Source organism: Cupressus sempervirens, chromosome 4 (genome assembly GCF_028749045.1).
Source record: "Cupressus sempervirens isolate cs-2001-9-10 chromosome 4, ASM2874904v1, whole genome shotgun sequence".
Taxonomy (NCBI): Eukaryota; Viridiplantae; Streptophyta; class Pinopsida; order Cupressales; family Cupressaceae; genus Cupressus; species Cupressus sempervirens.
The window spans coordinates 346,446,221-346,590,399 of NC_143121.1; the positions used below are offsets into that span (position 1 = coordinate 346,446,221).

Below are 144,179 nucleotides of genomic sequence, written 5' to 3' on the forward strand. Positions count from 1 at the left end.
ACACCAGTTTGGATGGTCTAGCTCATCATCAAAGGAATCATTTTGTTACTACTGACAACAAATAAAACTACTAAGCAAGAAAATTTGCTAGGACTTTCATTTCATAAGTGATACAAACCAATCTCTATCTCTTAAGCTTTGTAGTTCTGGACTCTCAGCTATCTCAACAAGAGAGATTGCCTCTACTTGTAATAGATACTTAAAAGCCTGAGAAGCGGCATATTCTTTGCCACAAGTCTCAGCAGCACATGCCATGTTGTACATAAAATCGTATCGCTCCTCAAAATTTAGCTCATACTCTGCTCGTCAGTAGAGGACAAGGTAGTTCAGTTTAATCTTACAAATTGAAATACTAAAATCAGAAGATATGGGCAAGCAAGATTTGCCCTTAGCAATTATGTAAATACTCCTTTATTTATTGCCCACAAGCCACTTTATCATTTCAGATTCCAGTTGAGTGAGATTTTGTTCTAATTCATTAGTACTCCTGTTCGATTTTAAGTTTGTGAGTTGCGCCAATTGCAAATATGAGGAAGGCTTCAGGGAGATTATGAACTACTTTTACATTACATGATATGCTACCATGTCATCTTCTGTTTTGCTTTCATCTTGCCCAACCATTTATTTTCTCTGCTACAAGAAATGCCATTTATGAATGCACCAATCACTAGATGGTGGCAGAAGCTGATATAAAGGCATTCAAGTAAAAAGATATCCAATAGACCATTATGTTCCTAAGATGTAAGTGAGGTTTTTACAATTAAGTTGATATTATAGAAAGACAAGTCAATTTCAAATGCAGGTTAGTCATATCACTAAAGCACATTTTATTCAAATGCTTACACAAAGGATGGGCTAATGAATGAAATGGTGATAAGAAGATATACGCACATGAACATGTATACTCCAATGTTTTTTTTTAAATGTGGCTTAAATGTAGAGCCACACCAGCTTGGATGGTCTAGCTCATCATCAAAGTAATCATTTTGTTACTAATGACAACAAACAAAATTACTAAGCAAGAAAATTTGCTAGGACTTTCATTTCATAAGTGATACAAACCAATCTCTATCTCTTAAGCTTTGTAGTTCTGGATTCTCAGCTATCTCAACAAGAGAGATTGCCTCTACTTGTAATAGATGCTTAAAAGCCTGAGAAGCGGCATCTTCTTTGCCACAAATCTCAGCAGCACATGCCATGTTGTACATTAAATCGTACTGCTCCTCAAAATTTAGCTCATACTTGTTGACCGAATCTGCTAGTCAGTAGAGGACAAGGTAGTTCAGTTTAATCTTACAAATTGAAATACTAAAATCAGAAGATGCTGTAACAAGTATTTTGACATCTCTTCAGTGTGCACCTCTGACTAATATTATTAATATGCTTACATTTGAAGAAGAATATAAGCATTTGAAGAAGAATATAAACTGGAAGAAAGGAGATGCTTCCAGCAAACTATGTGCAACATGCAGTCAGTTTTATGTTACTGGTGCAGACTTGTAGAAGTGAAAAAACAATTACGAGACAAACATATCACACATGGATGAAACCACAATCCATTAAGATAGAAAGGCTAGTTGACCACCTTTTAAAAGATTCAAAGCTCTCAAATACCAATGTAAACATTTCACTGAATACTCTTCAGCCTTTTGTCTGTCACCCAACTGGAGAAAATGCTTTCTTGATGAAGAACATACTTCGCCAAGCCCAATCAAAGCATCCAGATTAGTAGCATCAATTTCTAGAGCAATTCCATAACCTTCATTGGAAGCTTTTCCAAGTAAATTCAGGACCTGCTTGCCACCTAAACAGGATACGTTAGATACTTCGACTTCCTAATTGCCCTTTAACAAGGAACAAAAAAGGAGCTGCTAACAAACACTAATATATCAACTGGACTCTTGAAACATATCAAAAAGCTCAAAAAAGCTGATGATGAGAGACCAAGTACCCTGTTCCAGGATTTAGTGGAAGCATGATTTCCAGAAGAAAATTTAAGCATATTCAGTAAAGCATACAAGAAATATATTCAGTATCAGAATACAACTAATGTCCCAAAGGAGAAACTACCCATACAGACATCCTGAAGAATATAGTAATCGGAGTTAACGCAACCCTCAGCCAGATATGTGAAGAACTTAATTCTGAAAAAATCAAACTACTTGGATCTCACCTAGATTCTATCATACTTGGGGTTTTTCTATGTTCCGTGTCATTTCCGTGGACAAACCTTAAAATTAATTACACACAATTTTATTTGCACATAAAAATTAAAAATAAAAGATTCAAATTGAGAAATTCACACAGTTCATCAAGTATGTGTTATGGCATTTTTATGTTCATTGATAAGTGTAACAGAAATCAAAAGTTAATTATTTGATGCTTTCAGAATAAAAAGGCCCAAGTCTATAGGTGAAAACATAGTATAATATCCTACATAATTTTTTTAATATAATAAACCCTAGCTCACAATAAGAGTCCGCACAACTAAAAAGAATATGAAATTTGTCAGGAGTAATTAGGACTCCTGCTTTAAATTTCAGGACGGTTAACAAGTCAAGTAAACCACACGTCAAAATATTCTAAAGGTTAGAAGCATCTATTAGGAATTTTGAAATCATGAAGCTTCCATATTTAGGCACCATGTTTTGAATTTCAAATTAGTGTTTTGGCACTCAACTTTATTGCCTTGTTTTTAATATATCTAGGCACTCAACTTTATTGCCTTGTTTTTAACATATCTAACGTATCTCTTGTAAATCATATAGTTGATTAATATAATAGAATGAATAAATTTTTCTCTCTATGCCTCTATTCTAAATTTCTATTATGCAATCAGAGCTGAGCCTCTCTTTAGATCTTATAACATGGTATTAGAGTTATTATGTTTTTTCTAACATGGTATCAGAGCTGATGGTGGATCAGGGCCGATGGCTGGAAAGAGTTGAGGTTTTGCAGCTATGTGAATTTGTTGCAGACAAAATGAGTGGCTATTGACAATCTTCGGTGTGAAGAATGTCTGTAAGAGAGGAAAATAGCTGAAGAGAAGAATGGAGATCCCAGGAGCTGGTTGACAAAGTGTAGCTGTCCAAAGGAAGTTTGAGACATACACAAACAGAAGCAAAAAGCCTGTGCAAAAGTCAGGAAAGCGAAACATATGATTTCTTTCTGCTGTTCGAGATTAAAAGAGTAGGCATCACTGAAGGAGATCACTGAAAAAGATTGTAAAAAGAACTGAGACAGATCTACTCCCCTTGTTTTGTTAGTAAAGACGTTGAGGAAGGAGATAAAGGTCAGTCACAAAAAAATCATATTTAGATATGGCTTAAAACCTAATTTGATTTTTGTTTCCAAGAATCAAAAGAGCGATTCAGTTATTGCTGTTTGGAATAAGATTGTTGAAATGTATAATATGGGAATAGTTGGAAAAAGAGTAAAGAAGGAAAAAGATACTTTAGAATAAGAATTGTTGAATCTTAAAAACAAAAATACGAGTAGTTTTGTCAAGTTCAAGATTTAAAAAAAGAATTAAACAATGTTAAGAAGGAAAAATGAAGAATTGTTTGATTACGTTGAGAAAAATAAGAGAATTTTTGAAGAAAAGATGAAGAAATTGGAAGAGGAGAATAGTATGTTGCAGAAGGAAATGTCTAATCTAAAACAAGAGAATCAATGTTTGAAGTTAAAACCATATGTATGTGATGTATCATGTGACACGAATGGTGTGTGTGATTATGTAACAAAACAATGTGAGTATGTTTGTGAGAAAGAGTGTAAGCAAGAAAATGATAACACATTTGTAAATCTTGTTTGCTATGATAATAAGAATGTTGGATTGAAGATAATGAAGAAGATGGGCTATGAAGAAAAAGGACTGGTAAAGTATGAACAAGGAATGAGAGAGCCTATTGAGCCTATAGGAGACCAAAAAATCTAGCTTTTGGATATAATAATGGCAATAATAATGTTCAACATGATATGTGAGAAGAAATCCGCACAAAGAAAGAAAGAAATCAAATGTGCTCATTGCAACAAAGAACACGTTAAAGGCATGCACTGGGATTTGCATCCATGCAAAATTTGTGGCTTGCAAAATCATTCAAAAAAGATGTGTTGGAATAAAGAATCCGTGATAAAGTGTGTTAAAATGGATTGTGTACGGATCTATGGATCTAGTTTGAAAAATCTTATAGAAAAGTGCAAAAGATTGTACAAAATTTCATATGTGAAAAATGTTAGCAATCATAAAGGTTTGAATATTCAAAAGGGATGAAAAATGTTGATTCAAAGGAAAGTATTATTGAATACAAGAGAAAAGAGTTTTAAATCTACAGCAGCAGTTGACAAAGGCATCAGTCAACAACAGATCTCAAAAATATGACAAAGGTTTTTACTAAAAGAAAGATTATGTTGAAGGTAGCTGAAAGGACTATAAGTTGGTTGAAAATATTTTGAAGGAAAAGTAATTTTGTTGAAAAAGATTTATAGAACACATAGATAAGTTTGATGAATGGCTAAGAGAAAGTCAAAAATCTGAGAAGAGCATGATAAAAATCATAAGAAAAATTTAAGCAAGAAGGATTGAAGCATTGTGAAGGAAATTGAAGTTTTTGGGTAAACTATCATGTTCAACCTCATAGAAACAGAGGGAGAACCAATCGTGTTCTACCTTGTAGAGACAGAAGATGGTAAACCAATCATGTTTACCATTCAGAGACCCAAAAAAAACTACAATGGAAACCTTCTGGTGGACACAAATCTCTCTCATCAGCAAAACATCCCAGCAACAATATGGATTTGTGAAAGTTTCAAGAAAGGAGAAGATAATTTTGAAAATGCAGCAGTATAAATGGAGTCAAAATTAATGGGAAGTGCCAGAAGTAATTATGACTCCAGCTGTAAATGTCAGGTCGGTTAACAAGTTAGGTTAGCCACACATCAAAATATTCTAAACGTTAAAAGCATTTATTATGAATTTTAAATTCACGAAGGTTCCATATTTAGGCATCCTATAATGAATTTCAAAGTAGTGTTTTGGCGCTCAGCTTTATTGCCTAAATGTTTTGTGAATGATTGAGATGGCTTCTAAGCCTGTTGTGGTAACAACTATTTCATTTAGTAGGACCTGAACTTACTCCCAACACTAGCTACCATTCCCAAACCGATGGGTAAAGTAAGATTGTCAACAAAGGTGGAAGGCTATTAAAGGCATTATGTATCTGGTCATCAAAACACATGGATGAAATAGCTCTACCTTGGACAATGCTATTATAATACCATCTATCATACTTTTTTCAGGACGATACCATTTATGGTGTTGTATGGTTATGAAGCTTAGACTTTCATTCACCTTGCTATTTCTGACAACAGGTTTCCAAGGGTATATTTAAGTCAACAAAGTTAGGATATCTTGAAAGCTCTCAATGACAGCCTCCATAATGCTCAAACTCAACTAGAATGTATGCAGATTAGCAATGTATTGAGTGCACTTTTGAGGTTAGTGACATTGTCTACTTAGGAACAAGATATACAGGCAGTCATCTCTTGAGAGGAGTGAAGCAAAGCTTAACCCCATTATTATGGACTATGCAGAACCAAGCAGAAAATTGGAAAAGTTGCCTGTAAGTTGGATTTGGCATAACAGAGTAATATTCATAATTTTTTTCATGTTTCTCACCTTAATGAACAAAATCTAAGAAATACGAGCATAAAGACTTTATGATTCCTCAAACGTATCTTCCAGTTGAGGATGCCAAAGGAAAAGAGATTTTGGAGAACCCCAATCTGCACTTGCTTGTGAACAAGAACATTTGAGGAGGTAGGACTGCCATATCTTCCCTAGCGTAAGTTTTTTGTAACACTCCGCAGCATGTCGCAAATCAGAGAAACATTAGCTGCATCTTGTCGAATAGTTTTCACGGCATCCCACCCTGGTTTTTGTTCTCTTTTCTACAGTTACGATAATATATTCCGGAGACAAATATGAATGCAATCACCCAGGCGCGCAAATTTTTCCATTCAATTTTCTCTGTGATGTTGTCAATGTTGTTTTATTATGGCTTTGGTATCATCGAAAGGACTATAGTTCGGAGAGACATTCTAATGTCTTTTCAATTACTCATTAGTCATGCTAATATTTCTAAGTGCTTGGATGTGTGCAATCTACTCTCATCCATATGCAGTTGATTGGTGAAAAAGTTGGCAATTGTAGTCTAATAACATTTACAATCACTATAAATTACTTTTATTAACCCATGTAATGATTACATTGATCATACAGTATTCGTATTTCGTCAAATTTCACTTGACTCACACCATCACATGGTATTATACAATAAAAATTTGTCTCATTCTTGTGTTTCTCAAATCTGATAATCTAAAGCAGTGCTGCTGGCATTTACTGCTGTGTGATTGAAGAGTTTTCAGCTGCGCTTGCACTCTATGAAATACCAGGCAGTTGTCAACTTTTCCCAAGTATGCAGGATCATAGTAGGGACACTCATGAGCATTCGTAGTTTTATTGTTGGCAAAACCATCTCCTAGTCACCGAAATGATCATGCTTGACTTCGATATCCCAGTATATGGTGAACAAATCAAATTGATATTCATCAGAAATAATAACCTTTGGCAGTGCTTGAACATAAGTTGAAGGCTGCGATTATACAGTGCTGAAAATACAGCATCACTATAATCTTTGGGCAATAGGATACCAGGATTGAATCCTGCTCTGATACCATGTTAAATTTAAGATTGCTGCAATGTAATGGCACTATTTGCGTTGTATGTGTTTTCCAATGGTGGCAATCTTTCTTGTACTTATATTGTGGATGAGACAAGGAGAGACATGTCCCTTCATGGACATGTCAATTCATTAACACATATTTGCTTATTTATGAACTTAATGTAATGACAATTCTCTCTCTCTCTCTCTCTCTCTCTCTCTCTCTCTCTCTCTCAATATATATATATGTATGTATATGTATATATATGTATCTCCAATAGTTTAGTCTCATGGGTTTATCAGACTGAAGCTACCAAACATCAACACTAACAAATCTATCCCTATCTTTGTTAGACACACATGGGCAAGCATAATTATGTATGTTTTGTTGATATAGAATCTATGTTGGAAAACTTTTTAACTTGCTTCTTACAATAGCACTGAGGAGCACACCCAAACTATAAACTAAAGTGCTCTGAGGTATGTTCAAGAGGGACGAAACAGTAAACTCAAGCAAATGTATTATGGTTTTCTTCATGACTCTGATTCGGATGATGTATGGACATCTTTTAGATTAAGACATTTTCTATTTGTGCTGCTCCTGCTGTAAGTAGAGCAGCTAGTTGAAAAATTCAGTTGAACTGTTGGGGGCTACTTTTTTCACGGAATGGAGTTTTTTAAGCTTTAAATGGTTTTGGCCAAAGATAACTTAGTTAAATCATTTCATAGGATGTAATAAGTTGATTTTAATCAAGTGAAACCGTCCTGCATTTATTTTTCTGTTTATTTGAACCTGTCAGTTATACGGTTGTTTAAAAGGCCCTTATTCCAGAAACCTAAAGCTAATTGTACAAAATAACCGACTTCTAACTGAGGTTAGGAAAAGAAACCTATTTTCAATCTCATATTACATTCCCCTGAGAACATGGAAGAAATACTAACTTGCAAGTTCTAGTAGACGACTAAACATTCATACAAGTATCGGTATATTGTTGCAGCAATTTTTCCGTATATGGAATAGCCAAAACTTTTGATACATCACATAGTATTATATTTTATAATAACAGTGACATTTGAATATCTGATAGTATGACACTTTATCACTGATAAATGATATTATGATAATCATAAGGTACTGTCTAGGTTTTCATCTTCACTCCTAGAAACCCTCATCATAATCAAGCTTTTCATGTGTGGAATAGCCCTGCTGGCTTACACTAACAATGTTGATGAATGCGATGATGTTTTGGTTTGTTTTGTGTTTTTAACTTTTTGAGATTATTTTTGGAAAGCATATAAGCATGAGTGAAAGTCTGAAATTAAATGTAATAACTCCCACTGCTAGTAAGACTCAGAATTTCTCTTGCAAATATTTCAAATGCTGAAGACAAGAAATGTCATTCACTAATAATACTAAATGTCAAATTCAGTATTCTTCTTGCAATTGAGACCTAACTAGACTTCAACATTAATGCTAGATATTAAATTCAGAATACTTTTTGCAACTGAGACTTTAACAAATCGGAGAACTACAATATTCATTGAAAACCTGGTAACAGCCTACCAAGTCGGCCTGTAGCTGAATTTGCAGGCCCTTTATTCTTCCCTCAGCTGTCTGAAAGCACAGTGCTAGCCGCTCGAGTATTTCCCTTATGAACATGGATGATGGATGCCAATCACAGGCTGTTGCATCCAAATCAACAGCAGGTCTAGCTGCCAATACAGGCACTTGAATGCATACAGGAAAACACCCAAATTAGGCATGTAAACAGCCAGCTGGGTAGGGCAATTAAACCCCCAATGCACACAGCAGTAGCCACGTCCAGAACAAGAAAATGTGCGTGAGCTATTGTAGTCTTTGGACACCAATTACAGATAGAAATGTCAACACCAGGGGCCAGCACTTCCAGACTTTGAAATGCAAAGATAAAATCGAATTGCAGGCCAGTTATATTTGATAAAGAAATATAATTCATTAACTCCCAACACTAAAGACGTCTTCCAAAACAGTCATCACAGTAAGGAAAGACACCCACTGCAATCCTCACATATGCGGATCAAACCCTTCAATGTGAAGGTGGTAATGCAATTAAAAGCAGAACAGGAAATACAGTAGGAAGACTTCAATAGTTCAGACTTGATAATTCTCCAAACTTAATCCACGACACTTCACTTTAGAATGCACAACTCATAATCAAAACCCTTCCACCGCAACAAGGGAATTGAAATTACCAAACTCAAGAAACCCTCACAAAGACAAAAATAATCAAATAATCAATTAGATGATCCATTTACTTCATGAAGCCTTCTTTTATAATGCCATATAACTTCACCAATACACCTTTCAATTAGAAGCTTCCATCAATTTCTTTTAGATAAATCAATGTTCCTAGACTCTGCGGGTCCAAGGCAGAGGCAGCCTTGCCAAGGCAAATGGCCAAGTCCTAGGAGAGTCCACGTGGACTTGCCGAGTCCCGGGGCTAGGATTCTCCAAAAAAAAAAAATTTAAATCTTTTATTTTTAAAATTTAAAAAGATAGAGATTTCTGGAAGGTGTTTTTTTTCAGTATATATTAATTCTGAAAATGATGTTGTGGTATGTTAGGAATTTATTAAGGATTGAATCATAAATCTTAAATCCTCAACTTTATATTATGTTATTCAGTTTTTTCCTTCAGAAATTCGCTGTTATACTCATGTGATCTATGCAAAATTGTGTATGAGTGTTAAGTAGCTTCTCTTTATCTCAATTATTGTGTATTTGATGTTAATTGACTAAATGATGCATGAAAAAAATGTTAAATCCTTAAAAATCTTTGAGTTTCATGCATTTTTTGATTTTCCGAGTCTTGGGCGAGTCTAGTCACCGAGTCCAAGTCCGAGTCGGATTTTTCCTTTCTGAGTCAGAGGCAAGGCTGAGTCCCGTAACTATGAAATAAATAACTTCCTAACACTTGGGTTTATGAAGACACTTTTCACTTAAGAAGCTTCACGTTCACAATTTCATTTTATAACATAAAGTGCCTTAATAAATGTGAAGCTTCATTAATAAACCAATAATTGTGACACAAGGCTAAAAATGCAAGGGAGGAATAAGAGAGAATAAACCCAACTTAAACCTACCAACACTACCCTGCCCAAAGTTATTAGCCTTATGCAGAATTTAGAATTACAATTTTTGGAGTCCAAGCTCTCACCTTCAGTCTCCAAACCCCCTAAGAATGCTCTCTAAAACTGCTTTCTTACATCTAACCAAGCTTCTTTTATAGCTAGCTTAGCCACAAGTTGGCTAGTCAAGCATTTATTTACAATATAGGTCTAGACTTGGAAGAGTAAATCAAAACCTAAGCAAATGACAATATAAAATCACACGCACTTAATGGTAGGTCCACACGTGTGTTTAGAGTCGGCTCCCAACCATGCAACATGTTACGCAAGCATAGGAAACTGCACCAATTGAAACAACACACCTTGCTGGATGAAAACAGCAGGAAAGCGGGACTGCAGAGAATGGCATAGAACTCGAGAAATATGAAGCATAAGAACTTGCACACTTAGGACAGGTCCTTGACATGAAATCAACTACGCACACCATGAAACCAAAAGTAGCAACAGCTACTCCATGAACAACAAACAGGTACAGAAAACAAGAAATATTTTTGGTTGATGCAAAATTGTTCAAAGACCCAAGATGCTCCTGCATTAAACACCTGGGGTTAATAAAGAATTGATGTCCACATTAAGCACTCATGATATTCTGACCTGAATCATAAAGATCCAACTCAGCTTTTGTAATCCATGAATTGTCTTCAACTGCTTTGTCTCTCCACTGAACTATGTATTCTATGTAGTGTTTTCCTCTGGTACTCTTGCTTATTATTCTACTCAAGATCCTCTCAATGCTATGTGTCTTCTTCTTAGGATAATCCAAGTTATTCTTCAGCTCATCATCTGATTCAAAATACTCGAAGATATTTGCAATGTTGAATATAGGTGAAATATCCATATCTTCTAGTAATTCAACTTCAAAAGTATTTCTACTATCAAACTTCCTCAGAATCTTACAAGGACCAAATTTCTTCATCTTCATCTTACTCTAAGTGCCAACTGGAAATCTATACTTCTTCAACTGAATCCTAACCTCATCCCCAACTTCAAAAGATTTTTGTCTCTTCCTTTTATCAGCAAACTGTTTGTAGCCCAAATTATTGTCCTCCAAATTCATTTTCACTTTCTCGTGTAATGTCTTCATGAAATCTGCAAATTCCTCAACCTCAACACTTCTTTTTGTCTCAAGGTTCAGATCTCTCAATTCAGTAGTTCACTTAGGATTCATTCCAGTAACAATCTCAAAAGTTGTCTTCTTAGTGCTCTTGTTCACAAAATTATTGTATACAAACTTCGCTAGTGCCAAAATCAAATCCCAATCAGTAAGCTAATCTCCAACCAAACATCTCAACAAGTTATCCAAACTTCTGTTCACAACTTCAATTTGTCCATCTATTTGCGGATGAAATATAGATCTAAACTTTAACTCTGTATTGAGCTTCTTCCAAAGCGTCCTCCAGAAATAATAAGTAAACTTAGTATCTCTATTTGAGAAAATATCTTAGGCAAACCATGCAATCTTACCACTTCTTTAAAGAATAATTCAGCCACATTTACTACATGAAATGCCTTCTAACAAGGTATCAAATCAGCCATCTTTAAAAATCTATCAATTACTACCAAAATAGAATCATTACCTCTTTGAGTTCTAGGCAATCTAAGATAAGATAAGATAATGATATTAATGTCCAACAAAAGACCAACAAAAGGTCTATGGGACTACAAGATTATAACAATGAGGCTGATAGTGGTAGGAGCTCACAAAAGTGTCCGAAAAATAAATACAAACAACAACAAGAAAAAGCAAACAGAGAACCAGAGAGGAGGCCAAGAGAGAGACTAGGAGTCCTTTCTAGGCAAAAAGAAATCAGTCACTAAATGATAAGCATGCCGAAGAGTAAAGGCCCTGCTTTGTCTGTGGCCACTCATAGAGGAGTATCGCTGGTGCAAATAACCAACCGGTCCAAGATCTAACAAATTTGGAATGCCTGGTAGATCTAGTAGCGCTAGAAGGCCTTTTCACACCACGCAAAGGGGATAATGGTGTGAAAAAGGCAGTAATGAGCTAAGTAGACGAGTGTCGATGCAGAAGCAGTGACTGGATCGTGCTATCACAGAGCATAGTGGCCTCCCGACGATAAAGTGCAAGACAGTGCTGATCATAGTATCTGAAGAAATCATAGAGCGAGAAGCGTTCCCGAAATAGACAAAAAAATCTCCCTTTGATCTCATAATAAATGGAGCAATGGAAAATGAAGTGTGTCTCAGTCTCCACCTCACCCAAAGTAAAAAGCCTACAGATCCGCTCCCCACTGTCGATATGATGGTCGGTCTGAACCCAAAGACGGTGAGAAACAACTCTAAAAGACCCCAAAGAGATCGCAAAGCATGAGACCCCCTCTGGGAAAGATAGCTAGGACGAACAATAATACCATCAGATATCTCCAAAAAGTGTTTCGCGTAAAAGGACATCCGTGGGCATAACCCACAAAGAGGGTTAACCCAGGCAGTGGCAATGTAATGTCTATAGATGTCAAGTCTGACATGCTTATTCAACTCCTTCCTAGAGGGGAGAAGATGAATCGGGGCATCCAGCGAGAACTGAAAGGGGGGGAGGCAGTCAATATCAATCCCAAGCGAACCGAGTAGCGAAGAGGCCTGTACATACCAACAACCTACACAAGAACTAGACTCATCACTCGCAATAGACACAAACAAACAATAAGCTAAATAGGAGCACCGATCACAATCACCAGCATGATCAGCAAAACCACAAAGACGATGGAGGAACCAAACCAAATAAAAAATGGCTACAAGACTGAAAGGATGAGTGCCGAACTCCACAAGAATGACACTATGAAGAGTGAACCTGTGACATCTAATAATGCGCCTCAAAAATAAAGTCTGAACCCGCTCGATCGAGTCCCAATCAAAACCAAGAAGAGATAGGCCCCAAACCACAAAACCATAGAGAACAGTAGGCCTCACGAGGGAGTCCAAGAGAGATAACTTAGATGAGGTATCCTGAAAGTGGTGCCTAAATCACTGTTTCACAAGCAAAGCAAGTAAACCCATACCCTTATTAACTCTGGATTGAATAGCTGGCCTCATACTAAATCGTGGTCCGAAAAACTTAACCCCCAAATAACTATAGGATGTAGTGATCTTGATCTCCTGACCCTGAAAAAAGAAGTGGAGATGGGAAGTCTTTAAACAATTAAAGATCATGATCTAAGTCTTACTTAAGTTAACCAAAGTTGTTGCAGATCACAGAAGGAAGCCAAGCCATCAAGAAGCCTCTATAAATTGTCTGGGGAGGAAGCAAAGAGAACCACATTATCAGCAAAAAGAAGGATGGAGATCAGAACCTGATGGAGATAATAGCCATCACCAAGGAGCAAGGACCTCCATAAGAAATCCTCGAGCTCATCAATATATAACCTGAACAACGTAGGAGAGAGAAGACAACCCTGGTTAACCCCAATGGTGCTATGGATTGGATCCGAGAAACCCTTAGAAGTCCTAAATCTGCCAAGCACAGTCTTATATAGTGTTATAACAGCAGTACGTAACATCTCAGATATGCCAATTAAGCCTCTCAAACAAAGCCACCCTAGGAACAGAATCAAACGCTATGCAAAAATCGACAAAGCAATAATAAATCTTCTCTGATTTGTGTCTAGCCTCCTGAATAATAGCCCGTAGAGTGAAGATGTGATCCATAGTCTAATAGTCTGCTCTGAAACCAGCCTGCCCTCTAGCCCTACAATCAATCCTGTCTAGCTCACCAGATAGCATAGTATTAAGCATTGTTGCATATAGTTTGGCAAACGTGTGTCCAATCATTATAGTTATGTAGTTCCCCAGATCAGAGACCAGGTCGGTCTTATAAATAGGATAAATCAAATGCCTGGACCAAGAATTCAGAAAACCAGTGTGAATCACTCTATTAAAAAGAATACATAGGGTCCCAGAACTAAGGCACCGAACTTAAGAAGCTTAGCCTGAGAACCTTACTCATCAACAGCTCTACTACACTTCATGGATCTGATGGCCTCAAAAATGTCAAAATCCATACTGATATCTTCCCAAGGCTTATCAAGTACAAGAAATGGTGAATACAATCTCAAGTTCTAACTAGTTTCTTTTGTTGTTTGACAAATTCTGCAACTTTTAACCATCTTCTGCACATCCTTATAAATCTGCGGCCAAAAGTATCTATCTAAAATCAACGTTACTATCTTATCAATCCCAAAATGTCCGACAAGTCCACCACTATGTTTCTCCTTCATGATGTTCTCTCTCATAGATCCTCTAGGTATACACAATTGAATTCGCTTAAACATGTCTTCCTGAATGAAATAATCAGTCCACTTATCTCTTACCATCTAATCTTTACAAGCTTTCCAAGGTTCTGCAAAATTGGAATAAGCTTCATACAAATACTTCAAGTCATTAAACCCAAGTACCTCAACTCTCATTTCTGTCAGCAAATTCCTTCTTAAAGCATCAGCAACCTTGTTTGACTGTCCACTTGTATGTTTCAATGAAAAAGAAAAAGTATGCAATAACTCAACCCATTTCATGTGTCGCTGATTCAATTTATTCTATCTTTCCAAATACTGCAAAGCTTCATGGTTAGTATACAACACAAATTTTACGCATCAAATAATGCCTCCATTTCTTCAAAGCTTGAACAATAGCATAGAATTCTTGATCATAAACTGAATATTTTCTCTTATCATCATTCAATTTCTCACTAAAAAAAGCTTCAGGTCTTCCTTCTTGACTCAAAACAATTCTCATAGGACTTCCACTAGCATCACATTCAACTTGAAAAAACTTTATTAAAATCAGCCAAAGCAAGTGTAGAAAATTCTTCAATCTTTTGTTGCAATGTTTCAAAGTTCCTTTGTGCTCCATGTGTCGACTTGAAATCCTTTTTATCTCCTCTCATAGTCTCATTCATAGCATTACAAATAGAACTGATATTTTGGATGAACTTCCTAAAAAAACTTGCCAATCCATGAAATGATCTTACCTCTCCAACATTCTCAGGTGTAGGCCAGTCAAGAATAACTTTCACCTTTCAAGTATCCATCTTCAAACCATCAACTAAAATGACGAAACCAAGATACACAATTTCTTTCTTCATAAATGACCGTTTCTTCAGGTTAATCAATAACACCTCCTTCAATTTCTGCAAAACTTGTTTGATATGCTCAAAATGATCTTCCTTAGTTTTACTGAATATCAAAATGTCATCCAGATATACAACTACAAATTTACCCAAGAATTTCTTAAGAAATTCATTCATCAGCCTCAAAAAAGTACTAGGTAAATTAGTTAAATCATAACCCGTCATACAAATCCTAATTAGTCTTAAAAGCAGTTTTCCATTCATCTCTTTCTCTAACTCTAATTTGATGATTACCACTTTTCAAATCAATCTCGGTAAAATAGTTTGCCCCACTCAAATTGTCCATTATGTCATCCATCATAGGCAAAGTAAATCTATATTTCACTGTTATATTGTTTATAGCTCTAGAATCAATGTACATTCTCCATTCTCCTTTCTTTTTCGGTGCTAACACAACAGGTACTACACAAGGACTCAAACTTTCTCTAATTGGACACTTCTCAAGCAATTCTTGCACTTGTCTATTCAACTCAACCTTTTCATCAGGTGTCAATCTATGTGGTGCTTTATTGGGCAAACTAGCTCCAAGTATCAAATCCATACAATGACTTATGCTTCCTTCAGGAGGCAAACCATCAAGTACATTATCAGAAATAATGTCTTGAAATTCTACAAATAGGGATTCAATCTCAGGTTCATGTTCTGACTCATCGTGTTTCTTAGTCTTTCTAGGAATCAGAGCAAAACAAACATTTTGTTCTTTCATATCTTTAACAAATTGATTACCTTCAACCAAACATACTCTAACTATGGTACAATGATTCTCATCAAGTTTTTCTACCAAAGGCAATAATATTTGTTTCTTTCCATCAACCCAAATAGTATATTGATTCAATCTACCATCATGCAAAGCGTGTCTATCATACTGCCAAGGTCTACCCAAAACAATATGACAACAATCCATAGGCATAACATCACACAAGACTTCATCATGATAATTCCCAATTTTGAATTGAATAAGGCATTGCTCACTTACAAGTAATTTACGCTCCTTCTGGATCCAAGCAACATGATAAGGCTTATTAGGATGTCTCAGCCTTTGCAACTGTAATTTGTTAACCAGCTCCTCAAATGCCAAATTATCAGAATTTCCACCATCAATTATTACCTTGCAACATTTTTCAGCAATCTTACATCTAGTTTTGAACAAACTTCTTCTCAAAACAGGCTCTCCATCAACTTCTTCATTCCACAAGATCCTTCTTAACATTAGGTTCTCACCATTTTCAGGTTCATTAGGTGTTTCAGCAACTCCTTCACAAGCCAAAGTGCTTCTACTATTTCCTCCAATCTTCTTTCCGGAGTCAGTACATTCGAAGGTTGTATGTCCTTCACCACATTTATAACAAGTACCCTTAAACCAAGAGCTTTCTTCTCTTTTTCCACCATTATTATTCCTAAAATAACCAGTATAGCTACCTCTAGTGTAATTACCTCTTTTACCAACAACTTCTTCCTTCTATTCTAACTTTCCTTTATCTTTCATTGCACTGTCAAATCTACTACCTTCTCCATATGTTCTGCTTTTGCTTCTTTGAAATTTGTCACCTCTTTCTCTCTGTCTTTGATCATGTCCCTTCACCAATCTTTCTTTAGCCTTCAAGACGTACTGATATGCTTCTTCTACACTATCCATCTTAACATAGCTAATATCATCTTGAATTGATGTCCTCTAACCATTCAAGTATCTAGCCACTTTCTCAACTTCATCATCCACATATCCAGATTTGATATCCAATCTGTAGAATTATTCAGTATATTCCTTCACACTCATATCCTTTTGCCTCAAATTTTGCATTTTCTTCAACATGTTAACTTGGCAATCTGCAAGGAGTAATTTTTTCATTTTTCCAATCTTTTTTCACCCATATCTTGATCCTTTCTTTTCCCCTTTTCTCTCTCTCTCGGTTTGCAAATGATCCCACCAAAGGGAAGCATGACCCTTCAACTTGGTGACTTCTATCTTAACCTTCTTATTATTAGGAGTACCTTTATACTCATCCATCTAAGCAATCCAATCTAATACTGCACTAGTCTCAAATCTTCCATCACAGTAAGCAACTTCAATAGTAGGTCTACCATTCACCCTAGAAAAAACTCTCAAAAAGCTTTCCTCATCTTGTTCAACCTCAGGTTCAGGATTAGGATTCGGTGTTGCCTCTTAATCATCACTAACATCCTGGTTAGAGTTTTAAGTGACTCTACAACACCCCCAAGATCAAATGAAAGACCAAGATAACTTCCACAAGAGATTGGCAAGACAATTGCATGAAGATGCAAAAATGTTATTATCATTGATAATGGACTTGATTGACATCCAATGGATTTATTTGAAACGTACATAATAGGCCTCCTTATATAGGAGAGGCAAGAAGAGACAATGATAAGGAGAAGATAAGCTATCACCCACACAAGGTGGAATCACATGTCCACCAAAGGTGGATCATCCTCCATTATTCAATGAAGTATGTGCGATGATGAGAATGATAATGTGATAAGTATACTAAAGGTGGAATGAGATAACAATTACGACCACCTAGAGTGGAATTCTCCAACACCATGTGTTTAATTGAGGTACAAACTCCTAAGTGTCTCAATCACAAACTACTATGCAATGCATATCCTAAGTAAGCTTAAGTGTGTGTAATTAGTGAATATTTAATTACACCAACATCCCCCCTTAAGTGCAACTTAGGGGAATGCACTTAAACTCACAATGCAAGATGGGTCCCCGCTACAAGGCCATTTTAGGTACCCATGTACAATATGCAATGCAATACATGAAATGTAATCTCTCATATATTGGAGAAAGAGAGAAAACCTCATGGGAAAAAACCCTCCTACAAAAAGAGAGATGAAAACAAGACGCATGGATGGATGGAGTAGTCAAGACCCCCCAAAAATTGCATACATCATGTATATACAAAGAATGATCCCCCCATAGGAAGGAAATAAGGAGACATGATATCCCCCCCATAATGAAGAAGCTCCAATGTAGATGAAGAGTACCTGCAAGCAAAATATAATCCAATGCCTACAAGAAACATGTCTCCCCTTAGGAAGAGATAAATACATCAAATGATGAAGAAGCCACTCCGTGTAAAAAGTGAGGAAGGAGGAAGAAGGTCTCCATGTATGCATCTCTGAAGATTGCATAGGTGTCTCCAAGCTCAAAGATTTTGTCCCACCATCAAGCTGACCTATGAGATGTGAAAAAACAAGAGAACATGAAGAGTTGGGAAATCCAATCTCCAAAGAAGGTGAAGAAGTATCTCGAAGAGAAACCCCCTCAGATGTATTAACCAAATATGCATTATGAGACTCGTCTGAAAGAGCATCCAGGAATTCATCCCACACTACAAGATCTGAAGCATAAAGATCATCCTCCTGAATAGTAGATCTCATGTCTAAAGAAGCGGAAGGTGGAGGAGTAGGAAGTTCAACACTTGTCTCAAGAACAAAATGATTCAAGTGTCCAATGTTCTCCTCACATGAATTATTCACCCTTGATAAAGGGTTAGGTACATCATGAATATCATCATCATTATCAAGAAAATATGCAAAAGAATACAAGCGTGATGTATGATCAGCAACTCCCATAGCTATGACAACTCTAGTCTCCATGTCCCTAATATAGACACAATCAGGAGTGAACTCAACAATTTTACCTTGTGCCCCATGAGTAATTTGGTAAATGGAAAGGAGATTAGTGGTCAAGGATGGTACACAAAGAACATCATTAAATGTACCCTCTCCCATAGGAATAGAACCTTTCCCACAAACCTTCATGTATGTATTATTACCCATCAAAGAAGTACAAGGCTCAAAAGAAGAAAACATATCCATAGAAGATGATATATGATGTGATGCACCTGAACCAAGAAGCCATTTACCTTTCTCAGGATGTGTGGAAGCAATAACTGCTTGTCCTTTACCTTTGGATGATGATGTAGCTGTAAAAGTTGCCTGATGTGTAGGAGCAAACACTGATGAGGGAAACTGGATATTGTTCTTTTGAAGAATATGAGTAAGCTCATCAATCTTCTTACAAAAACATTTATGCTCATCATGTCCTAACTTTTTGCAATAAGCACATTTATCTCTCTTTCTTCTAGATGATTCCTCTCTTGAAGAGGACTTGGATTCAATATTATGTTGTGAAGGAGAGTTATCACCTTTTTCATGTTGCTTAGGATTCTTGTGTTGTTTGTTTCCCTTTCCTTTGGGAACCTTTGGAGAGGAGTTATTTGCAACCAACGCTTGATACTTGGAAAGCTTCAACTGACCCATGTGTGCTAACTTTGCTTGTTCCTTTGTGAGCTGAGCTATAAATTCATCAAGAGGAGGTCTTTTGTATGCACTACCAAGAGCATCTATAGTAGCATAGAATGTGGAAAAAAAAATTAAATATTTAGGACCTAGCTTGGAGAGAATAGATAATATCAATTACTCATCATCTTTAGTAATGTCACAATTACAAAGCTCCAATCTAATGGAATTAAACTTAGAGAAAAAGTCTTGAATATTGTCAAAATCGCATGGACTTAGACCTATAAGCTCATTCTCCAATTTGAATTTTCTTATTCTATCAGGTTTACCAAAGATCCCTTCCAATGTTGTCCAGGCATCATGAGGATGTGTGCAAGATGCAATATGATATAGCAAATCATGAGATATGGTGGATCTAAGAGAGCCAAGTGCTTTATCCCTTCGATCAAACCATTTCCTTCTTTCTGCAACACCTGTAACTGGTTCTAGATCCTGTCCAATAATCATTCTAAGCAATCCAATACTCATCAACTGATTAAAAACTGTTTTTTTCCATTCATGCTAGTTATATGGAGTGAGTAATAGAACTTTTGAAAAATCCATAATAAATCAAATGACTGAAATCAACTGATAACTCCTTCAAATTATTGATTCAATTAAAAAAATTGAAATCCAAGTATTCGTCAAGTGCAAATATAGCCAAAAAAGACCTATTTCTGAAAGTGATATGTCCACTCCAAATCACTGAAATCTAATTACAGATCTAGAAAGTAGAGGAAATTCAAAGACAAAGATCCAACATCACCTGCACCACTGTGTAGATTGTGAAATTCTACCCCAAAACTAAAAAAAAAATGCTTGGAAAAAGGAGTCTGTATGAGGGAGATATCACTGTTTGAAAATTGCATTTAAAATTATTTTTTCTAAATCACCGTCGTCGTACCTTCAAAAATCAAATAGCTGTAGATTTGGCCTTAGATGTCCGATTTGGATGAAACAAAATTCGATTTAGGGGTTTTTGGACCTCCTCTATTTGATGCCAACCTTTGATTTGCACCAGCAAGCTCCAATTTTTGCCTACAATAGAAGGTCACAAAATACGACTCCTGAAATCTCCTCCAAACTATGATGTCCAAATTGCCAATGCTGCACCAACAATAAGTCAAGTCAAGATTGCACTTCTTGAGAAGAGGTCTTCACACCACGAAAGCTCTGATACCATGTTAGAGTTTTTGTGACTCTACAACACCCCCTGGATCAAATGAAAGACCAAGATAACTTCCACAAGAGATTGGCAAGACAATTGCATGAAGATGCAAAAATGTTATTATTGATAAAGGACTTGATTGACATCCAATGGATTTATTAATGTACATAATAGGCCTCCTTATATGGGACAAGCAATAAGAGACAATGATAAGGAGAAAGATAAGCTATCACCCACACAAAGTGGAATCACATGTCCACCAAAGGTGGATCATCCTCCATTATGCAATGAAGTATGTTCGATGATGAGGATGATAATGTGATAAGTACACCAAAGGTGGAATGAGATAACAACTAGGACCACTTAGAGTGGAATTCTCCTACACCATGTGTTTAATTGAGGTACAAACTACTAAGTGTCTCAATCACAAACTACTATGCAATGCATTATCCTTAAGCTTAAGTAAGTGTAATTAGTGAATATTTAATTACGCCAACAATCCTCAAGATGTACACCTCTTTCTCTATGTTGTCTCAACAAATGCAAGTATTGTTGCGATCTGCCTCAATGTGTCCATAATAGCATTATCAGCTTTCCTCTACCTCAAACCAATTTAACAATAGTTCCTATAAGAACATAACCTTCCGCAAGTTATAGGTTAGATTTTTGTTACCCAGACATTTTACAGAAGGTTTTAATGTTTTAATTTAATTAATTAATCAGAGAGAGAGAAAGAGAGAGAGATTAGTCATAAAGAAAAATTAAACTTTCTCTCTCCCTGTACTTTTCTCTCTCCACGTACTAAAACTTTTAGAGAGAAGTACGGGTTAAGGTTTGGGTTTGGGTTTTCACTCTCTCTCTCTTCCAACTTTTCTCTCTCCACGTACTAGAACCTTTTAGAGAGAAGTACATGGTTTGAGGTAGGGTTTGAGTTTTCACACTCAATTTTTCTCTCTCCACGTACTAGTCATACTCTCTCTCCCCGTACTCCAACTTTTTGACCTAATCCTAACCCGAACAATTCTAACCCAAACTCCAACCTTAAAATAACTCCTGGCTGGAAATAAACTTCACAGGTCAACTAGAATGAATTTAAAGGTGACAGTGAGAAAAGAAAGCTTGAGTTAGAGCAACATGAACTATGGTTTCAAGGTGCCATATTATTTTGAATATATGTTACTCAGCCATCCATGCGAGTCAAGATCTGCAGTTAGATAAATATACCAGCAAATGGGTTGTTTGAAGAGGTGATAGCACGAGAAATGTGTCAGATAACTTAAATGGTAATGGTGTGAACAAAGGCATGTGCATTGTTTTCTTTGTAATTTGTGGCCTGGTTAGATCTCAGACAAAGCTTCCCATGTTGGCAGCCGTGGGCATAGAAAGAATAAAAACCATTTAACTGAACGCCTTAACAAAGTGTGTGAGATGCTTGACTGAATGCATCTAAATCGCAACTCATATAGTTTACATGGCATTTAAAAAGGGGGTACTCAACGTGGACCTGCAGACTTGGAGATAGCTTGACTCGCGAAGGAGCCTTTGATCACATTGCACCTTTGCCTGAGATGAGAGAAGAGCTGTATTTAAAACATGCTTCAATTTAATGTGTGGTGACAGCAGAAGTCAGTAATCTTCCCATTCTTCATCGCTGTCACTCCGAACTAATACAACCAATTCAATCTTTTCTCTCCCAGATAGAATTACAACCGCACATATGAATGATTTGATTCATAATTTATAAGAGGGCAATGCGTAGATAGTTGTTTGACCATTGATCATATTCTTATATTATTTAGAAAAGTCGGTTGGAGAGTCAATCTCAATACATCTCAAATGTGAAGCTCCGAGATGTGTCTAACGTTTGACGAAATGCCAAGCCTAGGGACATCTACATTCATAAAACAGAGCTATTGAATTGTTTGACAAAATACCTCTATCGCATATAAGACGGGTGCATTGTATAGAAAAAGTGAAACAAATGGCATTGATAATGGATTGAAAAACATCTCGTGAACACTCAAGGCAATGATGAAGGCATATTTTTGGCAATACAAGCGTCCATCTGAGTATAAGAGATGGAGAGGTCAAATGGAAATGCATAGTGGGAAAATCTGAAATAGTCTATAGCCGGCAAAAGTCCACTAGAAATATAAATGCATGTAAACTATTCGACAAAATGCCAAGTCAAAGGTGTGCTCATATTGTTTGACGAAATGCCTTTTGTGCATCTAAAAGTTGGATTCTCAAAGTGAAGTAAAGATTTTGGTGAAGTTTTATAATTGAAGAAGATTTAACATCAAGTTTGATATAAAGAAAAGTGGCTATTGACTCCGCACTATTGCCAGGACAGCCCGTGACAGGTGACAATATGAGGTATCAATTTCAAGGTAAAGAACCTCCTGCAATACTGAAAAGCACGCTTCCCGAAATATCGGACACAAAGATGGGGCATTTAGAAGTTGCAGACTTTTAGAAAATGATGAGCAAAGAAGATAAATCACCCCTGGCACATCGAATGCTAGAAAATTTTCTAGCCCATGCAGGAGTACATTCGCTCGCAGTTCACTGTGTGGAATTGGAAGGCAGACTTGACTCAGTTGCTGGCAGCACCTACAGATCATGGAACGAGTTCAGGGAATTAAAAGTTAGAAGTATTTTTGTCTAAAGTTGTCTTAGAATTTTATTGATGTATTTTGTAAAAAGATCAACTTTAGAATTAACTCTAGTTGGGTTTTTCTAACTGTAGTTAAGTTTTAAGGGTTAGAGTTGGTTATGAACCATCTTCAAGTAGTCCAAACTCTAACTTTTTGGGTAGTTACGAACCCGAAAAGTTGGTGGTTCTAAGTTGGCTATAAATTCCTGAAAATGAATGTAATAAAGGACTTTTTGGACTTGGATACAGGGGAACACTTATGCTCTGATCATAAAGCAATTTTTGGAAAGTATGTACAATTGTTGTTTTTGTGTAATCAGTTATTCCTTTCTTTCTTGGTGCAAGAAATAAGAGGAAGTACATTTAGCGTTCTCTCTCCAAGGAATCTGGATTGTTAAAGTGTTGATTCATCTATGATTACTTTCATGGTATGATGTGAGTATTTGTGGATGGTTGAATTAGCATTGTGTTGGTGAAAGTTATCAAGCGTAGTCCTTGATAGCTCTCATTAATAGTTTACATCATTTTTATGAAAACGTTGAAGGCGTGTGGTGCATTCGCTGTCAATGGTTTTCCTTCCTATTTTCTAAGTTCTTATCTTTATTGAAAAATCTAAAATTTCATCTTACGAGGGAGCTGCCCCTCTAAACGTAGAGGAAGGCCGGATATCAAGGGCCTATCCAACTGTTGTGAACGATTTGCCACATACACTCCGTTGGGCGATTTCTTTAGTGACAAATCTGTTTACCAACAATTTTAGATCTGCCACCCTACAACCAATCCCACAAAGTTCTCCACAATTCAAGCTTCAAGAAAGAACTCACTCTAATACCATCTGACATAGAGGGAAAGATGCAAGGGAGGAATAAGAGAGAATAAAGTCAACATAAACCTACCAACACTTTACTGTCCAAACTTACGCATGGAAGCTATACACAAAATCAAATAACAGAGAACACAAGGCCAGATGTAGCATATTCATAGGTGTAATTATTTAACTTCACATACAAACAACATGCCCGATTGTGAGGGCTTCCAAGTTGTCGCCTTATGCAGAATTTAGAATTACAATATTTGGAGTCCAAGCTTTCATCATCAGTCTCCTGGTCCCCTAAGAATGCTCTCTAAAATTGTTTTCCTACATCTAACCAAGCTTCTTTTATAGCTAGCTTAGGCAAAAGTCGGCTACTCAAGCATTTAATTACAATATAGATCCAGACTTGGATGAGTAGACCAAAACCCAAGCAAATGACAATATACAATCGCGCGCACTTAGTGTAGGTTCACATATGTAAGAAGTTGTCTCCCAATTGCGCAAGATGCCACACAAGCATAGGAAACCATGCTAATTGAAACAACACGCCTTGTTAGATAAAATGACAGGAAAACAGGACTACGAAGAACAACAAAGAACTCGAGAAATATGAAACATAAGAACTTGCGCACATAGGACAAGGATCTAGAATAGGTCCTCGACATGATATCAACTGCACACACCATGAAACCAAAAGCAACAACTACTTCATGAACAACACAATGGTACTGAAAACAAGAAATATTTTTAGTTGATGCAAGATTGTTCAAAGACCCAAGATGCTCCTGCACCATATTATGAACTTCATCATTGTAGACAGCGACCAACTACTAATGCCACCACTGCATTGCCAAATATAGTAAGTTCCCAAAATCGACTTCCTATAAATAGCAAGTCTATGAATAAGAGCCTCAAATTTCACTATCATCTTGAGAGGGTCACAATGATGAACTAACCAAACCACATACAAGAACTTGCTCAAAATGGGGGCATTACAGTCCTCCCTCCCTAAGATTGCTCGACCCCAAGCAATCCCAAAACAAATGAACGTCCACCTGGGTACCAAAGGTAAAACTATGTGATATTGCTGCTGTGCACAACCAACTCATGTAGCACCAACACCCAAATAACTATAATCAATAAAAGAATCATTCAGAAACTAGTTGTAGGCGTTGGTGAAGTATATGACTCCTTTGAACTTGACTCGACTAAAATACCAACTCTGTCAACACTTGAGTCCCCATCTAACTTACACTCACACCAAGCACTATAGAGATGGTAACAACCATAGGTACCTAAAACACTACCACCAACTCCAATCCCTGCTATGTTGTCCTAGGAATGTTGATACTACAATTGACCTAAACTAGAAATTGTTGATCCCATTAGCAAACGATAGTGCTAACTCATCTCATAATGGATGGTATAAAACTGGAGGCAACTCACACTTGCGTGAAACGAAACTCTCAACTGATGGATTGGACGTGAAATGATGAGCACTCCTCACTATGTAATGTTGGTAAAAAGCTCTGATCTCTGTCAAAGGCTCATCATAACCAAACTAGAAATCAGGAGATGGCTCTGATCTCTGACTCTGAACTACAAGTCAGACAGGATCCTAGGCAACCCCCTCAGCAAACCTAACTATGAAATCCCTATGGGGAACCATTGTATCCAAGGTCTCTATTATCTTTCCAACAAATCGTCGTATAGCACGAGAGCCCTTAATGAGAGTGCCCTCAGACACTCTGTAGGAACCCTATCGCAAATCTAGACTCTAAAGTAAATACTCCATAAACAACTTAGTGCACTATAAATTATATGTGGAAGCATCAACCAGCTCCCCTACAATCCACAATTCATCCCTTTGAAATCGTGACAATGCCAACTTTCCAATGTTATCAACTATATGAGATGAAATAACAAATTTTCTTTCGACAGAAGGAAAAAAATCTCCATGAGAGCTCATCCCTAAGTCAGATGGTAACACTACTAAGACCTGTGAAGGAACAAGAGTAGTGTCAGAAGCTGGCACATGACTCTCCAAAGGATTCAAAATTGTCACATCAAAACTTTCAATAACCTTCTATGCACCGTCTGTCAATGTACTAACTATTGGGCACCCTAGCACAACAGGAATCACTTCGCAGTCCTCCAATACTGCTCTCAACTCTTTTGCATCTACTACACTCCCATCCCAGACAGATGCAGCTGCCTCATCCTCATGTCCATCATCCCTATCTATGGAAGTAAACTCACCACCAACCACCACTATATGTAATTGAACCGTGTCTGGAGCTAGTGTAGATTGAACGTGCTCCAACCCCACGAAGAGCTCATCCAACAGTGACTGTGACTCATGGAGAGCCAACTAAGTATACTAAAGAGTGTCCACAGTCATCTCAAGCTCATGAGTGAGCTTAACCACTTCCTCTTTCCCAAACAATGTTTCATAACATGGGCTACCCCACTCCAAAAGGTAGTCCATGTCCATAACTAACTGTGAATATTATGCTTCAAGATCTTAACAGCCTCTCAAAGTGCATGAACCTCTGCTAGTGAAAGAGAACTATCACCATGCTTATCTATTATAGGAGCACCCCAACTAGATGTCGCTAACATCTGAGGAATAGTATCATAATGCTCAAGAGATGAAGAGATGTCACAATTACTCACCTTCAGCTAACTAGTCACATGATGCCTTTGTAACCCTTGACTCATATCCAAGTACTCTGCCTCACTAACTGCATTGTGATAGGAGATTGAATCTAAACTGCTCACCCCATGATCGCTAACATCATGGCTGGGTGACTCCATACATTCATCGGTTCCATCTGAGGAAGCCACTACCTTCTGTAGTAAATTATCACTATGAAATGTATCATAGACATCAATGCTCACACTCTTTGCATAGTCTCCAATAACAATCCCCTCCTCAAAAAAGTTTGAATGATCAGTGGCAGCCTCTACATTATCCCAAGCAACAACCCTAGAATCCTCAACCCGTTGAAGCTCAGTGCTACTGGCCAAGTGATACTGATACATCCACATGTCCCTTGATAGAAAGTCCCCCATCATGACTCTAGATAGGACTAGTAGCTATTGTACTAAACATAAACTCAACTGCATCCTAAATGCCTGTTGGAGAGAACTTAAGCCTTCTTCCTTGCATCCTCATTGTTGGTCTACTAAAAATGACAACCATATATCTTGCTGCCCGATCTACTATCACCAGATCCGACAACCTCTACTCTAATCTTCTGATGAAGCTTAAGTCTTTGCACACTCTCCCTCAAAGCATTTATTTTTCGCTGTTTTCCACACTGCTTCGTCGGCTCCTCAAACTACTAGTCCTTCTATGTCTGTTCATATATAGAAGAAAAACAAGAGTGTTGGTCACTCCTATCACAATCAAATATGAAATAATAATGAATTTCCTACCCCATAGGATGCAAAAAACTGTTCTGATACCACTGTAATAGCCCTGCTGGCTCACGATAACAATGTTGATGAATGTGACGACGTTTTGGTTTGTTTTGTGGTTTTTTAGTTTTTAATTTTTTTGGAAAGCATATAAGCATGAGTGAAAGTGTCATGCCCAAAAAAGAAGGCGGCAAAACACACGTAAATTTTTTTTTTTAAATCAATAGTAATTAAATTCGCTGAGTTTGATAAGTTTAAATCAGTTAAGATGATAACACTATACCCCTAACAGTGTCCTGACATTTCCACTTAAGTTTATAACTAATGAGTGTGAATAGATCGTCAAATTAAAACTTTCATTGTTTAATCGAATAATTAATTTTAGCAAATCCAAATTCAATTTATTAAAGATTTACCACATTTCCACTTGTATTTACTTAAAAAAATAATAAGGATTAATACTCTAAAATCATTCAGATGACAATCTAATAATTATAGAGCCAATTATTTCGGAGCATTAGAAAAAAATAGAATTTACTAATTAATATATCATCACATTAATAATTTAACTTTATCTAAACTCAAGTCTAATAACAATTTTATATAAAACTATAATCTAATAAAATACTTCTAATAATAACAATATAAATTAAACTAAATACGACTAAACAATATAACATTTTCTATTAATCTAACATATACCATGCTACTATTATAACACTAAATAAACCTATATTAACACTAGCTAAAAATAAAAATAAAAATTATAATTAAAAAAAATACCATTACTTTAACAAATTAATTAAATTACTAAAATAAAATAAAAATTAAACTAACTAAATCACTAAAGAAATTAAAACTAACAAACATGTTAAACTAACACACTAACCACCAATTATATCTTTAATACACCAACTTCTAACTAAAATCTAAAACTACAATTAAAGCTTTAATTAAATTTCTTTAAAACAAAAAATAAGACTAACAACATAAAAAAAACATCTCCACACACTACCTAACACAACCTCAAACTAACTCTATCCTATGAAACTTAAACCCTCAACCTACACATCATATCACCCATCCCACTAACTCTCACCCTACTAACCTTCCTAGGCCACTTGGCCACCACCCAACACTCCTACTCCAAACCTTAGGCACGCAACACAAGACTGGGCGCACATACCCAAGGAGGATCCTGCCCTTCCATGCATACGTTGGCCAAGGCAATACTTGTCTCATCTTGCAAAACGTGATACAAACTGACAACATAATAACTCTTTTGTTTTAAGAGCCTTCATGGTGATTGGGTGGAGGGAGGACTATAAACAAAACCTTTCTTCAACCTTGGTTGACGTGACCTCAAGTGGGGAGTATGCAAATTCGCATGGGGAGAAAGGACATGCAGGTTAGCCAGCCTTTGCAGGTTCCCCTCCAATCACGTCGAAGTACTAAAGTCAGCTTTGTGTAGTGTGCTTTAGGTCATGAATGTCTGCGCCTAAAAACACTAAACAAGCAACCTTGTCCTCTTCCAAATGCGACGTGGGTTAGTATAGGAAAAAGGTGCGAACTACTAGGGTTTAGAGGGATGACGTCACTCCTATAAATGCATTAACAATGGGGTTGGTTAGGATATACATGGTTTAGGATAGGAAAACACTTATAATTTATTTTCTTCTTTTTAATTTTTTTTTTTTGATTTAAAAGTTATATGATTTTATTATAAACAAAAGTACCAAGATATTTAAATAGGATCTAAAAGAATATTCTCTGTTATAAGAAATTTAATCAACTCCCCCATACAAAGGGCAGAGGGGTTTTTAGCTTTAAGAATGATAATTTTTCTTGAGACCCATTCTTTTCAAGTGTAGAATTTGATTGTAAATTATGTTTTCATGGCAAAGGGGACTATTTCATCTTTTTGAGTTATAACCTAGAGGTTATTTTTCTAACTTAATAACGAAGGTGCATTTTATTTTATTTTCTAACAATCACGAAATATCCAGGAAGTATTAATCATATCATTAAATTTTCTAAACACAATATAGTATCGAATTGCATCAATTTAAATCTATCAACATTTTGTCTCACTAACAATATTCCAATGAATACAACTTGAACTATAAGAATGCCATAGGAGGGTAAAACACCATTGCATCCGTTTACCGATAAACATATGCGTATAAACTGAATCACAAGAAAGATCATGTGCAAGGATATTACTCAATTTATCTTTTTCTATAGAACCACCTGATTCAAAGGCTCCGCCGGGAAAGAACCAGGAAGAAAACCTGGCATCGTTGCCATTACAACAAAGTTATTAAATACAATTTTCATAGGATTTCAATCCCGAATTTTCAACAATCAAATAATTTCCTTCACGTCCCTCATCAAGGGATCCATATCATTTTGTGCAATACATTGCTAAGATCGTGGAGAGAACAGAATCTGATCAGGTGACAAACAAGCATGACCAAGAGACAAAATCAAACATGCATATTCATACTAGGTTTTCACAATAAGATTCACAATGAATCAAAACTAGGGAAAGGTGGATTTTTCCAACAGGAGATGTCAGACACAACACCAAAATAGATGCCCAATCGAGGCTATAAACCAAGAACTTCCGTTCTTCCATTTTAACATACCATACTCATACGAGGTTTGTGCTGATAGGTAGGGGCCCATAACACCCTACCCTTTCTCCCTCTTCTCATCCTAAGAAGAGACTCTACACTGTTGGAGTCCAACTAAAAGGACCTTTCCCAAAATTGGCCACTTCTGCCCTCTCCAAGGGTGAGTAATGCCAAAACACCCATGCAAGAACATCTCAAAAATTCAAACATAAACATGAAAGGAAATCATTCAAAATAACGTGGTTTTCAAATCTTCCCAACATACCCACAATCATACAAACATTCACATAACAACATGGTAGCATAAGCATGATACAAACATGAAAATCTGAACAAGGGAGATGAGGATTCCTACCTGCACAAAGAGGTAATGGCAAATGAACAAGTTTGAGTAGAGTTTCCCCTTCCTTGCTTCAATCTTCAAAACTCCTCTCTAAATGTAGAGATTGGGTAACAACCCAAAACTATTACAAGAAAGGCCTCTAAATAATATCCAAACTCAACCACCAAAAAGGGCAATAACTTTTCCCACTCACCTAAAAAAAATCTAGAAGTTTCTAACTCAACCAAACCTAAGGTTAACCTCTAAGTGGAGTCATGCTTAATCATCTCATGGTAACAACTTTCAATTTTCGCACTAACGCAAAAATAGACTTTTTGAGTGACCTCAAAAGTCAACAAAAGGGGCTTAGGGGGTGGAAAATGCCCCCAACTCATACCCATACCCCTTGGGTATAAAGATTTCATGTTTTAAAGGTCTTAGGAATTGATTTGGGACCAAACAAAAGCTAGGAATATTTAGGACTAACTAACAACTCCAAAAATGCAGATTAAGCACTAATCCGGATTAGGGGTGACTAAACTCGATTAAGAAAAAAAAAATTAGCGAAGAAGGTCACTAACTTAGTCCAACTTAGGTCCATAGGTTACTCAGCTCACCCTAACTAGCATTCTGGAATGCACATACAATCCACGAGTGTCAAGCGACACTATTAAAATACTGTTTACAAAACATTAACATTTACTGAATACAGAATAATACATTCATACATCTCATGATACGAATAAAATACGAACAACGGGTTTCCACATATGGCACATAGGGTTCAGTTTCATTTCTCCATTAGGTTTTCTCAGCTAAAATACCCTGCACACATCAGTAGCTCCAAAAAATCACATGCATATATGTATATAGCATATCAGGGAAAACTCATGAATTAAAACATTCATCTTTCAGGTAATTCAATTATTTTATCAGGCTCTACTCATATTCTCAATCATTAAAACTTCATAATCAAAGTGTTAATTTTGCATTTACTTACTTTAGTACACATGTGAATCATAAAGCGTTAAATAACTAAACCAAATATCTGAAGGCATAAAACCTTGAACATCGAGGTACCATAATCAACATCATCATCATTGGGTGAAAACACCTCATATCATTGTTAGTGAATTTTTAAAGTTTTCAATAGTCGAGATAAAGTAGTTTATTCTCGAATCACTGAATATTTAAGACATGAATGTATTAGGATTTCAGTTCTTATTAGGACATCTAAACCATAAAACATTATTTCATATCCATTCTAATCTCCTACAATAGTTTTAGCAGAAAGATACATATTTAATAAGTACATGCGAGGAGGGACCTTACAGAAAGTCTGAAATCAAATATAATAACTCACACTACTAGTAAGACTTAGAATTTCTCTTGCAAATATTTCAAATGCTAAAGACAAGAAATGTCATTCACTAATAATACTAAATGTCAAATTCAGTATTCTTCTTGCAATTGAGATCCAACTAAGACTTCATTAATAAAGCTAGATACCAAATTCAGAATCCTTCATGTGACTGAGACTTTTACAAATCAGAGAATTACAATATTCATTAAAAACCTGGTAATAGCCTTTTAGTTCGCCTTGTAGCAGACTTTGCAGGCTGTTTAATCTTCCCTCAGTTTCTAAAAGCATAGTGATAGCCACTCAACTATTTTCTTATGCACATGGATGATGGACACCAATCAAAGGCTATTGCCTCCAAATCAACAGCAGGTCTAGCTGCCAATACAGGCACTTGAATGCATACAGGAAAACACCCAAATTAGGTGCGTAAACAGTCAGCCGTGTAGGGCAATTAAACCCCCAATGTGTACAGCAGTAGCCACTTCTAGGACAGGAAAAGTGGCATGAGTCTTTGGACGCCAAACTACAGCTAGAAATGTCAACGCTAGGGTCCAGCGTTTCCAGACTTTGAAATGCAGAGATAAAATCGAATTGTAGGCCAGTTGTATTTGATGAAGAAATATAAATTCATTAACTACCAACTCTAAAGACGTTACCCAAAAACAGTCATCACAGCAAGGAAAGATGCCCACTGCAATCCTCACATATGCAGATCAAACCCTTCAATGTGTAGGAGATAATGCAATTAAACTCCAGCAAATGATTTCTCCCAGCAACAGGAAATACAATAGGAAGACTTCAACAGTTCAGACTTGATGATTCTCGATATTTAATCCACAATACTTTAGCTACGAATTAGAATGCACAACTCAGAATGAAAACCATACACAACAAGGGAATTAAAATTACCAAACCCAGGAAACCCTCACAAAGACAAAAAAAGATCAAATAATCAATTAGATTATCCATTTACTTCATGAAGGCTTCTTTTATAATGCCATATAACTTCACCAATACACCTTTCATTAAAGTAGCTTTCTCAACACAACATTTAATTAGAAGCTTCTGTCAATTTCTTTTGAATAAATAACTTTCTTAAAACTTGGCTTCATAAAGGCACTTTTCATATAAGAGGCTTTACATTGACAATTCCATTTTATAACATAAAGTGTCTTAATAAATGTGAAGCCTCATTAATAAACCAATAATTATGAACTTCATCAAATAACTGCACCAACCACTGCAGATGGTGACCAACTGCCAATGCTACTATTGCACTGCCGAATATAGTAAGTGCCCAAAATAGACTTACTATAAATAGAAAGTCTACGACTGAAACCCTCAAATCTCACTGTCAGTAATGAGGCCCATGATGATGAACTAACCAAACTGCCAACAGGAACCTGTTAAAAATGGGGACATTACAATGTGACAAGAGATCTGAATAACTAGTAGAGATGGTAGTGGATACCCCAATACGGTTGAGGAGCAGTACCCCTCATGGGGCATTTGAAGCAATGCCCCATGTTGTCAAGGGGCAACGCCCCATGTGGAGTCCAAGAGCAACACCCTGATACATTCCCTATTGCAATATAGGGCGAGGTCAATGGATAGAGCCCCTCACACCAAGCTTAGATCAAGACCTTTGAAACCACACAAAATTTCATGGCACACACCATTTTAATACTGAATGGCAAAAAAAATGGTAGTTTATTATTTTCCTTAAAAACAACATTGGAAGAATGAGTTTGTGAGAAATAAAGTTGGGTTTCTCAAACAAAAAATGTTTAGGTTTTAGGGTGCTTTGTAACCTATTTTTTTATGTTTTAGCATTTATGAAAAAACCATTTTTAAGTGTTTTGGTTGTTTCTTACCTGTTAGAGCTTTTAGAGCTTTTCAATGTGTCTAGGAGTTAGTCTAGGGAAGCCCCCTACCACTCCTAGGACACTCAAATCTTTGCTCCCGAGCATTGCCTGAAATGAAAACTAGTTTAGAAAAACCAACTTATAAAAAATATATAATATATCGACTTCTTAAGAAGTTAAAATAACTTTACCATTAACCCAATGGTTTTATAGCTACATATCTTGAACATGCACTGAAGCATATTACCTTTACATGCCTCTAGATCTAGAAGATTGTCTATCACTAGTGTTAATGTTTTGTAGCTTTAGTCACATAAACCTGTGAATAATTATATATGATATATAATGTGTTCATTTTATATATATATATATATATATATATATAATGTAATTAATGAATAGACATGAGACATGTCCCTTGAAGAGACATGTCTCTTCAATCCTTATTTCCAATATAAATGAGAGAGAGATTGTTGTATTTGAAATATACAGAAATTACAGTTAATATTATTTCATTTGCAGTAATCCTCTGACTTTAACATGGTATCATAGCAAATACAAACTTCTGGGAATCTGAATGTCTTTTTCTTTTTTGGATGAGTGCTGGTCTAAGAACAACGTGAGATATACCAGAAAGATGAATATTGGCAAAAAAAAAAACATTCATCATGCAAAATGGTCAATTAGTAGTTTCCAATGCTCACCGTTTTTCCTTACATATAAAGGAAGTTGAAGGCACATTAACAGATGAGAGTCTTTAGTGAAGGTAAGACCAAAGTGGATATATTGTGTGAGACCGGTCCTTCCGCATATCCAGAAGAAGTAATTTCATATATATGGATTTACAAGTCCCTATTCTTGCTCAACAACTAACACAAAATTATCTTTATATTGTGACATTGGTTTAAGTCCATAAATTTATTCAGCTTGCTTTCATAGGGGCCAAAAACTATTGTCGTATTATTTTACAAGACTATTTCCAAAAGCATATATTTGTTGTTAATTTCTTCATACAGTTGCATACATATAGTGTAACACGGGGACGCGTCCGCCCCCCCAAATATGGGCCGTCTTGAAGACGGGGACCTCCCCGAGACGGGGGGACGGTGTCTCAGCGTTTCAGGTGGCGCCACTTAGAGCGCCACCGCCACCGGAGACGGCGAGACGTCTCTGAGACAAGGAGACATCTCCGAAACGGGTGCGGGGGGATGCCAAGAAGTCTCTGTCATTATGGGGGGATGCCTAGACGCCTCTCGCGGCAAGCCAAAAAGACAAAAAATTAAAAAGTTGAACTCGTTTTTTAAATGTTTTAATGTTTCTTATTTATTGTATTGGATTGTGGGGCCCATCCATTCCTCCTTTGTTTAAAAACCTTCTATTCTTCATTTTGATTCACATTTGCATTTCTCATTGTTTGCAACAGCAAGAAGAAGAAGAGTGAAGAGCTGAGATAAGGGTTTGTGCAAGAGTGAAGAAAGTATTTGCAAGTGAAAAAGGAGAGCCTAGGAGCAAGAAGAAGAAGAGGAGGGTGTTTCCGAGTTTACCAAATCGTAAGGTAGGGTTTCTAACTTATTTTTATGATTTTCAAATGCATTATACATGTTTTTTTTATGTTTATGAATGCTTTCATTTGTTTAAACGCTGGACTCTTTGAAATGCCTATTTTCGTCTGTTTAAACCGACGACCTCTACTCTCTTTCAACTAGATTTGGGGAGGGGAAAAAAAAAAGAGTATAAAACGAAAATTGACTTCCAATGGTTCCGTAGGATTTGGGCTTTTCTGAGCTGATTTTAGTATGTAAGTTCTTACAAAAAAAGTTAAAATTTTATTTATTTAGCTTTATTAACTTTTGTTTTTTCATTTTGTGAAATGCAGTGTCACAGTGAGCTCCTTCATTAATACTCATAGTGATGATGAGATGGAATTTCATTCAAATAGTGGCAGTGAATCAGAATATGAACCTGAGGTTAAGGCTAAGGATGATGATGACATTGTTGAGAGGGGTGACCATGAGAGTGACATTGGGGTTCCGGTTGGGCCAAATCAGCAAGGGGCCCAAACTAGTTCCACTTCCACGGGTATTGGTTTTATACTATCTAGTATCCATCTACTAATTGCCACTCCCCAACTTTGGCATAGTGGGCTAGGGGTAAATTTGATCCAAAATCTCTTTTAAAACAATATGCCACTAGAATAACATCCGGACAAGGAACAGGTGGCACAAGAAAGTGGAGATGCAATATTTGTGGTGAAGACTGGTATGGTAGCATCACTAGAGTGAATGTACACTTCCTCTTTTGGACAGGTAAAGGTGTCTTACCATGTAAGTTTTTGGCTAAATCCAAAAACTTGAAGATTAGAATTGAATTCAACAAGCTTTGGGGAGTTCCAGAGGACTTGGGCCTTCCAGTGCCTACTACCTTGGCTGGTAGGCAACAGATTCAGACTATACAGGAGGTGCATGAGCAACAAATACAGGAGCAACAACGCCAACACATGTCTTCTTCTAGACCACAGCATAGAGATTCATCTACTTCATTGCTAGGGGCAGCCTCCGCACCTTCCTCTACTCATAGCTCTATTGGTGTAGCAGCAGCTGAGACGAGCAAGGGGAAACGTAGGTCACAGTCTAGTGACAACAACCCTATAGCAGAATTTTTGCAGCCCAAACGAGAGAGAAGTTAGAAGCATGCATTGGGAGAATGTTATTTGCCAATGACGTTCCACTTCACATTACTTGGTCTCCTTATTTTAAGGAGGCATTTCAGAAAGTAGCGAAGGCGGGATTACCATCATATGTGCCACCAGGTGAGCACAAATTGAGGATTAAAATCTTGGATGATGAGTATGCCAAGATTAGTGAGTCCATGGAGACCATGAGGGCTGTTTGGGAGGAATTGGAGTGCAGCATTATCATGGATGGGTGGACGGACATTAGAGACCGTCCACTCATCAATATCATAGTCACATGTACAGAGGGCCCATTCTTTCTTAGGGCGGTTGATTGTTCAGGGCATCGAAAAGATGCTGATTTTCAGTTTCAGATTCTTCAGGAAGCCATTGAGGTGATTGGGCCACAAAATGTGGTCCAAGTAGTGACAGATGTAGCTCATGTGTGCAGAGTTGCAAGGAGGCTTATTGAGGCCACATATCAGCATATTTGGTGGACTCCTTGTTGTGTGCATGCTATGAACAATGCTCTAAAGGACATGGGGAAGATTAGTTGGATAAAGGGAGTGGTGAGTGATGTTAGAGATGTGCAGATGTATATCTGCAACCTGTGTCACAAGGTTCGCCGAATTTTCGGCTCCAGGTTCGAAATTCGGCGAACCTAAAAAATACATGAAAAATTCGTAAAAATTCATCTCAAATTCGTGTGTAGACTATAACCATGAGTGCAGGTCATCATGTATGTAGATTATAACCATGAGTGTAGGTCGTGGGTTACAAGTCGTCCAACCTCTCTGCTTTCCCGTCTAGTTTGAAGGCATTAACTTCTCTGCTTCTCGTTTGCCTTCAGCGTCTCTTGAATGCCCTGCAACGAACAGTATCTTAAACGAACTTGGCTTTCATTCCTCTCCATCCTCGTTCCTCTCCGTCTGAAGGCGTCTGAAGTAAACTTGTTCCTCTCCGTCGGCGGTTCGAGAATGATTATATTGTTTTTAACCTTTTAACAATGTTCAGAGATTATTTAATTTTAGGTTTTGGTTAATAGTTTTAAATTTTAATTATAGTATGTTTAATATTTTATTATTTTGAGATTATTTAATTTTAGATTTAGTTAATAGTTATAATTTTATATTATTGTATGTTTTGTTATTGTTATTAATTTTATATTATTTGTTAAATATTAAAATTTAAAACATGTTAATATTATTTTATATTATATAATCATAAGTAGCATATATTTATAATTAAACATGTAAATACTTATATTAATTTTATCAATTATTAAAATATATAATAATAAAAATAGTACATATATATATTTTTAAATTACATTAAGGCGAATTTAATGTCGAATTTTTTTTGATATTTTTGACTTGTCGAACTTCATCCGAATTTCAAGGTCGTCGAACTCGAACTTGAACTCGAACCTTGTGACTTAGTCTGCAACCACCAAACCTCACATGCACTATTTAGGAGCTTCGCCAACAAGGATTTCTTGAAGCCAATTGAGACACGATATGCATCCTATTTCATTCTCTTGGAGAGAATGCTTGAGTTGCAGGAGCCACTACAACTAATGGTTATGACGAATGAATGGAACAGGTGGAATGGTTCTAGGTCAGAGCAAGGGATGAGGGTGAAGGATATAGTTAAGAGTGATGTATTTTGGAGTGATACAAAATACATTGTCTCTATTATTAGGCCAGTCTTTGAGGTGATCAGGTATGGAGATGGGGATGCGCCCACACTTGGAGAGGATTCTATGCTTGGGCAGATGAGGGAAGTTATGTGAGAGAAGGACCCCACATTAGCCTTCTACAATGATCACATTCGGCCTATTATTCAGCGTAGATGGGACAAACTTAACACACCCTTACACATGGTTGCATATGCATTGAATCCGAGGTGGTACATGACTAGGCCTGCTAGAGTTACACCACTTCACGATGATGAGGTGATTTATATTATATAACACTTTAAGACTTAGATTCTTATCATTTTATAAATTAAAATCATTTACATTACTAGTATCTTGATTCTTCTATTTGCTAATAATTTGTACTTTTTAAATTTTTTCAGGTGAAGGAAGGGTTCTTCAAGTGCATAGATAGGATGTATGACCCTGAGACAGTAGCTAAGGTTCGCATTGAGTGGACCAAATTTGCTACTCTTAGGGGATACAAACAAGCGGCAAAAGCGGATATCAAGACTATGGCACAAAAGGATCCCATTTTGTGGTGGTCAGCTTATGGACCAAAATCTACAAACACCACACTAGCTATTCGTTTGCTGTCCCAGGTACTTAGTTCCTCAACTTTTAACTTTTCATTGTTCATTGTTCAACTTCTAATTCATGAGTCTTACATCGGCCAATTATTTTTCATCTCAGGTTTCTAGTTCCTCAGCTTCTGAGAGGAATTGGTCTACATATAGCTTCATCCACTCTCTTAAGAGGAATAGACTTACCTCTCAAAGAGCAGAGAAGCTAGTGGTTGTACACAGTGTGTTGCATATCAATGATCGCAACACAAGTGCGTACAAGGAAAGCCCAGCATCACGATGGGATGTAGAGCCTGAGGAGCCATCACAAATTGAGGAGGAGGATGCTTTAGATCCAGCCACAGGGCTAGTTGGTGTTCCCTTTTCATCTCTTGATCTTGGAGAGATTGATAGTTCCAGTGGCGATGAGTTTCAACCTACAGGGGATGATCATTGATCATTGATTTGGTATTTTGATTTGGACTCTTGGAGACTTGTAGTTTTTGTTTGCATTATATACTTATTTTGATATCATGATTCATGGCACATGATACTTATTGTAATCATCTTTATGTAATGAGTCATGACTCATATGATCATTGATTACAATTTACTATTAGATAGTAGAATTTAGATACTCATACTATTGACCTGAAGACTAATAAGTGATATATAGACTAATTTATATTATTTTGAAATTTTCTGATGTTCAATGTTCAATGTTCATTGCTGTTTGTTATAACTTATTTGATCATGAATCATGACGTTCTCGTTGAAAATTTCAATGCAATGTTCAATGTTTAAGTTTTTTACATCTTTGTATCTTATATTGTATAATTGTAGTACATCTTTTCATAACTAGCATTTTAAGTATCGTATGTATAGTATATACACCCCTGCTCCCTCCGCCACCCCCCCCCCCCCCCCCCCGGGTCCCCCGCCGCCATCCCCTCGCCGTCCCCAAATCAAGGCCCCTCTGTCCCCTCATCCCCCGGTCTCCCAAGGCGGTGTAACTATGCATATATATTGGTATAACAAATACTAAACACAGAGAGGAATATTAAGGCAAGCTTGCTGTGAATGGAAAATATTGTTGTGGGCCAAGAAATTAGTGTGTAGCTATCATTCTTCCAGGGATTATCAAATATTAGTGTTTGTGGTCATTTCAAGGACTGGCTCCGAAATCAGAGTTTAATTATCCTTGCTGAACATTAGAATGTTAATGGAAAACTTTATAAAGTGTTTGGGCCTTTATGAATGTAGAGCCTGCAGCTAACATGGTATTGCTGTCATATATAATATTGAAGCTTGGGCAGATATTAAATTTGATTTATTATCATTTTGGTTGGGCCCAATATTTATTTTGGTAAACTTTTGATATTCACGATATTAACTCCTAACATTTACGGGAAAGAGTTTCTATGTTAAATGGAAATATATTAGTAGGATGCAATGTTTTATATTCATTCTCTCCTTCTGCGACATTAGAAAACAAATAATAATGGTTCTCTTGTTATTTACAAATATTTGAAGCCATAGACGGTAAGAGTTATAGAGAATCATAAAGGAGTTTGTCAATTTCCAGAGATATATAGAAGGTCCAGGCCAAGTATCGGGTTTGGAAAGAACACAGAGACAATCATCTCTGCTTCTCTTCCGCATGAGAGAATTTTGTGGGCTTGTAGAGTGAGACTCAATGACATGAATAGAGGAGCCAGCAATGTAAAGTTAGCAGAGTAACATGGTGCTACGTTCAGGTTTTACAACTCATAGAAAGCAATGATAAACCAAAAAGAGAGATGTGCAACAACAAATTTCCATGAAAAAGACAAGATTCGATGAAACCATTATACAACGAACTTCATGAGGTAATGCACAATGAATAAATCATAGTAGTGATGGTTATTTATTCCCAATGAGAATGGATTGGGTCTTGATATAATTGGAGACATCTAAAGATCCAATACCATCGTGAGTACCACACTTGGGTGTTAATATTGAATTATGAGAAAGGCTTTTCATGTTTTGAACAATCTTTTGTTATTTGACACGAATGAAAAGAAAGAAAAAAAAGCACACAAAGAAACAAAAGGTAGAAGTGGATTCTACCTTTAATTGTGCACAGATATGGATTCGACCTGAACATGCACAAATTATGCATCTTCTTGGGCTTCCTGATGTTTTCACAATAGATGCATCTGTAACCTGAGTGCGTGGAGTGCCACATTATAGTCTCACTCTCCAGACTCTAGATGTGTTGAATGCTGCATCTGACAATTAATATTCTTCCTACAGGTTCTTCAATTCTTTTTCAGTCTACTAGTATTGAAGGTTCCATTTGTAAAGGTGTCCATCTGAATTCAAACTGGAAGCAAATTGTAGTAAGTTTGGATAGTTTTACTGGAGAAGAAAGAGATTACACAAATGCAAGTCTAATAAATAAAAATTGTCGCATTGTACTGGAGTTTACAACCCGTGTGGTTTAAGCCTCAAATGGTCCTTCTGAGTGATAAGAGATGACTCTATGTTGGAGTTTGGAAGGAACTGAGCACTGTGGATAACCTTCCACATTGAGGTATAGTAGAAGCTGAAGGGTGCCATGAATCTGAAGCGAGTAGATCTCAGTTGATTCCACAATGAATATTAAGGGCAGTCTGTTTAGAACTGTTCACTACAAATACTATGAGAGGGACATCATATCAAAGATGAAGCTATAATTTATTGTAAATGTCTCAGTGCTTTGACTGCTTATCAAAGAATATTATGGAATACTCTCTACTCTGCTTATAGTGGGACTCTGACCAGCAGCATCCCACAGACCAACTATAAAACTGATACTCAAAAAGAAGAAAGAAGCAGGTTACCTCAAGAAGAATGCTTATGAGAATTTTCTCCAGAATCGTGAGATGAGTATTCTTTCTTAAGTACCTATTTTTATTTTGCAATAAGCCTCTTATTTTATCCTTGTATCTACTATAGGAGTCATTTTCTTTGTTATTCATTTGTGCTTTTCCTTGGTCTCTGAGGATGTTCTTGCAGGAAAAAGAATGGAACATTAGGAATGCTACCTAATATGAGTACCCTTCTATAACAAGAGGGAGTTTGACACGTCCATCAGAGAGGGAACATATAGATGATATGTTTTAGTTTACATCCGTGAATCTTGGTCAAATTAGTTCAGAATGAGTAGACTATGCTGAGATGGTTTCTCTACTAATCAGAAAATTATAAGCAGTTAAAGAGACTATGATTCATAGGATGAAGTTCCATATGAACCAAGGATGTTTAGAATATAACATTCTTAGATAGAAGGAAACTTGTTGAACCAAGGAGCATGAAAGTTCATTAGAGGAAACTTTGGACAAAGAGAGGAAGCAAATAGAGGATATGTTTCAAATTCAAAGGGAGTCTTGACACCTTATTGGAAATAACCTTGACAAGGAGGTCAAAAGGTTAGCATTTCTTCATGAAGAAGAAGTCCCAAGTGAAATCCCTCTTAATACATTCTTCCATATGAGAGATAAGTTTGAGGTGAAAACCGTATTCTCTGATATGATCCATGGCGGATGTCTTGAGAAGACCACATGATAGTATCTGCGGTGACTTCATGTGTTTATGGGTGTGCCTCCTGTGTACATCATGAGGAAGTGACAACTTCCAAATGATTATCATACTTGCAAAAGTTATTGGAAGGTGACGACCTTACAATAACTTAAATCATTATATACATTTTATGTAAATGTTGAAATAGATCATGAAAGGCTTTATCTTGTAAATCAACAACAAATTGCTAGATGTCATTAAATTGACGGTCTATAAGTTGTTTGTATAGATATATGACAGGTATTTGGTGAATATCTTGCCTTGATATTCTGATAGGTCATTATTGTATTGAGTACTTGGTGGACATCATTGAGTTGATATTTTGATAGGCCATTATTTAGAGTCATTGGTGGATATAATTAAATTGATGTTCTGATAGGCCGATGCTCATGCTACCTGATATGATATCAAAGTAGTATTTGGTGAACATCATTAATTGATATTTTGATAGGCCACTACTCAGAGTACTTGGTGAATATCATGTGTTGATATTCTAATAGGCCAATACTCATGATATCAAATGCAACATCAAAATGGTGCATATCTTCTGATCAAAGATATCCTTAAAATTTGTCATTCCTAATGGTGTAATATTCATTTTGTGTTTATCCTCTCTAGCTAAGAGGGAGTGTTAATATTTTGTAGCTTTAGTCGCATAAACCTATGAATAATTATATATGAGATATAATGTGTTCATTCTATATATATATATATACAATGTAATTAATGAATAAACATGTCCCTTGAAGGGACGTGTCTCTTCAAGCCTTATTTCCAATATAAATGCGAGAGAGATTACTGCATTTGAAACATACAGAAATTACAGGTAATATTATTTCATTTGCAGCAATCCTCTGACTTTAACAACTAGCATTCTTGGTGTATTATTCTGGCAGTTAAAAATCAACAATGACTTTCTTGAATATCTCTTCCTTTAATAATAGAAAAATACTTCATTAAATTGGAAGAATAGAGAAATAGAGAAGAATGTTCTATTCAGCATCTTTAGTTTCCTTTGATTTCTTAAGGGCAATCAAGAGGGTTAAACAGAGTTAAATTTCATTAACCAAATGAAAACTAGCTGATTAGTTGGAAATCATATATAAACCAAATAAACAAAAAAGGCCTTACGGACATCAGACCTGTGCTTGATAATCTGTATCCTGGGAAAACCTGTCTGCCTGCACACTGAAAAGTTCTCCCAATGCGATGTAAATACTGATATCTAATCGACTGAAATTTGCAGCATTTTTCATCTTCTCCTCAGCATCCTTGAATGCTTTTGCTGCTACTGTAATGTCCGCTGTGTGCTAAGAGAAAGATGCAAAATGTCAAAAATAAACTGATAGAATAGGAATTAAAAACATTACAAAGTAATAAGAATGGAGGAAGTTGGTCATGTTTATTAGAATTCAACATCATGCAACAGACATGTATCAAAAATTTAAACAATCTGCACTGCTACAACCTGGAAACTGTTTTCTTTAATGACAAATGATCTACATTAAATTTTCATCTTGTTTTATACATTAAATGAGAATTTTGTGTTGAATAGAATTCGTTTCCTACTACACAAACCTGTATAAGAAGAGCCAGCTACAAAAACCCATATAAGCACAACTAGGTACAGAAGTATCCAGATTGAATGTTGGTGGTATTAAGATAATATCTTATACTTTCTATAATAGTCAACTACTTGTCTGTAGTCCGTCTTTCAGTCTAGATAGGAATGTTTCCTATCCCGTCTCTTTTTTCTTCAATCCAGATAGGAATGTTTCCTATCCTGTCTCTAGTTTTGTTTCTAATTCCGTCTTCAATCTACATTGTTTCTTTTAGAAACAACGTCCTTGTAATTCTTTATAAGGAACACATTTGTTCCTCTGTTAATCAATGAATCATCCAGAAATCCGTTAATCTGCCAACTCTTCTTGAATCTTGTAACAGGTGGATGATACTGAAAGAAATCTCTATAGGTGATATTCATTCAAACCAATGTGCTTCATTAATTCCTTGTCTTCTATTTGAAATGCATCTTTCATTTCTAAAGCATAGTAATTAAATCAGGCGAGACTCATTAATGAAAAACGAAAGCCTTGTACAGAGGTAACTAATGTCTCACTCTTATCAGACAAAAAAATAAGTCCCAGAAGATGAAAATGGTAGGTTTTAGGAATCTGTGCACAAAGCTCCTAGATGGCTTGTTTTTCTTGCGCCACTAAATTTGGAGTTTGATTCATATGTATCCAAGTACTCCACTGACAATGAATATTATCTTTTATAATCTTCATGTCATATCAGTTTTAAAAGCCCAATCATTGATTCTACTAGCACTGGTGTGTAATACCCAGACCAATTTGTTCTGTTCAGATTCAATGAGTTTCATCTATTTCTTGAATTAAAAAAGTGTTGCACGCTTGGATTAGGAACAGCATTCGAGGCAATGTGAACCTTTGGAACTGTGGCCAAAAATTTGGCTTCGGTGCTAACTGATGATTGCAAGGACTTGGTGGGCTTCTAAAGACAGGTTAATCTGGTCTGTGGTTGAAGGTGTTTGATTGGAAATTTTTGTATGTTCTTATCCAGTCTACTCTGGGTAGAATCTTGCCTGTCTTGATTTTCTATTATATTATTTAGCCAACAGCAGAGAGTAAGCAGATAACTGTAATGCCTTTAATTCAGATATCCGTGTGACCATTTCTGCTGTTGAAGGCTAATTAGGGATTGTATGTTACTGCAAATCTATTTTAATAATATAATGCTGAGAAATTTTGCAAGGGGTGTGATTTTTTGGGTGAAGGAGAATATTTTACCTTCATTCAATCAGCGAAGTGCATAATAGTGTTGGGAACCATACAATCTGGAGTGCCAGGCAGACAGTTTAAATATAGTGATGGAATAATCTAAATATATTGTCATCTTACCAAATGATTTAAATGTTTCTTCAAAGATATGGATTAGAAATAAGAAGTGCGCAAGTCATCTTGGTTAGGAAATAATATAGTAAAGACAAGAATGATCCACACCATGCATGAAAGCATACTTTGTGTTAGGTTTAGCAATGAACATTAGATTGCACTTAAAACTTTTAATTGTGCTATTATCAATAAAATGAGATTTATTCACATAGTGTGCCATGTCAATGGGTCCAAAGATTTGTTGCCTAAGTTGTATGTTACTATATGGTGACTGCTTTCCACAGTGCCAAACAAAACAAAACTATCTCTTTGGTCTCTAAGTGACAACAAATCTGCAAGGTGGTCTCCTCTGTAGTTGGGATTTGATTCATGGTTTGCATTTATTTCCAGGTGCATGGCAACAATCTTCTCCATCCAAATCTTTAGTACAAAACAGTATCCTATAGTCAAATACCCTGCAATGACGTGCATAGGATTTTTCTAGAGGGTGATCAAAAGGGTTCAAAGAGACATAGGTTAGACATCCTTTTTCTCTATCAGCTACTTCTCCATCAACAATGAGAGCAATTAGCCTGTTTCAATTTTCTTATCTCCTTGTTCTGGCAACCTTCACAGCTTTAGCACATGTAAGATCTCTAAATCAGCAATGATAAGTGCCTTTAATACTCCCTCTAGCCCTCAATCCATGCTTGGATTTTCTTACTATGACATTGTGTCTTGTTTTATGGTTGGGAATTATCTCTTATGCTTTGCATTTATTCCCATGTTTTTGGCAACAATCTTCCTCCATTGAATCTGTTAACACAAAAGATTCCCTATAACCTGATACCCTGCAATGTTTGGCATGGATTTTTTCCTAAGGGTAAATCAAAAGGATTCAAAGAGACTTAGGGTTATCCTTTTCCTGTCAGATGCCTCTCCATCAATTAATGGGTGCAAATAATTGTAATATAGCCTTTTTGGAATGATATGGTTTATGTTTAGATTAGTTTATCATTGGCCCTCGTAGGCTAATGCCATTGGTTAGAGGGTCCCATTTGGCAAGGAATTTGTTGGAATCATTTTCGGTTGCTCCCAAAGCTCAACCTGTCGATGCCTGAAGAAAATGTCAGATATAACCTGTCAATGCACATGGAATAGTATGGTATGGTAATTTTGGAACTATCTTTGGTACAGGTATGTAACTTGGCTTGGTACAATCAATAAAAGACATAATTTACTATTCTCTGCATTGCTCCAAATACTTAGGTAAATGTGATTGTACTAATGTGAATTATATGAATTGCAGATGTTGTTGGAATTATTCCACCATATCAGCGTAAACAAAATTCTTTTCTCCAAAAGAATCCTTTTGTGCATTTTTTTTATTTTTGAAGAACTGAATGCAAGGAACAATTTTGTTTGTAAATTTCACAGCTAAAAACCAATTAAAACTGACAGCTTATAGAAACACTGGAATGAATAAAACTTGCAGAAAAACTTATTTGAACTTGAGAAATGTTTTGCAAGAATTGTTTAGGTGCAACAATGCAACATGGGGACATCTAGAAGAATCTAAGAGGAAGGAATGGTATTATGGAGCATTTTCAAGAATATCAATAAGATCAATATATTTACACTTAACATGATGCACATTTAATTAGCAACACAAAATATGAAGGCACAGATCAGAACCTGCAGTGAAATTACAAGTTGAAGATTATAATATCAGTGGTCAGTTAGCATGAACAGATAATAGAACAATGATAGGAACTTCATCATTTCTCACCTCGGCAAGAGAAAGAAGACCAGCACCCCAATTCTGGAGTAAACCAGCAAGATCATCCCCGACCTTAACATCAGCTCTGCTGCAGGCATGTGCATATGTCCTAAATGCTTGTTCATAGAACTGTGTAGCTGAGGTCCAACTTTTGTTAATCTCCATTGTATTAGAATTCAAGAGGGCATAAGCAATTTCAGCTCTTTTTATACAACAATCGCCAACGTTTGTGAGCAGCTCTACATCCTCAGGATCCAATGTGAGTGCTCCAGAGTACATATTCTGCAAAAACAATTAGTTTGTGAATAACCCCAAACTGACAATAAAAATTATTTTTCAGCCTTGTATACAATTTAAATCGTGTGCATTACAGTGCATTACACATCGCTGAGATCATCTACTCGTAAGTGCAGTCTCTCCTATGCTACCCACTATATGCTATGGGTCACACTGGTTTAGCAATGATTGTTTCCATCATAGTGCTAGTTAGTTGAGCTACATATCATACGGGATCTATCGTAGAATCCTTAAAAATAAATATGTTACAATCTGGAATCTGTCCACACAAAAAAAGGGAAATTTTATGCCCAGAGTGATAGGTTAGTTATCAAGTCAAGCATGATGAGCTTAAATGATAAAAATTTAAAACATAGAGACTCTCAGAATGGAGCCTCACATTTAAAATCCAATGAGACATGTTAGACATTTGAATTGACCAAAAAATGCATCCAACTTTGGGTGTGGCGTACCCCAATAGGTGAGGCACAATACTAAGCCAAAGATAACTGTAATGTAATTCACCCATAGTTGCAAGAATCAGAGTCAGATTGAACTTAACAAGCTAATTTTTGACTCAGATTCAGACACATGACTTAGACGAAGCAAATTGGAAAACCAGGATATATATTAATTTTTAAAGGACTTAAAAAAATTATTATGCACCCTAAATAAAATCAACTCTAAAATCATAGTTCTTTTAGCAATTAGAAGCTACCTTGATTACATTCACAACAATACATCAATCAAATGAATACAGCAGATTGAAGTTGAACAAAACAACATTTTTCATATTCATAAATATCCACATGTCTTAGCATACTATCAAAAACAAAAATCCCAACATAGAGTAATGAACTATGACAAATAGGAGCTTGTATCACATAATGTAATGTCCCTGGTTGGCAAACTCACAAAGCTAGAAAAAACTTCTAATTCTGATTTCTTATTTTTGTCAAATTATTCCAATTAAACCCAAATCAAGGTGTTATACAAAAATATCAATTGCTATTTCTCAAATATATGTGAGAATCTATGTAAAATCGACGTAGGATAGCAATATTTAGTATTTAACGATGGAATATGCTATAAGCTTATTATTCCATCTCTTGTAACGAATGTTTGGTCTGCTATATGGTATCTATATGCAGGCAGTATGCATTGCTCTTAGTAACTGGATTCCTATGTTTCATATATCAATCTGAATATGCGATCAATATATAATGCTTTGACCATGATGCACTTCTGTTTTTAATTTGTACTTTCAATTTTGCACTTCTATGCTCGATGATATATGTGATTAGCATTTTTTTCTATCCATATCACTGCTGTGGCCAGAGGCAAATTTCTCACCAATACACTGGATAATACATAGAAATGTCCCTGATTTAGTCTATTTCTATAAAGGGTAATCCCTCCTATTCTTTCTGATATCATTGTGCAGATCTATATTCCTCCCCCCCTGTGGTTGAATATTGTTCACTCATATATTCTTTCATTATCAAATGGTCATAGTGTTTAGTGTCCAAAAGACATCTGTTTCATTAATAAGGGTGATTGATTTTAATCGCATCTTTTTATTATTGTTTGGATCCTTATTTAATTCCAGTGTTATATTTGATTATTATTTTTATATGGGTCTATCTCTAAGTGTACGGCGCCATATTCTTCGCTCTCATCGAACAGCTTCATATATTCTGAACAGTATTATAAAAGTGATATAATACTTTATAATATATTATGGATCGCTGTCTTTTGTGGCTTTATGATCGCTGAATCATTTGTATTCTCTCCACCAATAATACATATGTACCATCATTTCTATAATAGATTATTTGATTGATAAAAATTGATTCTCCTCTTATTATTCACTGTTGACTGGTCTTTGTTCTGTGCATAATTTTAATCCCCATATCAATCGCTTGCCGTCTGGTCTGTAAATTTAGGCTGGACTGTAAATGCGGTAAGAAGGATTGCTTTTGACCCAAGTCGCTATATGGCTCTAATGTTCATGTTTGTTAAAGTTTGTTAAGATTTAGGTGTATTGACATCATTATTATTGATACTCTCGATAGCGTCTAATCCTTGTAATCATCTTCCCTCAAAAGCTTTTTCTAGGCCTCTCAAATGTTTGAATCAATCTGCCCTTTGACGTAGGAGATTACCCAAGGACTTTCCATACCCGACTAGGGTTGTATTCAATCTTAATATTATGGTATGAACCATCATTGTATAATAGATTATATTAATGCTCTATTTTAAATTGTTTATTTATATTTGTATTATTATATGAAGTTATTATATCAATAACATATTATATTTTATACTTATATCATATTATTTATTTCTTTATTCTATTATATTACTATTAAATCTTATTAATGGACCCATGGAGCCTTTCCTTTCCTCTGCTTCCACAAGATACACCAGATCAGTGAGACTTCACAGTAGGTACACTCGCCAGCACCACCTTACCTCCAGTGGTACCTCGAGACACGCCTTCGCCTCAAACTGTATCCTTCGGTTCTGAGTTACTTCTCACCCGTGAGAAGTACTTAAGAGTCTTTTTGCTTTTTGCTTTCCTGTTTTGTTCTTTCCGCAGACACCATTTGGTGCTCATGTTGCTGGTTGCGGCCCTGCTGTAATCTCTTCAGCCACATAGATCCATTTGTGGTCACTTGTTGGGCCTTAATAAATTTATCTTATCTTCAAGAAAACTAGTAAAGTTGGGTCTACAAATAGTCTTTTATGATGCAGGATGCAAAATAGTGAGAGGCATTATAATGATTGCTAGAGGTGTCAGAATTGGCACATTGTTTAAGTGAGATGCATACACAGCTGTGTGTAATAGTATTTCGATGAAGATCAGATCTGTGGATACTTTGTTTTAAAAGTAAGAGTTTTTACTTTCTATGGACGGTCATGGATTTTAGGTATCCAGGAATACTTTTTCTTTAAAATGACCGTTACGTACATATAAGACTATGTTTTAGCACTAGAGACTTAGTTGGAGAGGAAGGCCTAAGTACCTTGAAAAATAATAACCTTGTAAGAAAAGAATTTGGGATTGAATCTTAATCTTCTTATGCCTTTGTCTCTTATCATTCCTTTCATCCTCTTCTTGCCACTACTATCTTCATCCTCAAGCAATCCCTGTGTTACTACTATTAATAGATTTTATAATGGCTACAACACATGGTGCTTTACCAGGCATCCATCCATCCTACTGCTCCAACACCCAATTCATAACTTCCTTGCCTCACTTAGGAGTCCCTTTTACCTCGCTCCCTAGTCTTTTGGCACCAATAAACCAGGTTCCCAATTTGTAACAACACTTTCTACAGTAAGGTGGATCCACCCCTGCAACCAAAACTTATTAGCAAAACAAAATACCAAAATCCTTGAAGCTAGGCCCTGATGTGGATTGCCTTGTTTGGAAGTCTACCACACACTTAAGCTCTTCTAGCTCAGATACCAATTTGAGGCAGAGCATCATGGAAAACTCTTCAGGAATCCCAAACAGAGTTCAACCATCAACATAATAACATTATCAGATTTCCACAGTCCATTTGAAATGTGTAAATTTTATTTTTGGATTCAATTGTGTAAGTTTTTTTTAGCATCAAATCACACTCCATGATCCATCATCAGGATGAGAGAAAGCAAGAATAAAAGTTAATGGACCATGGAGTGTGATCCGAAACATTGATGCCAAAAAAAAAAAAGAAAAAATCTTGCATTCTCTCATCCTGATGATGGATCACGGAGTGTGGTCCGAGACATTGATGCTAAAAAAACACTTGCACAATCAAATCTAGAAATAAAATTCACACATCCACATATTGTCTTCAACCAGTTATAGGCATGATCACATGTTTACATCCAACATTCAATCATCCTTATCATTACGATCAATATAGAAATCTGATACAAGACATTTCACCACCAACAAATCCAAAGAACACAATACCTCAATCTATTAACTCTTAATTTAGAGTTCAACTTCAAGGCCTATTAGATCTTGTGATCACAATCCATCCATTGGCCTAGTTCCCACAACAAACTTTCAAACCTCAACTCATTTCACTCCTTCAAGATCCATGTCTACTTGACTATCCACAAGTATCATCCATCAGCAACTCTTCATACTCTTAGATCTCATCATCATAACCCTGCTTTATGTATGTACAAACATATATCCTGACATTATCAATCAACAAAACATTACCACCAATCACGATCCTTTTTTCTTGTTCATAACCTAGCAATAACTCTATAACATTCTTGTCACTATCCTATTAGGACAGTCGTCATTCTATAAAACAATGAACCAGAGACCAACTTCTACAGATGATTTGTTCCCTTGACATCAAAACAATTTTCTTCACATAACATGTTCTGATCAAACAACTTATGAGTCAAATAAAATTTCTGATAAAAAATCAGACTGTGATTGATTTACAGTTTTCTAGACCCCTACTCAGACACCTGTAACTTTCACACCAGATAACATTTAGAAGATTGCTCCAACAGGAATGTGAAAAATGTGGACAACAACAACACATCCATTGGTTCAATTACAGGTTGTGCCCCCTGTACCGAGACTGATTTTCACTGTCCCAAATTAAACAAAATATGCATACACATCCGTCAGTGCATCAAACTACTCTCAACAGACAACCATTTCAAATGAAACCAATCACATCTGAAAGTCCCGTCAATATACTTGAAAATGAACAAGGAATTATAATCTTTCAATGGTTAGATTTTAAAATATTCACAAACCTTTGTCATTCACTCTGTATGAGAGGGTTTCATAACAGTATTCAAAAAACATGTGGATCTCTTTCCTTACATCATAGCAAATGCTCAAATCTGATCCAAAAGAAAGCTAACTCGCCCTAATACATAATCCAATCAATTAGAGAATGATTTCAATTAACTGGCATACAGGAAAATATTATTCATGAACAGTAAAGCTGGCATATAACACTGAGTGTCTCTATTATTGGATTTCAAAACAACAAATTACTTCATTTAACTATCATTTAAATGCAATACAAATGCATCCTGATAGAGACCACTCTCAAATTGAAATCCTTTGTCCCCATACATCAAGCATTTTATCCCAAATGGAGTCCACCATTTCTGCAGAACCTATTGTGACAGTCACAGGTGTGACTGGTTAAACTCTTTCAGAACCTTCCTCCAACTTGACACACACCCTGAATTCAACCTTTTGCAAGCATTTAATAATGTTTTTGACAGTTTTCAACTACATAACCACTCTTAATGATGGACCAACTTCCTCTTACAACCTTTTACATCATTTGTGCAACTTTTGTTGAAATGTTGCATGTTGCAACTTTGACACTTTTAGCAATTTTACATAATTGACCTCAAATCTTTGTATGGACATCATTGATGTTTCACAATGGACCAATTGACACATATTACATCACCTTTACCCTTCCTTGGATTATTTTGCACAATTTGACTATGTGACCAATTCTGGACCTTATGTAATGTTCCAAATTTTAATTGATTTGGGCCTAAGTTATTAATGTTTGTATTTAGGGGTTCCGATTGATTTAGTATATCTCGGACCTATTTTTATTTAATTGTTCCGTAGTTGTTGGCCGTCGGCTATTTTGTAAACCCTCGGGATGTTTATCCGAAGGGTATTTAAGCACGGCTCGTAGGTAGTAGTAGGTATGCTTTGGATTATATTTCTCTGCACTGCGAACTCTTGTTTAGGGTTCTCTGTAATTCGCCATTTCGGAAGTGAAAGACCTTCCCTATTTGGCTCGTGCGGTTTCGGTGGGATTCAACCCTCACCCTATTTCGTCTGTGTACTTGGCTCGAATCTGGAAAAATCAGAACATCTTTGTACGTGGAATATTATTCTGCACAAGTGTGTATCTGGTTACTTGCAAGTTATTTGTGTTAAATTTATTGCAACTGCATTACTTATTGCATCATTAAACTACTCTGCATTTCCCTTGCTGTACTAAATCACCTTGCATCACATCGACATCTCCATAATATCTCGTACTGCCTTCAATAACCATATGGCCATCTTCCTAGCATCCCATACGGCCTTCTTTTATAGTCTGTACGGCCTGCACACTACAATCTGTAAGACCTTCTACTTACTTCCGTACGCATTTCCCAATCTCACCTCCATACGGCCATTTTGCTGCGCCCATGCGTATGTCTTGTATTTGCATCATCCCGTACGGCCCCTTTCTCCCCTCAACCGTACAGCCTACCCTACCACCATACAACCATACCACCATACGGCTCCTTCCTCTTGCTCACCGTACATCACTAACTGGACCTCAGATCAAGTCTTGCTTGCACATACCCAGACCGTACGGCCTCAATATAGGGTTGACACATTGATTAGAAGCTGCATCACAAGTGTGGAACATTACATATTACGACAACTTCGGCAACTTATTACAATTGACTTGCACAGCCTTGCACATTGATTCAATTGGAGTCAAAATAAACATACAAACTCAAATATGACTTAAATGACTCATGACCTTTAACCTCCTCGACTGTCCTTGTGCTAGGTGCCTTTGCATCAACCTTGAAGAAGAATTTTCCAATTTTTCATCAATTTCATTTATTTTCATCATGCCTAAAAGAGAGCTCTTGAATTTATTTATAACGTTCTCATAAGATATAATTCACTTATCTTGTCAATGTGGGATAAATAACATAAGTTTCTTTTTACAACTTATATCTCTAATGTGTTACAAAATAAGGGGACATTTTTATTTTTTTAAATTCCACTCAACTATAGTCCAACATTGATAAAGTTATTAATTATATTTAACTTTCTAAACTAGCTTTATTAATGCATCATAAATCATATCAATGATATTAAAATCATTCAGTCCATGTCAAACATTTACCATTGACATGACATTGTCATTGGAGATCCAAACCTTGCCTTGTTGACTCACTATAAATAATAAGTATGCTCAAAACTACCTTTAATCACCTCAACATGCTTTGCAATTGAAACTTCCTAAGCTGAATAGCCTAAAAGTCCCTTAAATGTCATGGTTAGCCTAAAAGAACATGGAGAAATAGGCTAATGACAACACCATGGTATAAGTGTTAGAAAGGGGACATTATAGATGCTATATAAAAACCAGCATACCTTTAATGAACTTCGCCACTCAAATGTTTGCTTCATCAAATACCCTACTATCATTCACAAATTGAGGTAGGGTGATTGGATCCACCCCTCTTGCAACCAAAATTTCTTTTCATCAATGAAGTCACTAATGAAGGCCACGGGGAAATTTTACCATTATTATGGAGAGACATGGGGATAGAGGATCTCCCTAGTGCACACCTTGGGAGGTGTCAAACAATTCACTTAAAGAACCATTTATTGCTACAGAGATTCTCAATGTCAAGAAACAAATCAAGATACAATCCAACTAGACCTTACAGAAGTCAAAGCTTTCCATCACCTAAAGGGGGAAGTGGCATCTCACCCCATCATATGCGCTACTAACAACCATTTCGATCAACATGTTTTTTTTTCTTTGATTCCTCGAACAAGTGGATGATTTCATTGACCAAAATGATGTTACCCTAATTTCTTCTTCTTGAGATGAATTTGTTTATGTTCTCAAAAATAATTCTACCTAGAATCTATTAATTTTGTAGATCTCTGATAGATAAAATTGTTATATAAACATGAGAATAACAGAATTCTTACTTGTTTACTGTAGAACAAGTTTGTTCTTCAATTACTAACAATCTCTGAGACTCATGTGCAGAATCTACTTCTTTGTCTATTGCTGACAATGTGAGACGTATATTGGATGCCCCTGCAGATTAGATAATACAGAGAAGTGCTAATGATAATTTGAATGCAGATCGCTGATACAAGATGTTGTAGATAGATGTTGTTTCTCAGCGATCTGATTCTATATATATAGCCCAGCAGAGAGTCATGACCCTCGTACAGTCACAGCTCTAGGTGGCCTTTGGCCACATAGAGTCATGCCTCTACAATGGCATGAATAACCAATACTTGTTTAACACAAAATAATCATAAAGTAGGCGGCGATTACAATAAACACTGCCGCTACTTGCAATGATAAATACATTATGATCTTCGCTGATATAACACAATCATTCAATGTTCTCTCGGCCAATGATGTCATTTGTTTAATCAAAACAATATACATATATGTATATGTAACTATCATGAACATTTATCTGGAAACATAAACATAGATTAGTGTAGCAGATAAGCATCATTTACTTCTACTAATGTTAAAACATTAACACTCCCTCTTTAGCAAGGGAGAAGTAATACACCATTTGGATTTCAGTGAAGAATACCTGATTGCTTTATCTAATCTTAACACAATGAAACAACTATAAGTCAAATAACAAAAATCACCAAGTTATAAACACTATCATAATCACATTATAATCTCTAATTGTCTGAAACAATATCTAGAGTAAACATAATGGAAATGTTATCTATGATCTCTAAATGCCTGAAGCAATGTCTAGAGATGTTCATGGTAATAACATAAAATTTGTTATTCATGATCTCTAATTGCCCAAAGCAATGTCTAGAGATGTCCATGATAATAACATGAGTTCGTTATCTATAATCTCTAATTGCTTGAAGCAATGTCTAGAGATGTCCATGATCATTGATAACAGGCCTATTATTTACAAGATTGTCACCTTGTAAATAATTATCTTCTGAATAAATATGTCCATGAAAGATCGTCACCTTTCATTACATATATGATGCTACTAACCAACAATAGAAGCATAAACTCACATGAATTAAAATTTAATTTAATATTCAATATTACACATTAATCATACCAAGTTTTTCTCTGAAGTATTTCAACTTCACTTTGGCAAGAGGCTTGGAAAAGATATCAATTGTTTTCTCATTAGTACAGATGTACTCCAGTTGAACGATCCTTCGATTCACCATATCTCGAATGTAGTGGAAAGGAATTTCGATATGTTTGGAGCGATTGTGGAATACCGGATTGGTTGAAAGCTTGATGCAACTTTGATTATCACAATGAATCACAGTAGGTTTCAAAGGTCTTTTAAACAAATCTACTAACAACTCCCATAGCCATACTGCTTCTCTAGCACACAAAGAAGATGCAATGTACTCTGCTTCGGTGGAACTTAATGCAACTGAAGTTTGTTTTTTGTTGGACCAAGAAACCATACAAGATCGTAGACTAAAGCAATATCCAGAAGTACTCTTATGTTCAATAAGACTGCCTGCCCAATCAAAATCTGAATATCCATGAAGTTCGATGTTGACTTTATCATATTTGATTCTCATTCCAATAGTACCCTTTAGATATCTCAAAATGTACTTAGCTGCATGTAAATGTATCTTTTTTGGTGCACACATAAATTGACTTAAGGTGTTAGTAGCATAGCATATGTTAGGACAAGTATTAACCAAATACATTAAAGAACCAATAATTTGCCTGTAGTAAGTAGAATCTGTAGGTTCTGATTTGAACATATCATCCTTCAACTTGTGTAGGTTTACTTCCATAGGAGTAGCCACTGGTTTACATTCCATCATTCCAAATTCGTTAAGATCTTGACTGTATATTTTCCTTCATTCAGAAGAATGTAGTTATCTTGTTGTCAGACTTCTAATCCAAGAAAGTAGTGAAGTAGACCTAATTCTTTCATTTCAAACTCTACTGTGAGTTCTTGTTTGCATTTCTTTATGAGATGTTCCTCACCTATTATCAACAAATCATCAACATATAATACAAGAATAATCATATCACCACTATCTATTTTGAAATATAAGTTGGGATCAGCTTCATTTTTGGAATATTCTAACTTCAGTAGATAGTTGTCTATCCTTTCATACCATGCTTTGGGAGCCTGTTTGAGACTATAAAGTGCTTTCTTTAATTTACATACATGAGTTTTGCTGTCACGAGTACTGAATCCTTCTGGTTGCTCGATATAAACTTCTTCTTCAATCTTGCCATTAAGGAATGTTGTTTTGACATCCATTTGATGTACCTTCCATCCCTTGGATGCAGCAATAGCCAAGATGGTTCTGACTGAAGTATATCTAGAAATTGGAGTAAATGTTTCTTCATAATCAATGCCTTCTTTCTGTAAGAAAACCCCGTGCTACAAACTTAGCTTTGTATTTTTCAATGCTGCCATCAGATGCATGTTTAATTTTAAACAGCCATTTGGAAGAAACAACTGATTTGTTCTTAGATCTTGGTACAACATCCCATACATCATTTTTTAATATAGAGATATATTCTTCAATCATTGCTTCTTTTCAAGACTGATTTGAAAGTGCTTCTTTGACACTAGAAGGTTTTGTTTTTATAAGTTCAGTTAACAAAGCAACATAACACAATTGATTTCTTGTTCTTTTGCTCTCTCGCATCACTTCATTAGGTTCAACATGATTTTCTTCTATCATTTTCCTAGCCCAAAGTGGCCTCTTTTTATTATTGATATTTTCAGAATCTTCATGATTAGACATAGTGGAAGAGGAAGGTTCAAAATCATTCTCCCTCTCAATTTCTGTTTGTTGATTTTCATCTTCTTCAGGAATAGATTCATCATTGTTTCTGGAAATATTAAAGGTAGTATCTTCTTCAAATTTCACATCTTTGCTAATCTCAATTGTTCATTGATCTAGAATGAAGACCTTATATCCTTTTGTTGTTTCAGTATATCCAAAAAAAATTCCCTTCGTCCTGGAAAGTTCTAGTTTTGTTCTTTTCTCTTTAGGTATGTGAATATAAATTGGACATCCAAATATTCTTAGATGACTTAGATCAGGTTTAATGCCAGTGAATACTTCTTCTGGAATGGTGATCTCTAAAATTGAGTGTGGACATCTGTTTGAATGTAGACTGCAGTGTTAGATGCTTCGGCCCAGAAAGAAGTATGAAGGTTTTGATCGTGCATCAATGCTCTGGCTGATTCAACAATTGATCTGTTTTTACGTTCTACAATTCCATTCTGTTGAGGATTACAAGGCACAGAAAACTCCCTCTTAATCCCAATAGCAATGCAGAAATTCTTAAAAATATCAGAGATATATTCACCTCCATTGTTTGATCTTAGAGTTTTTATTTTATGTCCTGGCTGATTTTCAACTAAGGCTTTGAACTCTTTGAATTTTGCTAAGACTTCAGTTGATTCTTTTTGTTTCAAAAAATAGATCCAAGTTTTTTCTAGAGTAATCATCAATAAAAATTACATAGAAGAAACACCCATTAAGAAAAGGTACAGACATAGGCCTACAAAGATCAATATGGATTAGTTCAAGAATGGATTTAGATTTGTGAACACTTTTAGGAAAAGATAGATTAGTATTTTTGCCTAAGGCACATCCTTTGTAGTTTTATGACTAAGAGCTAGTTTTTTATTATTACAAAGCTTATAAAGACTTCCATCTCTAAATCCAATGGAAATTGCTTTCTTGATAGTAGAGTTCTTGGGCCAAGATAGAACTTTGTCCTCTTGGAATGTGATTCTGAGCCCTTGATCAGCAAGGCCAGAAATGGAGACAAGGTTTCTCTTTATACCTGGTACCTATAAAACATTTTTTAGTTGTAGAGTAATTCCTAAATTTAGGTCAATTGAATAGGAACCAATTCTTTTAATAGGATGAGTAGAGTTATCTCTAATAGTAACTTCTTCTGAAGCTTGATCTGTGAAGGTTCCAAATTTGTCTTTAAAACCAGTGATGTGACGAGATGCTCCACTGTCTATGATCCCAGTATTGTGATTAGAGTTTAATTCACTTGAAAGGGGTAAGTAAAAAGCATAGTTTTCTCTTTCTTCTTTCTCTTCACCCTCTTCTTTGATTTCTACTAAGGCTGCTTGAGTTCTCTTCTTTTCAGGACAGAATTTATGGGGTGACCAATTTTGTCACATTTAAAACATTTAACTTTTGACCAATCACATTGCTTGTAAGATTTGTTAGATTCTTTTTTGTTCTATTTGAATTTTCTCTTCTCATTTGATTTTACATGAAGAGCTTGAATTTCTCTCTTGATTTGTGCTTAGTCCTCTTGAGACTAATCTAGATTCTTCTTGAGTACATTCATTTTTTTATACATCAAATTTTGGAAGTTCGGGTTAAGAGCCTAAACCTCGAATAAATGTTTCCCATGATAGCGGACGACCTCTCAGTGCTATCATGCTAAGTTCTTTGTCATCAACTCGACTTTCCATTGTTGCAAGTTGATCTTTTAGTTCAAAAATTTTTAGAAGTATGAGGTGATAGATTCTCCATTTTTCATCTTTATGTATAGTAAATCTTGTTTTAGAATTAATAATCTACTAGTATTGTTGATTTCAAATGTATCTCGAATTGTGGAGAACATCTCAAATGCAGTCTTGCGACTAGATATGGATGGTAGGAAGTGATCTTTCACAGAATCAATAATGATTTTCATTGCTTTGTTATTATGTCTTTTCCATGTAACTTTCTCTAGTCCATGTTTGTTTCAATGTATTCTTCTAATTCCATTTCCCTTAATATTATCATTACTCTAATTTTCCATGATGAGAAATTAGATGCACTCTCAAGCCTATCTTCTAGTCTCACATGATTCACCATTTTAATTTTGAAATTTATTTTCTTTTAGAAATTCTGAGAATTTAGATTTTAATTCTAAGTAATAGTTTTTCTTATCAAAATGGCTCTAATACCATGTTAATTTTGTGGATCTTTGATAGATAAAACTGTTACTATAAATATGAGAATAATAGAATTCTTACTTGTTTACAATAGAACAAGTTTGTTCTACTAACAATCTCTGAGAGCCATGTGCAGAATCTACTTCTTTGTATATTGCTGATGATGTGAGATGTAACTGGATGCCCCTACAGATTAGATAATACAGAGAAGTGCTAATGATAATCTGAATGCAGATCACTGATACAAGATGCCGTAGATAGATGTTGTTTCTCAGCGATCTGATTGTATATATATAGCCCAGTGGAGAGTCATGACCCTCGTAGAGTCATGGCTCTACGTGAAGTCATGCCTATATGATGGCATGAATAACCAATATTTGTTTAACACAAAATAATCATAAAGTAGGCGGCGATTACAATAAACACTGCCACTACTTGCAATGATAAATACATTATGATCTTCGCTGATATAACACAATCAGTCGATGTTCTCTCAGCCGATAATGTCATTTGTTTAATCAAAACAATATATATATATATATGTATATGTGTGTGTGTGTAACTATCATGAACATTTATCTAGAAACATAAACACGGATTAGTATATCAAATAAGCATCATTTACTTCTACTGATGCTAAAACATTAACAGAATCTTCTTAAGTTTGTTTGCTAAAATGATCATATATTGTGTTGTAGAGAGAAATCAACCTAAAGTCCAATAGTGATTTACAATCAAATTTTCTTTGGGATCAATGTGATAACTATGTAGTTCCTAAACTACTTTGACAATGGCTAAAAGTCTTTCCCAATTATATGTCAACAATTTTAATAGAATAGAATTGAGAACCCATCCATCCCCAGTGCCTTATCAAGATGCAAGTTGAAGGTAGCGGTTTTGATTTCATAGTTGAAGAACAGAGCATATAGCATGTCATTGTCATCTTTTCCAACAATTAGATTAATACAACTTAAGGTTTAAGGTATCTTGTTAATCTATCGAGTCCATCTTGTTAATCTGCGCTAAAAGATCTCAAAAATAATTAACAATCAAGTCCTCAATAGCCTTCCCCTCGTGAAAAATATGACAATCAGGGGTGGAGATTTCATTAACTTTGTTTGTCATCCTTCTTCTTTTGACGAAAATATGAAATTTGATTTTCAAATCTCCAGGCTCTAACCAATTCTCTTCACCTTTGCTTTCCAAAACTCTTCTTAAGCAAGAAGCTTTGCATGCTCAGCCATCAACTGCTCTCTGTAAAATCAAGTCGAAACATACCAAATTTAATAACCTTCTCATTCAAAGCTACCAATTCCTCCTCCCCTCAATCTTTTCCTTGAATTCTTTTTTAAAGTATGCAACATTCGATTCCGTTAGCTTCTTCTTTAGATGCGCTAGCTATTCGCAGAAAATAAATCTTTTAGTACTATGGTATTGCAAGATTTCCTCACATCATTTCCGAGCAAATCTGATGAGACTTGGGCATCTCAGCCACATGCTCTGAAATTTGAAATGATGCCTTAATATCCAACAATACTGGAAAGTATCAAACAAGGATATAGGTAGTGTACTTGATTCAAGGCCAATCGGGTCATTGAACCACTCAATGGCACAACAAAATAAATCCAACTATTCTACAATATTGGTGAGCCTGGCCCTTCTATTTGTCCACGTATAAGCCCTTCTATTTGTCCACGTATAAGCCCTGTGCCTAGGGGGAATGTAGCATAGATTTCCTCTAACAACAAAGTCTTGAAATGTATTCTAGATGTATGTAATTGATTTGAAACAGCAAAACCTCAGTGAGGAAGAATCTTTTTTGAATTTATCATATTTAGACTTTGAAGAGCAATGGAGAAGAGTCAAGATCAGGTGGAACTGAATGGCACAAGAACTTTGGATTTACGGTCATGCTTGGAGGATGAAACAAATTCATTTCACTCAAAATCAAGTTGTAATTTTCTTGGATGCACCAATCTTAGTGAAGAGCAATTAATTAAAATAATTTTAAAAAGTTGGAAAATCTATGTGTGTGAAATACAATTTGTGGGTCACAAAACACAATAGTTAGAGTAGAGGCATTTAGCTATGCAGAAGAATGCAAAATTATAGGCAATGCATTTGAGATTGTGAAGAAAATATTTAATGTGAAGCATATATTTATTTGCATGTCAAGGGAAATCAACTTCACCGAAATTTTATAGAAAAAGAAAGGAAATTAGAAAATGACTAAAAATATGAGGAAAAAGATAAAAGCTAATATTGAAATATCAAGTATCAGAAAGACATATAAGGCCAATTATAAGGTACGACCACTTCATTGTCTAATTGTACATCATAAAGAAAAGGTGATTACGAAGGAGGCTGCAAACTATGAAGTGCACCCAATTTAGTTGAGCACCAAATACATTTTACAACCTATTACTCGCCATATAGTAGCAGTTTTAGTTATATCACACGACCTTCTGGTCACAACACCGTATAACATCCCTTTTTAAAAAAATTACACATTACCTCTTACTTTGGTCGCATCTTTACTACTGCCATTGGACAACAATCTCCAAAACTCAACATATGAACTATACAACCAATGTATGGTTGTGGAAAGCTTTATTAGCATATGGTCAACTCCAAATAGATTCATACGACTTCTTACTACATACAACAATTAGCTCTTAGTAACTCCACCATTCATACATTAATCTGCACCTTACAGAATAGTCATTCACGTAACATATGACATGCTCTCCTTTCTTTGACCATACAGATAGTCACCATTCTCGTTGTACAACCTTGCATATGTACAACCAGCATACAACCAAATCTTTCTTAGTTGCATATGGAAAAAAGTTACCTAGGAATCTATTCTCTGCCAAGCACACAAATATTATGTACAACTACTTACTATATGACCTCCTTGGTTTACCATATGGCATCTTGGCAACAATCAAAGAATTTGCATACTTTCATGGTCTGGCGATGTGGGCTTTCCAAGACACATCAAATTTCACTATATTTCATGCATTGGTTAAAACTTCATTAGCATTGTTTTGCCCATTTGAGTTCTTTAAAAAAATTGAAAATGATGTGCACCTTGAAGTTTCTTATGGTTTTGAAGGTCTTAATTTAGGCTTGATGGGAGGGGCTCTACCCCTCTTCTCCATTCTGTATCACAATAGCAGCACACCCAAGTCCTTTGACTCTGCTAGGGTCACTGTCCTTAGACCCCAACATACTGATTTGATTTCCTTGCACAGTACAAATCATTGCTTACACTATCATTATAGTCTTCCCTCATGTTAGTTGATGTTTAGTCATCCTTTGGAAGACAACTAATTATTTTAAGGAGGATGATGTAGTCAACATACAATGTCTATTATAATGCTTCAATGATATAAATTATCCAACTATGTAATTAAGTTGCTTATCATTCTAAGGTAGTTATAAATACCAAATGGTTGATAGTAGTTGTCTTGAAAGATTTAATTATATAATATCAAGAATATATATTGCAAGAATATTTTCAAGAGAGTGTACTTAATATAAGCCTAATTGTGAAGTTTAACATGGTATCATAGAAGTCTAAGAGAGGGTCCTGATTGGATTTATTTTATTCAGTACACCAAAATATTCTCAATTTTTATCTATCAAAATGGTAAGCAGTATAACGGTAGAGGATAGACTTGACGGTGACTCAATTTATATAGGGTGGAAAGTACAAATGAAGTTAACCTTAAAAGAGAATGACCTATAACAACTTTTTGACAAATCTAACCAACCACCAAAGGGGAGTGAAGAATTGAACAAATGAGAAAAACTAGAGCCATGAAATTAATTGTGGACAGTGTTAAGGATCGTCTACTCCCCATTATCTCAGAATTCGATACAGCACATGAAATGCTTAAAGCACTTGAAGAAATGTTTGAGATAAACAATACCACTAGAATTCTAACTCTAAAAGACAATCTCTCCGACGTTAAAATGAACAAAGGAGAGTCCATTGCTTCATATTTGATAAGGATAACAGAACTAAGGACCCAACTCTCTAAAATTGGTCACGTCTATGATGAGAAAGAATTAACCATGATAGCTCCAAAAGGATTGTCACCATCATGAATAACCTTTAGACAAGGGTTATGTGCTCAATCCAAGCTTCCCAAACTTGCTCGACTAAAGGATGACTGCATACAAGAGGAGTGCATGTTAACATCACAATGTGATACTTCTACTAGAGGTGATGTTCAAGCTCTCACAACTCAAGTCGATAAAAACAAGAAACCTAAATTCAAAAGGAAAAGAAGACATGTAGATTATTTCAAAACGCAATGTTTTAAATGTGACAACTATGGACACTCAACATTCCAATGCCCTGATAGACTGAAACATCAAGCAGCGTTCACCAAAGTCAGTAACTATGATACAGATCTAGAGAAACGTCCTTTCTAAAAGAACTTCAGAATATCCATAGCATGTGTGAAATATTGGATTCAGAGGGAGTTCTCTATTATATTCATTAAAGTGTAAAATAAATTTGAAATGCTTTCAAAAGTAAATTTAGCTTGTTAAAATTTCTAAGATGGAGTCTCATAATATCAAATTATTTTACTATATTATGCATTTTATGTGCCTTGAACTTCCTTGTTGAGAATGTCATTGCAAGAAGAGAAAGTTAAATGAGGAGCTCTGATGATTGATATTTAGAGGGAGTTGAAAAAGTCATGTGTGTCACTACAATGGGCCTACCTCTTGTGTATATCATGAGGAAGTGATGACTTCAAATAATGTCACTTGTAATTGTAGAAGTTACCGTAAGGTGACAATCTTATAGTAACTAGTATTATGAGATCAAACAAATTGATATGGTGAATGTCTTGCATCTCAACATTCTGGGAGGCCATTAACTCAAAGAGTACTTGGTGAATATCATTGATATTTTGGGAGACCAATACTCTTGATATCAGACGGAATATCAAAACCTTTTAGAGTACTTGGTGAATATCGAATCTCAATATTCTAGGAGACCAATACTCAGGATACCAAAACTTTTGAGTACTTGGTGAATATTGAATGTCAATAATCTGGGAGACCAATATTCATGATATCAAATGTGACATCAAACCTCAATTGAGTATTTGGTGAATATCATGTGTTGATATTCTGGATGACCAATACTCATGATATTGAATGTGATATCAAATGGTGGAAATCTTCAAAGACATCAAATGAGATATCCTTCAATTGTTTGTAATATTACGTTTAAATAATATTTATACTTGTGTTTATCCTCCCTCACTAAGAGGGAGTGTTAATGTTTGATAGCTTCAATCGGTTAAAACATTAGATAAAGATAAAGAAGAACTCTTTGATTAAAATCATAAATATATAATTGTGTATGTATATACAATATGTATGTGTATATTTGTATATCTATAAACCCTATGAAAATTATAAATCAAATATTTGTATTTTCACATTCATATATTTATGTCCTTCGAATGTCTATGTATTCGTGCATGTTTGTCTTAGGCATGATTGGATATCTTGCATGTAATGTGTGTGGGTCAGTGGGAATCTTATATGTGCATAGATTATCTAAGTCATGGTTGATGTGCCACGTTGTAATAAGATGGCATGTCATTTATGATAGTGTGAGCCCACTTTGACAAGGCCTAATCTATAATTTTACTATCTACAAAAAACTTGTCCCCCAAACCTTATTATATGTTGATGTGTCGTTTGTGTGATGAGTCATCATAGCGGTCACATCCCCTTAATGTTTGCCCTACCTTTTGTTATAAATAAGAGTTATTGCTGGCTCCCCAAACAACAAACACAAAAACTATATACTCTTCAATGTGAAAGGTGCTGATAGAAATTTTTACGTCTTCAAGGTTTAATTATATAATATCAAGAATATATATAGCAAGAATATTATTAAGAGCAAGTATTTAATATAAGTCTAAACGTGAATTTTTACATCGCAAACATGGACACCACCTGATGCCTGAATCTCCTCTCTACAAACAGATAGCCACTAATATCCAAAAAACCTTGGGAGAGGGCGGACCGTACTCTCATGAGTCTCTATGACAACCAAAATATCTATTGAACCAACCACATCCAAAAACAGACCCATAATGACCAAAGAGTGTCATTACCATTCCAAGAGTTGACATGAAGAGAGTCGGAGGAAGGTTTTCTTCCATGCGATTGTTGGCGAGATCGTCATTTGGCTAGAGGAGCTGATCTCTATAGATTCCATCCGCTAGGAGGGGAATCCTGAATAATAGCTCTAAGATTTTGAATCATCGTCCACCTCCTAGCCCATCTCGCCTCTGCAACCAAACCCCTAGAGTGTCTCAACTTGGCAATATGTGCTCTAGTAAGGTTCTCATTCAAAAAAAAGTCCAAGGAAGAGGGAGAAGCTTCTTCAATCAAAGAGCCCATAACTTGTTGGAAAGTGAGAGGAACCACAGAAAAAGGGTACCATACAATCCCACCCTACACCTATCTAAAGTAATATCTGAGATGCCTAGATGATCTATGAGAATGGATTGTCAAGCTATCATAGGATCAATGGTGAAGCTAGGGAGGCCTCAAACCCTGAGGTTAAGTTCACGGCCACGTCTCCAACGCCCCTCAATAATCTGCCCTAGGACAATCTTTTCCATACCTGCCAGAGGAGCGGACTTGAGATTTGTGCAAACTGAGGCATCAAATTTGGCCTTCCACTCAGTCTCCAACAAAAGAGAAGTGTGCTTGACTACGAGTTCATTTTGTTGTTCTCTGAATGTGTCAAGGTTTCCCAGCTATTCTATGACCCTATCAAAGTGGGTTTTGATGTTTGTTGTTTCGGAAATGAGAGTGGCAAATAAATTGCAAAGGGTCAACGTGTTAAAATCTACCTATGCTTATAATAGCAACCATGGTCTCAGAAATTGTTTGGACTGTATCCTCAAACAAAGGTTTTCTGCCTCAACATTGATCAATCTGTCATATAGCCTCCGATAAGTTAAGGATGGTGTAGGAATAGCAACGGAAGCAAGAACCGAAGCAAGCATAACAGAAGACTCATAGGTCCCCATGGAGAGGCCAGCAATAGTCGCACGATAGGAGGTTCTCGAAGAGAGATACCAAGAGAGACTGAAACAATCCAAGCAACTATGACCACCAACACACCAAGCACTAGATACCAACACAAGAATAAAAACTTGGGTTGATAAATCTCTGCAACACTATGATAGCCCGAAAAATCCAAGAAAAAGGAAAACAGAGAAACCCTTGCAAGCGAAAATATGGAAAATAGTAAGCGCATTGTGAAATCGGCAGGACAGTCTGAAGTCGATGGAGAAAATATGTCGCACATCTGGAGATTTAAAACATAGCATCACACGCGAACAAGGAAGCGAGGAACACACACGGAAGCCAACAAGCAAAGACTCGTGTCGCGTGAACAAGCAAACAAGGGGGGTAGTAGCATGCAAGAGAATGGACGACATGAAATCCTCACGGCAGTAACAAGAGCAAAAACTAAGACCAATGAAACAAGCAAACAAGATCGACCAAGACCCGTGAACAAGAAGTCAAGGAAGTGTTCTACAGGCGGGCATGGTTGCAACAACGAAAACAACCAAGGAAGTTAGCAGTGTTTGCGTAGGGATGCCAGTGGGAGTCGACGCAAGCATTAGCAGTGGGAGTTATCGAAAGAAAATTGTGGAAGGATTGAAGTTGTAGATGAATATCCATACTTGCATTCCTATTCAATCCTCTCAAGATGACCTTGTGTTCCTGCTCTGGTTTTATACCCAAATTAATCTTCCCCAATCACTTTGAAGGTTTCCTATATAATCTATGGTAAATATATGAACCAAAATCATTTTGGCATACATATTATTGATTGAATCAGAAATGGCAAGGTTATATTGTGCATAATAATAATGGAGATGACAATCATCTATTAAAAAAACATAGAAAATGTTACTTCCGTATAATCCAGCATAGAGTTAGAAAATAATTTAAAATGAACTGCAAAGGTTAAATGACAGATAACCATGAGTTACAATAGACATTAATTTCTTGAAGGTCTTAAGAAAATTATTCATACACTCAACAAACACAATCAAGTCTGAATATTCCTCTATAATAAACTACAACTAGCAGAACTTCTTGACAAGCTCATGGCTGCCTGGTCTGCAAATAAGTTGTAAGAAAAATATAAATAGGGAAGCTATTGAATTCCTTACATCGGCTTCGGCATAAAGACTTGCTGCAAGAATGATTCCACCACCTTTATCATTTGGGATATCACAAACCAAGTCACCCCATTCACAAAGTGCATTTGCACAATTGACCAAGGACTCTTGCTTTACCTCTCCTCCTTCAATAGCGTATACCGTTTTATACGTCTCCACACTTTTCCTAAGCACATTATGTTATGTTAAGATGAGCCCAATCAAGAAATGAAAAAATAACAAAATATCATAACATTTACAAACTTTTTTAGTTTCTAAGCAGAAATATTCGACATTTTATTCAATCCATTTCTCTCTCTTCAGATATCTGAAGCTAGTTTATTGTGTTGTTCATCATTTCACACACTGCGGTTTTAAAGGAATCTGCAACAAAAATCATGTCATGTAAAATAATATTGCAGGGGAATTTTATTGAACAAAATAAAGCAATAGAGCAAATAATGAGTTAAATTCCTTATCATCTGAGCCCCAAATGAGTGTGGAGTCTATTATATATGTCATATGTTACTCAAAGTCTCAGACCTTTTGGTTTCAGTTTATAAATTTTGACGCAACCACTTGATACCTGAACCTAGTAGATAAATATGATGCTATGAACTAATCAGGGAAGGTTCATCATTTTGCCTGAAATTTTCAATCCATGATGTGATTGTGTTAGAGTAAGTGACAAAACATGTGGCCATCGCCAGAGGAAGTGCTAATCAGGTACAAAATACATCTATTAAAGAGAGAGGTAATTGTCATCAAACACAAAGCACTTCTTCAATTGGTTCTGCTGTCATTTCAAAAATATTAGAAGATGGCAGTTTATGAAACCCATACAATAAAAAACGTAGAATGTAAGACAGGCATTCCCATATCAAGGTTCTTAGCTCATAGCCAAGGATGGGACTCAGCAATCTTAAGAGAAGCCAAACCCAAAACAACTGCTAAAATAAATCAAGCAGGTCCAGTCCAGACCCATGAAAGCTTCATGAAAGACACATTGTAAAAGATATTAGATAAGATAAATTTATTGATGTCCAACAAGAGACCAACAAGGCTCTAAGGAACAGGAAAACATAAAACGAGACAGCAGCAAGCAATGGGAGCACCAAATGGTGTCTGCGGAAAGAACTAAACAAGAAATACTGAATTGTGATTGCTTGAGAGAACACAAAATGAAACCAATGCAAGAAGAAATCTAATCAATAATACTGGCATTTGCACATAAAGCCTCTTACATCATGGATGGCACACAGCAACCTTAAGAGCCAACAAGAACCAAAAACAACTTGTAAGACAATGCAAGCAATCACAATTCAGATCTCAAAAGGATTTATCCAATATTCATTATAAAAGACAGCTGGCAGTCCCTCATGCTTTCTATGATTTGGTATCACAATTCTGATCTCAAAAGGGTTTATCCAAGATTCATTATAAAAGACAGGTGGCAGTCCCTCATGCTATCTATGATTTGGTACCAATAAGAACAATATGCCTTTGTGTACTGTACTGCAAGCTTCAAAATAACTCTATCCATGATTTAAACACTTCTTAAAGTTGCATAAGTAAATCATGAAAGCTCATACGAGCAAAAAACAAATCACTCTTGCTCATTCCTATTTATTTGTTACATCCTACCATATTACATAAAATTACTAAAGGACAAATAAATAGCATCTTAGATACCTCCTCAAGCATTTGTTGACATATCATGAAAACAATGCATCCTTTTTATCATAACCAATATGAAAGTGGTGGTTTCCATTATTTATTGCAATCTAATTGCACCCTTAATTACCGTTCTGCAAGGCCATCTTTTTCATAAAAGATTATAGATGAAAGTGTAATCTATATAACAGTGCCATCTAATTAAGAGTCTAGGAAAGTAACTTGTATTTTGTACATGCTTCCAAAACATAATACTGTGCAATTTTTTATTGACAGAATTCTTTACCACTTCATATTTCAAAAAATAATAATCTAAGGTTAAAACACTAGCATAGCAATTTCCTCGAGTAATAAAGTTCCACATCATGTAGATAACTACCTGCAAAGGCTGGCAGCATGTATTGAAGCCTCATGCTGCATCTGAATGGCATCATACTTCTTTATACTGCCCTTAAAAGCACTGTCATTCCCCCAGTAAGCGGCTTTCTTCACTGCACTAGACCACAATAGAAAGACCTCACCCTGCATAATATTTGTTTGTGAATGTTAAGGACAGTGAGCTTATGTTTAAAGGAGAAAACCAAAAACGAACATTTATAGTCGCTATAAAAATCAAAACTAAAAATGTCGTCAGATCAGCTGTTCAGAAAACAATAATACCTTAATCTGAAATTCCATGCAAATCAGACGTATATATGCCTCAATGCTCTAATGACTAAAACAGTGCTACCAATAGCATATTCTGCTGAATACATCTCCAGAGATGCTGTTAAGGCAGCAGAATTGAATGACAAGGCTAAGCTTATTTTTATAGTTTCTTTTATACAGAAAAGGGCAAAATTCAGCATGTTTAGTATAAGTGCATTGTAATGCCCGCCCGTAGTTTGCTTTTTATTATATATGTTGAACTCTTTTAGACCTTTTTCATACATGTGTTAGTTTAAGAGATATATGGTATGATGTTATTTCATTACTTCAAAATATCATTTATGATTACATAGTTGATTATATTTCGTGTGTTGTCTAATGATTATGATTACTTATGTGTTAATGTTGCTCTAATGATACTTACTTCGTAAATGTGATTGTTTTCAAAATGATGTTAGATGATGTCTTTAATGATGATTATTCTATATACATAGCGATGCATTGTTATAGCAGAGCATTTGATGAGTTGACTCATCATTCATTATGGTACTTACCCCATACTTACATGTGTATGGTGTGCGTGTCTATTTCACTTTTTTGTCTGACATATTTGATGTAGTTAAGGGGGAGAGTCGTAGTCACCTACTAGTCAGGATCTATACGATGTACCACTCCCCACCATTGCCTGTTTAGTTTAGATATATTTATGCACATGTACATGTTCGTCTTTTATGCAGAATGCAAGTACCGAACATCGACTTCCCTGATTTGTCAGGATGAGCATGCCCTATCGCAATAACTCAATGGTAAGAATGTGAAGATAATGATTAGGTCCAATCCCAGACATAGCCTAAACAATTGTCCTGCAAGGAGGATTCGTATCTAGCACTCTCCCCCTTTGTAAACCCGCGAGTTTATCTTTGCGTTTGTTGTTTGAGTTTGGGTTTTGAATGATTTTGCTTATGTGGATTTGACTATGTTATTTATTTGGTAATATTTAGATCAATCACATAATATTAGAATTATTAAATATTATTTAAATAAAAGGAAGAATTATAATATTAGGATATTTAATTAATTGGGAAATTAAATTAATTAAATATTTATTTCTTCGTTTAAAGACTTAATTTAAAAAGTCTAAATATGAGAGTTGGGAAAATGATAAATTAAAACATTAAAGACTAAATATTGATTTATCATGAATTTTTAATCAATGATAATAAAATTATAGTTGCACATAATTAGTGGGCTTTACTTATTATTAATGATTAAATTAATTATATAATTGCACATTACTTAATAAAATTAAAATAAGATTTTTTGAGTGGAGAATAAGTTATTTAATTTAAAAGAAAGGATATTTATTATTTTATTATAAAAAGATAAATCTATTTTGTGAAAAGAAAGTAAATAAATAAATAATATTTATTTATTAAATATTAAAATAAATGAATAAAACAAGAAATTATGTATTTCTTTTCTTTTAAAAAAAATGATTTTATTTATTTTTAAAAATATAAAAAAACAAAGAAAAACTATTATTTTATTTTAGTTGAGTTACCTTCTTTTATGAGATTACTCATTTTAGAAACTTTAAGTTTTATTAGTTTTATTGATTTATTTTTCTTTATTAAGAGGTCATTTTGGTCATTTGAGTGAGAAGATTTTTGAAGAACAATAAGATAACTTAGAACAAAGATTTTAGAAGACAAGTTACAAGTTATGCATTCGTAATTTGAAGTAAAAGATATTTTTCAAAGCTTGGGAGTGAAATCTACAATTGGGTTTTCTTCTTCTTCATAACAAATCAACTTAGTGTTTGAAGGTAGGGGTTTTCAAATCTCTTTCAATTTCTATTGGAAAGATTGTCTTCTCCATGTTTTCTTGATTATGAATTTAGATTTTAAGTTGAATAAGAACCTTTGATTTTCTGATCGATAGGGATTGGTAGAATTTTATTAATAATTGTGTTTATGACATAATTGATATTCTGAGAAAGTTTGTTTGGAAACCTTAAGAGAGAAGGTTTAAAATAAATTATGGTGTTGGTATTTATAATTACTATTTTATATAAATTTAGTTAAAATATTTAGTTGTATTCTTGATTATGAATAAATTTGTTTGTAGTTACTTGTGTGTTAGTTTGAGGGTTTGAAGTGTGTGATTTTGCTATAACTTTTATTTTATTTATTTTATCAAAAATGTAAAGATACTTTTAGACACCTATTTGGATTTTATTTATATATAAAAATCATATATGATTATTCTGTACAGACATGATCAAATATTGACCATCATGCTAAAACTAGGCCTATTTGAGCTTATTTTTCAATTAGAGACACACGAACAGTCACTTATAACTATTGCAAAATATACAGTTAGGAAAATCTATCCTTTGTGATTGTAAAAAAATCTATTATGAATACTTTTCTTGGTTTTCATAAAGGTTCAACAGTTCAAACAAAAGTTATGCTATTTATTCTAAACTAGTAACCTTCAAATCTGAATAATGCTCCTAGGAAGATTCATATTGTACACCATTCAAATGAATTTTTCTTTAGAAATGGTAATAATGAAAATTTGTGAAATTAAATTATCTAGGTTGCAGATCCACATCATTCCATATGAGATTATATCATTTAAATTACTACCTATTTTACATAGAGAAAATGCATAAAAACTCACTGTCATGAACTTTGAAAATGTTTTATCTTTATTGTTAAATATTATTGATTTAAAAATAATAACAATTAATTCTAAACTTATTAAATAATTAACATACTGAATTTATCTACACTTAAATACCCTTTATATAATCAAACAAAACTTTTGAGAACAATCTAATCCAAATCATTCAATGAAACCTTGTCTAATTTGATGTGTGTTTATTTGAGGTTTTGTGGTATTTGTTTTAAGATGGATTTTGGAAATTTTAATGTGATGTTTTATTTTGTGATGGCTTTTATGTGAGCTATTTAGCTGGCCACACTAGGATGTGCACCAGAGGCGTTTTTTAAGATTTCCTTTATGATGGTTATTTGACTAGATGTCTGGATGTACTTTATGATTCAAAATTGAGGCTTATCTTCCTGAGATTTATTTGTTGAGCATATATGATGACTTGGGTTTTGAGAACCTAATTATTTTTGGGTTGCCTGTTAAGGAATTGATTTCTATCTTTATGGGTGTTGTGGTATGAGACGCAATTGCAGTTTATGTGCTTAGGGGAGGTTGCCTAGGTACGTGTCTTTGGGAGTGGCTTGCAATAGGGGTCCGGGACCCAAAGTGGTCAGTACCAGGGTGATAAGTGATAACATAATAATTAAAAGATCTTGCCTAGCCCTTTTCCTTGAGATACATTAAAAAGATAAGTTAGAAATGTGCCTCACCCATGCCTTGAGTGCTTGTACAAGCTAAGGATGGGAATGGGATGATACCTAGTGAGAGGTGTGACTGGTTTTTCTCATCTTCATGAGAGGGTATTTTGGTTCCACATGTGTCACGTTGAGCGTCCAAGGTCTAAAGTGACCAGCCCAACTCAAGGCTTGAGGGTTCGGGGTCTAATGAGAGACCAGTCAAGGGTAACTCAAGTAATTTGACCATGTGATGACACTCCCTAGTATGTAGTCAGAGTCTCCTCCAAAGATTTTGTATTTGCCTCTAGCGGTGCAGTTATTGGTGTTGTACTTATTGTTGGATGTATTTAATGTTGTTAACTTTCAATGATGGTGGTTGGTGATTCGTGGATGTACTTTTGACGTGTGTCTTTTGACTTGAGGTTGATATCCTGGCTGACTTAATATCATGATTTTGGCATTTGATTTATACTTTGTATATGTATGTTGATTTGTTATGCGGTGTTGGTATTGGGTTGAGTGTTCATTCTATTTGGATTATCTTTTCTTCTTGAGTAGTATGTGTTCCCCTCGAGGCAAATTTGGCTATTAGGATTCCTCGCCTAGGAAGTTTTTATAGTTTGATTAGTTGTATCTGGTTCGTTCATTATCTTCCCTACATGGTGGGAGTGTAAGCCTGACTAAGTAACCATGCGATCGGGAGGTAGTGACTTCTTAAAATTTGGGTCCCTCTCAGGTTTACAGATGTTGGAAGGTCGATGATGCAATTGTACCTTTATCATTCTTATCCCTATCTTGAAGACTTCTATTTAGTTGATGTATTTATATGTTATCATGTATCTTATATTTTGATGTACTTGTATCTATTCTTGCATACCCTGTGACGTGCAGTGGATGCTATCCATTAGATGTGTTTCATTGTATCAATTGTATTCATGCATTTTCTTATGAGATTAATATGTTATATTTTTATGATTATGGACATTATACTTAAACAATTAAAAAAAAATCTGAAACATGACTCAACGTGAAGGAACCCTTGAGGAATGAAATCTACATTGCAATTGCATGTGTAAATGTTGTGTTTGTGTATATTGCTTCCGCATTGTTACTTTGATGTTGTATAAACTTTAGAAAAAAAATAGTTCAGTAAACTTTGTAATGTATTAGGTTTATTTATTTTGAGTTCCCGAGCGGAGCATTACATGCATGCCTCAAAACTCTATGAAGGATATCCAATGTAGTATAACCACAAACATGAAAAAAACAAATGGCTCTAATAGTTAAGAAAAGGGTGTCTCAAACTTGCAATGATAAAAAGGTACTATTGATAAAAGAATTCCTAACCGTTTATCATAAGGTCACAGATCTAACAGTGGATAGTGTGTGTGCTTTTCTTTCCCTCGAAGGAATCCCTGGTTTATGATACAAATTTGGGGCTCAAATGATATATCATGAAGTAGGGAAGTTTCCAATACATCAAGGATTTCTTTATTGCTTCAGTTTCCACTATATCCCTCGACATCAGTGGTGATGTAGATACTCGAGACATTAGCCATATTAGCAAGCCCATTCAAGTTGATTTCAAGAGTACTCCCCAAGATTTTCATGGCAATGCCTCATTCACTCTTCAAATCGAAGTCCAGAGCAATTCTACCATTTTTCATCCTATCAGCACATCAACCACATCTTCTAAGATGGAACCATATTCAATAAAGACTGTAAGGCAGCTTATTTCAATTCATCACTTCAAGCTCCCAGATCAGTTAAATAGTTTTCTTGTGGATGGATACTGTTGTGACACTCATTCTTTGCATATTGATGCTGATGCTGGAATTTCTTGTGTTGATAAATGTTTAGTGAAAGATTGGCTTGTCCGAGAAAGCCAACCACATCATGATGCATAAAATATGGGAAGCTTGGACGAGATATGAATCATTCAAAATGTTGAAAGTTAGGCCCATAAAGGAGATAGATACTTTGCCAAATCATCTTCCAAGTGTTCTATTGGATTTATAGATGTATGTATGCATCGTGTTGAAAGTACAAGCCTGTAAGAACCCCTACCTTATTTCCCCTTAATTTTTCAGTTAGGAGGGTTTGACATTTTGTCAAACAGTTTTCTTGCAAGATTGAATATGCAGTTTCAGGTTTGCACAAAACGATATTTGCAAAATAATAACTAACAATAACAAGTACTTGCAGTAATGAAACGCAACTCAGTCCAAACTTCTATTACATGCTGCAGCAGCTACAAGGAATAAGCATTTAACCATAATTCTCAAAGATTCACAAAATGATGCTGACCTGTTATTAATCCTGTGCCATTTGAAATGATAGGGAATTATAGCAGATTACAAATTGAACGTTTTCCTGGCCTTTAATCCAAGCTCCAATCTAAGAACGTTTTATTGAAATGTTCAGATTTCCACAATTGGTCTGCAATTTAAAGGGCAGCATACAGCTAACAGACCAGCAAGCTATTTCATTCCTTCATGACTCCAAACTCTTGTATGTTCCAGACTCGGTGAATAACCTACAGCAGCAGATTAGATACCTTCAGACTGCCTGAATCTGTATGCTCCAGTGTGAGGTTAAATAGTTCAACTAGTGCTATTGCCCCGGTAAGCATAAGTCTCCATGGCTTCACCAAGAGGAGTGTGGATTACAGAAATAAGCCACCAATCCTCAAACATCAACTTCAGGCTTTTCATAGCAATACTCTAGCAAATGAATCAGCACTATTGAGAACAATATTTCTTTTCTGGGAATTGAAATCAAACCAGAAGACAACTACACATAATTATCTTGCCACATAAATAACCCAACATCATGTTTCATAGTTTAGACATCAACTGGTAACTAGGACTTCAGAGTGTCATTGCCAAGAATATTCCTTCAGAAATCCTCGTGTCAAAGTGAAATAGTCTGCAACAAATATTTATTTTCAAGCCACCTCCCCAACCATCTGTGAGGTATTCTAGGTACAATATATTTGAACTATGAGAAGATATATATTTACACTGAAGCTTGCCTGTGGAAATCCCCTCTTGGCAGCTAAGCACTCAAACATTAATATCAAACTCAAATTTCACCAAGATACATCACGAGTGAAATATCAGAACCCTTATGTCTACCAAACCTGAAGAAGATAGGGGCCCGATGATAATATATCAAAATATTTGAAACAGCAAGTCAAAATAGTGCTTTGGCCTGATGACTAAGATAATGTATACATTTTGGCACATATATTTCTTAATATATATCACTTCACAACTTATATTCTTAATATCGATGATCTTTCCATCAATCGCCTTCCAATATTTTTTGATCTTCATAAAATTATCAGCAATTAAATAATAAATATGCCAGTACTCTCATATCCTTTGATTACCAAGTAATTTTCATTACCAGAGCAAGTACTTCAAACCATACAAATCTTACAAATTCAGCAAAAGTGTGAACTCCATCACAAATACACTCCCAAGAACAGCTGGGTTTTCATCCAGGCACTTTGCCAATCTGTTGAAGGGTTCCCTCCTCAGAGATTCCATTTGATGCAAGCATGGGCAAATTCATTATTTCATTAATCATCTTAACATCCCAAATGCATTCCAAAACCCTCTTTTTGTTACAGTGAACTTTCTAGAATCTCCACTTATGGTGTAGCTTCTCGGATAAGCTTGGAAGCTTAACTAAATAAAGTGGCTTTTTAATGATATTTAATTTATTAAGTCACTTTTAATTAAAATTAATTAATATTTAAGTCATTCTTTTGATATTTGATATATTTGGACGATGTCATGTCCCCTCTTTCGCACTAGTTCTTTTGGCACCTGGTTAATCTATCTCCACATCCGAATAGATTAACGGCATTTCCAGGAAGGATGCCTGCCAGTCACAAGGGAAGATTTGTCTTAAGTTTGTCATTTAATGTATTAAAGTACTTTAATAAAGTTACTTTATGTTTTATTAAGACATTTACTTTATAAAGTGACTTAAGTGACTTGAAGACGAAATTGGTGTTTTGTCCCACATCTCTTATGCCAACACTCTTTCCTCACTTCGAGGTTATAAAGAGGAGGCTCAGTCTTGGGAAAAGCACAACGAATATACGTTATAAAACAAATCTAAAAATGTTGCTTTGATGTGACTTGGTAAATTCTTGAGGACGAAAATCCTTGAGAAAAAGTGGAGTTCGATGCAAACCTAGCTCTAACATGGTGTTTCAGAACTAAGGTCTGGTTTAACACTTTGAAATCTTAAGAGATCTCAGTTCCATAACTGATTAATGATTAAAATCGACAGAATCTGGTAGCTCTCAGAATATTGTTGGCACTGGAAGCTGGTCAGTAAAGGAGTGAACTCCACCACTCACAGCAAGTACTTTACATTATCAGCTGGTCAAATAATATTGTTTTAGGCGGCAATTTCAGTAGGGAGAAAACGTGGCAGGTATCATTGTATGGTCATTACCAATGCTTCATCCTCAGTAGGATCCACAAGTGAATGCAACCAGACAGCAATAGCAGATGAAGACCAGAGCAGATATAAGGCACAGGCTTAGGAAGTCTGCAATCACAGTCACCTTGGTAGATCGATATCATTCCCAAGAATAATCTTCAGAGTTTGGGGTGCCAGCAGAGATGGGATTAACACTGGTTCTGGACATAGCAGCAGTACGGTATCCCAGGACTGTCCTCTTACCTATCCTGCGGAGTCTCGCGCACATACACAGTGAAGCAGCGAAGTTGACAGCTGGACTAGTTATAGTTACAGCCTGTCATGTCCCCTTCTCAATTCTAGTGAATGGCACCAGGATTAATCTTTCTCCACATCTGGATAGATTAACGGTATGAATTAACAGGATGTCCACCAGTCACGTCGAAGGTTTATTTCATATATTCCAGTATTTTATTCAAGCTACTTTATGATTATCAAGTCATTTACTTCATAAAGTGACTTAAGTGACTACAGGAGAAAAGTGTGTTTTAATCCCACATACCTTATTCCATTGTGTTTGGAGTCTAGACGCACTTCGAGGTTATAAAGGAGAAGTTGCCTTGGGATTTACACCATACGAGATTGAAATTAAATGCACTAATCGTTTACTGGTTGCTTGAATGTGACTGGCGTTTCCAGGGACGAAATTCCTTGGAATCAAAATACAAGTTTAGGGCTGGACGTAGCCCCATGCTCTAAAGCGGACCAGAGAAGAATTATTATGCAGGCCAATATAGGCATGACCCAGAGATGAGATGTCATTGCTCACAGATAAGGAGGGCAAAAAAATACAGTGAGTTCCCGTGGTTAAGATATTGGGCAGATTACCAAGGAAGGAGGTGTCGTTTCCCATTCCCAACACAGCTTGGGCACATATTTTCGCACATGGGCTGGTAATGCACAATGTAAGGGCACCGCAGCATTAGACTTGCAGTCACAACGTTGGATTTTCCAAGTATTCCGTAGACACGAGAAAGGAAAGGGACTTCCGCAGCAGAAATACGAGGATCGTATACCAACCATTCCCCTATTTGCAACACACAAACAGTCTTCCATAGGCAAACTGAAGTCATCGTGGAGTGATTGCAACTACACAGGAAGGGTCCATGTTGTCATTACAGTGGACGGGTAGTATTATCCAGATTGAAAATCGGGTCAGCTCTTGCACGCGGGGACAGTAACAGTGGTGAAAGTTTACGCTCAAGATTGTCAGCCCTCTAAACTGGTTGCGACTCCATCCCTCTCAGAGGTCAAGGAAAATTGGTGAACGGTATGTTCGATTCCATCTGCTAAACAGTGAACTGCACTTGTTAGACATTGTTTATTATGTGGATTATTGCCTGGTAATGACATAACTTAATGAGCAATGTGACCATATTTTAAATATTCCTAAATAGTAACAGTAAATATGAATGTTTGCCAACTGTTTGTTATAATGTGTATGCCCAGCAAGCTATAAACTTGAAAAGTATTGCACAGACATAATGCTCCGTGTTGTTTGCCAAATGTTTGTTACAAGTTCTGGGTTTGACTTTTCATTTTCATAAGTGTTTGGGTAAAGATTCCAATATAGTAAGGAAGGATTAAAGCTGTTCACGAATATACCAGTTAGCTGCTTGCATAATAATTGAACAGAATAACTGTTGTAGGCAGTAAATTTATTACCTGCGTTATTACACAACCGGATTTCACCCACGCGAGAGGAATGTTTTATGATGACTGGAGTCTGAACGTGAATACTAGAGGACCTTATTGTCACAGTCGGGCTTAAAGGAGCCTTTCACATTGACTGCGGGACTGTATGGTAACTCCCACATCGGCACTTCAATCAAGGACTGTATGGTAACTCCCACGTCGGCACTTCAATCAAGGTATGTTTTCTGTAGTTGATGTTGGAGGAAACTGTCTTCAGATCCGTACGCACAGTTGTTGGGTTGTAACAAATCTGTATTCCATTATTATAAGGCTGTGTTATTGAATCACCAAGAGTCAGATGTTTTTGGATTGTCACGATTTCCTCATAGTTTAATAAAATGATTGCACATCCTTTGTATTGGTCAGTCCAGTAGCATGTCTGTAATGAAATTCGCTTAAGGATTTGACTACATAAAAATTGTTTGACAAAATTCTGGTTAGTCCAAGCTTTGCATTTTTTATCAATATCAACATATCATATTAGAGTGGTATCAAAGCCACAAGACCTGCCATCTTGTGGGTTGAATAGGAAGAAAGTGACAGCAGGGTATGAAGAAAAAACCTTATAATTTCAGTCACCTCCAACCGGAACAAGCAGGTCTTCTGAACAAATTGACATTGAAGTCAGTTATACAGTGGATGAGGAATTGGTTTTTGGAACAGGTGAATAAGTTGAACAGGTTGATCATTTTGAACAGGCAGAACAAGTAAACAGCTTTCAAATGACACGTAATGAAACAGAACCAGACAGGGAAGTTAGGGAAACATTGTGGGCTATTAGAGATGGGAAAATTTCAAAATAATATAGCTGATGCACTTCAACAACTTGCAATTAATTTACAGCAATTAGCCCCTGCTAATAGGAGAGCCTCGAGCCACCACAGTGGAGGTAATAGTGTAGTTGGATCACTCCGAGTTGTTAGAGCTCCCACACGCAACATTAACAGGCCTTTAATGCCAGTGTTTAATGCAGAAGAAGAGGCAGCACCTCCAACAACACCAAATCTTCTACCGGATAATGTTATGGCAATGTATGATAAATGGGATTTGTTTCCCGATCCTATTAAACAAAATTTGACTTTTGTCTAGTATCTAAATCAGAAAAGGGAGTCAGGTAGACAGCAGCAGGATAGGAGACCTAGAGCACATAACAAAGACCTAAAGCATGCTATGAACAAATTATCTCTCCCTACTTTTGATGGCAGCAGTAGGACATCTGCGAGAGCTTGGATTCACAAGCTAGACACGTACCTCACTCTTAAAGCTATGATAGAGACAGAAGCTATCAAGTTTGCTACGATGCACTATCATCACGGGTTGGTTATACAAAATCATGGTCTCATTACATCATATGAGACTTTCAACTCTAAGTTGATTACCCGCTTTGATAGGAAGGATATAGAGGTCTATTACAGGGACTTGGCTCAACTACGACAAAGCGGATCTCTAAATGATTTCATTAACGAGTTTCAACGGATCTTAGTGATGGTTCCTGATATAACAGAACAGCGTAAGGTAATGTTGTAATTGAGCGTTTACAAGATAGATATAGAGGTTTGGTTAAGGTACTTAAACCAAACACTCTAGATGATGCTATTAAGATTGCTCACAATCTAGAGTCACCCTCTTCGATATTACAGCCTCCTAAGAAGATGTATAAGGGGACCTCTTCATTCCAAAAGAACAAAAACCAGCATAAGGCTACACCTCCCAGTATGGACTTTGAGACATGAAATGAACTCAGGAGGAAGAAGCTATGCGTCACTTGCAGAAAGCCATGGATGTTGGATCATAGATGCCTTGGCAAGGGCAAGATACATTATGTAGAGGTACTTTCAAAGGAGGATAAGTAGCAGGAGGGCAGTGATGAGGAGGAGAATGAGGATCGACCACCTAGAGGGAAGAAGAAAGCAGGTACCCAGGAGCAGCCTCCTATCATAGCATCACTTTCTAGCGATCCCACAGGTCACCCCTTTCATTTGAAAGGAATTGTTAGGGGACAGTTTATGATTTGTCTCTTGGATAAAAGTGTCTCACATAACTTCATAAGCTCACGATGGCTTGCCAAGAGGAATTTACAAATTGATGACATACCTGAGTTTGAGGTTAGGGTGGCAGGAGGTAAGAGATTAAGATGTCCAGGGAAGGTGTCAAGACTTCCGATTCACTTTGATGATTTCCTTCTGGAGGCAGATTTTTATGTGGTGGATTTAGATGGACTAGATGCCATGTTGGGGAGACAGTGGTTACAAACCATAGGCAGATATACGGTTGACCATGAGAAAATGCAATTGGAGTTCTTACAGGATGGCCGACAGGTGGTCCTCAAGGCTATGCCAGAAGGGGAGCCCAAGTTGATCACAACTCACAGGATGGAAGATATTTTGAGGCACGATGATATTGAGTAGGCGAAACAGTGTTTCATCTCTTCTCAGGAGACACAGGATATAAGACAGCAGTAACATTGTTACATCCAGATGGTGCTTGACAAGCACAAGAGGGTATTTGAGGATTTACCCCCAAGTATTCCACTAGTCAGAGGGTTTGAGCATATCATGAGCTAGAAGAGGGCACCAAACCCGTCATTACCACTCCTTATCGTCACCCCAAGCATTACAAGGAAGAGATAGAGAAGACGATTAAGGAACTACTAGATATGGGACATATCAGGCCCAACTCTGCCCTTTTGCCTCTTCAGTGGTGTTGGTTAAGAAGAATGGCACCCTTCGGATGTGTATTGATTACCACGCCCTTAATAAGAGAACCATTAAAAACAGGTATCTGATTCCCCGCATTGATGAGTTATTGGATGAGCTTCATGGAGTTGTTTATTTCTCAAAGATAGATCTTCGATCAGGATACCATCAGATACGAGTCCGAGAGGAGGATGTGCATAAGACAGCTTTCAGATGCCACTACACACTATGAGTTTTTGGTGATGCCATTTGGGCTCACTAATGCACCAGCTACTTTTCATTCATGCATGAGCCACATCTTCAAAAAGCAGCTACGAAAGAGTGTGTTGGTTTTCTTTGATGACATACTAATCTTTAGCAGTAGTTGGAGGAACATTTGCAGCACCTAGATGAGATCCTTAGCCTCATGGAAGAAAACTCTTTATTTGCAAAGGATTCTAAGTGCGAATTTGGATTAACTGAGATTCTCTATCTCGGTCACGTGATTGGTGCAGAGGGAGTTAAGGTGCATCAAGAAAAGATATAGGCAATCCTTGATTGGCCACCACGGAGAGATGTATCTAAGTTGTGGGGCTTCCTTGACCTTTGTTCTTATTACAAGCGATTCACCAAAGGTTTTTCCCAGGTAGCAGCCCCCCTTACCGATCTAACACAGAAAGGGGCATTTAGATGGACAAAGGATTCAGAGGCAGTTTTTGATAGACAGATACAAGTGATGAGCACGTGCCCAGTTCTAGCACTTCCTGATTTTTCTAGACCCTTTGTTTTGGAGCGTGATGCTCCAGGGAGCGGAATTGGGGCAATTTTGATGCAGGACCATCCTCCCATAGCTTTTGAGAGCAGGAAACATAGGGACAGCGAGCTATTATATTCTACATATGATAAGAAAATGCTGGCCATAATGCACTATCATGACGGTCCTATAGTTGTTGGCGTCAGAGATCAACTCGGTCTTATGTATCAAAGAGATGATATGTCATGACCAAGAATCAGGAAACCCGGTGCAAACCACTCTATTAAGGAGCACCATGAGATAGGGCCCCAAAACAGAGATGCCAAGCTTAAAAAGCTCCGACTGGAACCCCTCCTCATATACAGTCTTGCTAATGTTCATGCATTTGACTACCTCACAAATGTTGGTGAACGTGAAAAGGTGGTAGCGAGGTGGGGGAGTGAGAAGGAGGGGGGGTTGACCAGGGATCTCTTAGAGGGTGGAGGTGTTGGAAACGAAGGAGCAATGGTCAAGGGTGGACGGTGGGGGGATGCTGAGGAAACATGGTATGCCAGAAAATCTTGGGGACGGCAAAAGGGAGGCACAAAGGGATCTACACTAGAACAAAGTAAACAACCACTTTTTATGGCGAAGAAAGTGGCGGTAATCAGGTCACAAATGAGAAAAGGAGTAAGTGAGCGAAGAAGGCAGAGCAAAACGAGCAGTGGAAGGACTTGTAGTTCTCATCATACCAATGATTTATGGGACACAAGAGCCTACGCGAAGAGCTATAAGAGAGAAGAAAGGTGTGATAGGGGATGGAGAGCCTTGCCAACTCCCATAAGGCGGTAACTAAAACATTAGCACCTCCCATGTCAACAACATAATTTTCCTTAAACTCATTATTATTTAGCTTCATGGGAAGCTTAGATATCATCACATTACATTCAAGAGTATAACCATCAACCACCTTGATTCTAATGCCCTCAAACTCCTCGGTCTGAATGCCTCTCCTAGATACCAATCGTGAATCAATGAAATTATGAGTGGCACCTGTGTCTAGTAAAGCAATAACCTTCTGCCCTACCAAGAGACCACATAATCCGAATGATCCTCTCTTTCTCATGCTAGAAAGGTACACTACCTTAAGATTGCAATCATCAATTTCTTCACTATTGATAGCTCCCTCATGAGTCTCTTGTTCATTATTTTCGACTGGTTGTTCCAAAAATTCAAAACCTTGTTCATCGTCATAAAATCATTCCATCATCTTGTTTTAACCCTTAGGCTTCAAAGGGCAGTCATGTTTTTCATAATCAGGACCCTTGCAATAAAAAGAGATCCTTTTTCTCCTTAGATCATTTAGTGTTTCTTGATCTAAGGGGTCTGCCATAGGTCTCTTAGAGTCTGAATTTTCAACCTTCTTAGGGACTGCCTTGTGTCATAAGATGAAGTAGATAGTTTAGAAGTAAACTTGCTGCGTGGAGTAGGCATTTCCAAATTCCTCGCATTTTACAAAGCTACCTATAAGGTAGGTGGATCAAGGGACTTATAGCCCAACCTCTAAGAGGCTCAACTAATTCCTCAATAAAAAGCATCACACGCCTCCTCTCTGAAATGTCATACACCATCACTGATAAGCATTGAAACTTGACCTCCAATCTGCCTCAATTGTGCCAGCTCACAGAAATAGGACTTGGTGTCCTTTTATGTCAAATCTCTCTACCAATCTACCCACAAACTCCTAGTAGGAGGTAATGAAACCAACCCATGGTACCACCAGTCATGGGCTATACAATCTAGATGCAACACAGAAAAACGTATAACATCCTCAACCCTAGGAGGTAATAAGAGATATGTATCAAGCTTGCGACCCAAGCTCTCGCTGTAACCTTCACACTGTCATCGAAGTGAGTCAAACTCATCATGTTGGTTGCCTACATCAAATCATTCTTTCTAGGTCTCCAACTCACATCAGGTCCAGACCTACCTCCAGAGTGCTCTCTCTTCTATGTCAAAAATCTATCAATGTTATGGTTCTATTTAATTGCCAGTAATAAAGCATCCCACTCTACAAAATGGGCAACCACATCATCCCCAAATGGTGCAGCCTCATCCTCAGTCTCAGTACTCACCACATTCGACCTATGCCTCAAGAAAGTAGGTCGATGTCGCCTTCAATGTGTGCTTGTAGGGCCTATCCTATCATCATCTCTCATCCTGTGAGAATTGAATGATTGACTCCTCGGACCCCCCCAATCTCCTTCGGTCTGCAAGTAGAGCAATGCACTGCAAGGCATCAAAGAGCTGCTGCAGAACATCAGCAACCTGATGCTGACCATGTGAAAGGTCCCTGAGCATATCCCTAGCCCTCTGTCAATATCATTACCTATATCAGAATCTTTGTCACCACCTGAACCACCAACATCTTTGTTACCTATAGTGCCAAACTGAATCTCTTGTTCACCCTCACTTGGTGGCAATGTCCTACCCTTGCAAGTACAATGTACTCCTTATATAAATCTCAGTGCCATAAATGAACCTAGATTCCTGTAAGCTGGCAGGAAGCAGCTTTGATACCACTCTAACAAGCCCCATTGGCTCACACTTTATCTATGTTGAAGAACTGATTGTTTATTCTTTTTGTAATTTGGAAATTCTTTTTTTTTTGCATTTTGAGAATACATGTTTTTTTGGTTTTTTCAAAATATATAAATGACAAAGCTTGGAGTGCAAAGTAAATGATCAAACTACAATGCCAACTTTATTTGCTATAATTCAATTTGCAAATATTCACAATGCATAAACTTATAAAATAAGGGAACATGGCAAATGAAGTTCTTCAACATGAATCCTTTAATGATGCTTGAAATCAATAAATGCAACCTTGCTCTGCTCAAACGCTGCCACCACAAATCTAATTGCAGCTAATAACCATGAAACTATGCTCCTCCAAATAGATTGCAACTAGAAGAATTCCAACACTGCGACTGCAGCTATAATTGCAGCTTTCCCAAAATGCACTCAGATGCCGTGTTACCTTGCAGAGATATAATGCCTAAGGAAGTCGTGCAATTCCTAACACCCAGTAGTTATTTCGCTTCAGTTCCACTCAGAAAAAAAATAGCTCTTGACAAGACGCAGATTAGCACCCAGCAGTCATGGCATGATTCATTGGCAATTTGTAACCAATTCAAAGTGCAAACAAGTTGCAGAAATTCACCATTCCAGCAACCAGAGTCCAAACCCTTGAGAACTCATGACTCCATCAAAAAATAATGCATAAAAGAGATGGTTTGATCCTTGCAAGGCAATGCATTTATAACAATTCTAATGCCAAAGGCTTTCTCTGCACACAGTCTTCACAAACACACTTTTCACTTAAGAGCCTTCTTCGTCACACCATTCAATGACAACCATAAACTTATAAAGTTATTTAATTAAGTCAAACTCAATAAACAACCTCCATTATGCATCTTATTATCAAAGCTCAATGAAATACTGAGATAGCATGGACTCAAGTCATCACCATTGTGCACTGCCAAAAATAGAAACCTACTCTCCTGACTTAACTACAAATAGTAAGTTGAACAAACAAAGACCCTCAAACCCAACTGTCAGCTCATGGGGGTCACAATGATGAGTTAACATATCCATACTCCTGGATCCTGCTAAATTGGGGACATCATAGTTTATTCGTAACAAGTTTGCAGGACTTAATTTAAGATATAAAGTTGACATTCTACATTCTAAAATATAATCTATTGTATACCTTCTGTTGGAATTCTAGGGCAAATTAAAATCCCAACAAGAAACATTACAGTCTACCATTGCCCTAAAGCCATTATGCACCACCTTCCAAAATCCTGCATCAGATATGTCTCCATTATGCTATATATATGTACAAACACATTACAGTCTACCATTGCCCTAGAGCCATTATGTGCCACCTTCCAAAACCCTGCATTAGATATGTCTTTGTTATGCTATCTATGCCCTTGTCCTTCAATTTGACCACATTCAACTTTGAATATTTGCTGTCTTGCTAGGGGTGGTTCATCTCACAACTATTGCTCATGTAGCCATGCAGAACATTTTATAATTTTCGTTTTTGCCTTCTCAGTGATTTGCACAATGATTAGAATCTTCATTGTCTTTAGCAAGATAAATCCATTTAGTAATGACAATACAACACCAATTTCTTTCTTGGAAAGCTCTAGATAACTGTCAAGGGTAAAGAAACAAGGGTTTCTGAATCTTTCGCTAGCTACACGACCAGCTATAAAAAAACCAATAAGGAATGTTATCTTCATTATTTTGAACCTGTTCCTTTTATTGTTAACAGATTAGACAAAGACAGTTAATAGAAATGGATTGTATTCCCTCCTTATTTGACACCTTATTTATAAACTATATGTTATACCAGCCAGTTCTGAGACATCCACATAGTAGCAGCAAAATTTTGTGAAAATTAGGTTGTTGAAAAAAATTTAGAATTTGTAACTTCATTCATATTAAAACTTTAAGTTAATATGTTTCAACTCATTTTTTGGTCTATGATCAGTATTGAACTATAATTTTGTTCTCTATATGAAGATGATCACTAATATGTTCTCAAAATTCAGTAACAAACATGTTTTTAAATAAAACTCTTAACAACTTATATATTTTTTATGTACAGAAAAATTACCAAGCTATTACCTAAGTAAGTACATTTTCTTCAACTATGAATACCTTCTTCATGCAACCATATCTGTTCTGTTGCAGAAGATTGGATGCGGTTGATTGAAAGGAAAGAAACCTTGTTGGGTATTGTCTTTTGAATTCAATGCTCCTAAACATTTTAGGAGAATGGACCACCAAGAGTTTCTCAACAAAGTAAGGGATCCTATACAAAGCTACATCCCTTGTAAACAACCTTTTACTGTGGGAAAAGCTCTATTATTTGAGAATGAATGGTGGTAATTCTATCCCTAAGAACTTCAATGCATTCAACATCCTGATGAGATACCTACCATCTGTAGATGTGAATTGCTCTTTCATGTCATTTTCTTTATTTGTGGGATAACATTGTGATGGTGATCAATACACCATAAGTTTGATGTGGTGGTTGATGCTTTACTCTGAAAAGAGGTGAGGTAGAAAACTTTGGAGTTCATCAAGTGCACAATCATAAAAGGTCATTCAAAGTAAAAAGGCAAAGGAAAGAAGAAAAAGAGAGCAAAATCAAAGGGGACATCTAAATCCCTAAGCAGATCTCACAAGACTTGAGACACACATGGATCAAAGGTCATTCAAAGTAAAGAGGCAAAGGAAAAAAGAAAAAGAGAGCAAAATCAAAGGGGACATCTAAATCCCTAAGCAGATCTCACAATACTTGAGACAAACATGGATCAAATATAGTCCATGAGAAACTCATAGAATAACTTGCCTTTGTTAGTGATGTTCTGGCAAGAATTCACCCAAACAATAGCCAATAACACACAAGTTCAATTCAAAACTCAGCTAGAGTTGGAAAAAGACTAATCTACTCAAAGAAAATAGGTCATATTCATCATATTTTAGATCATTTTTTTGAGCAATTGACCTTTTTTATTGAAGCATTCAAGCATGCAAAATGAAGGTCCATGTGACCTTGAAGGTCATGATTAGAGCTTGGCCATGGAGGCTTTGGCACTCAACCCACCCTATATTATGACAGGGTACACACCAAGGATTTTACCTCTCAGCACCCCAAAATGCCTATTCTGGTTTTAGAAGGAAATAAATGAAAATTGTCTTTGGCCTGTGTTTCCACTAATGAAATTCATACAATATTAATAAGAATATGTAATTTATAATCATAAAACACTATGATATGATCAAACTCAATTTTAATCTATAAGCAAAGGTAAAATTACTTATTACCTTTGCAAATTCAGTTTTATGCAATTTTTCAAATAATATTTTACAATTTTTTGTGTTTTTAATGTCGAAAAACATTGCCACATCCAAGTTTTTGAGCTATGGTTCGACTCTCACAAAAAAGGACTCATTAAGGACCATAGAGAGATGATCAATGAATTTGAAGAAGATTCTAATTCAATTATTCAAGGACCTCCAAGAAGACACTAGTGATGTGTCTGTTGCAACCCTTCCCACACATGCACTTGAGAATACATGGTCAATCAACTCTAGAACTGAATCAAATTTCAGAATGTAGGGACTTCAATGGTAGATGGTCGTAATTGGGAGATAACTCATCTCTCAAGATAATTGGTTGTGGAAGAGACATACTCATTCTTGGGGATGGAAGACCCAATTCCCTTTTCAATATTTTCTAGTGATGCTCAAGGATTTAGTGATAGTGACTAGGTGCTAAAGAGTGATCAAATGCATTATAAGAAAAGATGGATGATTCAGTCAGGAATAGGCACTAAACCTCATCCTTCTGAAGATACAACATTCACTGTAATAATTTCCACGAGGCACCCTAGCCGACCTCTATAATTCTGGCAAGTTTAGTCTCAAACTCGTAGCAGATACACTAGATTCATATCAGGTAAGTCTGCACCTTAACATAATTCAAGCCATGGAAGACTGTGGATCATGACATTAGGATACCGTACAGCATCAACCAAGCTATAATTTATACATTCAAACCGTGAGTGCATCAGGAGGATAATCCCTTCAAATGCGGACTTCTCTTTGATTATGGTCATTTGAGACATCTACGTCAAAATTTCTACGCCGGAAAAAAGATCTACTAAGAGGAATACAATCAAGAGAAAGAAGCCAATTTGGGATAAAACCTAATACTGAACAAGGAAAATGTCATTAGATACAGAAAACAGGCCAAAGCAAGGAGCACGCACCACCAAAAAATTAGGAAGCGGCAAATATAATACAAGTACAAAGTAGTAGGTGAATCTACATAGAATGATCGGCGAATCTTTGTTATTCAAAAAATTATTAAATTATCTGCGTAGGATTTAAGATTAAATACATGTATCTTTTGGCGTTGATTCTGATATATATATATATATATAAAGTTTGTGAAAGATATATATATTTTTTCGGGGCTAAGATGATTTCTTCTGCAATGTGGACTTGTTTCTTGGGTCACAGGGATTGTCTGCACTGAGAGATTGTTAACTGCTGTGGCAGCCCAGCGAGTTTTCCAGCAGCCAGCATAACTATCCCGAAACATGGTGTGTGCATTTCATACCTAAGTTTCATCGGCTCAAAATCTTTAATGGTTCACTTGATCCTCATTGTATCTACATATCACGGTTCATATCAATTATATTTAACTTTAGAGTCAATAAAACGGTTCTTCCATAAAAAGGGTAGTAAACTAAATGCATACCAGATCAAAGAGAGCATCCTCTCTCTCTCTTGTTGCTAGTCCAGAACTCAAGGCGTTTTGAAACAAGTGGGCGCATTTTTCTAAGTAGGGAATTCTTTCTGGACCATCGGGCTTTCTTTCTGCCTGCTGCTTTATTCTGCTTGCTTCTGCAACATTGCAATATAGCTTTTCAGGAAATTGTATAATTAAAGACTATTTGTTATTTGAATTTGTAACTGTATACACAGCGTAGGCCACCTGCAAGGATGGATTCTTCGTCGGATTTGCCCTTTTTATTCCGTCCGCAACCCATTACTGCTATTCGTTTGGTCAGTTTTGTCAGCTGTGATATAAAATTTCGATGCCCAAATAGTGTGGCCAAATGATCTGAAAGTCGGTTTAATCGTCTGAATGACAAATGAACTGGATTTGACAGAGTTAAAAAGTTCTAAAAAGTTTTCCAGGCCAATCCTGATTTCGGAGGGAAGATTATACGCAGTTTGACGGAAAAATTGATTATATGTCATGCTCGGGAGTGAACTCTGATGTTTGATTTATTCGCCGACGCATTGTAAGTTGTTTTTAGGGTCCGTTTGGTTGCTGGAATAGGAGTCGAATAAGTCGAATAGGAAAAAAAAATTTAGAATATGTTCTATATTAGCTGTTTGGTTCAATTAGAATTGAGAATAGGAAGACATATTCTAATTTTGTCCCTAAAATGAGCATATGTCTATGTCAAAAAATATTTGTTATTGGAATAGGCCATTTCTATTCTCAATCTGATTTTTTTTTTTTTTTTTGGCAATTTTTTTTTTCTTTTTTTAATTTAGTTTTTTAATTTAAAATTTTTTTTAATTTTCAATAACGTTTTTTTTTAATTTTATCTATTTGTTTAAAAATTTGAAATAAATTATATTTCTCATTTATTTCAATGAAAAAAAAATTTGAAAAAAATTAACCAAAAAAAAAAAAAATTTAAATAAGGGAAATATTTTTAAAAATACAAAACTTAATCTTATTTCTATTCCATTTTTGTACAACCAAACAATGGATTAACATATTCCCAGTCGAATTCTAAGTGAGTCAAACACGATTGGAATTGCTCTTTTCTATTCTCATTCCCCATTTCCATTCTCATTCCATTTTTCTATTCTAATTTTATATTCTTATGTCAGCAACCAAACCTAGCACTTGCATCAGAAAGCAAGGGGTACATTTATAGGTTTTATTAGAAAAGGAAAAATGAAAAGATGTAAAATTAAAGGAAAGATTTCAAATTACTATAATTTTTTAAATACAATAGAGACATATACAATGACTAAACTGTTTGGAAGTACAAACATTGTACAATTTTACCATTACATTTAATTTTAGCATATTAGAAAATGACATATATGTAAAATGGTAGAAAATTAAATTTTATATTGCATAACACATAATAAAAATTTAGTAGAGGTAGGTTAGAGTTCACACAATAATTATTTGGGAATAACATTTTACCTCTATCCAAGCTCTTGAATGAACTATATTTAATTACAAGTAATATGAGTATTTTGTCATAGTTATGGAATGAATGATTTATAGAGAAATTCTTAATCAACTTTTATATACTTTTATCTAACTTCTATTTACACTTATTTCAAAATTGTGAGAGATCATTTACATACATTGTCAAATTTAGAAATCCTAAATTAAATTATGAAGGACTATATTACAAAAACATAGACAAACCATTTAGTAGCCCAACACGGGAAGGTTTGATTCTTATGTTATCCCTCTTTATATAAATTGAAATATACTTACACTTTCATATGTCTTCTTTCACTGTTTATCATTTTCATTTGTATAAGAACAATTATATATGGGAAAGAATAAACTTCAATTTTCATTTGTATGGAAAATATAAAAGAACGAATTTTTTCATGCTAACTTTTTTATAGAATAAAATAAATTAAAATTTTTGATATTATGTTCTTAATTAGTCATAAATACAAGAGATTATGTTATAAATTTTTATTTTATTATTTCATTTTATCTTATGTTAACCTATTGTAACTCCCCGCCAAGGGATCCAAAAGAATTAACCTAAAATTTTACTAAGTTTGTCAAACATTTTTTTTTTATATATAACAAGAAAGATTAATCATACCCCATCAAACACATAGTAGCGGAAGAAATAACATACATTCAACTATAAGCATACATAATAGGTTACATTCCTTAAGGATCCCATGACATTGAATCACATTTAATTTAATTAATACTAAGTCTAACAACTACCACATCCACATGAAAGAATAATTAAAGCTCCAAAGTCCATAATATATATTTGTTCTGAATGCCTCTTGGCAAATGAAAATCCAGAATGCTCAATCATCCACTGTACATGTCATAGAGTATGAAGGGCTTAAAAGAATATACATATGTAAAAATAAATATACATCATCCTCATTTAATCCATGATACAAGTGCAATAAAGTAAATGAAACCATCTACCATACATGATAGATCCATCCATCAATAAAGATATAACAACCATTGTAAAAGATAACCACCCATCATAAAACACAACTAACTAAGTGTGTGGTTCCTCCCAATCGTCAATAGCTTCATTAGACCATCGTTGGCCCTAACCATTCCCCTGTGCGTAACATCCCAAGCCACCGATTAGATCATCGATACTATGGTAATAGGGATGTTACCCCTAAAACATGCTACAACATATGCATAAAGAAATCTAACATGCTAGAATAAAGCATAAGATGATCCTACAAAGTAGATAACATCATCTATCACATGTTAATCATCAATATAAAGAAACGTGTAAATAACATCCACTATGAGATCCATGAACAGAATGGAGGTAAATGCCAGCAAAGAATGCTCTAGCCATGATGACTACAGACAGATCTCAAAGGTAAGAGTGAAAAAGCAATACCACCGGACCGCGTGGGACCTAAATGGTTCACTCTCACCGCGCTGAGGAGATAGTCTCAAGTCCCAAATAGAATATCAAATCACATAACACAAATACTCTTTAAGTCCAGAAAATCCTAAAAGTATACTAACTCAAAGGTTCCAACATAGATTGACATCTAGACCCAAAGGCACACAAGACATGTAGGAATCTACTATGTAAGCGGGCAAGTGTTATTACACGAATCACGTTCGGAGTTACCTGAGCAGTACCTTAGGACTCAGGTCCCTAGTGATCCCTACAGCCACTAGTATCCTCTCGTACTGATGAGGCATACTACAAAATGCAAGGTCATAACCAAGCGTTCTCTCTACTCTCATCCTAGTCTATACTAACACTTGAGGCATGGGCCAGAACATACAAAACTCTTATTAGGTTCATTTTACTCTTATTTAATGTAAATATTTTCAATTATTAAACAACTTACAATGAGTTACCATAGTAGCCACTTAGGGCCTTGACCCCTATTGCAAGCCACTTCCTGACACTACATATAGATTACCTACCATAAGCTCATGAAATCACAAATCAAAGAATCACCTTAGCCCTATACAAGCTACTAAAAAGTATCAAAAGATAATCCACAATAATCACATTAGTTCTCCACGAGCAACTAAAAAACATTAAATGATAATCATAATACTCATAACAGTTCTCTATAAGCAACTAAAAGTATCAATGATAAATCACAATATCCATCGTTTCTCTACGAGTAACCGAAAAGTATACCAAAGTAAATCACAATACCCATTGATTCTCAACGAGCAATCGAAAAGTATCCTAAAATAAATTACAATATCCTTCAGTTCTCAACGAGCAACTGGAAAGTATTCCAAAGTAATACTGATCAAAAACTCCAAAATGGTCAAGTCAAACATGTCACAACATGACATCATCAAGAACAAATCATTCAAAACACCTTAGTCCTCTCAAAGTGACTAGAAAACAAATCAAATGTAAGTGATCGATGACTCAAAAATGGTTAAGTCAAGTATCTCATAGCATAAAATTCTGCCATCCCATAAAGGCACTAAAAACAGTAATAAGCGATATAAACACACTCAACATAGAGCATACCAACACATACCATGATTGGGTAAAAATCATTAAAATCAAGTCAGCATGATACCACACTCACAAAAACCCCCAAGCCTTTGGTAGACATTCTATAACTGGTCAACAATCTAGTCAACCCCAAAACACAGATAGCATAAAGAACTAGATACAAGTACATGGAAAACATCATAGTCTCATAGTTTGGATTTGATTTGAAAGCATATAGTTGAGTTAAAGGTAACGTTCCAGTTTCCAGTTAAACATATGTTTCAGTAAATAAGTTTCATAGTTCACTCTTACAAATAACCCATTCTTGTTTTTAATAATTCACAAAGTTACCCCTTTTTGATTTAGGTCAATTCTCAAAATAATCAAGAAGTAATAATTTATTTAAATTATACTACTTGTTGATTTATCAATGAAATAATCTATGACTTAATTAAAAATCAATATTAAATAAACTTAATTCTCAATCGAACATCTCCCATGATTAATTAATCTTAATTAAATTTATTAATAAATTATATAAACTGATCGTATTAATCTTCCATTAATTATTAAATCACTCAATACATTTTAACTCAAGGAAGCGTCTAGAGTAAGCTAGAAAGCACTAAGAGATAAGTGTGACAACTAAGCATACATCGAGAAAAAGGTGGAATATCCTTGATCAAGGTGAGAGGATAAGTATGACTTAAGTAGGAACAAACTCCCGTGTTGCCAACAACTCGTCACAAATTCCTAGATGACAACTAAAGTCTAAAAGCATCAATCTTAAGTAAAAGAATGAATCATTATTATTAATAAATAACAATTTAAAATATATATATTTTTAAATAAAAATAGTATTTTGTTTACTAAAAAAATTCTCAATAAAAATTTAAAATAAACAGAGCCCCTCATTATAATCATTATTTATTTTATTATAATTTTGTAAATTACAAAATTTAATAAAACAAATTTACTGAAAATGTATTTATTTATTTTTTATTCATTTTTTAATATCAAAATTTAGAATTAATCTGATGGAAAAATACAACGTACCCAAGAAGATTTTCTCAATTAAATTCAAACCCTTCCGAACAAATTTATTTAATCTTATGAAGAGGTCCATACAGATTTTGTGGGTTTTCTCATAGCAGAATGATTAAATGTTCATACCAGGAATGCATACTACTGAAAACATTTGTCCCAAGAATTCTTTAGAAAACATTTAGCAGACACGAAGAAGACAGGAAGAGAATGAGCATAATAAAATATGCAAAAATCACGAGCGTCTACCTAGACACTGATGCTAATTCGCTACGCCTCAGAAAACTATAGAGAAAAATCCCTCCTCTTAGAACCTTCTCTTTGCTGAAAATTCCTTCCTTCTCCAAAATCCACGGAACAAGCACACAGTAGGCCAAAGAGTATGATCAATATGAATGCTCATTATTATTAGCCGCATGTGGAAGCCTCTCCTTACACACTAGGAATGCCAAAAGATAAAGACCCCTCAGGAAGCACCTAGAATGTCTCTAGAAACAACCAAGAGATAAGATAAGCATTAACAACTAAGCACAAGCCTTATCCAACCTTCTAGATGAGTGGATAAGAATGGGAAGGTTGTAGACACCATGTGCTTAATTAGTACGCTAACTCCCGTGTTGTAAACAACACGTGCATAAAAGAGGTGTGCACACTCCTAGGTGAATAAGTATTAAAATAATGCACATTACTTTATTTAATATTCACTTGACTCTTTTTTTAAAAAAATAATTTATTAATTTTAAATCTCATGCACTTATCATGTGATCGTGAAATTTTTAATATTCCACTTCTAAATTTATTTTCAAAACTTAATTGATAAAATATTTATTAACTTAAATAAAATATTATTTAGCATTTATTTAAAAATGAACTCTAAATATATTATTATTAAATTAAATAAAAATAATCACGCTCCAAATTTAAACTTATAACTTTTATCTTCAAATTTAATTCTTTTTATTTAATTAATTTCTCAATTAATTAAATAAAATTAATATTAAAATATTATATTAATTTTTCATTAAATTAACTCATTAATTAAATCTTTTAATTAGACTTAATTAATAGAAAAATCACCAAAGACTCCCAAAGTAAAATACGAAAACCCATCATAGCAAAACACATAGAAAATCAAACTAAATGGTTATAATCACGAATTAACGTCATTCAACGCATTTGGAAGGTACTCCACTTAGATACTTGTCCTACTTTTCTAAGACAAATGGTTTAAGGGTTTAGGATTTGGACTAAAAAATTTATCTCCCCTCTCTTACCATTGAGATAATGCGATAGGGTATGCTCATCCTCGCAATTCAAGGAAGTCGATACCCGATATCTGCAACATGCATAAAATCTACACATGTACAAGCACAATATATACTAAGTTAAACAGGCAATGACAGGAAGTGGTGCATCGTCTAGATCTCGACTAGCAGGTGACTACGACTCCCTTCCTTAACCACATCATAAATGCCATGCATAAAGAAAACAAACATGCACACCATACACATGTAGTATGGGGTAAGTATCCATAAGAAAACACATATGATAATAAACCATCTAAGTATTCATCATCAATATTTGAAAACACTAAATAATCATCATGCATACATGAAATATAGAGTACCAAATGATCTCATCATATAATAAACTAAATCTGAAAAAATATATGATAATCTCAAAATAATGCCACTAATAATCATCAACATAAAACTGGCCTAAAAGAGTTTGACAACAATAGAAAAATGCAAACTAGGGACAGGCACTACACCTATATTCTGATTTAGCACAACTTGATGCCAAAATGCCAAAAGATAGCCTTTAAAATATTGAATAGGCAAGAAGGCATCTTTTATTACCATTTCTTCGAAAACAACAGTAAATTTTGTTGAATGTTTTAATGGTGTAATTTTTTTTTTTAAAACCAAAAAACTAGATCCTTTTGAGAGGGGTATAAAAGCAACCAACAATGCTCGTAGAGGACACTTAAAAAAATTTGATCGTGTTGAAAACTATATGTGATTGTAGGCTGAGATAGTTTACATAAGTAATTAATCATCTCACTCATCTTTATTTGATACATCTTCTTACTTTAAAATGAAAAAGAAAATTTATTTATATAGCCAAATTTCTAGATAATAAGATGGGGAGTTTGAAAATGGATGTAGCCTCTATGTGTCGAATAAATATATACAATATGTAAGATGAATAAAAATTGATTTCTTTAAAGAATCACATGTAAATCATATAAGTTATATACAATTGAAACAACTCAAAATATCAGATGCAAATTATATAAATTTATCTAATAAATTTGACAACTACCTAATGCTAGTATTCTAGATTGTATATACAGCTTTTGAAGCTAATGTGATATAAAATGTGACCATTTAAGTTTCATTATACTTTAATAGATGTCCATACACTTGTCCAATGTAGATACAAATTTTAATAATTTAACTTTGCAACTGTCAATTGCATTAATGCATGTTATTTTTCTAAAATATCTTCAAAAAATAACATTTGTGCATATTTGGCAATCAATGCTCAATACTATTTTATTTGATACATTTGTACCCACTTCACATTTTCATGTGCCATGTGCTTCAATTCTTTTCAATTTGTTTACACATCTACAAACATGCAACCACCTATCATAAAATGCAAGCTTTTGATTATAAAAATTGAATGACTCTATAAAAATGGAAACCACTTGTGAGAGATGAAAGAGTGCACTATTTTCCTATGAAAATGTGGTCTTTAGAATATGGATTCAAAAGAATTGAATGTGTGAGTCTTTGATAACATATCTCAAAAATATTTTACAGGAATTGTTTGAATAAAAATAGAGAAAAAAAATTCACAAGAATTTCCCTATCCTTTATTTCAGTCAAATTGTCTATTTGTTGAAGGTAAAGGAACACAGGAGGCCTTAGATCCAAGCAAATGATCATAAATTTTAGGGTGCAATTATACAAGATACTGAGAGAAGGGATCATTAACAACAGCTAGAAATGAAGGGAGCAAAGATAATAGATAGAGCTATATAGGCTAGGGTATGCATAAATGTTTTTTTGGGTATATATACATTGTGAAATCAATTGTATAAGTTACCATGTTTCAATGCTATGTTTCATGTGCTAATTCAACTTCATAACCAAATCTTGTTTTAAACATCTCAAGAATGTAAAGCTTGCTCACTACTCTAAGATTGTGGATCTTTATGCAGCATATTAAATATGAGGACGTGGGCAAGAGGAAAGGGGATAATTGAGGTGTGTTTACTGTAATTGGTAAATTCTACCAAATAGTTTGCTTTCCATGTCATTGTTTCCACCTTTTTAATGTGTGCCTAATGTGGAGAACCAAGGAGGTGAGTGGAATCATGCGTTACACTTGCCTATTGTATATGCATTTTTTTAGCTCTGGTATTTGCTTCAATGCTCTATATGATTTAATTGACATGAATTAATAGTCATGTTCATCCAAGTTTTAAGATTGAGCCCTAAGGTCGTGGCTAGTAAATTGTTATTAACTTGATGACTTTCATGGTTATTGTTGTATCTGTTTTGATTGCATTGGGTACCTCTAAGGATAGGAAGATAAAGGAGAATTTATTAATGAACTCAAGGAAGATGAGTCAGTAGAGAGGGAAGATTGGTGTTGTTTGAAGGTGGGGAGCATCTGAGAGTTTTAGGATTCTTAATATAGTTGTTGAAATACTTCTCTCACAGATGTACATATGCCAAGGGAAAAATTAAAAAATAGTTGTGAAAAATATGTAGAGTTGTGAATCTCTTTGTACAATATACATATGCAAATACAAATTCGATATCAATGCTAATGTTCTACACAAATGCATGTTGATCAGATACAAGTGACATACTATATGCAGTAGTAGAGGGTTGTGGTAGGGACTATGTGTATAAAAAAACAACATAAGAATTATTTGAAATGTCTGCAATAATTATACCAAGCAAGGCCCGAGGTATCAAGGCTGAATCCAACAACTTCCTTGTTTCGGCTCATGACCCACTTGTTATGTTTGTTGGTTGGCTCTGTAAGATTTTAGTCGAGGTGGCTCATAATGAGGACCTTCATTTACTATAAAGGATTCTCTATGATTTCTCATTTTGTGGCATTAATCTGCCGAAGCTTGAGAGGAAATAGTGGAGAAATTTGCCTTGCCAGGAATCAGGGCTTGTGAAGGAGTTCCAAAATTTATTTTACATAACTTTGAGGAACTTCTCTTTCTGATAGTTGTATTTAAAGGCATAAACAAGATGGTGAGGAGGGTAGTGTTTTGTTTTGGTTGGATACAACATACTTTTTATTGAAACAATTCATAATGGACAAGATTTCAGTAAGATTTTTCTCATTACATATAATTATGGACAATATTTTGTATGATTTTTTTCATTATGAAAATAGATGCAAGAAGAGTTTGAGATTGAAGATTCATGGCATTAGATTTCTCCATCATTAGATATGATCTGTAAACCACTTATCAACCACCTAAAACCATTTATGGGCAGTCAGTTTGTAGCATGAGTCAAATTTTGATTAGAGTGAACTCCATAAGGAAAGCCTGTCAACTAATTATGTTATTGTATTTGTGGAAGGCTAATATTATTGCAATCATTTGTTATGAACTAATATTACATTATCTATTTCAACCAATTAAATGTAAGTGTTTAGTTTTAGTTTTAGTTTTGACGTTTATGATATTTTTAAGTTTTAAAATTATTAAAATTATTTTACATCAATTTGATTGTAATTTGATTGATTCATATATTTAATTACATTAAAATATAACTATAATATTACCATCATAAATGAAATATTATGAATTATAAATATTTTCATATTAACAAATATTATTCTTCATATATATAAACTTTTGAAAAAATGATATTTTTAAAATCTTTTTAAAAAGAATTATAAAAAAGTTTCATCTAAAATAATGAAAATATTAATTAAATACTAGCTTAGATATCTTTATACATCTATCTAAAACATGCCAAGAGATATCAATCTCGAGGTGCCTATTCAAGTTATTGAGAATAGATAGGCACCTCGAGATTGATATCTCTTGGCGTATTTTAGATAGATGTATAAAGATATCTAAGCTAGTAGCATCTGCAACGCAACATGTAAAACTGAAATCTATTAATTTTTTAATTTGAAATATGATTTTAAAGCATGATGCTTGTCATATCCATTATGTTTTATAGATATTGAAATATAGTATATACATTGTGTACAATTAATCTCTTTCTAGAGATTTGAGTCATTTCTCCTCTACTTTCCTTTTGACAAGTTACTTCCTTGTCTTCACCTTTTCATAACGATCATAATAAAATGGTGGTGAAATTTGAAGTCCATCCAAAGACTTAACTCGTGATATAGCAGTGTTATTCATGTCCTTTCTCTTGGTCCAGTGTCAACTATTGCCTTGGAAAGTGTTAATCCATGTGATTTATGAATAGCTAATGCCCAAGCCAAATGTAAGGGCAATTGACATGTGTGCCCTCTTTGTATTGGAGAAATGGGAATTAACTTTGGAGCTTCATCTTCAAATGGCATTCCAGAGTTATTGTCAAATTCAACCATATCATATGTTGGTGGATCTGGCGGGGCATTTCTAGGTTTGTATATGATATTTCGAATGTATCCCAAAGTTTCATTGACAAGTCCTACTTCAATCCATAAATTAGATGTTAATATGACCCTTGCATCCTCAGCAAGTAATAATTCAACATCTGGTTCATTATTTTGACCTCCCCCTGGATTAGTACTACCTTCTTTTGATGCAATGCTACGAGCAACTAGTTTTTTAGTGAATGTAATTTCTTTTAGTTATGGTTATGAACATTATCATTTATTGCAAATAGATGAATATTATTATCAAATTCCTCTTAGCATTTTGGGGTAATGAAACATCTATCCTTGTCATTAACAATTTCCAATCATTGATAGTTGGAGTTGCATCTCTTATATTTGTGAGTAATTGGTGAAACCTTTGTTGGTCTTCACTTTCACCTTCTTGTTTGAACACTTTATCCAAAGTAACAATAGTCTTGAACTCTTCCCATAATAACTTTGCATGAACATTACTTCTCAATCTTGGTTCGATCCAATCGCATCGTCCATTTGGAAATAGTGTTGGAAAAGCCATATCAAGTAATCCTTCTGTGACATACTCATTCACTAGAGATGTTCCAATTCTTAGCAAATCAATTAGTGATCCAAGATCTACATTTGGGTTATTTATCCATGCATGAACTAGTTCCATCTCTATTCATGCATTTGGTGGTTTAGAGGTCATTGATGTAGTATGATTGATAATATTTCTTAGATCCATCTCCATTATTAGACCCGCAAATAAATATTCATTTGCATCTTAATCAAATTCCATATGAACCGAGTTTAGCTGATCAAAGATGTTATCATCTGAATTGGATATAAGCTCACTAAGTGCAATTTCATCAATTTGAACATCTCTATAGAACTTATCATGTTTTATTTTAAATTGAAGTGTTATGTATACCCTCTCTTTATTGACTGTAAAATTATAATTTGTTCCACATTGATCCTTCTTGCGAACAATGATAATAGGTAAATCTTTTATTTGATGTGGTAAGATTTTAGCTATTTCTCTTGCTTCTTGTGGAAAACTTATGGTATGCCCTTTATATTTAAATTGACCTCCAGTTGCCTGTGTAACTTGAAGAATGGGGTTGATACGTTCTATCAACATTTCTTCTATTTGTGTCAAATTAGAAAGTTGTAATGGTTTTGGATTGGGATCCATGTTGTTTGATGCTGAAAATTGATGTTCATTCTTTTCTTGTCGACATCGATGACAAATAGGGCCTTTAGGGACCCATACAACCTTTGATGCAAGATAGCTTTCTTGACAAATGTAGCACATACTCAGCATAGCAAGTTTATCTAGTCCATTTTGAAACATTATTTCTAAAGTCCTCAAGTCAATCCCGTTATTTTCAATAGTATTGATTATCCCCTCATCCATTCTATTTTGTGTTCTTTTAAATTGTCTTTGTCTCCTTATTTGAGATGTTAACTCATGTTGTAAATTATAATTGCCTAAATCAACATTCATAAGATCCTCTACTAGATCGATTGGTGTTTGTAGAACACAGTCTATTGTCATAGAATTCATCCCATTAGAACTAAACCCACCATTTTCATGAGATTGAACTTGTCCTTGATTTGATTCACATTTACATAGTTGTGTTTGTTGTATTTCTCTTTCATTCAACTCGTCTAGGTTCATAACTCTTTTTGTTTTTCTTCTCACTATATTTTGATTATCCTAAGATGTTCATGTATGATGTGCTCTCATCTCATCTACATGTTGTCTCATTTCTTCTTCAATCTCTTCCACTGTCATGGTTGCCCTACGCTTGACATGTCTTTCTCTATCAAGTTGGTTTTGATGATTTCTTTCAAGTCTTCTCTCTCTGCATTGGTCATTTGTTCATGTCATTATCTTATATAATTCCATGCATATTCTTTGTGTTGTATTTGTTGCTCTTCATTTCTAGGACTTTTTGCTTCCTCTCTTTGAGCATTATTCCTTTGTTCACGTCATTTTCTCATATAATTCTGAGCATATTCTCTTCGATACTATCTTCGTTGCTCTTCATTCTCAAAATTTAGTCTTGGATGAGGCATTCTAGAAAATGTGAATGTGATAACTTTAAAAGTAATAGGATTTGAATTAGTAATCTTTCACAAACAAATAAAACATAAAATATATTGAACTATATATTATTGTAAATATCATCCAAATGTTTTTACTTATAAATACATTGCATTATATATTTATGTAAATTAAATATTAAGTATTTTGTTGTATATTCTATTGTGCAAGTTAATTATTATTTGAATGATTTCATTTATTTCATTAACTTTAATGCTATTAAGATATAGCAAGTTAATCACAATAAAAACAAGCATGCACTCTTTATCACTTACATTTACTATTCATTTTTTTGAAAAGTTAGTAGAGTTTAAAAGTGGAAATTAAATATTTTGCTTTATATTTTGAGGTACAAATTTAAAATGATTGTGTAAACTTACCTTCTTTATATTTTTATTGCATTGTATTTGCAATGTTGTTCCACTCTATCTTCTTTATAAATTTAAATATTAAAATGTGTAATTCTTTTAATTTATACTCTATATTTATATCATTAATTTTACAAGATGCGATGATTCATTTAATACAATATTAGTCGGCCTTAAATTTTCAATATTAAAAAGTTAACATTAACACGGTCAAACCTCTTCAGTCCCCCATTTTGCCACTGTAGGCTACACCTCTCAACGTAATTAAATATTAATAAAATATTAATCATTTTTATTAAAAATAAAATATTAATCAAATGATATTAAATATTATCATTACTATTAAATTTTTATCTTTTTTATTCTCTGTAATTATACTAAAAACTATGTTGAAAATAGTGACCAAGCAAACGTACCCGTGCTCACTTTAAGAAGAACGATGAAGTCAATAAGAAGGACGAGGTGAAGGCTGCTACTGAAAATATGCAAACTCTGGTGGACCAGGCTATTGACCTAATAAAGACTTCTTAGTTGGTCGGTTGTTGTTCTTTTGTTGTATTTTTGCTATTTTTTCCAGCTCTGTCTTGTGTGACCTCATGACTGTTTTTGTTGGAGGTCTATTTCATGTTGTTGTGTGCTTCTTTTCTCTGGTGTTCTTTTCTCTTGTTTATCTCTAGACTTCTGTTATTGTAAAGGTTTCGGCTCCTTTGAAACCTATTTTTACTTAATCAAAACTATGTTGAAAATACAAGCCATGAGATATACAACTATCCAAAAATTTATTATACAAACAATACTAAAATCTCTTTATAAATTCAAGAAGTTTTCCTCATAGGTAAAGCCAAAATGAATATTATCTCATTTAACTTACATCAGCTTAAGTGTAAGTAGACAATAATTAAATGACTGATTCTGAACACATTCTAGTATTCTTCTTTAGTTAATGTTATATTTAAAAAAAAATCTTAAGTAATAAATGTTTGGTGTGGAATTTATTATAAATATTGTAATTGATGTGAGATGGATGATTAATGTCACAAAATTTAATAAGAATTAGTGATCATATTAAAAAAGTTGACCATACATAAATTTTAGTTATGCTATATGTTAGTTTTTTCTCATTGATCTATAATAGATAAAGGAATTTTCTTAGGATAAATATATTCTACTTTGTTCTCTAAATTATCAACATATTAATCATTCAATTTTATAAATTAATGTGTTGTTCATTTCAAAGTGGCACCCTAGAAAAAATTCACAAATAAATTTACTTATAGTTCTCTTTGATTTATTGATGCTCCCTCTTTAATCTCCATCCTTATAGATCACAAACAAGAACATTTTTAATAAAAAATGTGATTGAGGAGGATATAGAGACATGGTTGTATTTATATTATGTTGCCTCCTTTGGAATACTTCAATGTAAAAGACAATTATGATCTTGGTCTTATTAGTATTAATGCATATATTTATATATTTTTCAAAGTGCTCAAGTACAAGAAAATATTTGTGTATCCCTTGGAGAGGAGATTATAGCTACATAATTTAGACATCAAAATATGTATAACTACCCATTCATACATCAATTTTAATATTGCAATAAAAGACAACTTGTTCAGATTTCAAGTACGTGTAATTACGTATACTAGCACTTGCACCTTTGAAGGGTGCAAGGGTTAAGCCAATAGTCTTGTATACTTTTGATAATATTCTTGATCAATTGCCTATAAAATCTTTATATCTACTTCCCTACTCCAATATTTATCTCTCTCTTATTCATACACATGGGCACTCCTTTCTTCCTCCCTATCTTTACTTTATTTTACCCCTCTTTACCGCTTGCTCCTATGTATCTATATCGTATTTCCTCTATTCTTTGATTTAATCTATGTTGTTAGAATGACTACAATAACTTGGGGGGTTAATTAGTTATCCTTAGGTCTAGATGTACCAATTCAACTTTTACCAAACAATTTACACAAACTCATAAAACCACTCAGTCCATATTGCAACTAATCAACAACTTAACTTATTCATTTATTACTTAGCTCTATGTTCTGTATATAATGACTAATAGAAAATAAAAAAAACTAAATAACATGCATCATACATATATGACACCAAGATTTAACATAGAAACTCAATTTGGGAAAAACAATCGAGTAACATACCACCACTTTTCACTCTTCTAAAGTGAGCTTGGTTAAGAGCCAAACTTGTTAAAGGTTACAAAACACACTGTTAGGTGTGGTCCTATTAAAGGGTTTTATCACCCTAATAAGAGTGGCCTAGTTAGAGGACTTTGGATTATTCCATTATAATGTCACCTTGATTAAAGGATTTACAAAATGATTGTTAGGTCAACCTTGATGAAAGGATTTTGACTGCCACAATGGTTAGAAAGTAACAACTAGGTTTGATTTGTTCATATACAACTCACTTTGCAAATTTTTAGATCTCCACTTGGCTCATTCATTGGTTCACTGACTAGAATCCCTTATAATCTCCTCCTCTAATTTGTTTGGCAACCCTCCAAGCAATCACACTTTACCAATCTTCTCACTTCTCCTCTACTACTTTGTTCTTTATAGGTTCTTCACAAAATTGTCAATCAACAATAAACCAACCTTAGAAAAAGTCTCTCATGTCTCCTTCAATAGGTAGTTTTGATCATTTATTACTTCAAAATCACTATAGATCTTAGGGTTAGATCACATTGAATGAATATATCCATCATTTTTTCCTTCTACTCCTTTCTTGTTACTTCTACAAACTTCTCTTGAAACCCTTTTCTTTGATTACATAACAAACTCAATTCATCCATTAAATATGTGATCTCATCAATCCTTATCATTTATGTTTTTTGACCAATCCAAAAATTCAACTAAGTCGGCCTCAAACTTGACTCTTATACAAACTGTTATTTTGTTGATACTCGATCATCACTGTGGTCTTCTTCTCGGTTAACACTAGGTAGCTCGGTCACTATTGTTCTATCCCACTCTAATTTCACTGAATTGCTTGATCTTTACTATGCTCAGTCATTACTACATTTTCTCCTTCATCTTGATTAGTCACAGCTATTACTCGGCTAATATTGTTTGCTTAGCTTTCTGTTAAGATCCTTAATCTTTTGCTTTATTTCCTTAATTGACTTAGTGAAACTATCACTCAATCATGCTTACTATTTTACTCAACTTCTTGTCTTTTCTTATACACATCAATTTAACTATCTTATTTACTTCATATGATGATTAAATAATGCATTATCTTGTCAAAGACTAACTAATCAAGTGCTAATTGTAATTCCAACATACTTGCTTCTCTTTACTCAACAACTTCACTAGTTCATCTAGTTGTCTCTCTTTTTAAATTCTCTCCATCAATCAACTAATATGGAACTCTACATTATTATTAAATTTCTTACAAGTAAGGTTTCATATCAATAAAAACATAACAATTGTTCCAGTTGTAGTTTCCAACAATCTCTCTCATTGGCATTGATGGCAACACCTCTAGTTACCATGCAAATGCAAAAGACTTTCTCAATTTATCATTAACATCCCCCTCTATGATTTGAGACATATCTTCATTAATATCCTTAGTTCCATTCTAATTCTCATCCTTCAAACTCTTACACTTCTCCCTTTATGAAACCAATTCTATATTCTTCAATTCTAAGACCAACTGTATTGGCTCCCTCTTTCACATTTCTTCCTGTAATTCAACTTCTTCCTCATTCACTAGATGGATGGTGACTTAATAAAATTCTCCCTCTTGTATCTATAGATATTGAAAGGTAACTACATACACATCCCCCTTACTTATTCTGATATAGGATGACAATGCCAAAGACATAATCCATAATCCCTCTTTGTTTTATCATACGTATCATCTTTTCTTTGTCACTATCTGATTGATATTACATTATCACTTCCTATATTATCTTGACTTGACTCATTATAGTCCTTCTTCTCATGCTTATGTCCATCTTTTCACAATCTTTAGGAAGCTCCTAAAGTGTGGCCTCCTACATCAATGTGTAAGATATTGTGATCATAACATTTGATGCAATGTTGCATCTCTTCTTAGCTTGTCTTAGATAGGGGAATGACCCCTAACTTACCTCTTAGATACTCAAAATCATCCTTAGGTAATGACTTGGTGAATATATCAGATATTTTCTTCTTTGTGTTTACATATTGCAATCTTACTTCTTTGTCTTATACTTACTCTCTCAAGTAATAATACTTGATAGTAATCTTTTTAGTCTTTGTGTGCATCACAAGATTCTTTCATATTTTTATAGCATTGTGTTATCACAATATATCACAATGGGCTTAGTAATGTCTTCCTTCATACCTTTCAATAGTTTCTTGATCCATAAAAGTTAGAACAATTAATTGTTGTAGCAATGTACTTAGCTTTTGTTGTGGATTGATAAGTACAAATATTCTTCTTGCTTGTCCATGAAATCAATCTCCTATCCAGAAAGAAAGTTTCTCCACTCGTACTCTTTCTTTGATCAATATTTCCAATCCAACCAACATCTATGTAAACTTTTAACTCAAATTTTTCACTCTTCTTATACCATAATCCATTTTCTTATGTTCCCTTTAGATATCTCAATATCATTTTCGCAGCCATCATGTGATTTTCTCTAGGATTGGCAACAAATATAGCAACAATACCAACTATTAATTCCATGTCAAGTCTACTATGTACAACATATTATAATTTTCCAATCACTGACCTGTATAATGTTTGATTCACTATAGCATAATCATCATTCTTCAAAAGTTCGTGACTAGTGACCATAGGTGTTCCAACTGGTCTTAAATCTTCTATTCCAAAAGTCTTCAATATCTCCTTGATATACCTTGATTGTGTAATGTAAATACCTTTCATCATCTTATAAACTTGCAAACCAACAAAGAACTTGATTTTTGCAAATATTAACATCTCAAATTATTTATTTATCTCATTAATAAATGATTTGCACAATAAATCATGTCCTCCAAATATGATATCATCAACAAAAATTTCAACTAGCAATATCTTGTTGTCAAATTCAATTTTCATGTACAAATTCATATTATCATGAGTTCTTGCAAATCCAATTTTCACCAAATAAGTGTGTAACCTTTCATACCATTCTCTAGGGGCTTGTTTCAAACCTTATAATTCTTTATGCAACTTGCATACCATGTTCTTTTTGCTAGGATCAACAAATTCTTTAGGTTGCTTAATGTACACTTCTCTTCTAAGGTTCCATTAAAAAATGTAGATTTGACATCCATTTGATATGCTCAAATGCTTTGTAAGTAGCATATGAAATCAAAGTTTGCACTCCTTCCAACCTTGGAACTAAGGAAAATGTCTCTCTATAATCACCATCCTCTTGTGCATATCCCTTACAAACTAGTCTTTCTTTGTTCCTTATGACTTCAACTTTCTCATTTAGCTTGTTTATGAATACCCACTTGGTTCTAATCACATTTGTGTCCTTTGGTCTTCGTACTAAGGTCCATGTCTTTTTATTCTCTATTTGACCAATTTCCTCATTCATTTCCTTGATCCAATATTCATTCTCCAAACCATATTTAACTGATTTAGGCTCAACCTCACATAATAAACATGTATCATTCTTTAACTCACTTCTTGTAATGACTTATGAGTATTTACTTCCAATAATGTGGTCTAGTGTATGATTCCTTCTTACATACTTTTCTAAGTTAGGTGCAAGTTTTCACTCTTCTTGTGGTAGTTCACTTGGTTATGCTTACTCATCTCCTCCAGGTATCTCCGGCTGCAATTCAACATTGTTTGTCTAATCTTTAGTTTATTGCCTCTGATGTTCAATGTCTTATCTCTATTACTTGGCTCCTACATGTTGATGCTCGACAGTATGTTGATTCTCAATAGAGATTTTCTATTGAACCTTGACAGTACATGGCTACTGATGCTTAGCAACCTCTTTCTTTGATTTAGGTAATGTACTTGGTTTTCCTTCATATATGTAGACAAAGTTTTTGTAATCTCTAGGTTCTTTCTTGTATTCCTCTTCATTCTTTTCTACAAATTCATCAATTCTAACATTTGCACTTTCCACAATTTTTTTAGTGTTAGAATTCAAACACTTGTAATCCTTTCTTTTAGTAGAATATCCTCAGAATACCCCTTCATCACTCTTTGCATCAAGTTTACCTTTCATTGCATCTTTCAATGTGTAATAGTTGCTTCCAAAAACTTTGAAATAATTCGCATTAGGTGTATATCCATACCAACGTTCAAAAGGGGTTTTGTTTATACCTTTCTTAACTAGTTATCCTTAGGTCTAGATGTACCAATTCAACTTTTACCAAACAGTGTATACAAACTCATAAAACCACTCAATCCATATTGCAACTCATCAACAACTTAACTTATCCATTCATCACTTAGCTCTATGTTCTATGTATACCAACTAGCAGAAAATAAACAACAATAAATAACATGCATCACACGTATAACTTTCACACATATATGACACCAAGATTTAACGTGGAAACTCAATTTGGGAAAAACCACCAAGTAACATGCTACTACTTTTCACTCTTTTAAAGTGATCTTGGTTAAGAGCCAAACCTGTTAAAGGCTACAAAACAAACTATTAGGTGTGAACCTATTAAAGGATTTAATCACCATGATAAGAGTGGCATGGTTATAGGACTTTGGATTATTCCATTAGAATGTCACCTTGATTAAAGGATTTACAAAATGATTGTTAGGTCAACATTGATGAAAGGATTTTGACTACCACAATGGTTAGAAAGTAACAACTAGGTTTGATTTGTTCAAATACAACTCACTTTAAAAAAAATTAGATCTCCACTCAGCCCATTTATTGGTTCACTGACTAGACTCCCTTATAATCTCCTCCTTTGATTTATTTGGCAACCCTCCAAGTAATCACACTTCACCAATCTTCTCACTTCTCCTCTGCTACTTTGTTCTTTACAGGTTCTTAATAAATTTCAATCAATAATGAACCAACCTTAGGAAAAATCTCTTATGTCTCCTTTAATAGGTATCTTTGATCCTTTTTTGCTTAAAAATCATTGTAGATCTTAGGGTTTGATCATATTGAATGAATCTATCCATCATTTTTTCCTTTTACTCCTTTCTTGATACTTCTTGACACTTCTCTTGAAATCCTTGTCTTTGATTGCATAGCAAACTCAATTCATCCATTAAATATGCAATCTCATCAATCCTTATCATTTATGTTTTTTGACCAATCTGAAAATTCAACTAAGTCGGCCTCAAACTCAACTCTTGCACAAACTATTATTTTGTTGATACTTGGTCATCACTGTGGTCTTCTTCTCAGTTAACACTGGTGCGGTCATTATTGCTTTGTCCCACTTTGATTTCACTGACTTGCTTGATCTTTATTACGCTCAGTCATTACTACATTTTCTCCTTCATCTTGACCAGTAATAACTATTACTTGGTTGATGTTGTTTGCTCGGCTATCTCTTAAGTTCCTTAATCTTTTGCTTTATTTCCTTAATTGACTTAGTGAAACTATCCCTTGATCAAGCTTACTATTTTACGCAACTTCTTGTCTTTTCTTATACACATCAACTTAACTATCTTATTTACTTCATATGATGATTAAATAATGCATTATCTTGTCAAAGACTAACTAATCAAGTGCCAATTATAATTCCAACATATTTGCTTCTCTTTACTCAACAACTTCACTAGTTCATCTAGTTGTCTCTCTTTTTAAACTCTCTCCATCAATCAATTGATATGACACTCTATATTGTTATTAATTTTTTTACAAGTAAGGTTTCATATCAATAAAAACATAACAATTGTTCCAATTGTAGTTTCCAACAATCTCCCCCTTTGGCATTGATGACAACACCTCTAGTTACCATGCAAATGCAAAAGACTTTCTCAATTTATCATTAACATCTCCCTCTATTATTTGAGACATATCTTCATTAATATCCTTAGTTTCATTCTAATTCTCATCCTTCAAACTCTTACACTTCTCCCTTTATGACACCAATTCTATATTCTTCAATTCTAACACCAACCATATTGGCTCCCTCTTTCACATTTCTTCTTGTAATTCAGCTTCTTTCTCATTCACTAGATGGATGGAAACTTCGTAACATTATCCCTCTTCTATCTACAGATATTGAATGGTAACTGCATACACATCTCGTTCACTTATTCTGATATAGGATGATAATTGTGCATATGACATCATCCATAATCCCTCTTTGTTTTATCATACATATCATCTTTTCTTTGTCACTATTTGACTAATTTTACAATATTACTTCCTCTATTATCTTGACTTGACTCCTTATAGTCTTATCTTCTCATGCTTATGGCCATCTTTTCACAATCTTTAGGAAGCTCGTAAAGTGTGACCTCCTACATCAACATGTAAGATATTTTGATCATAACATTTGATGCAATGTTGAATCTCTCATTAGCTTGTCTTAAATAGGGGAATGGCCCCTAACTTACCTCTTAGATACTCAAAATCATCCTTAGGTAATGCCTTGGTGAATATATTAGGTATTTTCTCCTTTGTGTTCACATATTCCAATCTCACTTCTCTATCTTGTACTTACTCTCTCAACTAATGGTACTTGATAGAAATGCATTTAGTCTTTGTGTGTATCACAAGATTCTTTCATATGTTTATAGCACTTTTGTTATCACAATATATCACAATGGGTTTAGTAATCTCTTTTTCATACCTTTCAATAGTTGTTTGATCCATTAAATGTTAGAACAATTAATTGATGTAGCAATGTAATTAACCTCTATTGTGGATTGAGAAATACAAATTTTCTTCATGCTTGTCCATGAAATTAGTCTCCTATCTAGAAAGATTTAGGTAATGCTTAGCAACCTCTTTCTTCGATTTAGGTAATGTACTTGGTTCTCCTTCATAGATGTAGACAAAGTTTTTGTAATCTTCAGGTTCTTTCTTGCATTCCTCTTCATTTTTTCTACAAATTCATCAACTCTAACATTTGCACTTTCCATAATTTTTTTAGTGTTAGAATTCAAACACTTGTAATCCTTTCTTTTAGTAGAATATCCTTAGAATACACCTTCATCACTCTTTGCATCAAGTTTCCCTTTCCTTGCATCTTTCAATGTGTAACAGTTGCTTCCAAAAACTTTGAAATAATTCACATTAGGTGCATATCTGTACCAAGTTTAAAAGGGGTTTCATTTGTACCTTTCTTAACTTTAACTCAATACAAAGTATAGGCTATAGTACTTACAACCTCTCTTTGATACTTTTGTGGAACATTCTTCTCCATTATTAGTGTCCTTGCATAGTTGATGATTGATCTATTGGTTTTTTCAGCTATCCCATCCTATGGTGGAGTCCTTGGTGTATTCATTTGTCTCTTGATTCATTTGTCATTATAGAATATATTGAACTCATATAATATGAATTCACCTCCTCTATCTAATTTCAAGCACTTCAAACTCTTACCTATTTTCTTTTCAACTCTAGCCAGATACCACTTAAACATTAAAAATCTATCATAATTTTATTTAAGAAACATCATAATAATTATTCTAGAGAAATAATTAGCAAATTAAAAAAAAAAATTATCGTATAATAGCTTTGCAGTCCAATAGGATCACAAAAATCAATATGAACCAATTCCAAAATATCATCAAAACAACAAGTCTTGCTCTTGAAACTAGACTTTGTCATTTTTCCCATTTGACATTGTTTGCACATCACCTTATTAGGTTTTCTCAATCCTGGTTATCCTCTTACTCTTTTCATCTTACTAATTCTTACCAAGTGATCAAAGTTCACATGGCATGGCCTCTTATGCCATAACCATATTGATCTCTAAGTGTATGCTGTCGATTAGTGACCAAACACTTAGTCATTTGGAAGTCATGTACTAGGCAAGATTACAAGGTCATCACTATGACCAAGTTATCTAGTAAAGGTTGAACAAGTTTCACTTAGATCGAGCAAAACAATGATTGTCAAGCATTTAGTAGAGACCGAGTAGATTTGCATTAGAGACTAAGCAAGCATGTGAGTTGAGGAATATAGTATAAGCTAAGTAATTTAATGATGACCAAGCATATTGAGAAGTTATCAAGTTCTGAGCATACATACTTATCGAAGTCAAGCAACAACATAAATGATCGAGCGTCAGAAGCACTCAAATGCCAAGCAATATAGTTTTGTTATGTGAGTTTGTAATGGTGCAAACTCACATGTAAACCATTTTGACCAACATTTCTATAAGATTTAATATCTATAGAGCTAGATTATATTCTATTTACACTTCATTAGAAAAAGGTGATGATCTCTAGGCAAATAATTTAACCAATCAAAAAAAGGGACATAAATGGTAAAAGATGATGAAGTTTAAATCATTGATCATGATCTAGAAGCTTCACGTGAACTCTATTTAAGGAGGATTCTAACCCTAGAATAAAAGAAGGATGAAATGCCAAAGGAAACACACATGTGAAGGAGTAGAAGAGTTAGATCAAGTAGAGAGAGCAATCAAAGCAGTGAAGGACTGAATAGATTTATCAGATTAGGAGAATCAGATCAGAGACAAGGGAAAGAGGAAACCCAAGATCAGCTTGCAGAGCACACCAAGGGCTAAGTATTGAATTAGTTATTTTGTAATTGAGATAGGGCAAATCTCTTAAGAAAGTGGTCCCAATAGGCCTATGTAAATCTCCTAACAAAGTCCTTAATTTATTGTAAGTGTCAAGCCCTCTAACAAGGCAAGAACTAATAGTCTTTTAGTCTTTAACATGACATACCTTTCACCAGGTAGATCATATCTTATGGTCAAAATTGTAACCTTAACAAGTTAACTTTATTGTTGCAATAGTAAAGATTTGTGGGTTTCATCCCCACCCCAGTTTTACCTTCATCTTGAAGTGTTTTTGGGTAACCAAATCATTGTGTTATGCATTGAATTGTTATGGATGTGATGAAATTACTTTATGTTTCAACATTATAGTTTTAATGATGAATTGGGCATGATTTAATGAGATTTATTTTAAAGTCAAAAGTTTAAGATCTTGGTTCACTCCCCCCCCCACCACTCAGAATATTGTTTCCCATATATATTCCAACAATTGGTATCTTAACAAATTGAGAGTCTAAGATCATGGAGATGGAAGTATATAATATGGGATAGATCATTGAAAATTAGATAATTGAAATTTAGATTGGGTTACAACAGATAGAGACAACTAAAGAAGAGTTGAGAAAATCCCTCAAAAGGAGAAGAGACACGACTATACAGCCTAACGACACTCAATACACAAAATTTGATATAGAATGATTGCTAGAAAATGGAAAGATTGGTAACAAGGATGAAGCAATGATAGAACTAGAAAAGAACAATGCCCTAGTAAAGGAAGCCAAAGACCTGAAGATAGAATAAGAAATTTAATCTGTCACATTGCATGAAGCTATTGAACAAAAGAAGAAAGTAATAGAAGATAACCTCACAAGTAAAGAAGACAAAAGGTAGATAGATAACAGACTTGAAGAAACCTCATTTGAAGTTCAGAATCTTACAAATACTCATCTTGATATGATAAATCAATTAGTAATTACAAATTAGGAAGAAAACAGAATAGATTTGGAGATCACAAATCTAAAGTTACAAAATGTGCAATTGAAGAACAAATTAAGGCATGAAAAATAAATCATGGAAAGGATTAACAAACTAAATGAAGCAACCAAATATTTTGAAGACATGATGAAGTCCCCAACAGAAAAAGAAACATTAGGACTTGGATATAAGCAATCTTCAACTATTAAAGAAGGAGAATCATCCAAAAGTAGAGAACAAAGGAATGCAAAACCAAAAGGTAAACCTACATGCTATTCCTATGGAAAGATTGGACATACAAATAACATCTGCAGAAGCAAAAAAGGTTCACAAACTCCTAAATCTAAGCCAAGTGGTAATTTTTCTAAATGCAAGAAAGCAGGACATCAAGCTTATGAATGGAGAACAGAGAACACTGATTCAACTAGAATGATATCTAGATTCCAAGATTATTGCTATAATTGTCAAAAGTATGGACATAAGGTTTATGAGTGCAAAATTAAGAAGAAATCACAATGGTCACCTAGAAAACAAACTCATGCAGAAAAGAAAGGCAATTCTTATGATTGGGATTATAACACATGGTACAATTGTCACTATTGTGGAGAATATGGACACATTCCAAAGAATTATTTTAGGACACATTTAAGAGGAAATTACAAGAAATGGTTAAATGGTGAGATAGTATGTTTTAGTTATCTCAGAGTGAGACCCATTAGCAAGAATTACAAAATGAAGACAAATGCACCAGCATCAAGAAATGTAAATGACGAACCAAAAAAGAAGAAAACATGGATAAAAGTAGTAAGCACTGGAAGCAGCAGAGTAGAAGACACTGAGATCACCCTCTCTAATGGATTTGGTGATCATGCCACATCACACTTGTTGGAAAATGATTGAATATATCATTGTTGAAGAATGATGGAGATGATAAAGAATGTTTGGAATCATTTTTTTGTCATTGATGTCAAACCTACTATTTGCTAGAATGACAATTGCTTATATGATCCAAGTACTATCACTTAGTTGATTAACAAGGAGGAGTTAATCAATAAGAGGTATCAAGAGCACCTAAGGAAAAGGTTGAGTTATGTTGTTGTAATGAAGTATAAGGATCAGTTAAGACATTGATAAAATAGTGTATTGATAACATATTCTAAGGAACAAAGGATGGACACACTTAGATATATTAGAAGTGTAAGCTGTAATAAGGTTGATTGCAAAGCTTAACTAAGTTCATCAATGAGTGCTGAGCAAGCTAGTTCAAGTCGAGCAAATTTTCAGCTGGAGCTAAGCAAATGATAAATCTAGTGTGTGCCAAGTGAACTTTAGGTGCCAAGTAAAATTCCTTTAGGTGCCGAGTGAAGTTCAAGTGCCGAGCATCAATAAAACTTAATGGATGTCGAGTGAATCCACAATAGGTACCAAGCATCAGTAAAATGTAGTTGATCTCGAGTAACATAGTATATGTCAAGCACCAGTATTTCAATAGTGCCTAGTTGCTACATTTTTTGAAAAGTCAAAGATTCACTAGATCAGAGACGATAAGGTTGTTACATTTATTTTTGTGAACTAGGTGGAAGATAAAGATGATGAGCTTGTGTCAAAGAGTTTTATGCTAACTGTTTTTAGGTGAATGCAAGTGGATTTATCATGAAGTTTCTAGAAGAAAAAAATTGGAGGGAAAAGTATATCGTACCCTTCCATGTCAATTCAAGCTATGAGCAGGAAGAATTGAGCAGGACAATGAACTCCAGACTTCTACATAAGAAGCTACAGGTCAAAGATCAAATTGTGTCTAAGAGTGGTTGGAAGAGGCCAAGAGTAGGCAAGTGTGAAGTGTCAAGGAGAAGACACAGTGAGGAAGAATAGAGCACAAAGACTCTAATTCAATCAAGTGACCACAAGGAGGAGATTGCATTGGCATAATGAGTAGTAGACTCAAGGAGACAAAACTTGTAAGGGTGGACAAGCTGTCAGAACTACAAAGGAAGGAAGCCAAGAAAAGAATGAGTTGAATTGTGATCTGAAATCTACAAGGTTGAATTGTAAGTTGTATTAGGTCAAAGCTTTCTAATACTCTCTAGCAATTGTAAATCCTATATTGATAGGTTAGCTTAACAGCTAGGTGGAAGAGCCTTTAACAAGGTGATTGAAAATCCTATGGACTTTAGGTGGGTCTAGCAGCCTTTTGTAAATCCTTTAATAGGGTGACATTCCAAGTTAAATGTTCTAAAGTCCTCTAACAAGGCACACTCCAAACAGGGTGTTGAAATCCTTTAATAGGGTCACATCTAACAATGTGTTGTAGCCTTTAACGATGCAGGTCTTTAATAGAGCATCACTTTAGAAGGGTGTGAAAGAAGGTAGCATGTTACTGGTGGTTTTCCCAAATTGGGTTTCCACGTAAATCTTTGTGTTATGTGTTGAATTTATGTGTTTCATTTCTGCTTATTGGTTTACAGTAACTTGCTAGGATAAAAGTTAGAGCTTGGATGAACAGTAGTGTGAATGGGCTCACTATAGATAAGTGAAAAAAGTTTGAATTGGACATTTGGACCTTGAATAACTGATTTCCCCCCCCCCCCTCAATTATTCTAAAAGAATTCTAACAATTGATATCCCAGCCAACTTCTAATTTAGTTTTAAGGTACTAGTAGCAAGAAGATCAAGATGTCCAAGAGAGAAGTTCCCAAGCTCAACAGAGACAACTTTGTTGCATGGCAAAGTCTAATGAAATTGCACCTAGGATAAATAGGTGACTATGCAAAGACCTCAACTATAGTGGAACATATAGATCTAGCAGGACCTCTCTCTAGTGATGATTTGAGCAAAAGGAAGGAGCACAATCAAGCAATGCTAGAGATTGCCTCGCACTCAGCTATGCTGAATATGATGACATCAAGGGATGCAACTCTACTTACAATATGTGGAAAGCCTTATCAAAAATCTATGGAGGAGATCAGAATGTTTAAAGAGCAAAAAGAGAAATCCTCAGAGGAAATTTTGATGACATGAAAATGGAGAAAAGAAAAAATGTTGCTCAATATGGTGCTAGATTGAAAGAAGTGGTAAGTGTAATAAGAAGTTTGGGTGGTGTTTTGGAAGAGGAAACTATCAGTAGCAAATACTTGAGAACTCTGCTCCCTATATATGCTATTAGAGTTTCAGCCATCCAAGAGCTAAGGTGTTTACAAGGAAACACACTAACCTTTGAAGGAATAGTGGGAAGACTCACTGCATTTGAACTATCCAACTTTGATAACTATAGACCAGAGAACCTTGAATCTACTTTTAAGGCCAAGTTGATAGTGAAAGACACTAAGGAGGTGAAATCAAAGAAAAATAGAAAAGGAAAGCATGCATCCAGTGATAGTAGCACAAATGAAGATGATGGGGAGCAATTGGAAGCATTATTACCCAAAAGATTTCATAGAGGCAAAGGCAAGTTTAAAAGTAAGTTGCCTATTTTTTTTTTTCAATTGCAATGAAGTTGGTCATATTGTAGTAGGATGTACATAGAAGAAGAACCAAAAAGAAGGAAACAAGTACAAGAGCAAGAGAGAAGATGATAGTACTGGAGATAAAAGTAAGTTCATTACCTTTACTGAATATAATGGTAATAGTGTTAGATTTGGAAATGATGCTCCATGTCTAATCAAAGGAAAATGTAGCATTAAACTTACAGAGAAGATATCATGTGATAATGCATACTATGTTGAAGGCCTGAATTATAATCTACTAAGTGTATCACAGTTAGGCAACATAGGATGCAAAGTAGAATTTGAAAATAGAACAACCAAGATCTATGATTCTCATGGAAGTCTAATAGGAAAAGGTGACCAGACTAGGAGTAACTTGTTTTATCTAGATATGGAAGATGGTACTTGTCTTGATGATGTGTGGTTGTAGTATAAGAGGCTATAACATGTGAATTTTGACAATCTAATCAACATAAACAAAATGAAGAAAGTCAGGGGATTGCCAAAATTGAAGAAGCCTAACAACACAATGTGCAAACAATGTCAACTAGGGAAGATGACAAAGTCTAGCTTCAAAAGCAAGACCTATACTTCCAATGAAGCATTAGAGTTAGTTCATACTAACTTGCGTGGTCCAATTGAAGTACAAAGCTACAAAGGAGATAAATACATAATGCTATTTGTAGATGACTACTCAAGAATGATGTTTGTCATGTTCGTGAAGCAAAAGTCTGATGCATTCCAAATGTTTAAGCAGTACCTGGCCAGAGTTGAGAAGGAGACAGTAAAAAGCTTAAAATTCCTAAGATCTAACAAAGGAGGTGAATTCACATCAAGAGACTTTGAAGAGTTATGCAATGATAGAGGAATCAAAAGGCAGACATCAGCACCTAGAACTCCACCACAAAATGGTATAACAGAAAGGAGAAATAGATCAGTGATTGACTATGCCAAAACCTTGATGATGGAAAAGAATGTTGCACTCAAGTACTAGAGAGAAGTTGTAAATACAACACTCTACACCCTCAATAGAGTTCAAATCAAGAAAGGTACTCATGCAATGCCTTTTGAGCTATGGTATGGCCATTCACCTAATGTTAAATATTTCAAAGTATTTGGATGTAAGTGCCATATACTTAAGGAGTCTAGGAAAGGAAAATTTGATGCCAAAAGTGATGAAGGCATATTCCTTGGTTATTCCACTAGAAGCAAAGCTTACAAGTGTTTAAATGTTAACACTAACAAAGTTGTGAAAAGTGCATATGTGAACTTTGATGAGCTTGTAGAAGTTCAAAATGATGAATGCACCAAGAAACCAAAATAATACAAGTCTTTTGTATAATTCTATGAAGGAATGACTGATGAAGGAGATGCTACAAATCAAATTGGAAATTTGCAACAAACTTCAGTATCTGCTAAGTCACAGCCAGTGAATGTCGAGCTGCATTCAGATATCGAGCTGCAAAATGTATGAAATGCATATTCTAACTCTGAAATCAGCACACATGGAAGAGATGAAGAGTTACCTGATAGATATGTGCATAGTGACTCTAATGTTGAAAGGTCTAACATAGAGACAAGGACTGAGCCAAGATTAGCCAAGTATGTGAGAAGACATCATCTTGTAGAACAAATCATTGGTGACAAAGAGGCGAGACCAATGATAAGGAACAGACTTAGAAGTGAGACATGTCTGCTTAGAAAATTAGAACCCAGGATAGTGAGTGAAGTTCTACAAGATGATGAATGGTATAAAGCAATGAAGGAAGAGATAGAGATAATTGAGAAGAATAAGACTTGGACAATGTGATTGGAACCAAGTGGGTGTTCATAAACAAGCTAGATGAAAATGGTGAGATCACAAGGAACAAGGCTAGATTAGTCTACAAAGGGTATGCACAAGAAGAAGGACTAGACTATGGGGAAACATTTGCCCCTATTGCAAGAATGGAAGGAGTGAGGACCTTACATATGCTAGTTATAAAGGTTTCAAAGTCTACCAAATGGATGTAAAGTTTGCATTTCTGAATGGTATACTAGAGGAAGAAGTCTACGGAAAGAAACCATAAGGTTTTGTTGATGAGAACAACAAAGACAAGGTTTTCAAGTTGCATAAAGCTCTATATGGGTTGAAGCAAACTCCTAGAGCTTGGTATGAGAGACTTCACAAATATTTGGTGAAGATAGGCTTTGAAAGAATAGATGACAACAACAACATGTACATCAAATTAGAAGAAGGTAAGGATATCCTCATACTAGAAATCTTTATGGATGATATAATTTTTGGAGGAAAAGAAGTACTAAGAAAAGATTTTGCTGATAAGATGAAACATGAATTTGAAATATCAATGTTTGGAGAAATAAAGTTCTTTGTTGGATTACAAGTACATCAACTGGAACATGGTATATTGGTGACCCAATCAAAGTATATCAAAGAGATACTCAAGACATTTGGTCTAGAGGATTCCAAACCTATCAACACACCAATGGCAACATGACACAAACTATCCAAGAATGATGAATCTGTTGAAGTTAATCAGACAATGTATAGGTCCATGATTGGAAAGTTGCAATATGTTGTACATAGTAGACCAGCCATTGCATTAGCAGTTGGGATAGTGGCAAGATTTTCTGCTAATCCTAGAGAAAATTATCTCATGGCAATAAAGAGGATAATGAGGTATCTTAAAGGGACAGATGAATTTGGTTTGTATTACAAGAGAAGTGATAAGTTTGAGTTGAATGCCTACATTGATGCAGATTGGGGAGGAAACATTGATGACGGAAAAAGCACCAGTGAAGGAGCACTCTTCTTAGGAAAAAGACTAGTCACTTGGACAAGCAAGAAATAATCATGTACCTTACAGTCCATAGCAGAATCAAAATATGTAGCAACATCGATCAATTAGAAAAACATTGCGTGGCTCAAATATCTATTAAAAGGTATGAAAGAGGAGATAACCAAGACAATGATATTGTATTATGATAATACAAGTGCTATCAACATACCAAAGAACCCTATAATGCATGCAAAAACCAAGCACATTGCAATAAAGTATCACTATGTTAGAGAATTGGTAGAAGATAAGCAAGTGAAGATGGAATACATTCACTCAAAGGAACATATTGCTCATATCTTCACTAAACCACTATCTAAAGATGCTTATGAGTATCTTAGAGGTAAGCTAGGGGTAAAGCCCCTATCTCAGGCTATTTGAACAATAATAGAGTTGCCCTACATCAAAGGGAGTTGATATTGCTGAATTAATAAAAATTGATGCAGAGGATATTAAAGTACTGAAGTACCAAATAAGTCACAAGCATGGTGATAGAGGGAGAAGGTTGGAATATGCAAAGTCTATATCAACATAATCAAAGATGCTACATCTTTGGCATTGTTGTCAAAGAGGGAGAAATATCAGAAACTGATCAACAGATTGATTAACAAAGAGGGAGAAAGAAACTAATTATCACGAGCTATTAACAAAGAGGGGGAAATAACAGTAGTAAAGGATTAGTCAAAGGGAGAAACAAAAGACCAGACATACAGAGGAAAAGAAGAAAGGAAACAACAACTAAGAGGGAGAAGTAGAACAAAGAAATTTGGACAATAGAATAGAAGAATTGATTTGTATCAGCAAAAGAAGGAGATATGATACAAAGTGGGAGATATGGAATGGGTATGAAACAACAAGTTTTCTTTTTGGCATACAAGTATGATGATAACTATGTTGATCAGCTTGATCAATTGATCAATTTGGTTTGCCATCAATGCCAAAGAGGGAGATTGTTGGAAAATGATTGAAAAGATCATTGTTGAAGAATGATAGAGATGATAAAGAATGTTTTCAATCATTGTTTTGTCATTGATGTCAAACCTACTATTTGCTGGAATGAAAATTGCTTATATGATCCAAGTATTGTCACTTAGTTGATTAACAATGAGGAGTTAATCAATAAGAGGTAGCAAGAGCACCTAGGTAAAAGGTCTAGTTATGTTGTTGTAATGAAGTATAAGGATCAGTTAAGATATTGATAAAATAGTGTATTGATAACATATTCTAAGGAACAAAGGATGGACACACTTAGATACATTAGAAATGTAAGCTGTAATAAGGTTGACTGCAAAGCTTAACCAAGTTTATCAGTGAGTGCCAAGCAAGCTAGTTCAAGTCAAGAAAATTTTTAGTTGGAGCCAAGCAAATGATAAATCTAGTGTATTCTGAGTGAACTTTAGGTGCTGAGTAAAATTCCTTCAGGTGCCAAGTGAAGTTCAAGTGCCGAGCATCAACAAAACTTAATGGATGCTAAGTGAATCCATAGTAGGTGCCAAGCATCACTAAAATGTAGTTGATGTCGAGTAACACAGTATGTGCTAAGCACCAATATTTCAATAGTGCCGAGTTGCTACATTATTTGAAAAGTCAAAGTTTTTCTAGATTAGAGATGATAAGGTTGTGACATTAAATTTTTTGAACCAGGCAGAAGATAAAGATGAGGAGCTGGTGTCACAAAGTTTTATGCTAACTGTTTTTAGGTGAATGCAAGTGGATTTATCATGAAGTTTCTAGAAGAAACAAATTAGATGGAAAGGTATATCGTATCCTTCCAAGTCAATATAAGCTATGAGAGGGAAGAATTGAGCAAGAAAATGAACTCCATACTTCTACATAAGAAGCTATATGTCAAAGATCAAATTATGTCTAAGAGTTGTTAAGAGTGGTTGGAAGGGGCCAAGAGTAGGCAAGTGTGAAGTGTCAATGAGAAGACACAATGAGGAAGAACATAGCATAGAGACTCTAATTCGATCAAGTGACCACAAGGAGGAGATTGCATTGGCATAACGAGCAGCGTACTCAAGGAGACAAAACTTGTAAGGGTGAATAAGCTGCCAGAATTGTAAAGGAAGGAAGCCAAGAAAAGAATGAGCTAAATTGTGATATGAGATCTGCAAGGTTGAGTTGCAAATTATATCAGGTCAAAGCTTTCTAATACTCTCTAGCAATTATATTAGATAATGAAAATCCTATATTGATAGGTTAGCTTAACAGCTAGGTGGAAGAGCCTTTAACAAGGTGATTGAAAATTCTATGGACTTAGGTGGGTCTAGCAGCCTTTTGTAAATCCTTTAACAGGGTGACATTCCAAGTTGAATGTTCTAAAGTCCTCTAACAAGGCACACTCCTAATAGGGTGTTGAAATCCTTTAACAGGGTCACATCTAACAATGTGTTGTAGCCTTTAATAGGGCATCACTTTAGAAGGGTGAGAAAGAAGGTAGCATGTTACTGATGGTTTTCCCAAATTGGGTTTCCATGTAAATCTGTGTGTTATGTGTTGATTTTATGTGTTTCATTTCTGCATATTAATTTACAGTAACTTGCTAGGATAAAATTTAAAGCTTGGACAAATAGTAGTGTGAATGGCTCACTATAAATAAGTGAAAAAGTTTGAATTGGACATTTGGACCTTGAATAACTAATTCACTCCCCCTCTTAGTTATTCTAAAAGAATTCTAACATCACTAAAAGAAAAGAGGTATATAGGAATTGCATACTTGAAAGCTATGTTTTACATTAGTTCCTAGAATTAAAGTGTTGAAAAGATATATTTACATAATTAGAGAAGCATTGAAAAATGTTAGAGATGAAAATTTAGTCTATATCGAGCATCACTAGTACAGTTTATATTGACTGAGTCCTGTGGTATAGATTGAGTGATCAAGAAGGATCACATATTGATTGAGTGAGTTGGTTATGACTGAGTGCATAATGTTGATTGAACTAAAGTTAAGGCCGAGCCTAGCTGTCATACACTATCTAAGTATAAGGACATTTATTGCAGACCTAAAATGAAAGATTGAAGGTATATATCAAATCTGAACAATTATTTTTCTTACCTAGAGATCAAAGAGTTCTATAGAAGATCAAATGCGATCTTAAAAACTAGAGTAAGGAATCACAACAAGGAATTACCAAACTTTTGAAAATAAGTAAGTATTACTCTCATTGTCAAGTAAGGTATTTTGTGAAAAGATTTGAAAACCCTAGTTCGCAACAGTGTCTGGAAGTGAACTGGCAAAGGATAACAATGCACAAATCATAAGGAATGATCATAGACCTCCACCAAACTTCAAAAACATAATTAATATTAAAACTCATGTTGATAATGTTGGAGCATTGTAATCTATTCCACCTAGAGTCTTGACTGTGTAAGACATGAGATCATGTTATCAATGTAAAATCAGAGAATTTGGAGATTTTGAAATCAAAATAGTTTATGACAAGTTGTTCATAGATAGAATTTTGAAAGATGAATTCAAAATTATTATAGATAAAAGGTTGATTCATGCCCTATAATTTCCCAAAATTTTCAAGAATGAATGGATAAAAATTGTTCTAAGCCGAGCTCATGACATGAAAATATTGTTGGAAAGTGAACCAATCAAGATCAACATAGCAATTATTCAAAGAGTAACTAGGTATCCTACATAGAATCAACCTAAGAGCATAAGGAGTGGCACATGGAAAGAAATTGAAAACCTAACTGAAGCAAAATGGAATGGAGGTGGAATGTCAATAGACTACATTAAGGATCCACTAATTGAATTTGTATTTTGTGTGATTGCACAATTTTTATTTATTTATCAATATAGTAAATTAAATAGTGTGTCATATGTTGTAGTTTATTTGGGATTTAAAATTATGAAGAAAGATCATGAATACGATCTTGTGGAGTTGCAATTACAAAAACTTACAAAGAACCTAAAAGTAGTAAGAAAATCTAAGAACGTATCTTGTAAGTTTGGATCTCTATCAGTTTGTATATTTTTCTATGTACAAAAATATTTCCTTATTGTTGGAAGGATCACATGGGATAGAAAAAAAACTATTGTAGATTAACTGAATGAACTAATACAAAGATTAGGAGAGAATTTTGAAGCAGTCATGGACAACTATTTTGATGAATTCAAAACTAAAATGAAGACCGAGATGAGGATTCCAAAATTAGTTGTGGATAAATATTGTGATGAAATTTGTTTCATTATGGAGACAGATTTTGTGTACACACAAGAAATAATACCTAGGGTAGCATGGTTAAGACCTATTCCCTATGAGGTAAATGTTGATGACATATCAACAACAGTTACTACACTATTGGCAAAAGACATAGGTGATTGTGACAAGCAATTTGGTACATATGAAACAATTATCATCGAGCTGACTGCTAAAGCTGGCACACCTAAGGTAGGTAAGAAAAGAAAAAGAAAATTTCCCAAGGCTAGTCAAACTCAACAAGGGTTAGGACAACCCTCAAAAGCTGAGGAAGGAAAAGGCAAAGAGCTTGCAGTTGTGAAACAAAAGGCACCAAAACAAATAAAGGTTGTGATTATTGCACCTAAGGTAAATGAAGACCTCCAAAAGAACATGTAAGAAATGGTAGCACCATCAAGTCCAAAGGGAAAGGTGTTCATCACAAGAAGGAAGTCTACACAACCTACTGTCAAGTTACTACTAGGGAGTCCATCAAAGAAGAGAAAGCAGATAGATGTGCAAGTGAATCCAAAGAAACTGATAATTACACAAGAGGAGGAGGAAGATGAAGAAAGGACACTATCTGATGAGACTAGCAAACTACAAATTGTAAAGGTACTCCCTCCAATGACTATAGATTAGGTATGTGAAAAATTGATAGAATAAGAAAATATTTTGGCTCTTAAAGACTTCCAGTATGATTCTTTGAGCAATGAAGATCGAGATAAACTTGAAGAAGCTTTAATTAATATGTTGATCAAGTTTACACATACACCTATGGAAGTGGAAATTGGAATTCCTATGAGATTGTATAATAGAGTGGATGCCAAATGGAAATGGGCATTGACCACAAAGAAGCAAATAAGATAAAAAAAATTTGACATATATCATGCTAGATTTGGGAAAGACACATATGTCTATAGCCCTTAAAGATTCTATTAAGAAGATTACACCAAGGGATAGGGCATACAAAGTTCTAAAGAACAAAGTTCTTGAAGTAGAAAAAAAAAGTATTTAATTCTAGAAAAAAGTGTTTGGAGTACAAACTCTAGTTGTAGAGGTGAGAGAAGGTCAAGATGATACAGAACTTACTAAAGAAAAAAATTAGGAAGTAGCTGAGCTAGCAACAAAAATGGATGAACTTATCGATGGAATTAAATTTAAGGATACTATCACAATTGAAGATGACACTGACATCCCTCCACCTAATACAAATATACACATTAAAGAAGAAATTCAAGGATGATGAAGGAATCAAGAAAACTATGTACAAATCCAATTTTGTTATAGGTTATTGAATATCCAAAGCATGAAGTTAAGAAGACTAATGATGTGTTAGTCACACCAGTTATAGAGGTTACAAGTGCTGAGAAACTTGGTAAGGCAATGATTGTATATTCACCACTAATGACTTGTATGCAAATTTTGAAAAGGAAAGTAAAATTTGAGAAAGTTTCAATCACAAAGTTAGTAGATGAAGAAATTACACAGAAAGAGAAAGAGGCTACTCAAGCTCTGATTCAAATTTTGAGCTCAAAGGTTGTAGAACCTACACCAGTGACACCTATACAATAGTTGATATCTACACCAGTGCAGCAACCAAAGGAGAGATCAAGTGAGAAAGGGAAGCAATTATAGCTATCACTACTGAGTGATACACCCTTAAGATCTCAGGCTATGACTCATGTAGAAGAGGTTGTTGATCAGTCCATAGACCTTAATGAGGTAATTACATTACCTACATATGATTTGAATAATCCTACCTTAGAGAAAATGCATGAACTACAAATCTTGTTGACTCAAAAGGCCAAATAGGAATAGCTAAAGAGAGAACATAAGGGAAGACACGTCTTGCATACTATTAGATACATTTTTATAGATGGTTTTGGCATTACAGGTGTCAATCATCAACATACAATTTTGGTTCAACTAGTATATGATGTTGATAAAGTGCAGACAAAGGACATAGAAACAAATGAGAAATTTCTACAATGGTTTGAAAGGAGAATGGAGCATAAAGTTTTGTAGAAATTCTCGCATGAACTTGTATAGTGGCAAGTCAAGCTTTCTACAACCATTACACAATTGGAAACAATTTTGAAAATAATAAACTCTTTATATTTGAGATTGTGTGATGTAGATTTCTTTAGAATAGATACTCAACGATCATTACAGTTATTACAAGCAAGAATGAAGACTAATGTTCACTCATTGAGCAAGAACACAAGTTCAAGTTCATCTTCATTCGATGAACTTATATTTAATTAGACAAGGTTAGCAGAGCTCACAACTAAAGATGCAAAAATATGGACCAAGTTGGCATTAATTCAACTTCAGTTATTGCCATGCATAGAGATAATTCAGAAGGTTATTTTTGTTGCCAAAGAATTTTTGCAGAAAGACACAAATTTTGCACACATTGTAGGATTTATTGACCTAGCTACCAAGCTAGAGATTCAATTTCAAATTTTGGACAAGGTACAAGAAAGATGGAACCAAGGCTATGCTAATATTGTAGCAAGTCATTTGAGAAGTTCCAACTCACCCCAACAGCCACATCTACCATTAGTGACAAAAATAAGGGGGATATTACAGTGGTAAGAAGGGAGAAGTAACAAGTAAGGGGGAGTTACACATTAGGGAGTAATGAAGAAGAAGATATCAATCAACAAATAAAAATTTCAGTCTCAAAAGAGAATATATTTTTATAAGGAATGATTTCATGACAAAGTGTTTTTGCCACTAATGTCAAAGGGGGAGATTGTTGATCTCTAAGCCTATGTTATTGATTAGTGACCAAACACTTAGTCATTTGTAAGTCATTTTCTATGCAAGATTACAAGGTCATCATTGCAACAGAGTTATCTAGTAAAGGTTGAGCAAGTTTCACTTAGACCAATCAGAACTAGGTGTGATAGAGACCAAGTAGACATGTGAGCTAAGGAATATAGTATGAGCTAAGTAATTTAATGACAACTGAGCATATTGAGAATTTATCAAGTGTCAAGCACACAGACTTATAAAAGCTAAGCAATATCTTACATGATTGAGCATCAGAAGCACTCAAGTGTCAAGTAATACAATTTTTTTAATGTGAGTTTGTAATGACACAAACTCATATGTAAATCATTTTGGCTGAAATTTCTATAAGATTTAATATATGTAGAGATAGATTAGATTCTATTTACACATCATTAGCAGAAGGTGATGACCCTTAGGCAAACAATTCAACCAATCAAAAAAAGGGACATAAATGACAAAAGATGATAAAGTTTAAACTGTTGATCAAGATCTTAGAGCTTCACATGAAGTCTATTTAAGGAGGATTCTAACCCTAGAATAAAAGAAGGATGAAATATGAAAGGAAACACACATGTGAAGGAGTAAAAGAGTCAGATCAAACAGAGAGAAATCAAAGCAGTGAAGGATTGAACAAATTTATCAGAATAGGAGAATTAGATCAGAGATAAGGGAAAGAGGAGACACAAGATCAACTTATAGAGCACACTAAGGGTCAGGTACTAAATCATTTATTTTGTAATTGAGTCAGGGAAAATCTCTTAATAGAGTGGTCCTAACAGGCCTATGTAAATCTTAGTCATCATTGAATTACTCAGCTCATAATATATCCTCAACTCACATGTCTGCTCGATCTCTACCACATATCTGCTTGGTCTCTACTAAATCCTTGGCAATCATCATTCTACTCGGTCTAAGTGAAATTTTCTTGACCTTTACTAGATAACTCGATCACAATAATGACCTTGTAATCTTGTCTAGTAAATGACAACCGAGAATATTGAGAAGTTATCAAGTGTTGAGCACATAGACTTATAGAAGCTTAGCAACATCATACATGACCGAGCATTAGAAGAACTCAAGTGATGAGAAATATAAATTTTTACGTGAATTTGTAATGACACAAACTCATATGTAAATCATTCTAGCTAACATTTCTATAATATTTAATATCTATAGAGACAGATTAGATTCTATTTACACGTCATTAGTAGAAGGTGATGATCCTAGGCAAACAATTCAACCAATCAGAAAAAGGGACATAAATGAAAAAAGATGATGAAGTTTAATCTGTTGATCAAGATTTGGAAGCTTCACATGAAGTCTATTTAAGGAGGATTCTAACCCTAGAATAAAAGAAGGATGAAATGTAAAAGGAAACATACATGTGAAGGAGTAGAAGAGTTAGATCCAATAGAGAGAGAGAAATCAAAATAGTGAAGGACTAAATAGATTTATTAGCTTAGGAGAATTAGATCAGAGATAAAGGAAAGAGGAGACCCAAGATCAGCTTACATAGCACACTGAGGGTAAGGTACCGAATCATTTATTTTGTAATTGATTTTAAAGTCAAAAGTTTAAGATCCCGATTCACCCCCCTCTCAGTATCTTGTTTCCCCCACACACACACACACACACACACACACACACACATATTCCAAAAAACCAAATATCATAGATATTAGTTTTCCACATTCCATTAGAATTCTTTGATGTATTTTCTAGGTAGACTGTGTAACAATCTTTGCATAAACATTTCAGATCACACTCTGTGATCCAAAATGTTGATGCAAAAATTGTTACACAATCAACCTAAAAAATATAGCAAATAAATTAGATATCTTCAAATTGTACAAATAGACAAGTATCTCTAAATAGGTCTATAAAGAACAAGTTACCTTATGTTTGATCACCACTTCCATTTTGTTCACCAGTAGCATCATAAATCTTTGCATTCCTATTTTGAAATTCAACTAGATAACATGAATTGTTCAACTATGCCACACTCAACAAGTTATATTTCAATCCATCAACCCAATATATGTTGTCACATCTAATATTATCATTCATTATAATTGATCATTTACCTTTCACATAGCATGGTGCATCATTTCCAAACTTAACACTACTTCAATTATAATGTTCTAGCTTTTTAGACTTGTGTCACTACTCATACGATGTGAAAAAATTCAAAAATAAAGATTGTAGTGCTTAGAATCTAATTTTTGAATATGTAATTTATTTGTGTACCCATATGATAGATTTTTTTTGGGTATGGATCTTTAAGAACCACTTTTTCAAAATGTTTGTTTTAGGACCATACCACACTCGTGTACGAACAGCATCATTTGACACAAATAAATGATTTTTTGTAAATCCTTTTAAAGGAAGTTACCTAACACACCAAAAGTTGACTAAAATATTTTCCCTTAATTTTGAATTAAATAGTTTTTGTATTATTAACGTTTAATTGGCTATAGGCAAGAGCCTATAATGCATTGGTAAATTGCGAGTCTCTCATTAGAGAGGTCTTGGGTTCGAATCAACTCATGCTTCATAATAATAATTAATATCAATAATAATAAAAAATAACCAAGGCTTCGACCATTTACCTATCAAAAAAAATAAAAATGTTTAATTGGCTATAATGGTGAATTTTAAAACCTCTCATGTATAGACATCATAATTTGATCAAAATTTCACTTTTTTCATTTTTTTTAACTTCAAAAGAATTGTATGTAGATTGATGACATATAAATTATTTTAAGAAAAAACATAAAATAAAAAAGTTATTAATTTTTTTAGTAAACCTCACTATTTTACATTTTGGTACCACCTTTGATTACAAAGTAATGAAAAAATAGTAAATAAAATCATAACACTATAAAATTTATATTTATGATATCAGGATAGTGAGAACTCTAATGGGTTTTTGTTTCATAAAAAAATTTGATCGGGAAGACCCTCTAAAATTTTTGGCAAGGCTTGAATTTGTTAGTTCAATGCCTTAGCCAAATGTGGAGAGGTCAAGGCATAGGCTTGGTCTCACCAAGCCCATCCTGAACCGAAGTCTGAGGTGGGAGAAAAACATCTCAGCCCATGTTGTAAGAAATGGGCACCCACATTTTGAAATTCAAAAAATGAGTGCCATTTTGAAAAAGTATTTTCAATGTTTAAAACACAGTTTAAATCCCCCCTGCCCCAAAAAAAAAAAAAAATTGTACCCATTTTTTATTTTTAAAACACAGGAGCTCATTTTATTCAAATATATTTGGAACACTAATGGTTACATTATTAAAATTAACAAAGGATTATGAATATAAGACTACTAATTAGGCTAGATATAGATCTATGGTTGGTGGTTGTCAATACCTAACTAATAAAAGACTTGATATATCTTGTTGATCTCTAAGCCTAAGTTTCCTATTAGTGTCAAACACTTAGTCATTTCAAAGGTCGGGTTGGACAGTCATCACTGCGACTGAGCCATCCAAAGAAGGCTGAGCTATGAAAGGACTTGTTTATTTATCAATACATGTTGAGAAAGTCAAAGGTTTCTAAGAATCCTAGTTGAGACCGAGCAAGCATACAAGCTGAGTAATTCAGTTGAGCCTGGGCAAGAAGAAAGTCAACTATTATCGAGTAAATAGAATATGTGGAGGCCGAGTGACAACATGAATGTTAGTTATGCTCGAGTATCAGAACATTCAAGTGTTGAATATACTAGTATTCACATGAGTTTGTAATTGCACAAACACTTATGTAATTAATTCTAGCCAACCTCTACACAAGATTTAAGGATCAAAGATATAATTAAGGAGGAAATTACACATTTTTTTAGAAGGTATCAATCCCTAGGAATACAGAATAACCAATCGGAAAATTAGAATGAAAAAGGGAAAAAGGATGAAATATGGATTGTTGATCCTTATCTAGAACCTTCAAGGATTATCTATTTAAGAAGGGTTTCTAACCTAAAATCATATAGTGTGCATGTGAATCATATAAAGCAAAGTAAAGAAGTGAATGAAGATAAGTACAGAGAAAAGGAGTTTAAACAGTGCAACAAGAGCAATGAAGGACATAACATATATATCAAATTAGGAGATCAAATTTTAGAGAGAGGAGATCTGTAATTTTCTTTAAGATAAAACTGAAGGGTTAGGTACTAAATCAATTCTAACAGATTGAGTCAGGGAAAATCTCTTAACAGAGTGGTTCTAGCAGACCTACTTTATATCTCCTAACAAAGTCCTTACTTAGTTATAAGTGTGAAATCCATTCATAGGGTAAGACCTAAAAATCTTAAATGCTTTTGATAGAGAAGACCCCTTACATGGTAGATCATCTGATATGATCAAATTGTAACCCTAACATGTTAACTTTGTTGTTGTAGCAGTGAAGATTTGTGGGTTTCATCCCCACCCTAGTTTTACCTTCATATTGAAGTATTTGTGGGTAACCAAAATCATTATATTATGTGTTGATGATTTTCATGGATGTTATGCTTATATTGATTTCATTTCAACATTATACATTTATGTTTATATGGTATAATATATGAGATATGAGATGGATTAGATGTGAGTTGTTTTAGCAAAAAATACTATTATAGATCCTAATTCACCCCCCTTAGTATCTTGTTTCCCATTAAGATAAACAACAATTGGTATCAAAGCTTGTACTCTTGAAAAAGTCTAATAGCTTGAGAGAATTATATCTTGAAGATGGATGAATACAAGATGGGAAAAATCATTGAGATTCAAATGATTGAAATGTAGATCATATTGCAACATCTTGAAGGAGAAAAAGAAGAGCTAAGGATATCCTTAAAGAAAAGGAAAGAAATTGGTCATTCAAAAAAATGATACATAATACAAGGAAGTTGATACGTAAGGATTTCTTAATAGTGGGAATACCGATGATAGTGATGCAACAATAACAAACCTACTAAAGAAGAACAACATTTTGAGTAAAGAATCAAAGAGCTCAAGAGAGAACAAGAAATATAATCAGTAAGATTATGTGAAGTAACTGAACAAAAGAAGAAAGCAGAAGAAGACAAAGCCATGAATGAGGAAGACAACAGACAAAATGTATGCCAAACTTGAAGAAAGATCATTTGAGGTGTAGAATCTCACAAACAATCAGTTGGACACGATGAACCAATTGCTAGTTACAAATCATGAATTGAATAGAAATGACATGGAGATCACAAATATGAGATTACAAAGTGACTAGCTAAGAAATGATTTGAGATCTGGGAAAGAAATATTGGAAAGAATGAACAAACCAAGTGAAGCTATCAAATACTTTGAAGAAATAATGACATCACCAAGGTCATCCAGTAATACTTCTGGTCTAGGACATGACAAGCACTCTTCATCTACTAAGGTAGGAGAGTCATCAAAGAGTGAAGAGAAAAGAAATGCAAAAATAAAAAACAAACCTACTTGTCATTATTATGGTAAAATTGGAAACACTGCCAACATATGTAGGAGAAAAATGGTATGCAAAACACTAAACCTAAGTTTATTGGTTAATATTTTCATTGCAAGAAGTAAGGACACAAAGCACATGAATGCAAATTAAAGAAAAGTGATACACCCAATTCACCTAGATTTGAAGGATATTGTTGTAACTGTTAGAAATATGGACATAGAGAACATGAATATAGATCCAAGACAAAATCTAACTGGACATCTAAAAAGCAAACATATGCACCTAAGAAGGGTAATTATTACAATTGGGATTACAACACATGGTATAATTGTCATTATTATGGAGAATATGGGCACATTCCATAGAAATGCATAAAGACATGTCTTAGAAGTAACTATAAGAAATGGTTGAATGGAAACCTAGTTTTTTTTAGTTGTCTTAAAGTTGGACATGTTAGTAAGAACTACATGAATTGAGCACCAACACCAAATAGTGGAAATGACAAAGAAAAAGGGAAAGTTGAGGTAAAGAAAACATGGAAAAAGATTGTACAAGCTTGAAGAAAGAGATAGTACAAGCTTGAAGTAGTGGAGAAAGAAAATTTGAGATCACCCAATCCAATAAATCAAATGATCACACCTTATCTAACTAAGCAAGAAAAGGTATGTATGGATTGTATATCTAATGCAATATCATACAACTATTCCTAATAACTAATGGTTAAAAGTCCACATTAGCATGAATAAAGATGCATCAGGACAAATCTATGAGAAGTATTGAGCAATGAAATATGTTTTACTATTGAGTGCTGAGCATTAGTATTATAGTTTGTATTTATCGAGCATTACAATATAGACCAAGGTCTTACAATGATCGAGCTGATGCATAGGTTGAGCGAATTTCTATTGGCCAAGCAAGGTAATAGTGACCGAGTATTTAAAAGCATGTTTGAAAGGTTGAAATTATTGTTGTGCACATATTAGAGTACAAATGCATTTATTGCAAACCTAATTGATAAAACTAAAGGCATATATCAATTTTGGGCATTCATTTTCACTCTACCAAGTGAATTCTAGTACAAAAGAGATTAATATGTGATCACTCCTACATTTGGGTTAGAATTGTGATGATAGACCATCATAATTATAGCAATAACCTGTCACCTAACTAACATTAGTCAGAATTGGCTCCTGTTAGATGGGCGTCAAACTTTTGTTGTGGCAAGCTGTGATGACAAGGGTTATTGTCGCAATTGAGACAACTACATGTGTCATAAATTGGGCTACTGTTTTGGCAAACCATTCATTTTCACTAAAAGAATTAAGAAGGAAATATGTCAAAGACACCATTGCAATTGTGATGTCTACTCAACATAAATGCTATTGGTCTAATAGCAAGCCATCATAAACCTCCATTGCAATTGAGATAGGCATGTGGTAGGAATGTTGTAGAATCGACGACCAACCATCACAATTGTGAAGACGTGTTGTATTAATGAAAAAAATTGGTAGTAAATGTTGAATAGCTATGATGCAATCATAGGTTAATATTGAGCTTCACTTGGTTTTAAGATTAGTTTAATATTATCTACTAATTAGGGCCAACCACATGAAGGTGGAAACTCATTTGGCCCCACCCCCTAACATCTAATTCCTATTAACATCTAAAATCTTTAAGAAATGATCAATATTTAAAGTACAAAAAAAGGTTCCAGACCTACAAAAGTGACATCATTTTCCCATCTTTTGGTGCATGTCATTTTTCTGTCGCATCCAAAATAAGATTATGCCACTCTGAATCAAGAATTTACATGCAACTATGTTGAAATGCATGGACAAAAGATGGAGCTAATAAAACACAACATGGTTACATTTATTTAATAGGTCTATTAAGTTTTTAAAATTATAGACCATCATCATGAAAAATGTTCGCGATGGTCTATAAGTTAAAATACCTAATTACATACCTCTAACAAAAATGCAAACCTATTGCATTTTTTAGCTTCACCTAATGTCATATGCGTATGAATTGACATTGCATATTGAACTATGGCATCCTTCTGCAATGGTTGAAACCAAGAGATTCACACAATTAGTTTTCATACAATCATAGGTTATTGTTGAGCTTCAGTTGGTTTTGAGAATAGTTTAATATTCCCTACTAATTAGGGCCAACCATGTGAAGGTCGAAGCTCATTCCCCCCCAACATCTAAATTACCCATTAATATATAAAATCTTTAAGAAAGGATCAATCTTTAATGTACCTGAACTATCCTCATCACCTCCTGCTACCCTCAGGGGAAGTTCATCTTCATTGCTCATGAGTAATTCATCACATGGGTACATCCAAGAATGTCCTCATCACCTCCTGTATAAAATGAATCTAATATTAGAAAATGCCCCCTAATAAATAATAGTTCAAGTGAAATAAACACATGAAAAATGAGAGAGAGAAAGAGGAATCTACTTAATATATATACAAAGAGATCTTTTTTAAGGTGCTAAGTGACTTACCTCAAGATCCACTGAAAAAATAATGCAGACTAGGAAAAATGGGTAGAGTTTGCAAGAAATTTTACAAAAACATATCATAACAGATATTCTTAGAAAGAAATAAGCCATAACCTAGTTAAAGGGTCTAGTTGTTGATTAGTTGGGTTGATATATACTTATATTTAATTGGGTTATGGCTTTTGCAAGGGAATGAGCCTCGTGATTATGGCATTTACATAGAAGCAGTACTTGCTTCTTCAACTCCTTATACTCAACTCTTTACCGAAGTTATTCTTCAGCCAATAGTGAGAATAGCTACTAAAAATTCCTAGGAGCCAAGGGACATTTTTTGGAGACATGGGAGAAGTTACTACCAGCTTCAATACTTCATAACATTTTGGATCATATAGTGATGCCCAAACTAACAACATTAGTAGATACTTGGGATGCAGAGATCACAAGGGCATAACAAAAAATTTCCATAATATTGTCATCATATTAGGTACAATAAAATGAACAAGATGCAAAGATCAGAAGGGTATGACAATTAGATGCAAAGATCATAAAAGCATGACAACGAAATCTAGATCTCCACATGACACAAACATACATACATACATACATATACATACATACATACATGCATGGATGTATACATACATACATATATACATACATAAATATACATGCATGTATGTATGTATATAGATAGGCCTTTTTAAGGTTCTTATTACATCTTAGCACAACAAAAAAATTGATCCAATAGCATACATATTCTAGAATCCAAATAATTAAACAATAAAACTCACTCAACCCATGCTAAGTGACTTAGCTTGAGATCCTGAACAAAAATAATGTCGATTGTTCCTTTTGTACCTAATCTGATGATAATTCTATATGGATTTGTAATCAACCCACATAATTAGCAACTAGACCCACTTAACTGGGTTATGGCTTGTATATCTATGCATATTTAACTGGGTTATGACTTCTGCAAGGGAATGAGCCTCATGATTATGGCATTTACACAGAAACAAAACTTGCTTCTTCAACTCCTTATAGTCAAATCTTAACTAAAGTTATTCTTCTAGCAGTGAGAATAGCTGATACAAATTCTTGGGAGCCAAGGGACCTTGAACCTACACTACATTTTTTGGAGACATGGGAGAAGTTACTATTGACTTCAGTACTTCATTACATTCTAGATCATATAGTGATTCCCAAATTAACAACAACATTAGATACTTGGAATCCTTGTAAGGAGAGCATGCTAATACATGCATGGTTACATCCTTGGCTTCCATTGTTGGGCCAACGTATGGAGCCTTTATATCCAACCATTGGTTATAAATTATGGAATGCACTTCATGCCTGGGCTAGTTGGGAATAACTGATTGTTCATTTTATTATACCTAATTTGATGACAGTCCTAAAGGAATTTTTAATCAATCTAGCTAATCAATAACTAGACTAAATTAATAGTAGCAGTAGATACTTGGGATCCTCGCAAGGAGAGCGTGCTAATACAATTCAAAATCCACAGAATTTAAATCAAGTTATTTATCTATAATTCTTTTAAACCTTTAATAAGATAGGCATAAAATACCAAGTTTGCTAGATCCATACATTCCAGTTAAATTTACTAGCAAACATAGAACAAATAATAACATAGTCCACTAAGTTTCCCAACATGTTCCTACATTGTTAATACCCTATCTTAGCTATTTTTCTTGAATTTAATTGAAGTCAAATTGGAATTTCAAAAACTCATATTTCTTAAGCACATAGAAAACATAATTATAATTAAGAGGCACAAAAAATTTACATATTTCAAACCCCATTACAAAAGAAATCATTAAATAAAGATACTCTTTAAAAACCTGAACAAATTTGCCCTTAACAAAATTAGATATATTCTACAATTTCTATATGATAGTTTAGCTAGATTTTCTCATTAGAAATCACAACATTTGGAAAAAAAAAAAAAACATAGATTTTGAAATAAAAGTTTGTATTACCCAAAACCAAATAAAAATCAACTCAATTTTCCACACCATTGAAAATATCATTTGTTCCTACATTGTCATAACTTTGTCTCAGCTTATTAGGCAATACATTATCTAATGGGGTTTCTTCTTTGGGGACAAATTAAAAGCATCTTAACATATCATTCAAAGAAATATTGTTGAAATTTTTATAGTATGCTTAAAATTGCTAGAAAAAGGAGGGAATGAAAAAAATTCCTATTTTCAGCTTGGAAAGTAGTTTTTAGTGCTAGTAAATTAAATGGGCATCAACAATTAGAATGTGGATAAAATATTGACCATCCATTTCACTTAATCCACATTGATTGACATTGCATGAGATCAAAAACATCTAAACTTTCTTAATTTATCTTTATGTTCTTCTTTATATTTGAGCTCTTATAATCTTAATTTTGATAAGGTAGCTATTTATAATTTGGATAATCTTTTCTCCTTCAAATAGTTGATGCTTGCTGTCAACTTGCAATACACATTCATAATGAAATATGTCGATTAATCTCTGATTCGTGGCATTCTAGGAGTAAGAAATGTGAATTTAGGAATCTTTTTGGTCACAATGTCAAACATTTCTAGGAGATTTCATAATGCACTTGGGTTAAGAAAGATTACATGTAGGAATAATCTATGTGGTATACTTGCATTTAATAATTAAAAAATCAATATAGAATTATAATCTATGATTTTATATAATTATAATTAAATAAAGAAACATGTCTTATCACAAGACAAGATGAAATCTCAGTTATCTATGGACAAGGGAGTAAATTCTGTAAGTAGAGAATCCTAGCAAACTTGCTATCTAGAAACTCCTTACGAAGGATTTGTCTGGAATTTTCAAGGATATTGATATTCATGACATTTCTATAATTACTTCCTATAAAGTTGTAGACGCTTAAAATCATCCCTAAAAACTATATTAATTTATTTAATATTGCCTGTGACATTGTAATTAATTATTAATTAATTAATTATATTGGTCACATTCTTCTACTTATTTAATTAAATTAATTAATTAAATAAGTTCATTTGCCTAAAAGTATTTAAATTTAGTTTAAATACTCCTAGCCTTAATGTGTTAAATTAATTTAACACATGATCCTCCATCATCCCCTTTTTAAAATAAATCTTATTTATTTAAATCCTCACATCCCATTAATTCTTCTAAACCTATGATTAAATTAAATCTTATTTAATTTAATCTTAAGCCTAGCCTAAAAACCTAGCCTACACCCATCATTTTCATCCTCTTAAGCCTATTCCTCATTTAATCCCACTTAAATTCCTTAATCACCTTTCTAATCCCTCCCATTAGCCTAAGTGTGTGCTCACACATGTGTGAGAAGGCATGCCTACACACTCCCCTTTGCACTCTTGTCTCCCACTCCTCAAGTTTTCTCACACATGTGTGATAAAACTTTGAATTTTTGACTACTTGCATGGCTTGCATGTCACCTTATGTGGCATCTACATAGATGCCACCTCACCAAGCCCTCCCTCAAGCTTATAAATAGAGGCCTTGTATCAAGCATTTCACATCTCCCATTATTGCATTGTTACCATGTTGGTTTGAGATTTGAATTTTCATTGTAATTGAGCTTGCATGCTAGTTTGAGCTTTCATGGTAGTTTTCATGATGATTTCTAGGTGCATACTAACCATTTGGTAGTTGGTTTAGCTTTTCATTTGCATTATTAGTCTAGTCTACTTATACATTCACATTTCGATTACATTTACATGTTAGTGTAGCTTGCATACTTAGTTAGCTTTCTTGATTGCATTTCATTTTCATCCTTGAATGCCTTCAAGTATGGCTTTTTCCATAGCCATTTCTTGAGGTGTTCTTCATCTCATGTAGCTTAGATTCATATTTCACCACCACTCACATTTGCATATCCACTTAAGAGATTCACTACATTGTTGTATTTGGGAGAGCACACCAAAATATACCTCACATCCTAACAAACCAACAAGGCCTCTCATGGGTGCCTTTGTTGAGCTGTAGAGGTGTCTTGAGGGCTTGAATTGTTGGTTTCTTTGAGTTGCAAAACTCAAGCAAGCATTAGTTTATTTTTTTATTTTGTGAGCATTTGATACTTTGGTTTGAACTAATGTTTGTTTGTTTATTCATGCTCCCAATAGGCCACTTCTTCTAGCACACATTTTGACACACTCAGTGGGACCCATGTCCTTGATTTCATCCTAAAAATCTATAAACAATGCCTTGTTTAGTTGTAGAAATCCTCGCATTGTCGTCTTCGTGAGCCGCAGCGTCTTCTGTGCCTGTCGTCTGCACAGATCAACATCTGCACAGACTAGCATCTCCAATAGCTAGCGTCTCTGCTCTGTATCTAAAACCACTTGTTTAATCACTAGAAAACTCATTTTTGTGTCTTTTTAGGTGTCTATTCTTTCATCTAGGTTTTCACATTGTCATCTCCGAAAACTATTTTGTCATCTGCGAATCATAGACTGTCGTCTGCAACATATCTTTTATCGTCTGCAACTTTTGTCTCTATAGTTTACATTGTCATCTACGTCTCACACTACCACATCACCACAAAATCATACTTAGTTATCCTCTATCGTCTATGTCATTTGTCATCTATGAGTTTCAACATCTCCAAATTTTAGTGTCTTCGTTAACCATCATCTACGCCTGTATTTTGTTGTTTATGCCTGCATATAAAGTTGCACAAGTTTTTGAATTATTTTTGGTAACTGGTGACTTGCAGGTTTTTAATAACGGTTCATGTAGAAAATTAACCTCGAAGACTTAAAAAATAAAAACAATATTGATTTTTATCACTAAGGAAGTTTGTAGTGATTTTTATCACTTTAAACTTAGGGGTTAATGAACTTGTATGTTTAACCACTTTCATTTGAATGTATGATGCAAGTTAATTAGTAAACCCTAAACACACTCTTGAGTGCCTAAAAGGAAAATTTTTGTGAATGCTTACACTTTGTTGGAATGCATGTTTAGGTTAGCAAACATTTGGACTTGGTGCTTAAAATTAACATGAATGCATAGGGTAGAAAAATTTGGACTTGGTGCTTAAAAAGAATTCATACCCTCTTGAATGCTTTAAAGGATAATAGACATGTATGCTTAGACCAGAAACCATTTGAAATTGGTTCTTAAAATGGACATGTATGCCTAGGCTAGAACACATTTGGATTTGGTGCTTAAAATGAAGTCACACACTCTTGAATGCCCTAAAGTAAAATGACTTTATTTTCAACATTTTTATTTTTAACATTTTATTTCCATGCACTCGATTTACTTTCTTGTTGACAAATTTGTGTTTTCATTTACATTGACAAAATTTCAAGTTGGAAAGAACCTTGCATGTTTTAATCATGAGTGTCTTCAAGTAGATAGAAAACTTAAAGCTTCATTGGGAAAAGAACAAGTTTCTTTTAAACCCCAAGGCCACTTATGTATTCTCTCCCCTCACGCCTTCGAGTGATCTTGGATGCACAAGAAATAAGTGGTCTTGTTTTTCTTTTTTTAGAAGGCCTGCTTGGGGATTTCATCACCTCTTGGGATGATCTCAACTCCAGTGTTCTAGCAGAGTATAAACAGTGGGAGGTGAATAGAAAGACACCTCTCCTGGAAGCAAACTATTGTCACTTTTGGCTAAGCTCCAAAGAACTTTATACCTTTGGGAAGTGAAGGAGGAGATTTGGGTTACTATCTCCCCTCGATTGCGTGGCAATATTTTCTTTTATCTATAGATTTGGGCCTCATGTACCTTGTGTATATCGAGGACACCCCTTAGATAAGCCTTGTTCATCCTAGTGGCAGCCTTAATAAGATTGTTGGTGTGTTCAGCATGCTTGTTCAAACATTCAAAACCAAAGCCAAACATTAAACAAGTTCTAAAATGAGTGAAATTGTGAGGTAACCTTTCATTGAGTGAAACAATGGTAAGTGAAGTCTTCTTGACTCACGGTTATTTTCAAGTGGTCCTACATTAAGTCTACATTTTGAAATTGGTTGAGTCTAGTTTCATCTTGTTGTAAAGTTTTTGGTGCTTGAAATTTGGGTCTTGTTTTATTCCTACCATGACCGACAAAGTCAACCAAGTCAAATATAAGAAAGTGAAATTGTCCAAACCACCTGTCTACAAGGAAAGGAAGAACCTAGCACACAGTGACAAACAATTCTGATATGCTATCAAAGATATCCAAAAGGAAGAAGCTAGACAAGACCGTTATGATAGAATTACCTACAATAGAAAACTTCGAAATTGGTCTACTTTTCCTGTAGTGAACCCAAGGTTTTTATTTCTAGTGAACGAGGATTGAAGTAACCGTATAAGTGACCATCACACTTCCATTTTTCTTATTTACCTCCATTTTCCAAACTCCTAATCTTCCATTTTCAAATTTTCTTCTAGAGAGCTTGAACCTTAAAAACATCTTTTGACATTGCAACACTAGACCTTTTATCAATAAGCAAACATTTATTTTAATCACACTTACTTATTTGGGATCACAAGTCCATCTCCAAATAGTGAGTAATCAATTTGGTGTCCTATCTTGCTTAAAGATCACTTGACTATCTTTGGTAGGAGAAAGATACAATTATCCTCTACTCACACTTTATTTTCTAAATCAAGGTCTTTTGTTCACACTTAAATAGTTAGCCATTTTATCACGTAAGGTTAATAGCTTTCATCCTCATTTCCTCTTTCTTCCATAATCTTCAACTCATTGGTTGGTCCCTATTATATGGTACATACACGATCATGAAAGTTTACATTTAATCCCATGTCACATTTGTGGGAATCATTGAGGCAATAAGAGATGTAGAATCCTTTTCCTCCACACACAACTTCATTAGGGAGCATAATTCCCTCTAGTTCAAACCTTGGTATGCCTAAATAAACATCCACACAAGAAGCAAAAGATCCCTTTTGTAACACAACTTTGAGAGGGAATGACGAAGAAGTATACCGAGATGAAGATCCTATTGACCCCAACAATGTACCTAGTGATTTAAGGACATTCCTTGCGGATCCCTACAATTTTGAAATGATGGAGAAATCCATTAGAGTAAACAAAAATGAGATATTCCTAAGTTGGTCAAGGAAGGTGTTAATGTTCCCCCAAGCTTTGATGAGAGCACTTTGTTGAGACAAATTACAAAAGGTGGTGCTCCCATATTACCCACTTCAAACACAACTCCAACATCTAGCAAAGGGAAAGAAACCATGGTAACAACTAGTGCTATGCCTACATCTAGCACTTCAACACAACCCACATTTCAATTGAGTGCATAACATATTCAAAAAATCATTAGTGCCATACCTAATGTTACCACACATGCTAGTATTCCACAATCTACCTTGAAAACTTCAACTATGGGATGCTTAGGTATTGGGCAAGTGCCTACTCAACCAATGGAAATTCCAACACAACCAAT

General features: G+C 34.8%; 1 protein-coding gene across 5 annotated transcripts; it reads right to left on the minus strand.

Annotated features, from left to right (window-relative positions):
• Positions 1-851: 851 nt before the first annotated feature.
• LOC149561453 (uncharacterized) lies at positions 852-91,217 on the minus strand. 5 transcript variants are annotated; one of them, XR_016363820.1, is made up of 8 exons: positions 90,903-91,137; positions 90,666-90,811; positions 70,087-70,229; positions 68,046-68,220; positions 46,801-47,073; positions 43,260-43,427; positions 1,586-1,804; positions 852-1,255 (listed from the first exon to the last, which is right to left on the minus strand). XR_016363820.1 is itself a non-coding variant. In XM_089825154.1 (8 exons), exons 1-8 carry the CDS (start codon positions 90,955-90,957, stop codon positions 1,041-1,043), a joined length of 1,383 nt encoding a protein of 460 aa, XP_089681280.1. In that variant the 5' UTR covers positions 90,958-91,217; the 3' UTR covers positions 852-1,040. The 5 variants fall into 5 exon arrangements, 4 of the variants coding, with proteins under 4 accessions (XP_089681280.1, XP_089681282.1, XP_089681283.1 ...); XM_089825154.1 differs by having other exon boundaries at positions 1,586-1,793; positions 90,903-91,217; XM_089825156.1 differs by lacking the exon at positions 852-1,255 and adding an exon at positions 33,594-33,692 and having other exon boundaries at positions 1,648-1,804.
• Between the last annotated feature and the right edge of the window lie 52,962 nt (positions 91,218-144,179).

What these genes read in the sequence shown, in the direction of transcription:
- LOC149561453 (XM_089825154.1), bottom strand. Translation starts at nt 90,957, where the DNA reads ATGGGTTGCGGACGGAATAAAAAGGGCAAATCCGACGAAGAATCCATC. An exon ending in AGGATGCTCTCTTTGATCTG is followed by an intron (nt 70,230 to 90,665) that starts GTATGCATTTAG and finishes AATATTATGCAG; the next exon opens with GGTGAGGTCTTTCTATTGTG. An exon ending in GTCTTTATGCCGAAGCCGAT is followed by an intron (nt 47,074 to 68,045) that starts GTAAGGAATTCA and finishes TTGTTTTTGCAG; the next exon opens with AATATGTACTCTGGAGCACT.